The 103,293-nt window shown below is 45.2% G+C and overlaps 1 protein-coding gene across 9 annotated transcripts; it reads right to left on the bottom strand.

Annotated features, from left to right (window-relative positions):
• Positions 1 to 5,538: 5,538 nt before the first annotated feature.
• IRF2 (interferon regulatory factor 2) lies at positions 5,539 to 84,875 on the bottom strand. 9 transcript variants are annotated; one of them, XM_026018312.2, is made up of 10 exons: positions 84,629 to 84,786; positions 69,697 to 69,881; positions 46,348 to 46,440; positions 37,976 to 38,075; positions 36,611 to 36,787; positions 36,238 to 36,284; positions 26,761 to 26,878; positions 15,777 to 15,941; positions 8,212 to 8,258; positions 5,539 to 6,898 (listed from the first exon to the last, which is right to left on the bottom strand). In XM_026018312.2, the coding sequence occupies exons 3-10, from the start codon at positions 46,432 to 46,434 to the stop codon at positions 6,590 to 6,592; spliced, it is 1,050 nt and encodes a 349-aa protein (XP_025874097.1). In that variant the 5' UTR covers positions 46,435 to 46,440; positions 69,697 to 69,881; positions 84,629 to 84,786; the 3' UTR covers positions 5,539 to 6,589. The 9 variants fall into 9 exon arrangements, with proteins under 9 accessions (XP_025874097.1, XP_072619914.1, XP_072619913.1 ...); XM_072763813.1 differs by lacking the exon at positions 84,629 to 84,786 and adding an exon at positions 83,289 to 83,377; XM_072763812.1 differs by lacking the exon at positions 84,629 to 84,786 and adding an exon at positions 72,367 to 72,483.
• Between the last annotated feature and the right edge of the window lie 18,418 nt (positions 84,876 to 103,293).

Raw genomic sequence — 103,293 nt, 5'->3', positions numbered from 1 at the left:
GCTACATAGAAACTGGCATCACATGTTTGAGCTCTGGGGTCCTCAGTGGCAGATCCTTGAATTAATCTAAGTCTGGAAGAGGGTGGGTAATTTGGAATCAGTACCCCCAAATATGGATATTAGTTATTTTACATACAAATTATATGGTTAATAAAATGGAATGCCTATATGCCTCAAATTTTTATAGCATTATCTTATTTAATGCTTACAACATCCTTCCAAGTAAGGAGCTAATACCCCATTTTATATAAAAAGAAGCCACTTCTCATAGATATTAAGAGATTGCCCAAAGTCGTCAACAAGTGAGAACGGAACCTAGGTTTATCTGATTTCAAAAACCTAATCTCTTCCCACTACACAACAATGCTTTCCCATACTCACTGGGTTTACAGGATGAAGTTCCCATTCTCTGGACATTCTTACCTGGGATTTTCCATTTCCTTCAACATTTCTTGGCAAAGAGTGGCTTCCTTGAGGTGCCTGGATGTCCTGAGTAGGCACTGAGTACCCATTCCCAATTCCATCTACTGTGTCTTTCTCTAATGCAAAGGTTGGAAATCTAGAACCATGTTTCCTAGTCTTTTTTGTGGCTGAGGCTTCTGTGAATTAGGTTCAACTAATTATATGCATTTGCATGAGGCTGGGAGTGAGAATTGCAGCAAAATCAACCTTCCCACCCATGTGGCTGTAACCACTGGCAAATGTGATTGTGGAGACACTGGGGCTTTTGGTCACTAATTTAATGGGTGCCAGGAGATAGTCAGAATGGGGGCGACAGGGACTTCCTGATTCTTATATTTCAAGGACAGCAGTATGTTTCCAGTCATCACTTCCAACGACAACCTCCTAATGGCCACCCTTCACGGCTGTGGCCGAGGTGCAAGCAACCCTAAAGTCAGCTCCCCCAGCCTTCCAAACAATGCTGTAAACACCTGCTTCTCTCTGTTTAATGTCTTTCTGCTTAAAATAGCTAGAGTGGTTTCTGTTTCCTGCAGTGAACCCTGCTGATACACACTGTTTTCCTTCTTTCCCACTAACTGCTGGTCTTTGCAACTGCCAACACTTCAACTGATCCTTTAAGCTCTAAAATGAAAGTTTGAATATCCCCATTCACTCCCTATCTCTCTTATCCAGCTTTACTTTTCTCCATAGAATTTATTGTTACTAGGGACATCTGGGTGGCTCAGTGGTTGAGCACCTGCCTTTGACTCAGGGTGTGATCCCAGGATCCAGGATCGAGTCCCACATCGGGCTCCTTGTGGGGAGCCTACTTCTCATTCTGCTTGTGTCTCTGCCTCTCTTTCTCTCTCTCTCTCATGAACAGAAAAATAAAATCTTTTTTAAAAAAGAATTTATTGTCACTCACAGATGATTTGTTTGTTGAATGTCCACCTCTACTAGAATTTAGGCTCCACTGGAACAAGGATTTAGTTTTGTTCATGTCTATATACTTCTCTAACACTTGGAACAGCCCTAGCAAATAGCAGGGACATAATATACAGTGTTGAATGAATGAATCTATTTTTTCTTTTTTAAAAAAATATTTATTTATTTATGAGAGAGAATGGAGGCAGGGGTGGGCAGAGGGAGAGGGAGAAAAAGTCTTAAGCAGACTCTGTGATGAGTGAGGACCCCACTTGGGGCTCCATCTCCGGACTATGAGATCATGACCTGAGCCGAAACCAAGAGTCACTCAACCGTTTGAGCCACCCAGGCGCCCCTAGAGAATATTTATCAATAGGCCATTTCTGTTTCTTAGCCATCCCTCATGCTAAGGAACTCACCCTAACTTTTGGCTGCTAACTTTATCCTGAAACTTCGGACAGTAGGTTCAAACATAACTTGTGAACTGAAAATGTCAACACCTTGGAACTGGTGCATTAGAAAGAATTTGGAGAATATGAGCATTCTCAGATCTATGACCCAAGCTCCCAGCAGATGGAACACCTTGGGCATTCTCTTTGCCTGATGATTCATGTGGACGGGTGTTTGGGTGTTCAGACTTTTAAATGTTCTTCTCAACCAAAACTGAAACCGAGATGTGCAATCGCTGTGGAATTTTCCGCACCTGCAAAAACAGTTGTGTTACTAAAATCAGCTGCTTTTGCTGCACAGGCTGCCACATGTGAGGGTGGTGTTTGTCCAGCCACATGTGTAAGGGGTTCACAGAGCAGCGTTTGCACAGTACCAGCACAGGACCTTCCAGAGAGCCCGCATTCTCCATCCCCAGGTGTTTATAAACCAGAGACAGAGAAACAGACCAAACCTGCAAAGAGCAGCTTGCTCTGAGCAACAGAAGTGCACTTGCAGCTTCTTGCCTTGTTCAGAGGACTCCAGAAAATGCTTTCTGAAACGTCCTACATCTTGATCCTTCCACAGCATGACTCAAGTTCTTGGACAGACTTAACATTTCTGTAAAACCAGCTATTAGGCCTGGCCACTTCCTTCCTTCCTGGCACTATTTTCAGTAGCACAGACACGGAGCCCCTGCACCTGTTGCTAGTACAGCTACAGAAGGAAACCTCTACAAACCCTCATTTGTCCCCACGGCACAGCCAGGGATGCTGAGCTGCAGCAGGGGACAGCGTCTGGGTCCAGAGGGGCCATTGGGACTCAGAGGAGGGAACATTCCACCCGGCACCTTCTTGGCACACCCTGGGGCTCCTCTTCAGGGCTGTGGATGGCCAAGTTCCCGGGGCGGGGGGTGCAGCCAAGAATCCAGCCCTGTTCTTTTGACACTGAAATGGTGGATCCCAGGGGAGAAGGAGGAAGTTCTGGGGTGGGGATGGGGGTACTTCCAATTTTACATGCTGGGATGCAAACATGTGATTGAGACACAGCTCTGAGATGCTTACAGTCCTGTGGGCTGTGACGCCCTTGAGGAGGGTACCCTGCAGCCTGGGAACAGATGGGAGAGAGCTGGCTCCGGCTCCTTTGGCTGGTCAGTGTCGGGTCCCCCTGGCTCTGATCATCCTGGCCCTGAGTGTGCCATTGGATGGAATTTTAGGATGAGATAGCTGAACACCACCAGGTAGAAATCGGCTTCTGCTCCCATTCTCTTCCCACACCAAAACTAATACCAAGGCGTTGGATATCCGGCACGCATGCCAGGGACCCATCTTGGGTACCTCACTGCAACCCTCCTCCTAGCATGCTTTTTGTTTCTTCAGTAGAAATTTGGCAGAAGAGCAGGATTCTTATTTTCACCTTTTATCTGGGTCTGTTTGTCCACAGCTAGAATAACAGGGGCTCTAAAAACCTAATGAATTCAACGTTCAAAGAATGGCCTCAAGCAAATGGAATGTCTAATGTTCCATCTCTCTGGCTTAGGGCAGGAGGCCATTGGGGCTTAACATCTTTTTCATTCACATGCAAAATATTTCCCAAAGCCCAAGTTTTAAAATTCAGAATCCTGAAACCAAATCACTAATAATCTTTCCCATTCCTAAAACTTTCCATGTCCAGCGGATTTGTGTGTCTTTTTTATCCATGTGTATTTCTTCTTCTCTATAAACACATTTGAATAGACTAAACACCTCCTTTGGCAGTTACTTCAACAAAACATTGAAAAATCGGCTACGGTTGAGCATGGATTTATTTAGATACTTGCAAACGGTGTTCTGGAAGCCCTTTGCAGTTCAAGGATATGCTGGGTTCTCTCAGCCCTCTGGCTGGGAGGAAGTTGCTGTCACTGGAGTCACAGTTCACAGCTGTACCACGCTCCTATCAGGGGAGAGACCTGAGTGCCAGCTGCAGAGAATAGAGATTATTGTCCCAAAGGCTATCACACTGAACTTGCTACTTACACACACACACCACACACATACACACACCCAAGGCCATCATAAAAGCATATCAGCTCACACAGACGCTGCCCAAATGAAGCACGTGTCCCCAGTACTTCCTCTAACCGACAAAGTCTGAGGCTTGAGTCCCTGAGATGCCCCATCTCATCTTCTTTCTTCCTCACGTCAACCCTTGGCATTGTATAACTAGCTCGTTTCCCTACACTACTGGTAACACTTAGAACCAATACAGAATTTCTCAGAAATAATTTAGACTTGATCCCATCCTCTGGGGCCTTATTGGCAACGGGTGATTATTTTTAGTACCTCAGTTGCACATTTCCAAATCCTGGGAAGGTTCTGTAAGTAAGTCTGCTCACAACCACGGGGGTGGAAGATGCCAGTGGGGATGGCGTCTGGGGCCTGCAGAGCTGTGGGGAGGGGTGAGGTGTGAGCTGGCTCCTCTATTTTCAGGAGAGGGAAGGGATCAGGGATCAGGAGCTACCCTTAACCCTCTGACTGCCAGGCCACGTGACTTAGGGCCACTTTCTTTTATTATTTTTTCAATTCAATTTAAAACAGGATGGCTACTTAGATAGAAGTCACAAAAAACTGGCCTCATTTGTTTAGAACTCGGAAGATGAGTAGGTCTTAACTGGAGAGCATAGTGCGTAGGGGGTTGGGAGCATCTCCTTCCTCTTCAGGACTCCTTTCACTACGAAAGTGAGGCTTTCCCACGAAATTGAAGTAAACACACAGTCAACAAAGTGCCCCTCACAGAAGCAGTCAACCATCAAGATGTGGCATTTCAACCCAACACATCCACCAGTAAAATGCTTCAGTTAATTTCTGTTCAGAGCTGGATAATTTTATGACCACTAATTATGTCTGCAGCCACACATGGAGAAAAGCATAAAAATAGCTCTCTGTCCTGTCACTGAAGGAACTTTTTCAAATATTAACTTAGCAATCTCTTCCACAACGCCTGGAGGAAGTAGATAGGCAGGTTAAGTCTGAGTTTTCTGATTTTATAGACATCATGGATGCATGAAAGGTTGGCGCGGTGGCTTTTCCAAGGTCAGGGATATACCTTGAAATGACAAATGGGTGACGGAGTCTGGAGTTCTTTCAATGCAAAAAGACAGGCCCTAAGTACTGAGGACAGCTTCTGGGAGGCCCCAGGTCCCAGAAAGAAGACTGAGGTAGACTAGGAACCCAATATGTATTTCCTATTACTGAAAACGTCTTGCGTGTGGGCCTGGTATGTGACATAAATACAAAATTTTAGCCATACATATGAGCCTATGGGTGAGGAGAGGAAAAGCACAGAAGTGGGTAGAATGGACACATAGTAGAGAGGGAGATAGTGGGGTGGCTTTGGACTCCCTCCACAGTCACACCAGACTTGGGCTTAACTCATGCTCTTGACTCCTACTACCCATGTGACCTCGAGTAAAGGCATTTTCACTGGAAACGTCCATTTCTTCCATGTGAAATGGAGCTAAGTCCCTATCAGGGATACAGCCTCAGTGAGTGAAGTAGAGAGCTCACGGAAAACGCACAGCCGAGCGCCTGGCTCAAGGTGAGCACTAGAAAGAGGGGGCCATTCTGTCCTCACGGTAAGAACCTTCCAGGGTTTCTTATGGTTGAAATGGGAGTAAGTTTGGGTCCCCAAGAAGCAATGATCCTTTGCCAGCCGTGTCCCATGATGGTCCTCTCAAATAGACACAGACAAAGTCAGGCATCATGCCCATTAAAAATTTAACTATATATCATATTCATTTATTATCAATCCACAGGATAATTTGATTGCTACATGAGCTCATAAAAGCTTTTTCACCTTTACAAAATTAAAAAAAAAAATGTGCCACAAGGATGTAATAACAACTGCCGATAAACAAGAAAAGGAATCTTAAAATTATAAATTTGCTGTAGAAAAGATAAAAAACAATTATATTTTCTTTAGAATTTTACCTTGAATAAAATATTCCCCTGTATAAAAAATAAAAAAGCTTGCTCTGGTTAGAATTAGAATATTTTTGTCTTCAAATCTGGGAATTTGCATAATATCTCCATGATAGTTTTCCTTTGTACCGCGTGGCATTCAAGCACAGCAGATTAGATTTTCTTTTTCTTTCTTTCTTTTTTTTTTTTTTAAAGCAGTCTTAAAAAAATGGGACATCTGTGGAGAAGCTCATTTTCTTCTTCTCCTCCTCAGGGATGTGGAACACAGCCTCTGCGGGGAGGAAAAGGAGGAAATGAACTGGATGGGCTGGGCCGGGAGGCGGGACAAAGGGTCCAGAAGGGGGGCCGCTGAATGTGTTGAGAAATAGAGCAAGATCACAAGAAGAAGGTCTATCTGTAAGTGCTTTAAGATAAGGTGCAGAAGCAGACTGCAACGTCGCTAGTACTGCCCTATGTACATATTCACAAGAATAAAAAATTCCAGCTAGTTCACATTTTCTCATCCGTTCTGAGGCATCCACTCCACCATGCTGGCCTTGACCGCAGGCAATGCAGCACCTCGCTGCCCGTGTGGGTGTTGGTCCTATGACGTCCTTGAACTTGAGGGAGCAGCCCTGGGAGATCCAGCAGGCTCTAGAGATACACGTCTACCAATGGGCTGGAGTCCTGAGTTAAAAAGAAGCTCCAGTACTGGAGTTGGACACAGCAATCAATGTTCTATTGTCAAGGCTTTTTCCCTTAGATTTGTCTAAAATGGGTGTCAGAGAGAAAAATAAAATACAAACAAACAACAAAACAAAGCCAAGAAATCCCAACAACCACCAGGGGAAGTCAAAGGCTTAACAGCTCTTGACTCGGGCCTGGGTGATATCTGATGTTTTCTTGATGACGCTGGCCCGAGTCTCCCGGTCTGGCCGACTGCTGCTGGGCGCTGGGGTCACGGAGGGAGGGAGGGGGAGGTCTGGTAAAGTGGGCCACGAGCTGTTGTAAGGCACCGGACAGCTCTCCTCTTTGATGGTGACCTGGAGGTCAGGTTTGTTGGAAGTAACGAAGGTCGCCATGCTGGGCAGCAGGTAGGTGCTTCGAGTCCCCATGTTGCTGAGGTACTGTTTGCCTTCAATGTTCCTCTTCCTCCAGTGGGGTCGTCCCTTTCAAAGAGAAGAAGCAAGATACATGTTTGTTCTTGGCCTTCAATCAAACGGCTCTTTAAAAACAAAAATGCACCACTATTCCCATGTGTCAGTGTGTTAACTGAGGTTCTTAGGAGGCATGGAATGAACAGAAGCTTAGCGACTTGACATCCCTCAACTGAGACCCACACCCGGCTGTGCACATCCCAAGCAATGGTTTCTCTTCCCTTTTTTAAAAATCAATTCCCATTCGCTACCTCCCAGAAAAAAATGGCCAAAACTGTTCTATGAAGGCAGGAAAACAAGGCAGGAACTTGGTTTCTGGTTCCGCTCTCCTGCAGGCCTCCCAGCCTGATCATGAGGTAGGTCTTAGGTCATCATGGCTGGTTTGTCACAGAGTCTTGCTTCCTCACTCATGGCCCAATCCAATCTTTTGAGTCAATCTGCGCTTTCCGAGAGAGAGGGAAATGAGGAACTCGGAGGGTGAATGCCCTTCCACCGCGTTCAAATGGGTACAGCGTAGAGCTCCAGCATGCCAAGCAAACAGAGGGTCTCGGCGGGAAGGGGTGGATACACTCCAAAGAAGGAGCTGGAATTTCTGACCTTGAAGAAACAGGGTTGGAATGTATGTGAGCATCTACACTTCCTGTCTTTTCAGAGTTCCTGGACTCCACTTGAAGTATTTCCTACACTGAAAAATCACGACTTGAAACACCCATTAGCCAGTCAGTCTCTCTCTCTCTCAAACACAGACACAAAGCAGGCGGTTACAGCCATTTCCTGCCATTGTGTGAGCCCAGCCTAGAGCAGGGGAATGGGGAGCAGGCGACTGCGAATCCAGACTGCACGCACACCTAGGCTCTGGGCACGGATCACAGAGGAAGGGGACTCCGGGTAAACATGGAGATGCTTTTGCTCAGCACTTGCTGCCACCTACTTCCGGCCACTGCTTTTGGCCACTTGGACCAGCTGTTTCTGCTGGTGAACTAGGATGCTGAGAGTGGTGAGCACCTCCAATTCCTGGCCTCCACTCTGGTCTCTATTTCCTGCCGTCATAGCCTCTTTTTCTAATAGCAACCTCTTCCTCTTTCCTCCCGTTCAGTTCCCAGAGATTAAATTTATAATTCAAAACCCAAAAGTACGGTAATTTTCATGTTGTGTATATTTTACGACACACACACACAAACCCCCACACCCATACACAAACTCCTCCAGTAGAACTCGTGATCAAACGTAGAGAAACTTAAGGAGCAGCAAGGAAACCGAAGTGCTGGTGGGAAAATGCTTCCCCGCAGCGCCTGTCCGAGCCAGGTGGCGGCCGCCATGCTTACCTCGACGCTCTCTTCGTCACTGGGCACACTATCGGTAGTTTCGCTTTCTGTTCACAGAGAGAAAAACACAGGGCCATCATTCCTGCCGCTCCAACTGTTGTGTGGCTCAGGCAGTGTTTAAAAAAATATATCAGCACTTCTTTTTTGTTGTTGTTCAAAAGAGAAATGGGTCAGTGAACTCATGATCTTCACCCTCTTTGTGCAAAAGGTCAAACAGACAGTTGTACTCGGGAGATGCTAGAGTGGTTTCTCCTTCTCTGATTTTGGCCCTTCGGTTGAGGGTCGCTCGCTCTCCAAGGGCCAGGCTGTGTGTTCTCATGGCCCCTACCTCCCAGGACTGGGGCCAATCTGCCCTCTGCTCCCCAGGACCTCTGCTCGCTCCTGCGTCCACCTCACCCCCTTCCCTCAGGGCTGCTCTATCCACACGCCCCACTCGTGCTTTCTTCCAATCCCTGTCGGGTTGGTTCCATTTAAGTCCCAGCCCAGAGCCTCCCTGGAGCACCCCCGCTTACTCCGGGGCCCTCCTTTACCCCATATCCCTTTCATACTTTTATCCTAGGTTTACAAAGTTGCACCCTCCACCTGGGTTGCTGTGGTGGACAGATTCTAGGGCAGCTCCCATGATCCTCCTCTCCTGCTGTTTCCTGGCTTGTTGGGATTCCCTCCTCTGGAATGCAGGGGGGGGGGGAGGGGACCTGCGACTTGGTTTGAAGCAACAGAACACAGTGAGCAACGGATGGATGTATGTGACTATGTTAAGTAAGCCTGAATCCTGTCTCCTGAGGAGACTTTCTCCCTTGTTGGCTTTGAGGAAACAAGGAGCCGTGTTGGGAAGGTTTCCATGACAAAAAGCCAACCAAATAAAAAACAACCTAAAAGCTGCTTCCAGCCAACAGCCAGCAAGAAACTGAGGCTCTCAGTCTGACAACCTGCAAAGAGCGACATTCCACTCCAAACTACATTTCACTCCAAACCACGTGAGCTTAGAAGCAGACCTCCTCCCAGCCATTCCACCCCGATGCCGGATGAGCAAGTAGCCCTGGACCATACCTGGACATCAGCAGGGCTGCGCAGGCAACGTGCGGAGCAGAGAGCCCAGCTAAGCCATGCCTGCACTCCTGACCCTCAGAAACTGGGCTGGGATAATACATGTGTGTTGTCTTAAGCCACTGAGTTTGTGGTTCTGTTGTTACGCAGCAACAGACAACTAATCCGGTTACCATCCTGATTCGGTCTGCCCGTTGGGAGACGCGGAGCAGGTTGCCTAACTTCACAAAGTGCAATTTCCTCATCTGTAAGATGGGAGTATGAATGTCTTCCGAAGAGGGTTAAGTGATGAATCAGTGTGAGGATGTGTGGGAAAAGGCCTAGCACAGGGCCCGGCCCACAGCTCGAGAAATGATAGCACACCGTTGTCCTCAGCTCGTCAGCCTTGCTCAACCTTGGATTTGCACAACACACTAGATTAACAGAGTCAAAGTTAATAGCCAGCGATTACACATCACCTGTACACAGAACGCAGGATTTTTTTTTTTAACTTAAAAAAACCTAATTTTTTAAGTACAAAGTTTTTAATTCTTTAAGAAAATTGATGGTGTGCAGCTCTTTAGTGTTGACGGCATTGAGAAATGAAAGCACCAGGGGTAGGGAAATACACTGCCTCTTAGAGAGCCCTGAGTCTGGGTCATTCCTTTATAGACAAGGGCTAGAGAAAACATGATAGTGAACAAAAAAGAGAGCCTTGGGCCCGGGCCGTGTCAGCACCTTTGCACGCAGGTCTGGTTAGGCCTCACAGAGATCCTCAGCTGGGAAGCAGCTCCTATCACCCCCCTTAGAAGGGCTCATGTGTGCTCCAGCACCTTCTACCTCTTTCCATCCCAAACCTACTGAGCAACTGACCTCCAGTCTCATATCTGGCCAGTGGCAAAGCTGGGACCATAGGGCTCCAGCCCACATGGAGCCCTTTTGACCATTCGGAGCACTAGCCCCAGAGCAGGATCTCTATGAATTAAAGGTTAAATAACAAATGGATAAACTGAGTCACAGGTTCCTCCCTTAAACAAAGCAAGCGAGAATGCTGACAACACGAGGCCTGCCCTGGAGCCTTTTTCCACACAAGGTCAGCCACTGTTTTCCAGCGACATCCCCTGGGCATGAGCGATCCTCCCCCAGAACTGTCCAGGAGCCCCTAGAGCACAGGCCTGGCTTCTCTTCTCAGGCTGAGCAGACTTCCCCAGAGCACCCCCAGCTGGAGCAACAGCCACCCGGAGAAGGCTTTGCCTGGGCTGATGATGACCCTAGCCCTCCAGACAAGCTGACAGTACCGGGAGGCCTAGGAAATGCTTCCACCCCAAAACAAGTGAAAAACCCTGCTCGCATAATCCTCGGGCTAGCTCAGTATCCCAAGGAGGCAGGGATCAGTATCGCCGCTCCCAAGAAGAATGAGGAACAGAGATATTGAGAAACCTGCCAAAGTTGTGGCCTGAGTCAGCAGAGAGGAGAGAAAACAAAACTGCACGTCTGATTCCAGGGCTCTGGGCACCGAAACACAACAGCAGCTCTGCTTCCTGAGCGCTCCTGCTGCTCCGGCTGAAATTTCAAGATCCCCTTTCCATTTTTATGCTCAACTTTCTCGGTGCTCTAAAGCCAGGGTTTCTCTTCCTTTCATACATGTCTAGACCCCCTTTGATCCTAATTACCTCCCAGAAACGCCATCATCTTCTGTTCCTGTCTCCCTTCAAATAGAAACAAACACACAGACGCCAACAGACATGTGTTGGGGGGAGGAGAGCTGGAAATATGTGGAAACGAGCAGTGGACACCAGGGTTTTGGGATTCCAGCACAGCCCCAGCCCCAGCTACGGGAGGGCCGAGAAGACGCAGACCCTGGGCGGACTGCTTGGTTAAGACCTTTGCAGAGACCATGAACGTGATCAGAACGTTCACTGCTCTCATGAGAGACCCCCCAACCCTGGGAAATGAACAAGGTGGGGGTACGGGGGGACTGGGTGATGGGCACTGAGGGGGGCACCGATGGGATGAGCACTGGGTGTTAGGCTATATGTTAGGCAAATCGAACTCCAATAAAAAAATATACAAAAAAAAAAAAAAGAAAGAAAGTTCATTGCCCTTAAAAGCATCCAGTTTTCAAAACTTCAGGAAACAGTTTGAGACAAGAAAAGCCATCCGTGTTCTGATCTGAAATTTTCAGCTAACACAAATCTTAGTGGAGAGCAGGGCTTCTAAAATAAGATCACCTGCTTCTGAAGTAACTCTAAAGACTCTCCATTATTAGCAAGCTGAGATTTCTAGTTTTTATTGTTTAAAAGAACGGCCCTGTGCGCCTGTGACCCAGGAGCAGGAGATGCCCGAAGCTCTGGCCTGAGGACCCGAAGACCCTCCTCTCCCGAGTAAGCACGGCTCTCACGGCTTCCCCGACATCACTGATTCACAGTGCTTTGCTGGGTGTCCACGGGCCCATGTCCCTCTGTCCCCTTGGTTTTCCTTCATTGTTGTCATTCTCAAGATCCCTTCTTATATCACAAATGAACTCACTGCAGCTGCATATCAGCCTGTACTGTTATTTCATTTTCCCTTTCGATGAGTTTGGATTTGGGTTTTTTATTGGTTGTGAATACAACGGAATGAGAAAAAATTGGAGTCGCTTCACTAGCGTGGCACGACTGAGTGGAAAGTATTTACAGAGCAGTAACAGGTACGTGAGTAGCTCCTTTCAACACTGTGGTCCCAGTTCCCCTGAAAGTGACTGGTGAGAGGGAAGGGGATCAACCCTTCGGCGGGTTGATCTCAGAGATCCTTCTTCCAGAGCTGTGGTTCTAGGATGACACTAGTCTTACGTTCACATACCTCTTCAGCCCAGTTTTTATTGTCAAACCACCTCAGGAACATTCCGGAGAGGGAAACAGGATGTTTAATGTTTAAGCCTTTTTGCATTCTGACATCCGGGCACATTTTCTGGAAGGTTCTTGTTCAACAAGTTTTATTCATAAGATTGACAAGAATTTCTTTCCCTCGATCCTTTCCTCAACTCACTAGGAAAGCTCAGTCAAAAGGTTCAAATCAGAGTCCTCTTCATTTCAAAGCACTTCTATCTTAGCCTCACCCAACAAAATGCAAGCCTGCTATGGTTTCCATAAGGGCCCAAAGTCTTACTGCCAATTGTTGGTCAGTCCACTCTCAGTCATAACCAATTAATCCTTTGTATTTTTTTTTCAAGATTTCATTCATTTATTCACGAGAGACACACACACAGAGAGAGAGAGAGAGAGAGAGAGAGAGAGGCAGAGACACAGGCAGAGGGAGAAGCAGGCTCCATGCAGGGAGCCCGACGTGGGACTCGATCCCCGGACTCCAGGATTACACCCTGGGCCGAAGGCAGGCGCCAAACCACTGAACTCCCCAGGGATCCCTAATCCTTTGTATTATGCTCTCTTCTCCATCCTCTTGTCCAGCCCTCCACAAAATACTACTATGGTTTTCTCTTACTAAACCATCGATAACCTAGTAAAATCCTGGTGCCATACTTACAAGAGGCAAGAGCCCACTATATAGCAGACTTTTAAAGACAAAATGACTGTCCACTGGAGTTTCCCCAGGTTGGGCTCGGGAGATCTCTCTCCAGGATGAAAGTTTTAAGAATCCAATGAGAATTTTATATTGTCTTAAAACACCCAATGCAAGTACTTCCACTCAAAGAAACCACCTCTTTTCTTGCTCACCACAAAATTTAAACCATAGAGAAGACAGACTTGCAAAACGGAATGTGGTTTTGTAATACTACTGGATTATATTTCAATGATCAGGAAGGGTAAAAAAAAAAAAAAAGAAAAAAGAAAAATAACAAAACAACAGCCTCCAAATACCAGTTTCCTAAGCAAGTGAATGAAATGGTGAGAGGAAGTTGAAATTCAGTTGAATTTCAGTCCAAACAAAGGAAGCTTATCACAAAAAACAGACAAGCAGCCTCTCCTATCGGGGAACATAACGTAAGAAGGGTGAATTACAACCAAAAAAAGCTGCCTTTCGAGGCAGACTGTTATCAAATTCCTCAACCGGAAGACTTCAACCAGCCACTCCGTTAAATTTTCCTAACAGGTAAATTTCGGGTCTGTAAGTTCTGGAAAGGCAGCAGTGAGGAAACATCTTGGCTCCAACTGGTGAGCCTCACTCCAAAAGGTTCTGGAGAATTCAGACAATGAAAACAAGGGAGAGAACGAAAGGCCAGACTGAACAGCCAGGCTCCAACAAAGCTCCTGCTGCCTGCCAGCCTGGCAACTGGGATCCTTCTTTTCAAATCTATGCAAATGTCCTGAAAAGGGTAATGAAATTTTCATTTCTCTCTGCATGGATCAGCTGTTCCTGGGATTCTTCTGCAGAGGCAAAACGCCACTGAGGGCAGACCAGCAAGAAAGACATCTTTCCAGAACCCTCGAGAAGGCTTCAGGAAGTCTTCAACAGATAAACAGAAAAGTCTATTCTAAAGCTCCAACCCTTGAAAAACAAAACACAAAACAAAAAACACCCAAACCCACATGGGGTGGCATCATGCCCCGCAGCAGCATGATGTAGAACAAAGTCACACATTTTCAGCCATAGCTATGTAAATATAAGCAAAGGAGCCTAGTGTCATCTCAACTGTAAAATTAAGGCATAAACAGGCTGCTCTGTCCGCACCCCCCCACGCCCCCCATCGTAGGCCGTGGATCTCAGGGCCGTGGATGTGTTCCCAACCACGGAGCCAGCCCCGTGGATCGTCCGGGGCAGCACCACAGTGGGAGGGTTAAGAACAGGCTTTTGGCACCAGCCACCTGTAGGCAGAGTCTATCCGTGTTGCCAATTGTTCTTCCCTGGACACACTGCTTTGCCCACAACTGGCCTTAGGTTCCTAAAATTTTTTTTTTTTAAAGATGTAATAATGATGATACCCAGGCTGACAGGGTTCTTCTCCTGATAATTAAGCAAAGTCAGTGGATTCCAAGCAGTTAGCACAGGTCCTGGGGCACAATAAACAGACAACACACAGCAGTTATTTATCCCTGGAGCCTGGCAAAGGCCGAAACGGAACTCTGACGTGTAGGAGCTCAAAGCGTGATGAGTAAACCACTAATGACAAGCTTATCCTGTTTGACAGATTATAAGCTTCCTGTAGCCAAGGTCTGCTCTCACATCCCTTTCGCGTTCCTGGCATAGAAGAAAGTGAGGATCTTGAGGACCTTACGTGAAATCGGCCAATCACAGAAGGACAAACGCTGCGTGAGTCCACTCTCCTCAGTTTCGGAGAGTGGCCTAGTTCACAGAGGCAGAAAGTGGAGCGGGGGGCTGCCAGGGGCTGGGGACCTGGTGTTGACCGGGGACAGTTTTAGTTTTGCAAGATGAGAAAGTACTGGAGCTGGGAGGCGGTGAATGTTGCACAACGCAAATGCAATTCCTGCCACCAAAATGTGCACTTAAAAATGCAAAAATGGCAAATTCTGTGCTATGTCCATTTAACCACAGGTTAAAAAAAAATAAGCTAAAGAGATAGAAAGCGGGTGTTCAGGCGAAGAGAAGGGTCGGTTAGTGGCTGACAATTCACAAAGAACCTGTCATTTGAATCAACCTAATTCTACTACTGTGTGCCAGTCACCAGAGCGTCATCCTAAGTGAAGGACGCTCTGTCTGGCAGCGCATAAAGGATCCTGGGAAGTGTATTAGAGCTGCCTGTACTGACTCCTGATAGGGCCTCTTTTTTTCTTTCTATTTTTAACGTTCGCAAGCAATAACATTGACTCAGAATTTATATTTCCTAATTATCAAGTCTGCAGAAAATGAAACGGAGATCATGGGACAGTGTAAGACGATGTAATGGTGGCAGATGAAGGAGCCACCACTTTGTTGCAGATGAAGGAGCCACCACTTTGTGGCAGATGAAGGAGCCACCACTTTGTTGCGTAACAACAGAATCCGGTTCTGATCCTAGGATTGTCTGAGTCAACTTTTGGGTTGTTATGGGGCCCTCCCCCGGGGAATCAGATCTGGGCTCAGGCACCTGGCCTGATTAGAAGCTGTATTGAACTGAAAAAGAAGGGGAAAAAGTAAACATGGTGGGATGGAATGTGGCTCGAGGTCTCCAGGTTGAGTTCAAGTCCTGACCAAACACTCACTGACCATGTTATGTTCCCTAGAACACATGCCTTCCCTTCCAGAAATTCTGTAGGAGCTGAAAGGGATGGTCTTCGAGGTTCGATCCAGCTTGGTCAAACTCAGATTCCACTGGAAACACCCTTCCGGATTTCTTATAATTTATGCAATAACATAGACTTCGACGAACTACTTCTCCCAAGAAATATTGTTAGTCATGCACGAAAAAGTTATGGGTGATCCGAGTAAAGAAATGCTGTGGCCGTGTCTTCTGAGAACAAAAGTACCCAAGAAGATGTTCGTGGAGAAAACAAAGCAAGAATAATCCCCAGGATGGAGAAGTGAAGCAGGTGCCCTCCGCCCCCCGAAGGACTGCCCCACACCCATCCTTGCTCAGCTCCAGAGGTTCCCTCCAACCCTCTTACCTGCGTAGGAAGACACGGGGGAAATCTGCAGAGGGTAGAGCTCACTCATGCTGACTGGCTGCTCGTCACTCTCGGTGGTCACCTCTACAACTTGGCAAATGTCCGGAGGATTAGTGACAATCTCTTGATCGTCGATGTTGCTGTCCAGATGTGACTGTCCTACAACTTCAAAGAGATGACAGCCATCATGCCCTGATGCCTGACTCACGACTCTAGCACGCACTCTCAAGGAAGACAAGCTTTCCCCAGAGTTGAATCATCAGGAATCAGATTCTCAGCCACATGTCATCTGCCGTGAAACTGAAGAACAGCCTTAGCTTTGGGTTTATGTCTCCAGAGAAGCATCTTGCCAGTATCCTGCCTCCCGGGGCTATTTCCAGCATGCCGGCCAATGGTGCTTACACGTGGCAATGTCCCAAACTCAATCCGGTCATAGCCAAGCCTGCAGGACCAAAGGCTGCAGCCAGAGCTAGCCCCAGGGCCAGACAGACAGTGCTTTGAACTTGACCCACTTCTGTCCTCTGCTCTTCCACCGAAGGAAGGAAGCTGCCGTGCTGTTTTCCAGGTCTGGGTCCACAGAGACATAATCAAATCTTACTAAGGAGAAAGGACCACCCAAATCCACTCCACTGCATCATTTCCAGCTGAGGGTGCTCTGTTCGGGCTCCCAGCCCTTCCCTGCCCTCCGGGCACCATGACCACTGGAGGAAATATCAGAACGACGGAACAGAGCGGCCTAACACAGACCAGCCCCACCAGCTCCCCAGGACGCTGACAAGATGAATTCCCACCACCGTGGTTCTGGATCCTGCCTCGACTTGCTTTTAATTAAACTTTTCAGTTTGAGGTCATTGTAGATTCACATACAGTTGGGAGAAATAATAGAGAGATCCTGTGTCCCGTGTACCTTTTATCCAATCTCCTCTAATGGCTACATCTCAGAAAACTCTAGCACAGTATTAGGATATTGACACTGATAACTCTACACTGCTTGTTCAGATTTCTTCACTCCGACCTGTATTCCTCTGTGTGTAGATGTGTATCTACGTGTGTGTGTGTCTACATATGTGCAATTAAGTTTTATGCAATTTTATCACATACAGAGTTTCGTGTGTTTGCCAGCACAGTCAAAATACAAAACAGGTCCATCCTCACAAGCATCTCCTATATACCCACCTCCGTCAGCCTCTCCTCCCCACCATCTCTGACCCCTGACATCCACTCATCTGTTCCCCACTTCTATAATTTTTGTCATTTCAAGGATGTTTCATTCATAAATGAGCTCACATGGTAACCGTGGGAGATTAGCTCCCCCCCCGCCCCAGTATAATTCCCTGGAGATTCATTCAACCCGCTGTTGTCTACACAGCTCCTTTCCGCTGCTGAGTACTATTCCATGGTGTGGATATACCACAGTCTGTTTAACTACTCATGCATTGAAGGACTTCTGGGTTGTTTCTGGTCTTAGGCTATTCCAAATACGGCTGCCATGAGGGACATGGCACACATGCCATACAGGCTTTGTATGAACCTAAGTTTCCATTTCTCTGGGACCAATCAATGCCTAAGAGCACAACTGCTGGATCACATGGGAACTTCATGTTCCATTTTACAAGAAACTGCCAAACTGTTGCTTGACGTGGCTATACTGTTTGACATTCCCACCAGCAATGTGTGGATGGTCTAATTCATGGTCATTCTTGCCAGCTTTTGGTGTGGTCACTATTTTTCTACTTCGGCCACTCTGAAAGGTGTGTAGTGGTATCTCATGGGTCATTTCAATGACCCTAAGGCCCTCCCCTACTTTCAAACAGAACTGACCTTATACTTCTGTTGGCCATTAGCCAAATGACATACCCCTAAAAACTGGCACTGATAAACAAATGGAAACAACAATGGAGTAATAAGGTTTTCCCAAGGGCCTCAGAATACTTGGCGATCATAGTCAATGCTTTACTCACCCCTGTGTAAGTGATTTCTAACATTTCCACCCATGAGAACGACAGGCAAGCCATCCTAATCCTTTCATCAATTAAGAAGCCCAGTCACAAGAGAAGAAGAAGAAGAAGAAGAAGAAGAAGAAGAAGAAGAAGAAGAAGAAGCAGCCCAGTCATAGAGGTAGATTCACCTCTCTGAAGGCACACAGTCCAGATAACGTGCAGCGCTCCCACATCCCTCACATTTTCTTGACCATCAAGTTAGGCAAAAAGGCCTAACCACATTCCAATCTTCCTGAGAAATCTGCCATTGTGGACAAGTTCTTGTTTTAACTGCTCAGTATTTTAATTGCTCCAGGATTTTTGTTTATAAATGAGTTCCGGTTTTAATTGCTTTTTGGAGAGAGATGAAATGACTAGCACGAGGTGGAGAGAACATGACCTGATTCTATTCAGAGAAGGCTTGAGAGGGGAGTGAGAATTCTCGAGTTCTGGAACGAAGAGAGGAAAGGCACCCGTGAGGCTGGGGGAAGGAGATGTGGGGATGTGATAACCATCCACAAAGCCCTGGCATTCAGAGAGGAAGGGAAATGGAATGTTGTTTAGGTTCTCCTGGAGGGGATGAAATTAAAGAAAAGGACGACAGGCTATATATGGCAGGCAGACTCCCAAATTCTTATTTTATCCTTTGGACAGTCCCATTTGAGCATGAAGAGCATCAATTATGTAGTTCACCAGACACAGACTGAGCACCGACACTGACCTCTCTCAGGTTTCTGCTGCCTCTTCTCCCACGGAAGATAAAACGGCAGGAAAACAAGATTTTCCCAAGTCCTAAAAGCAGTGGGCAGATGGAAACCGAACGGGGCACGCATGAATGCACGCGTGTGTCTGAGGAGGGGCTGGCCAAGAGCGATACCCTGCACAGTAGGGCAATCAAGGTCTGACATCAAAACCACTTTAACTTCCAGAACTCCAAAATTCAATTCTCGGTTGCACCGTCCTTCCAAGTAGACAGCAAGCGAGCTGGTCGTTTATGCAATGGCAGCAGCTCAAGTGTCTTCCCATCGTAACAGCCCCTTGCTCTGATCTGGGATTCTCTCCCTCCCTGCCTTTCCCCATAATGCCCAACTCACTCATTCAACTCACAGAAGATTTATTGTGCACCTACTCTGTAGGAGGCCTTGTTGTCAAGTACTAAGGGGGCAGAGGGCCTGGTTTGTGAGGACTCTGGTAGGGCTGTGGGCCAGCACACAATGCTCTGGAGGTGAAGTTTAGGACAGTTGTGAAGGGAGGGGGGCCGGGGAGAGTCCACACCAAAAGAGTTGAGAAAGTGGAGTATTTTTTCCCCCAATTTGAGGAATCAAAGGCTTCAATGAGGCAGTAACGCGTGGGTTGGGTGGGAAGGGGAGGCTGAGCAACAGGCAGTATTCAGAAGGCCTCTGTCTTTCTAGAGCCTTTTCCTGACCACCCCTCACCCCAACCCCCAGAACAGACTGACCTCTCCTTCCAGATTGCCTCTCACCCACTTGCCCCTGCTGCTTGTCCAAAATTACAATGTGACACAACCTCGTGACACTTTCCTGACTTTCTGCCCCATATCACAAGTTAACTTTTTATTTGTACGCATCACTTCCCAACCAAATTGTGGCTCCTGAGAGAGTTGAGAAGCGGGATTAAAACTTTCTGTACCAAGGCTTAGCACAGGCTCAGGACTCACGCCTGAGAACAGCTCAGTGAACCTCTGCTAAACACACAGATGAATGAAACAGACCGAGGCTCACGGACTGGAGCCAGGGTCCCATAGGAGATCAGGACCACTTGCAGATGCCGGATGTGGCAACGAGAGTCTCCTACCAAATTTCAAGACTCGTGGCAAGTGGGCTTTTTAGAACCTAGAGGAAGTGATGAAGACAGAGTGGGCTGTGGTTGCCAGAAGCTGGGGGTAAGGTGAGGAAATGTTAGGGGGTGATAAAATGTCCTAGGCCTTGAAGATAGCAGTGGTTACACAACTGAGTGCTTCTGTCAGAATTCTAGAACTATACACTGAAGAGGGGTTACTTTGTTGTTATTTCAATTAACATCTCAACATCGGTGGGAGCCCAACTCACAAGCTGCAAGCCCAAAGGAGAAGCAAGGAAGTCCCAATATCTTGAGATGCTCTCTGGATGTGCTTTAGGCACTACCCCTAATCAACTGATTGATCTGTCGCTCGTTCTCTCTCTCTCCCTGAACGACTAACCTTTGCCCCAAGGGACGACCTAGACAGTAACACTGACTCTTGACAGTCATGAGACACACACACAGCAATCTGCTATGTTAGCAGATTAGCATAGCAATCTGCTATGTTAGCAATCTGCTATGGCGAATCAAGTCAGGAGCGGCACCGTGCTAGGTGCCCAAGTATCCTGACTGATAAGTAATAGTAACAAAACCAAACACTTCCTGAGCACTTCTCTTTGCCTCTCCCACTCATCCCTGACCTCCCACCTGGAAGCCTCCACAACCCCATGAGGAAGGTAAGATTATGGTCCCCATTCTAGGCATGAGGAAAGGCATCACGGAGAGTTAAATATTTATTCAAGGTCAGACGGCCAGTAAGTGACAGAACCAGAAGTCAAATTCCACACTCCCAGATGCGGAGGTGCAACTCAAATTCTCCGCAGAACCACCTCTCCAATCAAAAGAGCTCATTAAGTACCCACCTGGCTGCTCCTGGCTTTCTAAGCCCATCTGGGGATAAAACCTTAAGAATCTCACTTTAATGAAACTCTGGGCTCACAACAGCAGTAGTGACATTGCTTTTCAGCAGCTCTGTTTGGGTGCCAAGGAAATTCTCCAATGATTAGAGGAGCTAGGAATCCACTAAGCTTCTCTAGCACATCAGGTCAGCCCATCAGGAAAAGAGTCACCCACAGGAATGTAATTTTATCTGGACCTAGTTGCTGAGAATTACAACAATATTATTCATGGCTGCTTACTGATGACCAGTTTGGTTCCTTAAAAGGTCATTCTAACTTTATTAACAATTACTGACGTAACGTAGGGCTTCACCTGAGAAAGCAGTTGCCCCTGTGCCTCACAGAAAGCTCGGAATATCAGAGACTATTAGAAACAAAAATAAGGGTCTCTGGTGGAGGAGGGGGTGGGGGGGGGCCATGTTGGTCCTACCACTTTACAGCTAAAGAAAGTGGAAACCCAGAGAGGCCAGATAGACTGCCAAGGTCACCCAAGTAGCTGTAGGGTTGAGCATAGAGCTTATCGGTGGGCATAGAAAATCAGGCCATCAGCATGGTAGCATGGAGAGAAATTTCTTCTTGATCTCATCTGAAGAATGGAATCTGTTACTCTTAGCGCTAACAATGTGGCACAGATGGAGGCTACTTTCCTTACTCAAATATATTTTAATATACTTTTGATAATATCATCATAATACTATTTAACCACCTTCTCACTATCCAGTGATTTTTTTTTTTCATTACACTCATTTTGTGCTCCCAACAACCTGGTGAGGTGGGCAGGATCAGCATTATTATTTCCATTTTATATTTCAAGAAACACAGTCTCAGAACGGCTACGGAATTTGCTCAAGGTCATGTGGTAAGTGAAAAAACCACAGAGGTAGGTCTAGAACCTATGTCTTTTAACTTCTAAACTCCATGTGTATGTGTTTTAAATAAAATGCAGCCATGATTTGGGTTAGAGGCCCAAGATCCACAGTGATAGACGGTCACTATGGGGCTAATAATTTCAGAGAATGGACTTCTGTCCTTGCACGGGCCAGACCTCCCCAGCTACATCAACAGGTTGATGATGTAGGTCAGGGCAAAGCAAGAGTGTGACTGGGGCAGTATCCACTCTTCACTCTCAAGAGAAAACAGTACCACATGCTACCGTAAAGGGAAGTAAAGGGAAGCCAATCACCTGTTCCAGTAAAATCTCGGTCAAGTTAATCAATGTATCTCAAGGGTCAATGGTCTGGGAGCAGAGATGTGGGTGAGACTTCTTGGGGTAGCAGCTTACACCTGCCAGCAGAACTGCCAAACATCCATGTCTTCTGGGCAGTGTGGACAAGCCCTAACAGCCGCTCCACAAGGACAACACACATAGCCCACCTCGCTTTCTCACTGGATAGGCACATGGAAGCCAAAATGTTCAGAATAATTCTTGTTCAAAAGCAAATATAAAAGGAGTCACCAGGGACCAGGTGACCAGGATTCTGGGGACCCGAGAGAGACTCCGGTCCTCATCCTGGGGGTAACAGTGAAATGCTGAGATTGGCATTTTTTTAAATCTCTCTGTATAGAGAATGAATGGGGCAGGGGCAGAATGGAAGCTGAGCCCTGGCAAGAGCGAAGGAGACTGAGGGTAGTATCAAAAAAAGAAAGAAGGGGATGGATTTGAGAAATACGAAGAAAGACAGGAGGAGCTGATGGTTAATTATAAACACAGTAGGTAGCAAGGGAGAGGAGACGGTGATAAATATAGAGCCCCATAAATAGATGGCAGGTTTCGTGGGCAAAGAAAGACTTCTCAAGATTGAAAACACCATAACCAAACTACTGCCAGGATACTGTGCCGGCACATGGTAACTGAGAGAGTCCCATGCAGTTCCACCTCTGTGACCAGGCTTTCCCAAGTCCAGTTTGCTAAGGAAAAATAAGGTACACTATCGGTTCTGGGTCTGGGTATATTGTGACATTTGGGTTTTACATCTCACATGGAGTTTCATATTGCTCAGAGTTTTCTAGGAGTTCTAGTAAAATTGGAGGCTTTGTCTCCTGAGGGGCGAACAGCTCAGCCCTCCCCAAAGGAGGCAAGAGGCACACAGCCCACCTAGAAAGAGCACAGTAGGCTTTCACTGCCCCCCCTTACGGGGTGGGGTGGGGGGCTTCCATCTAAAGAGCCACCTCAAGCTATTATTGATCTTGTAGATGGGAGTTTTTGTTTTGTTTTGTAAAAACATTGCTTACATTGTAAGCACCAGGAAAAAGAGCAGAAAAGAACAGTGAACAAAGGGGCTGGAAAAAAGATGAAGACACAATTCTACAGCCTAGCGTCACCTCTGGCCATCCGCAAATCATTATGAATTCTGGTGCCAGAGGCTGCCAACCTTGAGTCATAACCATGAGGCCCTCGTGGGGACCCAAAGGTGGTCTCTACATCGTGATTCTCTTCTCTTGCGGCTGCAGTCCTCCCTGGTGATACCGGAGTTCCTAAGCTTGTCTACAGGAGCTACTCAAGCTTTACTTTTCAAGACAGTCAAATTTGGAAGCAATTACTCACAAAAGTACATCCTATCAGGTGCATCTTGGGCAGACAAAATCCAAATTGCCTTATTTCCTAATTGCCATCCGTCTAGTCACTAAGGATTGCTTGATTTACTGTGGAGTCATGAATAGTCCCCCTGTTTCACAGCAATCTTTGCTTTATTGAAGGGTGGGGTTACCTTTTATCAAGAAACACAATGGGGTTATAAAGTACTGCCTAGGCAAGTCACACAGAACGTCCGCACCTGCAAACTTTTTACGCTGCCTGGAGATGATTTCAATACAGCTCAGCAAAAAGCACTGCTAACCTGGGCAAGATGCCAGCGGGGTATTGTCAGAACAATTCAACATGTTGCTGGCGTCTTCCGCTTCCTAAAACCAGAAGTCACCCCACACAAAAAAGAATTCAATGCTCAAGAAAAGTAAAAATAAGAATTGAAGGGTTTCTTTTTTGCCCCTACCCTTTCAAAGGAAAGCAGGGTCAGGTCTTTGGGCGTGCTAACCTGTGCATTTAATCAGACAGGAGAGACGAACATTAAGAGACACTTGACGGGGTGAACACTGGGTGTTGTGTGTTGGCAAATCGAACCCCAGTAATAATTTAAAAAAAAATATATATATAAATTTTTAAAAAAATAAAACAGAAAAAGAGACAAGTCTTAAGGACTGAGACACCGTGCTCCTTTTGGGTATGGACAGCCGGCTGAATCAGAAAGGGCCTTCTGCTGTCAAGGACACGAAGGCAAGACCAGGGCCCGGCCCGCCGACAGCCACAAGTGTGCGCATGTGTGCGTGTGCCTGCAAGCCTGTGTGTGTCTTCCTGCTGTAATTTGTGGTGAGAATAAAAGCAAAACATAGCAGCAATCAAGCAAGAGTCCCGGTGCCAGGGCAACGGTACGTTCCCTGCTTTGTACTGGATTATGCTCACAGTGACCTCCACCCCGTCTGGAAGAAAACTGCGCTGGGTGGCTGGCCTCCACTGTATTAGCTTATTGATTTTCCATCTCTTTCCCTCGCTTAAGAACCTACCAGACAATGTGAAAAACTGCTATCATCGAAAACACTCGTTTCAGTTCCCAAATTAAATCTTATCAACAACATGTGCTTAGAAAAGCAGAAAGAAAACGCCGGGAAGCCTTCTTCTTCTGGGCCCAAACACAGAACTGGCATGAACTCTGGGTTCAGGACCAAATGAACTAAAAGCAAGAAATGGTGTTGTTTTTAAATAAGGCATTTTTTAAAAGGTTGAGAGAATTGCTCTCAAATTCCACAGTGGCCTTGGAGTTGGAATCCCTGCGTTTCTCACCTCTGTGCACGAATCACAGAGGCTGGGGATGGCTAATGGATGGATGGTCACCGTGGGAGTGGAGACCGAGTGCTGTGAAGGGTTTAAAACTGGAGACAGTGCTACTGTTAACTGTGATCACAAATGACCCCGTTCTTTAAAATACTTGCATGGGGGCGCCTGGCTCAGTGGTTGAGCATCTGCCTTTGGCTCAGGGTGTGATCCTGGGGTCCTGGGATCGAGTCCCTATCAGGCTACCCATAGGGAGACTGCTTCTCCCTCTGCCTATGTCTCTGCCTCTCTCTCTGCATCTCTTATGAATAAATAAAGTCTTTTAAAAAATAAGATAAAAATAAAATACTTGGCATGGATCTACTTGGTATATTATTACATACCTTTGTAAGGGCCACCAACTAATTAGAGATATTCAAATTCCTTTTACTGCCATCCACTATTAGTTTATTATTAGGCCAAGGAAGAGACTCATTTAATCCAGCAGGTGGTTTTCCAACCAAACTGGGGCATCCGTCTTTGCCCTGGAAGTAAGGACTCATTAAATGAGCACCAACCCCCGTAGCACCAATCATACCAAAGGGCAAAGAACAATCAGCCTGACAGAGAATTTACATGCCAAAGACTCCACCAAATGTTTTTTAAAAAAAAAGTAAAGAAAACTCTGTATTTGCCATTTTATCTGAGGCTGAATTCACCTCGTAAATGAAGGAGAGCTTAAAACCAACCAGCTCACTCGAAATAGCTGAATCTTAAGAAAAAGTGCCCGGAGTCTTGGCAAACATTTTCTTTCTTTCTTTTTTTTTTCTTTAAAGGGCTCCACGGGCAAGGCTTTCCAGAGGCTGCCTGCTGGGAAGAAGAAGACAGATGAGAACCCAGGGGGGGTTGAAGCAGCTCCAGGCTAAGGGAGCACTGGTCAGGCAAGGCCTCATTCTCCAGGGGAAGTGGTAACACTGGGCCTGTGGGACCTGAGCACTGGTGGCGGGGGGGGGGGGGGGGGGGGGGCTGTTATCTGTCCTGCTCTGTTCCCATCCTTCCCTCATGCTGCACTTGCATTCAAGGGAGCCCCTGCATACATCCTGCTGCTTCCCAAACTCCAAAACCCAGAGGAAGAGGCGGAGGGGGGATACTGACATTCGTAGGATCTGCAGCCTCCTGTCCTCAGCCGAGGATCCAGACATGAAGGCACCTGGACAGGAGGTCTGCTCTCATCGTTCTGCATGATCTCGCCGGTTCTTAGCAGCACCAGAAGCCCTGACTGTCTACAAACTGGAGAAAAGTGTAACGGCCCTATAGGTGCCTTGAGGGCAGAGCCTGGTGCTGGATGCTGCTGCTGGAGGCGGCCTCCCCGCCTGCCGGGGCCTGCACCAACCGGCCGCTCAGCTGTGGCCCAGTGCGATCTGGTTGAGAAGAGAGCCACTCGGGTCACCCTCCTGCCTAAATCCCTCCAAGGGATGGTGTGTACATCGAGTGTGTATGTATGCAAAACATTTGTGAACGTCACTGTCTCTGAAACTTCAATTTAAAAGAAGTAAAAAATTTTTTCAAACGCCCCCTCCAGCAGTTTGGAGATAAAACCCAATGTCCTTCCTATGGCCTGAAAAGTCCCCAGGACCCCGCCCTTCGTCCCTCTCTGACACACCCTCGTGCCCCCCTCTCCCCAGGCTCACCCCACTCCACCACCTGGACTTCCCTAGTCTTCCTCGTGGGTTCCCATGTTGGGGTCCACGTCTGGCAGTTCCAGGGCCCCCTCCTCACCCACCCACCTCAGAGGAAATGCCACTCCTTCGAGAAGCTTCCAATCTAAATCTGGCCCCAGATAGTCTCTCTTGTTCTCTTCTTCATAGCATTTTCCACAAATGCTAGTGTCATAGTTGTCCATGGCCTTAGTGAACTGTCTCCTTCCAGGGAACTAGGGTGTGGGCCTGTCCTGTTCCCCAACCTATTGCTAGCACGGAGTCTGGTATACAGAAGGTGCTCAAGAATCTTTGTGGAATCCAAGCGTGCCCTCTGGCTACATGTCTCTGCCTCAGTTCTTTCGTGTGTAAGAGGAGCGCCACTCTTTGCGGCAGGTATGCCACGGAGCAGGTTCCACGAGGACCCAAGAGGACAGTCATCCCTCTCCTTGTTCCCAAATTCAAAGAATAATGCTTTTGTCCACGTGACCAGTTATTGAAAGATGGAGAACCACTAATCATGAGCCACTGGGGGAAAAAAAAAACCCATTTCATATACTGGAATCTCCTGGGAAGTCACTCTTGGCCTATTTTCTTGAGGCTGACCCATCAAAAGTTCCTTTATCGGATCCTCAAAGGCCTTTATTTTTCAGCCCTGAAATCTGGGGGCTGGAACTCTGCCCTCTGAGATGGTTCCAAGACCTCCTCCCACTGACTATGTTATTTCAAATCACGTTTTACAAAATTTTAGATCCCAGGGGGCTGCTTGTGTGTATAAAAAAATGAGATGTCAAAACAGTTTACCTATGATGTTCACCGTACTATCCACTTCATTTTTTATAGCTGAAGTCAGGACGGCATACTCAGGAGAAAGATCACTTACTCCATTACTAAGCCCCAAAGATGACTCAACTGGTTCTTGCTAGGAAGAAGAAAAGAAAAAAGAATTGAGAACACTTCCTTTCCCTCCCTCCTTTTTCTTAGTTTAAATTCTACCCTCTGTCTACTTATTTTTTCTTTCTTTTTTTTTTTTAAACTGCTAGGGTCATGCTCGTCCCCTGAATACATTCCCTACTAATTTAAATCAGCCTGGAGCTAAAGCAGCGCATTTCTGCAGGGAGTACACTGCCAGGTATTTGCCTACTTTCATTTTCCTTCAAGGACATGGTTCAAGCCCATCTGGTTTGCTTTTATGAAAGGCTTACACCTGTAGACGATAGTCTGGGGGCTGCGCGGGGCTGCAGAACTGTCTGTGGGAAGTAGAGTGAGCCTCTCTTCCAGATCCTTCTTCTCTGAGGGAGTGCTCCAAAGGAGCAACTCCTGGCTTTCTCTGGAAGGAATCATGCCATCTCTTTGGAAACCATTTCTGAGGGAAATGTCTGCCTCAACCACCAAGCCAAGAACAGGAGCCCAGGGGACTCTCTGAATGACTTCTCCCATAAGGTTTGTCCTGCACCTTGGCCACTTGAGCACCAGGCCCTGGGTGGGTGGCCGATGACACAGGCCAGATGGTGCAGGAGGCCTCCTCCCCCAGTGGAGTCCAACCGGGCAACCCCACACCCATGGCTTCCCACAGAGGCCTCCCGAGAGCCTGAAGGTCCCAGGCAGCCCGGGAGGGTACTTGTTCCTACTGATGAAGCGATGCAACGACTTCCTTGCCCCTTAGTGTAGCTCTTGCTTCTGCCTTATTCAAGTGCATCTGAACCCTCCAACCTCTGGGGGAGCCAACCAACTTTGGGGGGAGCCAATTCCTGAGCTGCATACTGACTTCCAGCATTTTGATGAGAGAGCTCTTCCTCAGGGTAAGATTGCATTTGCATCTATGAGAGGAATTGTGTCAGACAAAAAAAAAAAAAAAAAGAAAGCCACACAGGACAAGTCCTTCGGGAAACCAAAATGAAGAGTGGGGGCAGGGGCGGGCAGAAAGAACAAGCTGGGAGCAGAAGATCATCAGAGGTACAGATGCTTGTGCTTTGAAAAATCCAGAGTGGGGGGCACCTCTAAGGCATGCCTGTTCTGATGGGTTTATGTGCTACCTGGAAGGTATTCTGATGGGTTCTGGAAGGTATTCTAAGGTGTTCTGATGGGTTTATGTGCTACCTGGAAATCAATGGTGAACCCCCACCCCCACCCAGCCCCACTCTCGAAATCTTGGGAAAGCCACCTAGGGAAGGTCATGATCCCAACCTGGCAAACTCCCATCATGACAACTGTGACTTGGAAGACATCCCTTCACTACATAGCTCAGTCCTGAGAACCTCCCACCCCGCATGGCTCACCAGAGGCACGATAGGACGCAGAGGACGGGCCCAGGACGGGGAGCCCCCTGACCCCACCCCCGGGCAGCGTCTTTACCCCTTCCTCCTGCAGCGCCTTGCACTACCTCCTTGTATGAGGCCTTCCTGGGGATAACTCGCTTGCCTGTGACTTGAGTCTTCATCCTTTCCCCTCGTCTACAGCCAAACTTCTGACAAGGATCTGCCCTTCCCACCTTCCCCCCCTCCTTGCACCCCTGCACCCATGACAGAGCCTGGTCTGGCCACCACACCAGCCTTGGCCTTCAGCTCCAGCCCCCGCCTCCAGCCCTGGCCTCCTGCTCCAGCCTCCAGCTCCAGCCGCCAGCCCCGGCCTCCAGCTCTAGCCCTTAGCCCCAGCCTCCAGCTCCAGCCTCCAGCCTCGGCCTCCAGCCCTGGCCTCCAGCTCCAGCCTCGGCCTCCAGCTCCAGGCTCCTGCAGGGCTGCTATGACCAGCCTGCTATCTGCCCAGCTTCACAGTCATGCAGGACATGGGGTCAGAGCCTGGCTCCGTCACCTTGTGCTGGATACAGGAACTCATTTTACCCTCTTCAGCCTTGTCCAGGGCACTACAGACAGCAGTAAACCAAGGACAGTGAGGGCCCCACGTCCCAGGGATGATGTGATAATTAAGTGAGATTTAATAGGGACCTGGCACTTACTATCAAGTAAATGCTTCCGATCATCCAAGCCTCAGTCAGGTCAATAAAACTGTTCTCTCAAATACTGTGACCTGTCCTCAGGCAGGTATTGGGGCTCAACCCCACACTCTGACATCCAACAGGGAGGAAGGACGACATTACCCCTCTCGCCAATGTTACAGTCCCATGTTATTCTAATTCTCCACCTTCTCGTGGCACCTGCCACTCTCGCTGCTTCCTCAGGGGCGTCTTCCTCTGTCTCCCCACCCCTCCACCTCATCGTGCTCCACGTGTCACTTGGCCACTTCCTTTCCTTCAATTAGCCCAAAGGAACCACGTACAGAGCATCCGAAAGAATGTTAAAAAAAAAAAAAAAAAAAGAAGGAATGATGAAAAGAACTGCTAATCTGTATGGCTTTCTTTCATTGTCGAGTTATTTCTTACTCATTCTGCTTCTAGATTTCTTATAAAAGTAATGAGGCAGTCGAGACTTGCACGTATTTAAAAACCTAAATTATTCTGATCTCAACTGAAGGCCTCGGAGTGTTTCACATGATCTACTGTTTAATTAGCGGCAAGTGATACTTCTATCACTTTACACTTGAGAAAACATGACTCAGAGACTAAATTAATTTTCCAAGATCACTCTACTTTTAGCTTGAGGAGATGCAAGAACTGAACTCAGTCTCTGGTCACGCCACATGATCCTATTCCAGGAGCTTTCTGCCTTAATAAACCCTGCACTGATCCCAGTGGAGATTCAGAAGGAACTATTTTTGACACCGTTGTAGTCTCCACCCCAATCCCACCTCGTGTCCTGCGCTACCTCTCTATCGGAACGGTACACTCTCTACCATCGGAGACTGAGTCGGACTCTTTCGGACACTGTCTGACTCCTCCTGTCCCACTCCTCCCATCCCCTGTTGCTTCTGAAGTCTTCAGTGCCAACCATCTCGTTGGTCCTATCACTCTGGAAGAACAGTATAGTAAACTGAGCAGTGGTAGGTAGCCAGCATCTCTCCGAAAGATCTCTCTCTATTCAGGGTGCAAGATGAGGATCTTCACTGTACTCGGTCAAACCTAACTATATACCTTTTTCTTTTTTTAAGCAAGGAACTCAAATGAAAAGAAGGGGTGCACAGTTCTGTATGGAACGTGTGCGCAGAGGTCTCTGTCTAGCATCCCCTGGTCCCATACAGTGCCCACCCCTGCCCTGTCCCCTGCCTTGCTCTACTGTAGCCTGGCCTCATTAATCCTAGGCCAGCCTCCTTCTCTCTGGCCCCTTTCTTACTTAGATGTAGGTTCACTTATGAGTCAACTAGTTTTGGTTTCTAACCTGCTCCCAGAGGAAACCAAACCGAGACTACGCCTTAGTGCATTAACTTTGCCATGTATGTACGGTGCATTAACTCTGCTTCCGTGGTGCATTCACTCTGCCAAGTATGTATGCCCAAGAACCTTTTTTCACAGCATAGGATCTAAAGTTTGGTCTGCAGTTTAAGGGGTTTAGGGGCAAAGGCACAAACTGGTACAAGAGGTCCAGGGCAGGAGCCACTCTCTATAGACCTCTAACGTAACACATCTTTGTTTGGTCTCTAAAGCTACGCTTGCGGCATGGGCGTGAGGATGGGCCCAAGTCAGAGGACAGCAAGGACTACTCAGCCCCCTCTGCTCCAAGTCCATTCCATCTCATCCCTGAGCCACAGCCCCTTATCTAGATGTCACTTTCCTTAAGGCCAAATGCAATGGCCGCGTGAGCTTTTCTGTCTGCAACCCAGCCCCTACCGCCAGCAGTGCCCTAACTCATCTGTGCAAAGCCAGTCTCCTTGAAGCCAAATGTAAGGACATCTCTAGGTCTCTCTACTAAGTAAAATTTCAGGCTGACAGCTGGGCTTTGTAAAGTAGCCCAGGGGTGGGGTGCCTGGGTGGCTCCGTCGGTTGAGCATTCGACTCTTCAGATCTCAACTCAAGGTCTTGATCTCAGTGTCTTGACTTCAAGCCCAGCATGGAGCCTACTTAGAAAAACAAAAATAAAAAAATAAAAGTAGCCCAGAGGGATTGCACACTCCACACCATGAGGCGGCTAGTAAAAAAGGTTGATGCCTCCTGCCAGGTCCTACGACACCATCCTCCCTTCCTTCCCTGGAACTAGACTGCCTCCATTCTCCTCCTACTCTCATTGTGACCTCCCTTTGACTTCTCTCCTTGGCTCCCTTTCCTCTTCGCCTTGTCCTTGGGTCTCTGTGTGTGTCTGATACAGCTTCTCCTTGGAGCAGGCACCTGCTGTCAAGGCCTCCAGTATCATTCCTGAGCATGTGACCACACACCTGCGCCCCCCACACTTACCGGAGCTCTGGGCCCATCAGCTCTCACTCTCTACCTGACATTTGTTTCAGAGAGCTCTCTGTCCTCTCAAACTCAACATGTTCCAAGTTAAACTCCCCCCACTTCTCCACAAAGCATGCTCCACTCCCAACGTTTGCTCCTGGGAGGTGTGAAGACCCAGGGCTTCGTCTTTGATCTACTCCTGTCTTCATCCTCCGTATCCTCTCCAACATCGCCTCTCTTTCCACGTGCCACCATCTTCATCTTCACTTGCCCTCCACTTGCTCTTCTTTTCTTCCCCTCCATTCCTTCTTACTGCCAGGAGAAAGACCTCCCCCCCTTACATAGCAACTCCATCACGCTCCGATCCTACCCAAGGAGTTCAACACCAAGCCTTATTTTGCAACCTCATCCATAGAGGTTACTCTGTCACCCAGTCTTCAGACTGAGCCCTGAGCGTAACCTCAAGAGCCACCGGGAGCGGAAGGAGGCACCAGTGCCAAGCAGGCAGGGCAAGCCCTCTCTCCTGCTCCATCCGGGCCAGCTCTGATTTTATCTGTTTTTGAAGTGGGTTGCCACTCTGTGTTTTTATCTGGTTAAGGCTTAAAAACGGAAGGCCTCTTCCAACCGATGAAGGGATCCCTCCAGTATCAGCCCCGATGGGTGGCCTTTGGACGGTGACAGGGAGCCTGTTGTTTTTAATCTAGCTCAAGTCACCATCAGAGCCAACAGCTCGATTAGAAAGTTCTGCTAGAAACCAGTACCTGCTTCTCTGCAACTTCTCCCCAGCGGTCTGCATTCAGAACTGACACAGACCAGGTCTGCTCTCTCTCTACCAGGTGACTTTAGAGACCCTCCTCGAATAGATTTCCCATCTCAGCACTTTGATCTGGAAGCACTTTATAGTTTCAAAGCATTCATGTTTCATCTGCAAACAATCCTGGGAGGCGGGCAGTATTAATTTCTAATCCTCCCCACCCACGGCCTTTTGTTTCACACTGTTAACTCACATAGACTCCTGCTCTAATGAAGCGGGTTTCCTGACTCATCCAGCGAAGACCAAACAGCAACCTCCAACTTCCTGGCCTTCATCTGATGCTCCCGGTGCTGGGGATTGACTACCATCTTGCTTCACCCACACCCCAAAGCCAGGCTCGGGTCCCACAGCTCTTGAAATGCCAAGAGGCACCAGGTAGAGTGAACAAGGGTGGGTTTGGGAGCTGGATTGACCTGGATTCAAATCCCAGCTTCGTAAAGCACTGCTACCTTGGGGAAATTACTCACCCCCCTCCCACCCCGGCCATGCCTCCAGCTCCTCATATGCAAACAGAAGATGACCTGGCCACCCCAGGGAGAGCTAGATGACATAATAATTAGAGCTCAGAACTTGGTAGAGGCTCAAAAATGTCAGCTACCACCCCCCTCTGTTTATCCCCTTCTCTCCTGACTGATCTTGGCCCTGGGACATTTTTGGAAACACATACGTGCACCGATGATGCACGACATAGGATGGTTCACTGTTGCCTATCTTAGTCTTATTTCCTTAGATGGCCAGTTACCTCCACACAGGCAAGGCCTACTTTAAGTAATAAATGGCTGAGTTCAGAGCGTATTTACTCCTAAAAAGAACATCAAAGAACACTGAGGCAGAGTTCCTGCACCTACCACGTGGCCAGTAGGGTCTCAGTTTCCCAGTCTTGGGAAAGCTATTTGCTGAGGGGAACAACTGCCTGAGTGACCCAGGGAAAATCCTGACACTTAGCCCACATGTGCTAAACATCCTTTGCTAGTTAAAACTTCAACTCAAACTCAATGAAGACTGGGAGGAGCTTTTCTCAATAGCAAATCTTCACCCCTAGTTACCACACGCAAGACAAATGCGGTCAGTGGAAGAAACCTGTCTCATCAATCCTGTTGCACTTCTGCATAGGACATATTAACTCAGAGCTTAGACGTAGTGACAACAAAAAGTAATGTATTAATAGCTCGTTAAGGATAAAGTCCTTCAACTATACAATTCCACACAACTTGTAGAGCTCACTTGGGAATGTTCTATAGCAACATTCAGTGAACACCATGGTGTTAGCTGTCAGGAGCCACAAAACCTGGGAAGGCTACTGGCCTTATTTATGTGTTGCTGCTATACTGGGACAGATGCAAGCAGATTTCAATTCAAAAGTTAGGCTGTGAGGGGCACCTGGGGTGGCTCAGTGGTTGAGCATCTGCCTTTGGCTCAGGTCATGATCCAGTCCCGCATTGGGCTCCCCGCAGGGAGCCTGCTTCTCCCTCTGCCTATGTCTCTGCCTCTCTCTGTCTCTCATGAATAAATAAATACGATCTTAAAAAAAAAAAAAAAGTTGGGCTGTGCTTATTTCTGATGGAATTGCCTGTCTTCTGCTGAAGGAACAATGTCCCTGTGAGGGATAGGTCTTAGGTATTCACCAAACTGTCATCACTGGAAGACCTTACAATATACACTTGGCTGGGACGGAACTTGACCAATGCAGCTCTTTGGAAGAGGAAAACTCTCACTTGTTTCCCTGGGCCAGTATGGCCCAACCTCACCCAGGGCTGTCCATTCCACAACTTGCTGCACTGATTGGCCATATGGAAGACACTACCATGTCCTCTGCTTATGAGAACACCCGTGTCATCAATTCTAAAATGCACATCTCCTCGAATGTCCACAGCCCTAAAATAGAATGTGCCTTGTAATCAATTATGGGCCATGGTTTCATTGCAAGCAGTTTTTCTTGCTTAGACCTCCCTAAAATAATGGTGTGTCTTATACTTACTGGCATCTGATATTCAATGGACTATGGAAGATGTGTCTGAGCAAGGTTTGCTGAAAGTGAACATCGGTCACTCCATTCTTCCCTGTCTCTTAACTGACATTATGACATTAAATCTGCATTGCAATGTAAAACCTCTACTACTGCCTCACACATTTTATTTATTTATGCATCTATTTGGGGATCAAATATGTATTATCTTTTCTGTACCAGACATTGAGCTAGATGCTATGAAAGTTGTAGTAAATATGACATAGTCATACTTAAGATGGTAGCAAATTCTTCCAAGTCACGTATTTGTGGGGAAGTTAGTTTAGTTTTCTGACTAAACAACACTAATGAAAATGAAGGCCCCAGAAAAAAAAAATCCAAACTCTGGGAAACTTGATACAACTAATAACTAGTTTTTTATTTCAGTTGCAAGGAAAAATAAAATTTTTAAAAAGTGATGTTAAGGGAGACTTACAGATTTAAAAAAATGTATAAATGAAAAGACTTATAGATTTTTAAAAAATGTTAAGAGACATACCCCCAAGTCACAGTGTGTGAACCTTAGATGGATTTTCATTCAAGTAAAAGGACCGTATAAAAATGACATCACTTATGACACTTGGGAACCTGAACACTAACTGGATATCTGACAAAATTGAGGATTTACTAATTCTTCAGATGCTATAGTGATACTGTGTTATTTTTAAAGAATGTCCATATTTTAAGGTGTACACTGAAATAGTTATGGGGAAAAAATGATACGATGTGGAATTTGCTTGAAAATAGTGTGCTGAACCATAAAAAATGGTTTTTGTGAATCAAAAATGGCCAAATATCTGTCATCCCTATGGGGTGGAGGGACGTGGATGGAGTTACTCCTGAAACAGAATAGCCAGGAGCTGGTTAATGTGGAAATTGGGGTGATGGTGACAGAGCAAATTCTACTCAGTTGTCTCATCCTGTGTGCATAAAATTTTCCATGATAAAAAGTTAAGAGACAGTTAGGCCTCAGTACTCTGCTGTATTTAAAATAAGTCACAAACTGTAGATATTTTGAGTGAAACTGGACATATCACTGCTGAAATACTCTGCTGAAAATATTTGTTTTCCACTTGGAAGGGAAGGGGAATATGAAACTTTAACGCTTGATCTCAGCATCCCTTCAAACTATCTCTACCCCCACAAGTCTCACTTTATATCAGAAGTCAGTATTTCTGTATTTCTTCTGACTATCTGAACTAACTGGCTTGCTTTTAAACACTGTGCTGTCTGGACGGTTTGGTTCTTCCCTCCGATAGTGATTCTGGATTGGGAATCGGAATACTTGGCGTCACCTTTAAGTGCAGTTCTACACGACCATGCGACTTTGGCCATGAGTCCCACAGCCCTTGGGCCCACGTCCCTCAGCTCCCTTGAACCTCAGTTTCTTCATTTTGCAAACAGAGTGCACTGAACCCTAAGGCAGTCTTCTCTCTGATGGCCTGTAGGCCTGGGAGTGTAGTATCTCCTCGTTGCTCAGCAACTAAAGCTCATCCTCAATTTGGCATGGATATTTGGCTATGCTCTGGCTATTTAACAAAGGCCTTCCAATCCAGGCACAAAGATGCTCACACGTCAGGGGATTCCAGACTACACAGCCCCCTGAAACGCTCACATGCACATGCACGCACACGTGCACACACACCCCTACAGAAAACCTTTGGGAGTCGTGAGAGTCAGTTCTGGGATGGAGCAGAGAAAATCGGCTGGGAACTACACTAATAGGGTGTTCAAAGGTACCCCCCAACCTAATGGCATGTCATGGAATAGATAACGTAACAGGTAGGTGATATGTCTTAATACAAGTATATAATACATAATAGGCCTTAAGATCTACTGAATAGCCTGGAAACGTACTCGATACGATCAGATAGCTGGCTATTGGAGCTCGCCTGGAGCTCCAGGCCCCGCTGGCAACAGTCGTGGGGACCAGATGGAGGCTTGAGGCCAGCTCAGTGTGAACTGGGGACTTCATTCATAAATTGTTCAGTGAGATCGGATTAAGCAGGGGATAGGTGTACTGAGTCTGCGCGAGGGGACAGGCCAAAGAGGAGACATGAAAAGCACAGAAAACACAACAGCCGAAGAAGAAAGATCAAATACGTCACAGGGATCATGTTACTTGTTTTTATGAGACAGAACAGGAATTACTAACACAGTCACAACTTTGGCTTTTTCATCTGAACCACCAAAGATTACCTTGATGTGCTTAACTCTGTCTTCTTTCTCTGTCTTTGGTTTCTTTCCTGTGGCAACAACAAAAAAATAGTTGGGGGTCACTTCCTGAGGAATGTACAGAGAAACGTTCCCCCCCACCTCCTCAGTTCTTTCTGGAACTCTCAATGAACTCCGTATATGCTTTAATCTACACATGGTCAAAATTCCACAGGGTTCTCTGACCGTCTCTGGTGACCTCATGGTCACTTGCCCCAGCCAGGCAGAGGTGGGACGATCATCCACAGTGTGAACAAGTGTTCTAACCTCAGACTTACCACAGATGTGGAAATACAGAAATCGTGGAGGTATGGCGATATATATTACATGGCCATTATTCTAGTCAGTAAATATCTACCTTTCTTAGAAGGTCGCTCAGATAAGGGCAACATCCGGTACACTCTGAATGCATTGTTTCCCTTCTTTATACTTTTATCCTTGACTTCCTCAATGTCAGGCAAGGAGTTCATGGCACATCGAAAATTCGCCTTCCATGTTTTTGGATCAGGTTTATCTACTCCCGGTTGATGCTTTCCTAACAAAATAGCCAAAAGAATGAAGGTTAAGAAAAACAGGGGAAATAATATAGGGTAGAAGTTTCTGGAAACATAGTCTTGCTGACCAGGTACTGCAGAGACCCCATCATTTTTTTTTAGAGACCCCATTTTTAATTCCAGGCTACTACAGATTTGCCTGGGACCAAGACTGAATTCCTGGGATGTGAGAACTTTTGTCTTAAAACCTGACAGCTCTGGGCAAACTGGGACAAACTGGTCACCCTGGCATGAGAAAAAATTAATAATGATAGAAGATAGGAGTTGAGGTAAGTTAACAGAGAAAGCTTGGCAGGTCAGGGAGGCCAACAAGCCCAGGTAACTAGAGTGCCTCTTTTTCATCTGACTCTCAAATATTAGTAAAAAGGCTATTCCTATAAACAGCTCCCTACTTACATTTTCTTATAAACAAATATATTCTTGACTACCTTTTGGAGAGATAAATTCCAACCAAATTTACCACTCCAGAACAAATAGGTTCTATATTCCCCTGGCGTACACCTGAAGAGCATAATCAGAATCCCACATTTACAGGAAATTTAAGGACTAAGTTGCTATAGGATGGGCAAAGTATCACTTCTGAGTGATAGAGTCTGTGGCCCATGTGTCCTGGATGGGATGTGCCTGGGGACACGCCACAGGTTTTTCAGAGCTGTCTTCATGAGGCCATAAGCCATATACATGCAACAGGCAAAAAAAAACCAACAATAGTTATTAACACTGTATTGTAGAATTGAAATTTGCTGAAAGTAGAACATCAACGTTTTCACCAAAAATAAAAAATAAAAGGTCAAATGTGAGAGGTAATGGATGTGTTAATTAATGGGGAGAATCTTTACATAGTGCATAAATCAAATCATCATGTGGTATGTTCTAAATATCTTACAATTTTATTTGTCCATTATATCTCAATTTTTTAAAAAAAGAAAGCACTGGGGCACCAGGGTGGCTCAGTCGGTTAAGCGTCTGCCTTCAGCTCAAGTCATGATCTCGGGATCTTGCCCTGAAAGTCAGGCTTCCTGCTCAGTGGGAAGTCTGCTTCTCCCTCTGCCCCTCCCACCCCACTCCTGCACTCTCTCTCTCTCTAAAATAGATAAAGTATTTTTAAAAAGGTATGAAAGCAACAACAACAATAGCATCTACCTCTATACACAATGCGGTTTTAATACCTGTATGGATCGCCCAGTTTCTAAAGAGTGGTGCATCTTTTTCCACATCCCACCCATGTCTAGCTGCATGCATCCAAGGGATCTGGAAAATCTTCTTTTCCTAAAAAAAAAAATAAAATAAAAAGGAAGAATTAAAAAAAAGAGACTGCGGCAATAGGGTTTTAGCCACCTTTACAGAAGGTCTTTCCATCCTAGCCAGTAAGATTCTCTACTAAGGGACACTGGGTGTGCAGAGTGTCTATGGCAAAATTCACTAGGAACCAAACCTGCCTCCTCACTGGGCCCCAGATCTTGACAGCCCTACTGGGGAGAGATTCAGAGTCGTATGGAGTCTGGCAGAACAGGAATGCATGCCAAGGTCCAAGGACTTGATTTGGGGATATGCCAATGTGTTCCATTATGTGTGCCATTTCTCCTTAAGGACCACAGATGACTGGCCACCGACCGAAACTTCTAACGCTTATTGTCATCATTGATTTCCATCATTTGCTATAGAGGAACTCCAGTTGCCTTAGGTAAATTAAAATTTAGGCAACTTTCCAAAATTATACCCATTTGTGCTGCTAAAGGGAAATTGGGGTTATCTGAGGTCATGGCCCCAGAGATCAAATACCTCAAACTACTGTGCAGCCAACAGAAATAGAAGATTCGGTGTAATGTGTCTACTCAGGGGTTAGAACCTGCATGAAACAGCAAGAAGTACAAAGATGTATGGAATGTGTGGCCATGATTACTACTTTTCTCGTAGAGAAAAGGTTTTTGGTACAAATGTTTCGGTAGACCCTTTCCATCTCTCTCACAGCCTTGAGAGGTAGGTAACTCAGTTTATACCAACCCTGGCAAACATGGGATTAGACACTAGCGTTTTGGAAACAACTTCTTCAAGCAACAACTTGCGCAACTTCTTTAACCAGCAATCCTGACAGGACCAGCAGTCACTAAGTTCCCACGGCACTTCACATTTGACTGCCCACCTGTTCACATGGTCTGAGTTTCCTTTTTTTGCAAGCACCTACTGAGCTACATATACGTAATAATTCCTGCTTTACAGTTGAGGAAACTGAGGAAGAGAATTAAATTATACAGCTAAGGAAATTATCATAACAAGTGTCCAAATTCAAAACCAGGTCACGTACCCCACACTCAATCACCTAGTCACATCACACGCTGTCTCCCAGGAGTCAGACGGAGATTTCCCATCCTATAACACATCTGTTGTCTTGGATTCTGTGGAAACCAGGCCCAGAAAAACTGTGTGTTTTTAAGCCCTAGAGGTAGTTCTGGTAGTTTCTAGGTATGGGGAATCCTTGCACAATACACCGGGAAAGGAAAAAAATGTCAGTAGGGATTTTCCACCACTTTGGTCTCACACAATGAAAGACAGGAAGGGTCCCAGTTGACCCCCAAAAGGACTCAATGCCTCTATAAAAGCCTGAGCTAAAAATACTTCAGAATATTTGAGAGTTCCCCAAAAACTGTCAAAAGGGAAAATTCTGTTGTATTTAAAACTCAGTTAATAAAAAGAACTGAAAGTGAGAGACTTCTCATAAACCCCTCCCCATCCATGGAGATAGCATGGTTTCAGGTCAGCCATTTCCAAAGAGCAGTGATCAGCCAAGGGCTGGGTGAAATTTTATTTTATTTTATTTTATTTTATTTTTTTAATGTAGATGAAACATCAGAGAGCAGAGTCTTTTAATGCAGTTTTTGATGTTCACATGAAAATGAAAAAAAAAAAAAAAACCAAATAAATGTATTTTGGTGAAGGAAGTTCTCCTGAAAGTGCAACCAGAATCTAAATGTTTATGCCTAAAGATGCAGATCCTTTATAGAATTGCTGCTGCACATTTCTGTAGGTCAAAAGAGTTGTGGAGGTGATGCAATCTGAAATCTATCTTAAACACAAAGTTGATTCTGATAAATAGATTTTTTTAAGCATCTGCATGCATGGAGTTGCATGTGTGTGCACACAGATGCACACAACTACCAAATCTAGTCTCACTGAAACTATGCCCAAATCACGAACCCACAAACATAATGACTAAACCTAGCAATTATCCACCATGGATCCATGGATCTTCTTTCCTGGGCAAAAGGTCTGAATGGACCTTTCTTGAAAGAAGATAAATAAATGGCCAGCAGCACATGAACACACCCCAAATCACTAATCATCAGGCCAATGCATCTCAAAACAATAATGAGATACCATCTCCTACCCCCCCAGGATGACAGAATAAAGTAATATAAGTAAATAAATAATAAGTTGGTGGTCAGGATGTGGAGAAAGAGGAATCTTCCTACACTGCTGGCGGGAATATCAAATGGTGTAGACGCTGTGGAAATCATTTGGCTATTCCTCAAAAAGTTAAACACAGAGTGTCCACAAGACCCAGTAATTTCATTCAAAGACTTATAAACAGATGTCGAAACAAACATTTATATGTGAATGTTCATAACAGCACTACTCACAATAGCCCAAATGTCCATCAACCGATGAATGGATAAAGGAAATGTTGTACATGCACAAAATGGAATATTATTCGGCCACAAAAAGGAATGTGGCATTGACAAGTGCGACAACACAAATGAGCCTTGAACATTATGCTAAGTGAAAGAAGCTTTCTACAAAAGGCCACATATTGAATGGTCCCATTTATGTGAAATGAGCAGAAAAGGCAAATCCACAGAGATAGAGAGCAGATTAGTGGATGCCTTGCACAACGAAAAGATTTAAAATACTTTGCAATGCAAAGTGACTGCTTAATGGGCAAGTGTTTCTTTCTGGGGTGATGAAAATTCTGGAATTATAGTGGTGAGGCTTGCATATAACATTATGAGTAGACAATGCTGCTGAATTATACATTTAAAAAATGGTTAAAGTGGTAAATTTTTTAAAAACCTCATGTCACTTTTAACTAGTTTTTCATACTGCAAAAAATACTAACAAACATATCACATTTATCTTTTTTTTAAAAAAACACTATGCTAAAGATAAAGAAAATGAGGCTCATTTTAAAACTGGAAGAGATTCTCACCAATAAACATTCCAGTCATAGATCACTGTGTCCTATGGGATGGTGACGGCATTGCTCTGGGTCTGTGTAGCCTCTGTGACATCAGTATGTGCCATTAGAAGCCCTGAGCGTCCCCTCCACACAGGCTGTGCACACTGTGTATGGAAGTACAACATGTTCCAGACTCTACTCATGTTTATAGAGAGAGAAGACTCTGCCCACATGAGGGAAGGAGAGAATCACTGCTTGAGTTGAGAAGTTAAGATTATCTTGAGTAATGCAGAACAGACGTATGTTGACCCCAAAGGGAAACCGGTTCTCTTCACTCCCTCTGCCTCTTCCCTCCCCTAATACTTGTAAGATGTTCCAACGTACTCTATTTTTGTTTGGACTCCTTACCTTGTGCTGAGCCTGCCTGACATTTCCACAAGCACAAGCCTGTTTTCAATGTGAACAGAAGGATAAGGTATGAAGCTACCTGGTGACACCGTACACTTGGGGAGAGGCCTCAGCTCCAGGGTCTAGGCAGCTCTCCCACATGAAATGAGCATGTCAATAACTGAGTGGCGGGGCAGTCCGGGTGGCTCAGCGGTTTAGCGCCACCTTCGGCCCAGGGCCTGATCTAGTGACCCGGGATCGAATCCCACCTCGGGCTCCCTGCATGGAGCCTGCCTCTCCCTCTGCCTGTGTCTCTGCCTCTCTCTCTCTCTCTCTGTGTATCTCTCATGAATAAATAAATAAATAAATCTTTAAAAAAAAAATAACTGAGTGGGAATCAACCAGAGCTGTAAGAGAAACCATGAACCTGGTCATGGCTGCCTCCTTCCTTCTTCAAGAAATGGCCCAGAGAAATCACAAGCAAGCATCTGGACCAGTCCAGAACTGACCTGGTCTCTTGGACAAGTCAATGCCAAGAAGGAAAATAAATAAATAAATAAATAAATAAATAAATAAATAAATAGGGGCCACTGTTCATAATCAAGGCAATCAGGAGACACTTCAAGTCAGAATAGCGTTCTCTGGATTCTGACTGAAGAAATCAATTGTAAAAACATATTTTTGGGGAATACACAAGGCATTCCGAATATGGATGATGCAGGGATGAGATTGAAAAATTATGATTAATGATGAGTGGTTTATTCAATTGGTGATCCTATTGTGAATACACAGAAAATGCTCTTAAGTCTTACTGACATGTAGTATCAGGGAGTTGCTTTCAAATGCCATACACATATACACACAGAAATATTTTAAATGTTAGTAATTTTTAAACTGGATGTGAATTTGAAAACTACACAAGAGGGGCGCCTGGGTGGCTTAGTCGGTTAAGTGTCTTCTTTTGGCCCAGGTCATGATCCCGGGGTCCTGGGACTGAGCCCCACATCAGGCTCCCTGCTCAGTGGGGAGTCTGCTTCTCCCTCCACCCCTTCTCCACAATGGTGCTCTCGGTCTCTCTCAAATAAATGAATAAAATGTTTAAAAATAAAAGTAAAAAAACAAAACTACATTAGAATTTGCAGGATGCCTAGGTGACTCAGCGGTTTAGCATTTGCCTTCAGCTTAGAGTGTGGTCCCAGGGTCCTGGGATCGAGTCCCATGTTGGGCTCCCGGCATGGAGCCTGCTTCTCCCTCTGCCTGTGTCTCTGCCTCTCTCTTTCTCTCTCTGTGTCTCTCATGAATAAATAAATAAAATCTTAAAAAAAAAAAAGAATTTGCTATACTATTCTTTCTAGTCATTTGACTATTCAAATCTGCGAGTATGTTTGCAAATACTCATAATAAAAAGTAACAGGCCCAAGCCAAGGCCTTTTTCATGAGCTAGTGATAATGCTGCTTTGCCAGACATCCTCCTTGCTCCTTCAGAGGATACAAGCCATCACCATCCTCCTCAGGATGCATTAAAATAAGAAATGAGGGACGCCTGGGTGGCTCAGTGGTTGAGCATCTGCCTTTGGCTCAGGGCGTGATCCTGGAGTCCCGGGATCTGAGTCCCACATGGGGCTCCCTGCAGGGAGCCTGCTTCTCCCTCTGCCTGTGTCTCTGCCTCTCTCTCTCTCTCTCTGCCTCTCATGAATAAATAAATAAAATCTTAAAAAAAGAAAAAGAAATGGAAACAAATTTAAGGCATCCATTAGCCACCTATTTGTCTCTTACTAAGATGTCCCGGATATGATGGACTCTCCACTTGAAAGGAACATGACACCCGCCAACCCGATGTGCTTAAGCCCAGTTATCTTAACAGAAGGAAGCCACAGTCCCCAGCACTGGTCCTCTTGGAGGGCACACACATTGCTCACCTAGAGCCGCCCACGGGTCAGGCAGGAGGCCTAGCACCGAGCCAGCGAGCAGCAGCAATCAGGACGTCCCTGGCCTGCTCTCCGGGGCCTTCCAGCACGGAGGCCTTCACCACCACCACCAACCGGTCCTGAACAACTAATGCGTAAGTGGGTAACAAAGCCCCATAGACAGTGCCGTTTTCTGAGTTATAACCAGTCCTCAGCAGAAGAGATTTTACAATGACCCCAAGCCACTGAACACACAGCGGGGATTCTCAGTCAGAGTGCTTCTGAACAGAAGAGGGGGCGCCCGCTGGCTCAGCGGTTGAGCATCTGCCTTCGGCTCAGGTCACGATCCCGGGGTCCCGGGATTGAGCCCCGTGTGGGGCTCCCTGCTCAGCGGGGAGCCTGCTTCTCCCTCTCCCCCTGGCTGTGCTCTCTCTCTCTCTTTCAAATAAATAAATAAAATCTTTTTTTTTTTCTTAAAGAAGGAAATAAAAGTAAGGTCTCAAGTGAAATATTTCTGTGAGTAGATGAATGCCGAAGCCTAAGTTAGCAGAAACCTCTAGAAAGATGGCCTGAGGAGGTGTAGGTACAGCGGCCGTGGCAGGCCTGCCCGAGCGCACAAACACAGCCACGTGCGCACCCTGCCCAGGCCAGTCGGCCGCCCACCGCAGCGGCCCCCCGGGCACCCATGGGCTCCTGTGCCAGCGTCGTCCTGACTGCTGTTGCCGAGGCGTCACGGCCTGCTCTTGCCGAGGGCCAGCACAGTGGCCTGTCAGGGTGGCAAAGGGGTCTCTGCTCCCTCTTCACCAGGGAAGAGAACTCGCAGGCCAAGGGCCGGCTCAGTGAAGCTCAGCAGGGAGGGCCACCCAAGGGGGCCTAGTGCTCAGCTGCGCACCAAGGAATCCGCTCACTTTACAGTCCTCTGTCAGAAAAACACGGACAAAGTGGGGGGGAAGAAAAGGCTTAATGGGGGGGCCCGGTGAGGAAGCAACCCTAAGAGGGTGCATTAGTTTCCCAGAGCTATGGAACAAGCTGCCACAAACCGGGCAGCTTACAGCCACGGAAATCCATCCTGCCACCGTTGTGCAGGCCAGAAATCTCAAATCTAGATGTCCGCAGAGCCACATTCCCTTTCAGAGGCTGTAAAGACCATCTTTCCTGGACATGTCCAGCCTCTGGTGGTTCCAGGTGCTTCCTTGGCTGTGTCTCTGCAAAATCTACCTCTGTCTCCATGTGGCCTCTGCTCTCCTTTCTCTTCTACGGATGCTTGTCATCCCACTGGCCCAGCTGGACAAGCCAGGATAACCTTGAGATCCTTAACTTCTTCCGAAGACCCTTTTTTTCCAAGTAATTACACATCCACAGGTTCCAGGGGTTAGGACATTAGCACAAACCAACCTACTAGGAGGAGAGTTAACTGCACCATATCAAGTGCCTACTCGTACAGGGAACACGATAACACCGTAAGTCTACCCCCTGCATCGAGTCAGCCCAAATCAGTGGAGATATATTTTTTTTAGTGGATATATTTTTTAAGAAGAAAAAAAAATCACTTCTCTTCAGAAATCAGGAAATTCTGTTTAAATGTCATAAAAGGCAATGTTATCTTGTTCTTTAAAACATAATCCTACTTAGTGTCTCTATACCTTGGCTTCCAGGTCTGTAGAATGGAAAACATAACAGTATCTCCCCCATTGTGGGGATTACGTGAGTTGATGCATGTGTTTTGCTTAGACGAGTACCTGGCATTATTAACAAGCATTAGTTTTTATTATTATTATCATTATTGAGCACCTTACGTTTCTTCAATTCTCCTTGATGACAGTCCCCCCTTTCCTTCTCCACCTGCGGCTCCGCTAACCAGGCAGGCCAAGACCCAACCTGATTTCCTGTTTGTTTCTTTGGAGCAGGCTAATTACAAAACCCCTCCAGGATACCAATCTGAAACATTATGGACAGAGCAAGCCTAGAAAAAGAAATTGTTTGCCATAAGACCTTCAGATAGAGGGCAGCTCACCTGAAATGAGCACATCGTTTACTTATTTCTATTTATTCCATCCTGCTTCAGAAAAGGCCCACTGAAACCGATGCACTCAAATACAATACGGTCACATTTAAAATAAGTGGAAAAAGAATAAGTGGGTGAGGGAGAAAGAAATAAGGCTTGAGAGATATCTGAAAAGACAAGCTTGAGCCAGGGAGTGATCTTAGCAAGCAGAGCAATGCAGCAGTATCCCGCACGCTTGTTAGAAGTGGGCCACAATCAGGCTCTGAGCTCTGGAGCGCCATACAAAGATAAAGCCCTACCAGCTGAATTATTCATCAGGCCCTTAAGATTACAATGAGGGGGAGGCAGAAGAGGAAAAGGAAATTTACTCAAAAGAGCTGCAATATTCCTGGCAGTGGGAGAGCAACCTCTCCCTTGGGCCCTCTTAAAGAAGGCGCGGTATGTCGGTATGTCCACTGCTTTTCTAAGCGATAAATCTATTTTTTCAGGTGTTCTTTATTTTGACATCCATTCTCTTCCTGAGTCACTCCTAACAGGTAGGATCAGTTTGATCGAGAGTCTGAGGCTGATAAAGGAAGGATTTATATACGTGTGTGTGTGTACATATGTGGGGGGCAGGGGGTCGTAAGGGGCGGCGTACTTTTTTAAAGACCTGTAGGCACACAAACAGTGTTTCACAATAAAAAGAGAAAACTTTTTTTTTTTAAGTCCCAAAACAAAAGTTTTCTTTACTCAGAAGAATACTGAGAGGAACCCAGTATACTCCATTCCCAACACAAAACCCACATGTTTCCATGTCCTCCAATGCTAGAAGCCAGGAGAAGCAAGAGAGGAGTTCAGAGAAGGAAGAGGGTGAGAATCATTAAAGAATAACACAGATCATTTCTGGTTGGCTGGTTTTGTCATTAATAAGCATAAGATTTTGAATACGAAGACTGCAAGTTTCCTTTTCGGCAGTTTCTATGCATATCTTTTAGTAAGGACCTCTCTCTCTCTCTCTCTCTCTCTCTCTCACACACACACACACACACACACACACACACATACAAGGGCACCCAACACACTTACCTTGTTAAGCCACTTTAGCCCTGGTATCGTATTTGAGTTTATCTGTTCCTCCAGCCACGGGCGCATCCGCATCCTTTCCACCGGCATGGTACCCTTTTGCAGAAGAGAAACATGGTATCAGGCAATTTTGCTAGCGACTGTCCCGTCTGAACTGTAAAGTGCTACACCTCTCTCTAGCACTTATCTTCATCCTATTTGCATGTAAATTTAAATTTAATGTGGGATTCAGAAGCAAAGATGAGGCCCATTCAAGCCTCCACACTATCAACCCCATGGGCAGCGTGACATCATCCTCTTTTCAACCCCTAGCTGTATCTTCCTCCTTTTACTTGTTTCCTCCTCCAAAAATGAGCTCTGAAAATTCTACTGCAATGAATTTGGGTTGACTTGATCAAAGTCTCAGTCACTCTCTCTTCCAGCTTGCAGAGGACTTGTCTCTCCTCTGTGCCTCCCCAGCTCATGCCAGAGTGCAAGTATCAGTCCAAGAACCATGTGGGACCACAGCCTTGGCCTCAGGAGTCTAATTCCATTCTAGAATTCAATTCTAGAACCGGTACATCTCTCCCAGTTCAGATCCACTCACTGTTGCAGACGCCTCGCCTCGGGCTCCTTGCTCACACTGCACTCTCTGCTCCTCCCTCCCTATGCTTTGCCCATCCCTACCCATCCTCCAAGACTCAGTTTCTGCTCTCTCCTTCTCCACAGGCCTTCTCAGACCACTCCAGCCTGAAGAAATCTTCCTCCTGGACTTCTCTAATTCTCACAGATCTTACATTGCTCTTTTGAGAATCAAACATTGCTTTAGAACAGCTTTTCTATGCTGTCTTTATTCTTATCCAACTCTCATCTATAAACTTTTCCACTGTGTACACCTCTCTCTCTTCCTAACCAAACAGTAGGCTCTTTGAGGGTAGGAAATCTACCTCCCATAGGTCTTTTTATATTCCTACAAAGCCCAAAGGCTGCCTTCCACCCAGGAGATGTTTAAACAAGATCCAGACGAGCCCTGAAAGGTCGCCAAGCCAGGCTGCCATTGTGGGTTGGCCCTGACCACTCACATGGAGGCTTCAGGCCATCATTCTTTGAGGTAAGTAATAGGAAGCTCAGGGACAGGCCCAAAGGGGCCCCCAACACAGATGCTCTTAGTGGTTCTGAATTCATCTCATCCCCTCATGCATTCATCCACTCATTCAAGGATCACTTATTGAAAATATTCCAGGAAAGGGCGAGACATCCTCTAGCACCTAGAAACTCCCAGTCTAACAGAACACAGGAAGGAAGAGATTACCACACCACATGAAGAGCCCTGTGTACCGAATGATACTAGAAAGTAGTCGGCAACAGACAGGGTGACAGAGTCAGGCTGGCCCTGCGGGGCCTGGAAAACCATGCCTGAGATTCTGGTCATCATCCCCAGACTGAAGGGAGGAGAACCAGAAGTTAATGCAAATGAATGATATGATTAATCTTGTCAACAGTAAAGGGAAGGGCTGATTACAAAATCCAGACCATGGCTTCACCAACTTGAACGGGGACACAAATCTTGATTTGGTAAGTCTAGGTGAGCCCTGGGATTCTGCAGTTCTAATAAAGCTCCAAGGCCCTTGGACCAGACTCTGAGGAGCAAGGCTCTCAATTGCCTTTTATTTTTAATTATGAGCCACCTCCTCTTCTGTGCTCTTCCCGCAAAGTCTGGTCATCCTAGCAGGCAGGCCCCTTCCGTTAGTCTTAGCAGGTCAGGTTCCAGATCGCCTGTCAGTCCATCGCTTGTTTACATGCTGTGCCTTTCTAACAAGGACACAGCTCAACCGAACATCAGCCTATCGCTTACCCAGCCAATCACACATGTAAAAAATGGTCTAAATCTTTAATCAGGACTGTCATTAATCATCAGCAGATTTTTTTTGGAAAAACAAAGACAGCAAGTATTGCCTTATCAGAGTAGGTCAGGCTCATTTACAAAGGGCTTCTCTTATTCCAGGTTCTACATTTTGTTTTATTTTAAACACCCAGGACGTCCCCGATGTCACACAGAGAAAAAACTAATCCTTTTACATGAAGATACTTCCTCTATTTATATTTGATTTTACAGCCTGGCCGCACGCCCCACACACTAACTAGGTAATGAATTACCAGTGGTCTCCCCACACGGCACAGAAGAGAACAGGTGCCGTCTGACACAGATTTCCCATGGCTATCACAAGTTGAACGCACATCCTGACTTCTGCGGAAGAAAGCAAAGATGGAATTCTATATTGACCCTAGCACCAGAAATTCATCATTTAGTTTGACACAAAAAATAAATTAGATTTCCAGAGATGAAAAGGCTGGGAGGATAGTCACAGAGGGCTAGAGACCAGATAGTAGGGAAAGATGCTTCCTTGGCCTGCGTCTTCTAGCTCTGTCGATGAAATTTACGGGGACAGATTGGTCTTCCTGCTATAAGGCAAGGTTCCCATAGACCCCTGGTCTGATGGGCCACATGAGACTCGTGGGAAAGGCATAGAAATGGTTAGAAAGACAAAGAGGTGCTATTTTTTGCCAAGAGAACCAAAATCTGCCAGAAATCGAGGCACTTGTGTTCCAGCCCTGATCTTGCCATTACTGGTGTGTGTCCTCGGGCTAGTCACTCAAACCCTCTGGTCTGCACTTTGATCATCCAGGAAAATAAGAGGTTTCAAAAAGATTACTTCTCAAGTGAGCTATGACCCTAGGAATCCTCCTGTAACAGGAAGGCTCGTCATCTGCTTTATCTTTTTTGTAAGCTTCTGATCTTGTACACTGGGTTGTTTTTAAAAGTGAAATGCTTGAGGCGCCTGGGTGGTTCAGTAAGTTAAGTGGCCAACTCTTGATTTCAGCTCAGGTCATGATCTCAGGCTGCAGGGATAGAGCCCCATGTCCGTCCATCCGTCCATCCATCGGTCCAGCTCTGTATTCGGTGGAGAGTCTACATGAAGATTTTCTCTCCCTCTCCCTCTGCCCCTCCTGCCACTCGCGCGTATGCACACATTCTCTCCAAAATAAATCTTTTTTTTTTAAGTGAAATGCTAAAATCTTATAATTCTATAAACCTAAAATATGAAGCAGCTACCCTCAAGCTTGACAAAAGGCACTTTCTAAAATCACCTATCATTACACCTTTGAGATGTGAGGTTGGGATCATCTTTAAAACCGTAACATCAGCCTCTAAATCAGTTCAGTACATGGAGGGTACTTAGAATATTACTGGCACCAGTGATGCTGCATAAATGTATGCAACAGTCCCCCATTAAGTTGACAATGGTATGGTCATGTTCACGGCCAGTAACAGTAATCTTGAATTTTAACCTAAATAACTGATTTTTGGATCCTGGAATAGTAACAGCAATGGTTACCATTTACTGAGCATATACTATATGCCAACCCATTAAAACCAGAGTTTTCTGAGTTTTTCATGTAATTCTTATAACCCTAAAAAATAAGGATTTTAGTATTCCATGTTATAGACAACAGGATAGGTAAAGGAATTGCTTAAAGACAATCTGCTAGTAAGTAGGAGAGCCAAGACTCTCACTCGGATCTCTCTGAAATGCCCAACTTCAGAAACCCTAACACCTGCTCTTTTCTTAGTCTAGAAAGCACTCAGTTATGATGGTCTTTTAACTGTTCTACTTACTGAGCCTTTCCCAACTCCTGTCTGTTTTGCATACCACTGACATATTAAATTTCCTAAAATACCACTTAAATCATGTTAATGTTCTGTTCTAGAGACTTCTAAACATCCCTGCTGGATTTAATAATAAAATCCTTGGCTGAGATGAGGGGGGCGGTGCGCTTCTGGTAATGACACAATAGGTAATTCAGACCTAACTCCCAAGGTGAATAACAAGAAAACCTATACAAAACATTTTTTAAAAAATCTGTTTAAAAGGATCAGGGAAGTAACAAGTAGGAGAGCAGGATCTGGGGGAAGAAAGAAACCCAGGAAGGTAAACCTGATGTTTGGAGCACTCTTATCCTAGCCTGGAGGCATCTGCCAATTCCAGGATAGATGGCTGCAGGGCACAGAAGCTGAGCAAAGCTTCTGACACATTCGGGTGACCAGGAGGACAAGAATTGAAGATCAGGACCTAAACTAGGAATAGGGAGTCCACACACTCACCCGCCACCACCCCCAAGCAAGCTTCGTTTGGGATAAAACTAAATGGAAATAGACTAACCTCAAAGACTGAAGTCGAGCTTTGAATCACCTCAATCCCTGATCAAATTAAAATAACCTGGAACTCCCAGAAGTAAATGTAATCATATCTTGAGGAAGATAACATTATCCTCGGATTTATATTATCTCTGGAGTTTTTCATAGACCAGCAATATAGCTGAGAACACAAGGATAAAAGGCAATGAAATAAAAAAAATCAATGAAATATGAACAACAAAAACAGACCCACAGGGATTCAGACATGGGTCTTAAACAGACATAAGGGATACAGAGATACCAAAAGTTTTCGGACACAGCCTTTAACACAAGTATGCCTCACATGTTCAAGGAACTAAAAGACAAGATGGACAACGTTGGCAGAGAACTAGAAAGTAAAAAAAGAAATTCTAGAGCTAAAGGGCAAATAATTAAAATTAATAACTCAAACGGTGGGTTTACTAATAGATTAGACACCACGATAAAGAAATAGTAGAAAGAAGATAGGTCGGAAGGAAATAAACAGAATGAAGCACTTAGAGACAAAAGGGTGGGAAACATTAAAAAGAACATAAAATACATAGCGTTTTTTATTTTAGAGGTAAAAAGATCTAAAATATGGGCAGTCTGTAGTTCCACAAAGAGAAAGAATGAGGCAAGAGCGGTATTTGCAGACAGTGACCACATACTTAAATAATTTACTACAAACCCCAAACAGATAAATACAAATAAAACCACACTATAGTACATGTGCTGAAAACCAAAACCATAGCGAAAAATCTTAAAGATGGCTAGAGGGAAAAAAAGACAGGCATCACCTTCAAAGTACAAGTAACAAAAACCACAAGACCAGAGGCCTTATAGTTGCTACTCAACAGAAGCCATGGAAGACAGAAAACAGCAGAAAGAGCTTCGGAGTGAGTCTGTCGCCAACACTGACCACAGCAGCGTCCCATCCCATTTCTTCCGCAGCTGAGACAACATTTATTAGTTTTATCAGTAACCTTCGAGGGGTCTTGTCACCTTGTAGCCCTCCCTCCATAGCTATGCCCACCCCTCTGACCAACTGATGGAAAGGCTGCCCTCCTAATAAAAGCTAGCTCCAACCTCTGTTCGTGCATGAAAACTTCTCTCACGTCTCTAACCAGCGGACCCTCTGCTTCTAGGGCAGGTCCTGTCTGCAGGACCCAGTCATCCGGTGTTATCCACAGATATTTATTAAACACGTGTTATGGGGCACCTGGGTGGCTCAGCGGTTGAGCATCTGCCTTTGGCTCAGGGCGTGATCCTGGAGTCCCAGGATCGAGCCCCACATCAGGCTCCCTGCATGGAGCCTGCTTCTCCCTCTGCCTACATCTCTGCCTCTCTCACTGTCTCTCAAGAATAAATAAATAAAATCTTAAAAAAAAAAAAAAATAAACACATGTTACTGCAGGGGGCTCTGCTCAATGCGGAGGATTCAGAGATGTGTGAGACAGGATCACTACCCTCAAGGAATTCATAAGTGAACTGGGGGTATGAGACATTAATCCTATAAAGCTACCTAATAATACTATAATTATGATAATAAAAGACTGCACCAGGGATGGCAGAGGCAGTACACGATTAATTGCCAAGTGCATCAACTAGTTGGTGAGGAATACATAAATCACCATTGGGTGGGTTCGTAAGAGAAAGCTTAGCGCCCCTGAAAAAAAAAAAAAAAAAGAAAGCTTAGCGGCACAAGAAGACTTTATAGGATGGGCAGGAATAGTCCAGGTGCAGAGGGGGTGGCAAGGAAGCCAGGCAAAGGTGAAGGCAGAGCCAGGAACCTGGGAAGATGGGTCTCCTGATGTGGGCAGAGCAACTGACTTATGTGGGTGGAGCTTCGTGAGAGTCAGGAGCAGGGCAGAAGGTGAGCACGGGAGCAGGTGCGCAGGTGGGCAGGCTGGTTGGTTACCAGAAATTGTCGCTAACCCACACTGTGGCCCTTGTCACTTAAATATAGTCATCCCCATCTTAGAGAGGAGGGAAAGCATAGCTTGAAAAGGTGACTTCAAGAAAGAAAAAGCCATGTCCAAGTCCCCCAAGGCCCCAGAGAAGGGACCAAGGCTTCATGATCCCCCCCACCCCTCCAAATCGCCCAGCTTGTGTAGAGGCTACTGAAACCACTGGGTGTGCGCTGGAGACCGGCTGTGTGGCACTATGGTGACACAGGCAGCAGTCACACGGGGGCAAACACAGGCAAGGAGGTGAGCCAATGAGCTACTGCTCTGGTCCAGGCAGTGGCTCTTCCTGAACACGCAGGCATCTTTCCCCAAGTGTGAGCTCTGCTTGCATGACGTTCTCCACTCCTCACGCTGACCTCTGTACCCTTTTGGCCAAAGTTAAAAATTCCAGTTCAAAATTATGTGAATTGAGAGGAAGCTGGAGTTGAAAACTGAAAATCCTTGCCATCATCAGCCCCAACACCTCGCTCAAGCGCTTCCTAGGAATCAGACACTGGGCCAGGGGCTTTTTGTGCGTTATTTCACTTAATCTTCAAACCAGCTACATGAGGTACAGGATCTTATCTCCATTTTACAGATAAGGAAATGAATCTGCTTACCAAGCTGGAGAACCATTAAGTGGTAAAGCTGGGATTCAAATCCGGATCCACCTGATTCCAAAGAGGACACCAAAAACCTCCAGTGTTGGGAAAACAGTGGCTCGTGAAATCAATTTACGGTGCTTCAATCTTAATGTATGTGAACGTAGAATACAAACGATGGGAGTCCCCCAAATGAGAGTAAGATTGTTTTATTAAGCTTTTTTTTTTTTCAATTTTATATTATATTATCCTGGTACTATGGTCAAAAGGGTATAAAAAAGCATTTTACTCAGCCAAACCATTCCCCAGGTGTGTGCACAGATGTGTGTGAGCCTGTGGGTGGCAGGGCGAGGGGGGGGTCATGGTGTAAAGTAGGAATTGGCAGAGAAGGATATAGCAAACCTTAGAACAGGAAGGACTCCTGGAAGACAGAAGTGAAAAGCATGAGAGAAGTTTAACAAGTGTGGGGCATGGAAACAACATGTTCAGAGCTCAGATAACAGGGCCCTGTGTCTGAGGGTGGGGGTTTGAGACCCGCCCCCATTGGCTGCACTTAATACTTCGCTGCCTACAGTAGTCACGTCACTCTGCACACTCTGGTGGGGCCCTGGAGGATGAAATCAGTGGTTACTAGTCGTGAAATCAGGAAAACATTTTAACACTGAGATGAGTGCCAGAGAAAACATCCCTGTCCGCATACATGTTACCTGCACCGATGCGAAACCAATTTCAAAAAGTTTTATTAAACTTCTGGGGAGTTAATTCGCAGTGGAAATCAACCGCGTGACATCCACTGTTATCACTAATGCAATCCTCATTCCATGCACTTACTGTTTTATTGAACTTTGAAAAGATGTACATCAGGCTCATTAAATAATTTTAAGTCTCTAGCCCAGTTTTTCTCAAGGTTTTAAGAAACTCAACCATGAATTCTCCTACTACGTGTATTTTTCAAGAGCTCGACCTTGGGGCACCTGGGTGGCTCAGTCAGTTAAGCTTCTGCCTTCGGGTCAGGTCATGATCCCGGGGTCCTGGGATCGAGACCCCGTGTCCAGCTCCCTCTCCCTCTGCACCACCCCCACCAATTGTGCTCCCCCCTCCCCAAATAAATAAATAAAATCTTAAAAAAAAAAAAAAAAGCTCAATTCTGAGTGATGAGGGCAGGACTGCCAGAACTGGCTGCCCTCATGTATCACCACCCCTAATTATAGTTTTCTATATTTTTCCATCCACCTATACTAGCACCCCCAAACTGCCTTGCTACATTATTACCCGAGGAATTAAAAAAAAAAAAGACTCCCTGGTCCCATCAAGACTCACTGAGTAAGAATTTCCAGGGCTTAGGAACCAGGAATTCTTTTTATTAACCCAGGGCAATTCGGATATGCAGCTACCTGTGGATATCACTGCCATCCAGTAAGTACCACCAGCTCAATGGCCTTTCAGATCCTCTATGTATGATCAACATCTCCAAATGAGTCATAGGAAAACGAGGACGCCCATGGCGAATAGATTTCATCATGAATAGAATATAAATACGTATGAAATTAAAATTCTAAAATGCCTTTAAATACCACGGAACAAGTTTCCCATACTGAGAATCATCCAAATTATAGTTTTGCATATTCCCCCTTCTACCCACAATTTTCTTATTGGACGTGTTTTCTATATCCTTTCAGAAGAGATTACCATAGCTACTTTACAAAAATTTCCCTGCCTCTGACCACAAACTAACTCTGGTCCCTGAAACAGTGTGATTTAGCCTCTGATAGGGACTTGCACTGCATCACTACAACCGAAACTGACTTAGGGCCTCCACATGGGTGCTCGAAAGACACCAAAATACATCACCAGTTTTCCATAACTGTGACGAGCCAACGGTCATTCTAGGAAACAGTTCTCGATGCGGCCTAAAGAGAACAGGAGTTCTCTCCATCCAGAGGGCAGGCCTTGAAAAAATGCTGGACATGCTCTGTCGAGGCAGATATGTGCTCTTCAGACGTGGGGCCCAGAGCCCTGCCATCCATCCCTGCCCAACCAGCCCCGCTCCCCTGTCCCCTGTCCCCAGAGCACCTACCTACCCCATGGCCCTCTTCTCCGCCCAACACAGCTGCTCTAGCCCTTCTCCACTACAAATGGGTCTCACTTCCTCCCTCCTGCTGCCTCACGTGGGAAACCCATGCCTGGGCCCACTAACCCCCAGGCCTGACTCTACCATGACACATTGCTGGTGTATCACCTCACCCGAGCCTTCAAATTTCTGCACATCTTTTTTTGCATCTCCCTCATCAGCTCCCACTGTTGATCTCAGATCTTTCCATCCTCACACTGCCCAACTCACTTCCACACTCGTCAATCCCAGCAAAGCGCAATCCCAGCAAAGCGTCTGGCCTGTCACTTCAGAGAGAGAAGCAGAAGCCACTGCCAGGCTCATCTTTCTGAATTGCTGACTCCTTCCCCTCCTCAAACTCCTCCAGGCTCCAGTGTTGGGTGGGCAATTAGATCACGGGGGCTACACTGGGTAGAAAGGGCTAGCCTGGGAACAGACAGCCACCCCTTCACAGCTGGTTCAAATGCCATCTCTGCCACAAAGCCGATCTCGACCATCTCAAAACTTCCCTTGAATTCCTAAAATACTGCCTCCAATATACATCCTATGTTCCCACCAAGCCAGACACACCTATGTTAACATTGCTACGTATGTTAATATGTACATCTGTGCGGTCTTGCATTTTGCATCCAGGAGGCACCCAATAAATATAGACCAGCCCGATCCAGCAATTCTGGACACGTCTTGTACCTGCACAGCCCAACAGCGGAGCCCCCAGCCAGAGGTGGCTACTGAACACCTGAAATGTGGCTGGTGTGAAAGAGGAACCGTTTGCCCCCAAAGATGGACAGAGTTTCAAGGCCAGTTCTAGTTTTTCCAAATCATAGTGAGTGGTCAGATGTCTGGTAAAGAAACAAAATATCTGCATAGGACACCCTTGTGGGGCTTTTGAAAAGGCCACCTGACATTGAAACTATTCTATTTCGAGAAAAGCCTGGGTTTTTTAGTGTTTTTTATTGTTTTTGTGATTTTTAGATTTTTTTTCTTTTTGCTTGTTTAGTTGTTTTTTTGATTGTTTTGGGGGCTTTGTTTTGAGAAAACCCTGGTCTTAAAAGGCCAGACTCGCTTTGCAAGTCATCTTTTGGAAGGCAACCTGTTGGTAAGTAGGGGAGATTCTGTGTGAGAAATTCTTATCCCTGTTCAGACCTGCAAGCCCTTGAAAACACCACCAGCGGGCGGGTACAGAGCACCCAGGATCCCATGCTACATGATAATGATATGAGGAATAGCTGATGAGTATTAAATGCTCCACAGTGCCAAGCAAGTTCTCAGCTTGTTGTATTAGTTCACTTGATTTACCACAATCCTGTAAGTAGGTGCTACTAAATATCTCCATTTTAGAGATGAAGAGACAGAGATACGTAAGCTTGGTAACTTGCCCAAGGTCACAGAGCTACTGAGTGGTTGAGTTCACATTTAAACAGAAGGGGCAGGGCACCCGGGTGTCTCAGTGGTTGAGCATCTGCCTTCGGCTCAGGGAGTGATCCCGGGGTCCTGGGATCAAGTCCTGCGGGGAGCCTGCTTCTCCCTCTGCCTATGTCTCTGCCTCTCTCTGTTTCTCTCATGAATAAATAAAATCTTTAAATAAATAAATAGATAAATAAATAAAATAGGTCTTAGGCCTTTACTTGGTCTTTTGACCACAAAGTCAAATTGGGGTCCACATAAAGAGGCATGGAAGGCCCAGCACCTCCCAGTCTGACACTGGGAGCCTGGGCTGACGGGGCTCCAAGCCAGGGCAGAGAGAGGCCGGTGGCCAGCAAGCACTGCTCCAGGGACACTGCATAGAAAGCAGCTTCCCTGGGGATGCCCGGGTGGCTCAGTGGTTGAGCAGGTGCCTTTGGCTCAGGTTGTGATCCTGGAATCCAGGATCGGGTCCCATATCGGGCTCCCTGCATGAAGCCTGCTTCTCCCTCTGCCTGTGTCTCTGCCTCTCTTTCTCTCTCTTTGTCTCTCATGAATAAATAAATAAAATCGAAAGAAAAGAAAAAGAAAGAAAGAAGAAAAAGAAAGAAAGAAGAAAAAGAAAGAAAGAAAGAAAGAAAGCAAGCAAGCAAAAGCAGCTTCCCAACCTCCAATACCCCGCACACCCCCCACTACTCCATACTTCCTGCCCCTGTCAGTACCTTCTTGGCTGGTGGAATCAGCAAGACATACTGCATATCCTGTCCAGCCAGAGCTTTATTTTTGTCATTTGTACCAGGACAACAGTATTTCCCCACTCCCAAATAAAACTATTTTTCTACTTTTCACCCCTCCACCTGCATCTCCACTTTAAGAAAGCGACAGGAGAGAACCAGGTTTGTTGTTTGTCACTGGGGGTATTTTACAGTTGTTTGATTTTAGTTTCTGCTTCTGCCATAAGGCAGGGTCACCTGGCCCAGAGCACAGGCCATCTGGGTCCTGGGGGGCAGGGGGGTGGAAGAAAATGTGCCCTGCCCAGCCTATTTTTTTCCCTTTTCCTTTTTTTTAAAAATTTAAATCAATTAATTAACATATAGTATATCAGTAGTTTCATAGGTAGAGGTCAGCCCTCCACCCAGGGCTCATTCCATCATGTGCCCTCCTTAATGCCTGTCACCCAGAGGCCCCAACTCCTACCTCCGTCCCCCGAGTTTACTTCCTAGACTTGAGTCTCTGATGGTTTGCCTCCCTCTCTGATTTTATCTTATTTTACTTTTCCTTCCCTTCCCCTATGTTGATCTTAAATTTCACATATGAGTGATTCTTGATGAGCCCCAAGAACTATTTCAGGAGCACACATGAGACCCATAGACAGCTGTTGCTCTATCACCTCAATGTACACTTCACACGAACATTTGTGTAGGGTACTGAAAAACACTCAGATGGTAAGCATTTGGGGTGTTTGTCGGTTTCCATCCCGCCAGTGTGTATGAAGAGCAAGCACGGGCCATGAGGGCATTTTGCTTCTCCCTCATTTTTAGTAGCAGGACCTCTAATGAGTGCCGAACCTCAAGCCTGCGAACACCACGCCAACCTGCACACATCTGTACGTCCCTCGGCACCCACTCACCTCCCTCTTGCAACTAAGGGCCAGTTTCAAATCTACCCTTCCCCAAAAGCTTTCCCTGACTAATGCAGTGACTATGACCACAACAGTCATCCTGCTTATGTGGATATAACAGCCCCAAGAAATAGGTGGATGTTAATTGATCTCACCTGACTCTTAGCTAATTAAGTTGACCCGGAACTTCCTAATAAGCAATTGTGATCTCACAGGGCCTAGCACCATCCTTATTTGTCACTGAATAGCACAGTGGCCACAATGCAGGGCTGACAGGCTCCATGACTCAGGGACAGAATGGTCACCCAACCAGCAGGGTGGAGACCAGGGAAAGCCTTGGAAGCTCCTGTGTCCCAAGGAGCTAGACCCACATCCTTATCACCATGTCCTATATGAGACTAGGACTGGGGAGTTGTGACCCTGAGAATTCTAACCTGCTGTTGCCCTAAAAGCTCAGAAATCTCTTAGTAGCCTCCTCCACTTTCTCCACACAGGTCTAGGAGTATTTCCCCTCGGCAACCCCGGCCACTCCCGGGGCACTGCTTCAGGTACCAAATGCAGAGGGTAGCAGAACCCCAGCTCCTTATGCCTCACTGTTCTCATCTGCCAAATGGGGATAACTTCCTAAGAGTCTGTGGTAGGATTAATCAGATGTGTAAAGTGCCTCATCTACTATCTGGTCAACAGTGGATCTTGAATAATTAATAGTTTCCACAGTCACAAATTTTTGGTCAAGGATATTTGATGGAGCAGGATTTACAACAGCAAAAAATATAAATTGATCCAAACACCAGACAGGAGGGAGATGGTTAAGTAACAGGCGGTTGACTCAAATAATGAAAAACTGTGATTCTAGAAGAGTATCTCATTTATATGGGAAATCGACCAGAATATACGTTAATATAGAGCTAATATATGTAAGTATATAGCCTACGTATTTTTGTATGTTCCATATATGTAATATATAAGTTAATACAGTTCGGAATATAATACAAATGAATAAGTGTGTGTGGGGGGGAAGCCAGGTGTGGAGATCATTTTTTTTCAACTATCAGGGCAACAGGCCTCTAGGATGCGCTGGGCCCTGGGCAGCGCCCCCACAGCTGCTGAGTCAGGGTGCTGGCACAGGGTGCAGAGCTCACCCTGCACACGCACCCCAGCTGCCCCCCACAGAGGCTGGCACGGAACTGACAACGCACACCAACACACGGCTCTTTGGCCTGGAACCGGGCACCCAGGGGATAGGGGAGGACCCCAACCTCAGTGGCACCAGACCAGGTGAAGAGGTTTGCTCAACAGTGAGTAAAAAGCTGCTCACTGTACATTATAGCACAGGGTGTCTTGAGGGGTACAGTCCCGTGAGGAATCGTACAGTCACATCCTAACAAGTGCCAGCCTGCGTTCACACCAAGTCCAGAGGTTTCCAACAGCCCTGCTGGCAGCAGAGTGCTCTAACTTCAGGTCACAGAGTAAGTATAATATGGCAATAAAGAACATTCTTCTAGAAACAATGGAGTTTCCTTCTATCCTTCCTCCTCCCTCCCTCCCTTCATGGAGGATTTAGTCCAAAAGCCCATTAGGTAGAACAGAACAGAGCCGATGTACTGTGTTGCACAGTGTTGCCCCAAAAGCCAGGTCCACCCAGAACTTGTGAATATAACCTTATTTGGAAATAGGGTCTTTTCAGATATAATCAAGTTAAAATGAGGTCATACTTGGTCAGGATGGACCCTAAATCCAACACGAGTGGTATCCTTATAAGAGGACAGAAATCTGGACACACACATATATAAGAGAAGCCCATATGAAGACAGAGACCGGGATTCGGGGGAGACATCTAGAAGCCAAGGGACGCCAAGGACTACAGCCACTGCCAACACGAGGAGAGCCGCATGGAGCAGATTCCCCCTTAGAGCCCCCAGAAGAAACCAACCCTGCCAACACCCTGAGATTTCAGACTTCCAGCCTCCAGACCTGTGATCACCCAGTTTGTGGTACTCTGTGATGGCAGCCCTAACAATCTGCAATAGCAGACATTTGGGGAGCAGAGCAGAAGCATGCTAGTGTGGGGTGCCGGCATAAAGAGGGTGTCTCCTTGGGTGGGAGAAAGCAGCGGTAATTAGCATGGGGAGGACTGCAGCCCATGTGGGGCAGTGAGGATAGATGCTGGGGGAGGCAGGAGCCAAGAGTGGGATGTCAGGGCACAAGTGGAGTGGCTAGGCTCCTGTCCAGGGGCAGCCATCCCATCTGGGGTGCAGGAGCCCCAAGAATGAGGTGGGGAGGGCAACCTCACCACCGTGGGGAGGCTGAAGATTGGAGACATAGAGGAACTGAGTCAATGAATTAATACATTAAAGATAATGAGAGCCAGGCTCCTCACTTTTGGAGAAGGAAGTTCAAACAGAGAAAGAAATCTAGAATAACCCTGGGCCTCGGTACAGAATAAGGACTGAGTTCATAGCTCATCATCTATCTCGATACAGAAATACATGCAGATGTAAAAATACATGTATGTGTACTGTGCACAGATTCCCTGCCCACTATGAGGGTCTGGGGACAGCAACAGGCCACTGGTGATGGGTACACATCATGCCCGAATCTTAGTTTCCTTTTGTTTTTTTAAAAAGATTTTTAAATATTATATTATATTTCATATATATATTCAATTATATATAAAATTCATATATATAAAATTTCATATATATTCAATTATATATAAATTATATATAAAATATATAACGAATATATAAAATTATATTCAATAGAAACCCCATCGTTTCTATTTTTAAATATTTATTCAATATATATAAAATTATATATAAAATATATAATTGAATATATAAAATTATATTCAATTGAAACTCCATCGTTTCTATTTTTAAATATTTATTTATGAAAGACACAGAGAGAGAGGCAGACATAAGCAGAGGGAGAAGCAGGCTCCATGCAGGAGACGTGGGACTCGATCCCAGGACCCCAGGATCACGCCCTGAGCCAAAGGCAGACACTCAACCCTTGAGCCACCCAAACATACCAAATCTTAGTTTCTAAACACCATTCTCCACTAAAAGGAATCAGGGCTTTGTGGGAAAATGGCTGGTGGCAGGTCTAGGGCAGGGAAAGCAAAGATAAGCCTGAGCCATTTTAGGGGGGGTCAGAAAGTACAGAAGTGTCCAAAATACACTGGGGACCCAGCAAGAGGACCCAGCAGCTCACACGAAGGGGCTCCGTCTAGCCAAATCTGGGACAATCTGAACACCGGAATAAGGACAAAAGGGTCTTAAGGTCTGGGCTCAAGAAAGGCCCACCCGACTGAGGACTGAGGGCTTTGCTTCTCATTTCTCACTGACGATTCCTTAACTTGCAGGATTCCGGGAGCCTGGATAGCCTTCAGCTCTGCTTGTTCTAACCTGGAGGAACGTCTCAGGAACCACTGTGGCCTTAAGTTGTGAGCGGAGCCCACCTTTCCAAGAGAGCGACTGTCACATGGTGGGAATAGGAAGTGCGACCCCATGGGTCGGGAGCAATCCCAGCCCTCAGTGGGGCCGGTGCCCAGCAGCCCTTCTGTGCTCTCTGCACCCCTGTCCCCCATCTGGTAGCTACCCTGCAGCCAGAACAGCCCCGGGAAAGGACAGATAGTCTCTTTCAGGCCCCTTGGGTGCCACAAGCACTGGCTCCAGCTTCATCTCCCTCTACTACCCTCACTCCCCAAACTCCAGCCAGCGGGTCTGCCCCAAGGTCTCCCCGCACCTTGTCCCCTTTCACTGCCTGACCTCACATTCTTCCCCTCCTAGCTCTAAGGCCACTTCCTCGATGAGCCTCCTTAGTGTCTCGGGGGGGGGGGGGGGGGGGGGGCGCCAGGCCAGGCCCTCACATCTGTCTGCCCCCCCTGAAGACCATCTCCATGAGGCCCAAGAGCATTTCTGCTGGCTCACCTCTATGTCCCCAGGTCCTGGAGCATGGCAAGGGCTGAGGCTTAATAAATAAACCATGGGCTTTCTACGTATGCCAGGCATCAGTGATGATAACAGAGGGAACAGAGATGGGCTTGCGAACTAGTCAAAGAAGGCGGATACACAAGGAATTAGAGTAAGGGGAGCGATGATTTGCCATAATAAAAAAGGGATATATAAATGCTGTGGGGAATCCCATCTAAGGAAGCACAGGGGCAGACCATTTAAAAAATCATTTCCTATAAACAATGCTCTAAGTCATCTTAGGGTTTCAAGATATAATGTGGAACCTGTATAGAGGGCAGCTCACTAGAAACATACAGATGCCCATCAGCACCACGTTGCCCATTACCGAGAGCGCAGAGATGGTCAGCACGGTGACCAAAATCATCCATTGTCCAAAATGGAACACTTCTAAGTGTGAATGGGGCCTTATTAATAGTCATCCCTTGCCTGTGCACAGAGGTGAAGAGGGACTGTCCCTGGGGAAGAAAAAAAAACAGGATGTGGTGGTGTTCTGGTTATGGGAGATAGTTGCTCTTTTATTCAAAATCCTTGGACCAGGTAGGTATGTTTGAAAATGCAGCCAGTGGGGGGATATTAGAGAGACAATATGGTGCACCTACCATATGAACAAGAATGCCCCCAGCAATATCCAGAGCAGGACCCCTAATGCATCACAGCAATATTTCTGCAGTTAAAACGTGAACACTCACACTGATTGGGATTAGCAAAAGCTCCGAAGAGCTTCACGCCAATTCAGGGCAGATCATACTGCCAAATGAGTCATGATACAAAAACTTTCAGTTTTCAGAGCTTTTTGGATTGCAAATAAGAGATATGGGATCTGTAATTAATCTCAAGTTATTTCTACCCTTGGAATATATTAGTGTTCCCATATTATACAAGGAAATCATCTTCTTCCTTAAACTGTACTTTCATTATAAATTAATCTGGCACATACTACGCTTAAGTTAGTGAATAATAATAGCACAATTTTAGTCCCGAAATGGAAAAGTTTAATGCAAACTTCTTTTGCACATTAAAAAGTAGGGAAATACTTCTGCTGAATATTTTTATAAAATCTGAAATCATAAGTAGCCATTTAAAAAGGATTATTAAAATTTTTTTAAATATATAAATAAAAAGGATTATTGCCTTTAAGTTAGATCTAGCTGGCAATATGGATAGATCTTCATTTTACCTATCTAATATATAAAATATTTATTTATAAAATAAGAAAAACCTTAAGATGCAAAATGTCTTTCAAATATCTTCCCTAGGCTTCCCTTATAATGACATCTGTAGTGACATTGTTCCTTCTCATATAACATTTTAAATATTTCATTTCCAAAATTAAATCTATTACAGAAAATACTTTGATGCGTATCAAGTGAAAACAAGTTTATTGGTTTTATTATGGTTTGTGTAGTATGCGTGAGAACTGCATGAGCTATGGAGATGAGTACAGGAACCCCCCTCCCATTTCCTAGAAGCCCTACTGCTCTGTGGCAAAACCATCGTGGGAACCAAAAAGACTAAATACTTGTAGTGGCACAAATGCACATTTATTCAAAGAATTGTCTGGAAAGTTTACCTGTTCCATTTTTTTTTAATTACTTAATATAATTTTGAATGAAAGAGCACAGCTATCATTGCGACGTGAGAAGTGCAATGCACGCTGCATGGTTCAGATCCTGTGGGACATGGGCAGAAATTCAGTTCAAAGGTCCTGGGGCACACAATTTCTCCTATGTGAAGTGTAAAGGAAGAAAACACACTAAGGCTAATGACGGTCAAGGTGAAGAGCCCCCAGAGACCTTCCAACTATAAGGGTCAAAGCAGTTGACATTTACTGACTTGAACTGTTTACAAATATATGAGTTTAAAAGTCAACACTTAAAAAAAATAAAATAAAAAGTCAAAACTTGCCTCCAAGAAAAAAAAAAAAGCTATCTGATTCTTCACTAGATAATGAAGGTGGTAGGGATATATGGCAATGACTACTTACAAGAGCACCCATGATGCACCTGGTATTAAACTCTATGCTTTATATACATTATCTCATTAACCCTCACAGCAAGCCTAGGGGGTAGGCGCTGTCATCACCACTATTCTAGAAGAAGCAGTGGCTTAGTCCTTGCCAGAGCAGATTCCCCACCACTGAGCTCCGTTATCATGAGAACCAAGTGTCCAAAAATAGGCTTTCAACCTGGAGAGGTCAGTACTCATCTCCATGTGCCCTCTGGGTCCTCAAACATAAATGCTAGAAAGCTGGTGTGTTTCCCAAGCTTTACTTGAACAGGCTGCCAGGTCTGACAGTCGCCTCCCTGAGTCAGAAACATTTCAGGAACAGGAGCCTTAGCGCCGGTCACCTAGGGCTGCAGGTCAGAAAGAAAACACAGAGCCAGAATGGTAGCATTTCCCCACACTTTCTGTTTCATTTGGTGTCTGTTCTCAGGGAGGTACAATGAAGGATACAAACCACCCACAAACAAGGATGGAACAAGAAGATAAGTGAGCTGTCTGGGGCTTTTTCTAAAAGAGGAAGTATTTTGACCCTGAGTGACCCCTGGGCTACGCTGCTGAAAACATTTTTGTTGGTGTGTGTGTGCGTGTGTGTGTGTGTGTGTGTGAGAGAGAGAGAGAGAGAGAGAGAGAGAGAGATCTATTGCACCAGATTCAGCAGCAAAGATAAACAGGGGTTTAAAATCTGAAGTCCCTAAGCAAAACTTTATAGCCCCTTCCTTCCTCCCCCCCCCCACCCCCTCCCTGCACCTGACACTGTCCATCAGGTGCTGCTGGCAACCAGGTGATGACAAAGAGTCAAGAAGAGGAGTCATATGGGTACAAGATTTAATGCTGCCCACTACCAACACCCCCCCCACCCTGGCTTTTTTTTTTTCCTTTTTTTTAGCCTGCAGCCTGCAGAAGGGAGAACTGGGGAAAAGCCTGATGCTTCTTTCCTAAAAAATGACTGCTTTGGAATTGCACAGCTTCGTTAGGAATGTACAGACCAAGGCTCTGGGTTCAGGAAAACCATTCTGCACCTATTCTATCCAATGCATCAAGAACGAGGGTCAAGGACATTATATCCAGACCGTAGGGACTCATCACAGGATGACTCTGTTCATTCTCTCCCACCGGCCGCCCGGAGCTAACAGAGCGGAAAAGGCAGCCGTGTGCGATATGGAATCTGGTTGATCCGCCTCGTTCCAAACTCTGGCTCTGTCTGCTTATGAGCTGTGTGACCTTGGGCGGGTTACTCACCCTATCTGTTCTCACAGGCCTTTGCAAGGCTTAGGTGAGGAAACACGTAAAACATCTAGAACAGCTCTTTCTATCTCACGTGGGTTATATAGTATAAAAAGGTACAAACTCTCCAGAGAGCAGTGTGGCCACGGGGACCAGAAAGTTTCAACAGCATCCTTTGACCCAGTTGTGTCATGTCCAGGAACGCTTCCCAAGCAGCTTAAACAATTGTGTGTGAAACAATTTTTTTTTCTTAAAAAAAAAAAAAAAAAGTAATAATAATCTACAATCATTGTGAAATCTGTTACAGATGCAAAGGTAATATTCTTTCTTACAAAAAAAAAAGATAAGAATGTTGTATGCAGCTGCACGGATAAATGACTCCCCAGATACATCTAAATTATGAAAATCTAAGGGCAGTTTTAAATCCATCACCTTTTCCGAGTATTTTCTAGAAGAATTCATAGGAGGCAATAAAGACCTAAAAGCGCAGAAATCACGCTGTGACTGCTGGGTGTGCTTGGGCCCAGACCCCAGTACCTAGATGGCATGGAGTCTGCAATTCAGCAAAGCAAGAATCATGGACAGATTTCAAAGCATATGGACTCAGGCTCATACTGCATGTTCAAACCTTCTTTCCATATGGAAAACAGGAAAACAAGCGACCCTAATTTTCCCTTAATCAGCATGTCCTCTGAGCACTGCCTTTGCAGTACAGAAGTAAAGCACGCTGAAAGGCACGGCTTCTTTGGGGAGTTAATGAAGAGTTCACTTAAGACTGTCCCTCCTTCCCTGAATAGGCTGGTGTCCCTGGAGCCACCCGTCTAACTCAGCAGAACGAAGGCCGGGAAAAGACACTTTGGTCCTTAACTTGGCCCAGGAAAGTAGGGGAGACGGTGCAAGTCAGACACGTGTGGACAACAGAGCAGGTCAGTGTGCCACACAGGCACCTGCCAACCCCTTCCAGGGCCACACTGGTGTCCTTCTCTCTCCCTGTTGCAGCAGAACGTGTTGGAGAGCTCAGGTTGGGGGGTCAAGCACACCTGGATTCAAACCTCAGCACTCACAACCTGTAACTTCTCCACATCCTCTACTACAGCACTTGGCCGAACTCCCCTGAGGAAGAGCTTCGTAAGGAGGAGACCATGGGAAGACTGCTTCGGTCTCCTCTAAGACTTCCCCAAAGAAGATCTAAAATGTGGAGCCAGGCCTCCATCTAATACCAGAGTGGACAAAGGCAGATTCTCTCACAAGGAGCAGGAGGGTAGTCAGGGTCCATCTTCTAGAACACTAGTGTGGTCTCTGCCCTGCAGGGTGGCGGCCAGGTTAATCTTCCAAACCATTGTATAGGGTTAATCTTCCAAACCATCACATCACCGGGTGCAGAGTCCTCCAGCAGCTCTGCAAGGCCCCCTGAACAAAATCTGAGCCACAACTCAGCCTGTCCCACCCTCTGGACTTCATATCCCACCGATGGGATCCTTCGTTCCCAAAGCTCACAGCTACATGAACTTGGACATGTACTTGAAAACAGGCATATCTCTGTATAAAGTCCCTGTGAGCAGGAATCTCCTCCTATTCATCTTTAAACCTCCCCAGGCATCAAGCACAGTGCCCTGCAAATAACAGTATGTGGTAATTATTTATTGATAAGTGTTGGAGAAGGTCATGGAAAAGAAAGAACCGCCAGCTGAACTGGGAGCTGGACCCCAGCAATGTGAGGCTCCTTGCCTCGTCCCCCTACCCTTGGAATAGGAGTTCTCCTTGCCTTTCCTACTCCCAGAAGCCCTTCCAAGGACACAGCCGTGAGATAGTGATGTGATGTTGAGAACACCTGCATGGTCTATGTGACTGAACCGAGGTAAGGCCTCTATATATAAACTTCTAAGGTTTGATGGGCAGGTGCAGAGATCCGATCGTCTTGCTGCCTCCAAGACAACCCTCCTATGCAAGTTCCCTTTGCTTATTAAAACTGCCACCCGCCAACCTGGAGCGGCCTGCCTGGAGTGTATAGGGGCCAATTTCAGATTATACCAGGGAAGCTCCCAAGAGGGCTGCAAGCAAGTGATAAGAAAGTGGATGGATCCCTCCTGCAGAACCCATAGTGGGGGCAGGGGACAGGGAGGGAAAAACAGATGACATGAACGTGACGAAAAAAACTTACTATGAATCAGTGATAAACAAGCTGGAGGAGTGGGGGGAATGATTACAAAAAGCATGCAACCCGAAAAAGAACAATTTTACTCTTTTCATGACACGATGAATCCCAGAGGAATTGAGCTTAGGATGTTAATGAATTTCTGATACTTAACTTTTCATTCAAAAAGCCTTACTGAAAAAAATAAAAATTAAAAAAATTAAAAAAAAAAAAAAAAAAAAAAGCCTTACTGAGCCAGGTACTGTAAAGAGCCCTCTGTGCCAAGCACAATGACAAGACTTTGGGGCAGGGGGCGGGATACAAAGGAGAGGAGGCCACGATCTCTACCCTCAGAGCTGACGCTGCAGTGATGGGCCGAGGCACATGAGCAACCAACTCCAAAATGAGGTATCTTGTCCTGAAGGTAACATAGAGAAACCAACTGAGGATGGGAGAACCTGAGATGATGCACTTCAGGATCTGCCCCAGCCCGTGATAACCAAACGGGGCATTCAGCACCACTGGTTCGCGGGTCATTCTCCACATCACACTCACCCGCCCCCAACACCCCTGCATCAGCCTCACAATAATGTGACCTGAGTCGTATACAGGTGAACACTGCTGCCAAGGTATTTCGGCGGGGGGGGGGGGGGGGGGTGTGTTACTGTATTGTGTAAATGCCCAGAGGAGCTAACTCTGGAAGACTGCAAAGAATTGGGGGTGGGGTGGGGTGGAGGGGTAAGGGATCCCCAGGTGAAAAGCAAGGAAAAACATTCCAGACAAAAGAAAGAATGGCAAAGGGCAAGAGAGAGGAGGTATGCAAGGTATGTCTGAACCATCAGTAAGAGGGAGAAGCTGTGCCCCAGGGAAAGGGTAGAAGAGGCGGAGAAACAGCTGGAAGGCTCATCCAAGGCTGGCTAATAAACAGAGAGCCATTGGTCGTTGCACCTTAACAGGTCCCTGTTGACTGACCAGGCGAAACACCCCGATACACCCCAAGGCACATGCAAACATGGCTGATGTGCTTTCCACCTGCCATCTGGTCCTATTCCTTACTGGGCAACACAGCACATGGGTCCTATTAGCTCTAAGGTACCACAGATGGGCCCATGTCTGGACAGGAAATCACAAACGGAGAACTAGGTCAATCATTACAATTTAGCGCAACCAAGACTTATCGAGTATTGGGTACGGGAAAGTCATTTTGCTGAGCCCTGAGAAACACATGACAGTACTCCAAAATGTATCAGCGGAGTCGAGAAGGCAGCCATTAATAATAGATGTGGAATGGGATATATTGTCATCAAACCCAGAAAAACCTAGGGCCTTTGAATAAGATCTTCAAACTTTATCCCTACAATGAAGTGGAGAGCCCAGCAAATACCCATGATCTGCTATCAAGGGAGCCAGTCAACCAGGCCAACACGGCCTCCACCCCTGATGAGGGTGCCATTTTGACTTCAGTCATGCTGAGGGAATGCACATGGGAAGGAGGCTCAACGTGGTGCAGCCCACCTCACCAGGTTCCTCTGCGCTTCCCGAGTCCCTAAACTACTTAGGCTTGACCCTAAGGATCCATGAACCAGCCCTTCCATGGCCTTCCATAGGCATACCTCAGGGAATGTGAGCAAGCTGACCTCATGCCTGGGCAGGGAGGAGCCTCCTAACCCAACGGCCAGTGTCACTCCCGAGGGGAGAGCGAGATCCCCATCACTCTTTAAGCCAACAGGACACCCTGGCCTGAAAACTTCTGCTGTGCTAACACATGGTTTCGGGGCACCCTGCCAACCATTCTCATGGTTCTCTAAGTTATGCTCGCATCTGTATTAAGGACAACCATCCACTGTAAACCTGTTCATCACTCTCTTTATAAACCAGATCAAAACAAACAAGAGAAAGCACAAATAAATATTTTGGAACACCTGGGTGGCTCAGCGGTTGAGCGTCTGCCTTCGGCCCAGGGCATGATCCCGGAGACCCAGAATCGAATCCCACATTAGATTCCTTGCATGGAGCCAGCCTGCTTCTCCCTCTGCCTGTGTCTCTGCCTCTCTCTCTCTCTCTCTCTCTCTCTCTCTCTCTGGATCTCTCATGAATAAATACAATCTTTAAAAAATGTGTTTTCATACCTGTGTATTACTTGCTCTTAGGAACACATGAAAGCACCTCAAAGGCAGGCCTGGTTATCATCAAAAGCACAATCCGGTCCTTTCTGCAACGCTCATCACACGTCAGAACGACGAACGCACGTGCTCTTACATCTCCTCACAGCTCTTCCGGACCCGGCTGGCCAGCAGTTATTATCTAGCACTTTCTAAGATGTAGGGAGAAAACATTCCAAAGCCTCAATCAGCTCCCTCCTCAACCACCACCCCACGCCCCCGCCCAGAAAACTTGCTCTGTGCTCAAAACCAAGTCCTTCCTTATTGGGAAACACAGGGTCACATGCCTTGAGGTAGCTGTGCTCACCCGGGCTGACCCTGTCCTTCCCATGATCCATCTGCTCCTGCCACACCAGACAACTCTACACTCACCAAGAGCACAAGGGGTCTTCGGCTCGGCCTGCCTTTGCTCTTGCTGTACTTTCCCACCACAGACGCCCCGCCCCGCTCCTCCATTTGCCACCAGCTGACACCACCATCCTCCCGCTGGCAGGTGGGAAATCTGTGGTGAAGCACACCCCATTTCTCTGGGCAAAGACACAGGTCCTTTTGCTTGCTGTGCTTTTATTAAGTACACATTTCACTCTTTGTTATGACAGATGGTTATCTACTGCCTGTCTCTCTAAGTAAATGATAAGCTCTTTGAGAACATCAAATTGTCAACGTTACATCTCCACAGCACCAGGCTTCACACACACACACACACACACACACACACACACACACGGGTTCAAAAATGTCTTTTGAAGGCATTAATTCTCCTGAGAGTTTCTTCCCCCCCCCCCTTTTTAAAAGATTTTTATGTATTTATTCCTGAGAGACACAGAGAGAGGGGCAGAGACATAGGCAGAGGGAAAAGCAGGCTCCCTGGGGGGAGCCTGAAGTGGGACTCGATCCCAGGACCCCGGGATCATGACCTGAGCTGAAGGCAGATGCTCAACCACTGAGCCATCCAGGTGCCCCTCTCCTGAGAGTTTCATTTAAACTATGTGCTTGCAGAAAGGAGTCTTCAACTTAATTTCATCATGATCCTATTTGTTTTCATAGTACCTAAGGTGAATTTTGAGGGCTTTTAAAAAAAAAGCCTGGGCCCCAAACCTGAAGGGAACATTAATTTCCCTCCTCCACCTTAAGTCAGAGACATTATGGATCTCCTTCCCAGTTTTTCACTACCCATCCCCAGTTAGAATCCATATGTCATCTTGCCAGGCTGTATGATTTAATAAAGACCCACTCTGCAAAAGTATCGAATGAAGTGAAAAATTTGAGCACAACATCAAAGCAAACCAACGATAAATTTGCTACTGTGCATTTGTGATATTTCACTGAATTTCCTCATCTCCTGTTGCTCTCATGAGAACAAATAAATGCCTCCTCATTTGGTCGATAATTCAGAATAAACACACAAATGCTTTCATTTTACTTTACAGATCTGTTATTACAGCAATAAATTTGTTTTCATCCACACAAGTAGTAGTATTAAACCATGACTGGATATATGACCTTTAAATTCTCATGCCCCAAGTGTTATTTTAAGGTTGCTTTTACTCAACTTTTATCCTAACACAATGGGGATGAACCTGAGGGTCTTTTTCATGAGCACCACAGGAGCAGCCACTGCAATTAATTCATTACCATATTCAAGGACTGCTTTGCATTTTTTCTTCCTGGAAATTTTAAAATGCTAAATGCAACACAAAAAAAACTTAATTCTTTACTACAGAGTTCAACAAGGCATACTGAGTACTTCATCTGGTCACAAGATCCTGGACAGGTCATTTGATTTCTCCAGCTAAAAAACAGAAGAAGCAGTATAATCTCTAAGGAAACTCCCAATTCTAGTATTCTATGAGAAGATTAAATACTTTTATCTGAATTCCTGTTTACCAATGCACCCTGATTTACTTCACGCAACGTCATTTAATTCCTCAACGTGTGCTTTATCAGCTTTACAACATCACAAAAGTTTTTAAATGATTTTGTGCCACATGCTACACATACTATAATGGGGGAAGGGGATCCTTGCTAGCTTTTCAGGCCATCTAGGATGTCATCTTGGAATTCACAAAAAAGAATGACATAACCCTACAACTCAGCAACAAAAACACCCAAACAACCAAAAAAAAAAAAAAAAAAAAAAACGGGAAAAGATTTGAATAGACATTTCTCCCAAGGCAATATACAAATGGCCAAGAAGCACAGGAAAAGATGCTCACCATCACCAGGTATTATAGAAATGCAAATCAAAAGCACAATGAGAGGGGCGCCTAGCTGGCTAGGCGCCATCGGTAAAGGGTCTGCCTTTGGCTCAGGTCATGATCCCAGGGGCCTGGGGCTGAGCAGGGAGCCTGCTTCTCCCTCTCTCTCTGCCCCTCCCCACTATTCCTTCTCTCCCTAGCTCCCTGTCTTTCAAATAAATAAATAAATAAAATCGTTTAAAAAAGAAAAGCACAATGAGATACTACTTCACAGCCTTTAGGAGGCCTACTATCAAAAAACAAAACAAAAAAAACCCTGAAAAACAGAAAACATGGTGGCCAGGATGTGGAGAAACTGGAACCCTCACGCATTACTAGAAGGATGCAAAATGGTACAGCCACTGTGGAAAAGTTTGGTAGTTTTAAAACGTGGAATTACCGTGTGACCCACTGGATTGAAAGAATGGGAGGCAGGAACTCAAACTGAGGCTTTTTACACCAACGATCATAGCAGCATTAGTCACAATAGCTGGATGGTAATAATAAACCAAGTGACCTATCAACAGATGAATGGACAAACAACATGTGGGAATATTATTCGGTCTTAAAAACACAAGAAGTTCTGGCAACCTGCTACAACACCGATGAACATGGAAAGCATTCTGGGAGGTGAAAAAAAAAAAAACAGATACAAAGATACAAATACTGTATGATTCCATTTATATGAAGTGAGAGTAATTAAATTCATAGGACGTAGAATGTTGCCAGGGCTTGGGCCAGTGGGGTTACAGCTGATTAGGTACAGGGTTTCGTTTGAGATGAGAAGTAAGTTCTGGGGTGGATGGTGGTGATGGTTGCACAGCATGGTAAACATGCTTAACGCCACCAGATTATACACCTAAAGATGTTTATCCCGGTAAATTTTATGTTATGTAACTTTTACCAGAATAAAAAAAAAATGAGACAGGCATTTATGAATTCACTGCTTGCTCCACTGTTTCCTTAGTCCCGTCATGGATGATGGTTATTCTTTGATTCCAGGCAACTTGAAGTATTTGCCAGCCAAATGCGTGTGTGCATGCGTGTGTACACACCCATGCATGCACGCACACGTACACATGCACACACACAAAGAATGAGAGAAAAAGAAGGGAAACGAGGATGTTCAAAATGAAGTAAGGGCCAATTTCCTGTTCATGGTGATGATACCTCAAACCAAGTGAGAAGGCCTCTCCCAGACATGCAAAGGGCTGGATCCTCTGAGCCTCAACCTGGGGGGAGGGATCAGAGCAGTAAAATTTATTAGCAGCACAGCTGGACACAGTGCCTACCTTGAGTGAACGGGAAGGAGAGAGAGGAGATAGCCATCAGGACTTACCCACATGGTTTTTCCTGAATGATAAAAGCTACAACAGTTGAATTCTACACACCACACTCAGTGTGGGAGAATTGTACAAAAACAACAGTGAGGACAAAGCAATATGCTGTTTTATGCCTATTATATAATTTATTAAGAATTTATCTTTTAGGGGACCCCAGGGTGGCTCAGGGGTTGAGCATCTGCCTTCCGCTCAGGGCGTGATCCAGGGGTCCTCGGATCGAGTCCCGCATCAGGTTCCCTGTAGGGAGCCTGCTTCTCCCTCTGCCTCTCTGTGTCTCAGGAATAAATAAATAAATAAATAAATAAATAAATAAATAAATAAGTCTTAAGAAAAAGAAAAGAATCTGTCTTTTAATAATTAAAATGTATACACCCAGGCCAAAAACGTGTCATATTAGCACTGTAGCTTTGCCTATGCTCTGAGACAACGCCACGGGGCCCATGAAGACCTGCAGAGGGGATTCACACATATCTAACAGCACTTCCAGAAGCGGGATCTTAGTTGCTCAACTGCTTGATTCTGTTTCATCTAGCTGTTAAAAGTAGTGACATCCTGACAGTCCTATCCTTGTAGCTAGGAGCGGAAACCCTCTACCTAGCTAACTCAAATCCAAGCTTATCACTTTTTCACCTTTTTGTACCTCTCTCTACATAGAGCTAGCACCGAGTAAATACCTGTAAAAATCCGTAACTGAACGAATGAATGATCAAAATAGTCGACTGTTCCAGCTGAATGACTCATCTCAACCCAAACTGCAGCCTGACCTTAAAGAAATTTTTTCAAAAATTTTTTCAGTCTTAATGTATGAAAAGCACCTGTCAGAGAGGTAGATCCCCCCCTGTAGTATTTTAAATTCACCCTGACTTCTCGAATCACCCAACATGACCACACCCAACAGTGGAAACCTGCAGTTTTCTATCCACACTCCCTACGGGGGCCTCCTTTGCAGGCTCCCCCATTTCTACTTTCATTTTATAACGGAGAGAAGGAAGGGGTGCAGGGCCATCTGTGTGGGTCCCTGGAAGTACCCAGAACACCCCACAAGTCCACAGTGTCCTCTTTGGGTGAGAACCACATGTCTGACTTCTCTGCTCCATTCTATTCTACCCTGGGGAACTTAACTTTCAAGGTCAGCTAAACGGTGCACATGAGTTAAGTTTTCCCATATGAACAAAATCCCCACCATTCCCCAAAAAGAGTCAATAAAGATTTACCTTCAGGATTACTATTTTAAAGTGAGATTATACTTTCCTGTTCTTCTGTCAGTTGCAAATCCCCAAACCTACTAGAATTCACTTAAAACTAATCTACAGTGTTTTCATTGGTAGAAAGCAATCAGGAAAGCTCTGACCCACTGAGCAGCTGGGAATTTCTTTGCTGAAGGTTTGGTTTAGTCTTTATTTTTCTAGCTGCTGGCCCTGCTAACATGATTCAGTGAAGGTCGTATTTAATCTCGCGGAGAAAAGCTACCTAAGCAGTTCTTAGGTAGGCTTCAGTAAAAATAAATTGCCTTGGCTCTGTGGAGAAGTCTGTTGCTTCACCCCAACAATTATAGTCAAAGGGGACAAATGAAGGCAACTGTAAAATACTGTACTTGATTTTAAAAGAATTCCACTGCATACCCGTTATAGCTAAGTGCGTGTTAATAATAAAGTGATTGTCATAACTAACCCACCAAGAAAGTCGCAGATCCCAAGCACCTATCTTCAGTTTACCGGTGAGTATAGCTTATTTATATGTTCAGCAAAGTATCAGTATGCTCATTGGAACTTAAATGTTAAAGAAAGGGGCTGGTAAGATTGTTTTACAGTCCTACGTACAAAGGAGAAGAAGAAAAAAGTGGGTTTTCGCCTCCTGGATGTTGAACCCCTAGTTCAAAGTGACAAATCCTAATGCAAAGCGACAAATCTCAATGTTAATGTGCTCAGTACCTATACCATTAGCTTTCTAACACAAAGCAGACCTGTGCCATCCATTGCAAACTGGAATTCAGCCTTCTGAGCTAACCTTTGCTTCGGGGCTAAAAATCAAATCAACAAATGTTTATCTAGTTCTTACTGCGTTTCAAGTACTGGTGGGGAATGCAAAGAAAACAACAGGATCCTTGCTCACAAATAACTTGCCACATAGGTGTTACAAATGGAAAAACCCAAGGAATCAACAGTTTTCTGAACAGGTCAAGGGGCTAGAGAAGATTCAAGATGTTTGAGGCTGATTATCAAAGGAATGGCACACACAAGGGGTTGCTTTTAAAGAAATTCAAAGCATTTTGTTATCTCAGGCTGAAGAGATCAGTGGGTTTGTTTGGGGAGGCAGGGAGGTGCATGCAGTTATCACGGAATGATTGCATCACCAAAAGGACTGCTCAAATCTACTTTCCCTCAGTCCTGTTAGCTTTAGTCATTGGATTATAACTTTTCCCCATACTTCTCTTCACGCCTTGCTTCATGTCCTCATTCTGCACCGCACCTTGCATGGCAGCCCCATGTGGCCACTACACTCTGGAAATAGGGCCAGGCAGATTCAGATGTCCTATAGGTATAAGACGTCCTATTATAAGAGACACATTAGATCTTGCAGATTCGGTATGAAAAAAGAACGTAAATGACCTCATTAATACTTTCATATGAATCACATGTTCAAAGATAGTATTTTGGACATACTGAGCTAAATAAAATATTAAAATTAATTTCCCTGCTTTCTTTTTACATTCCTAACGTTGGCTACTAGAAAATTAAAAATTATGCCTGTGGCTTATGTTCTATTTCTATTGGGCAGTATTGTCCTAATCAATACTTTTTTTTTTAAGCCATGCTTTGGTGCTCCTCTTCTGAACTGGTAATGGTTATAACCAATACCAGCTCGTAACAACCCAAAAATGTCTCCAGTATCTATAAAGGGATGAAAACTATTCTACTTTTTTTTTTTCAGTTACAAGTCAGGTATCTGGAGGTTTCTGTAGTTGTGAAAAATCTTAGGCCACATTCTTGATGGAGTCACACTAAGTCAGTCTCCAATAAAGGCTGTTGTGTGAGGAAATAAAAATTCTGTAGATTTCTCGGGGTTCCCGTGAGACACCTGACCCACCCGAGACCCAGAAATGTATGCAATATAGAGAATGTCTAGGACATAAAGAGAGGGAACGTCAGCATTCACTTCCCCTAGAAACATTTTATTCTTCAGCATGCCAGGAGAATTGGATCGGTGGCCATTTGTCTAAATTAACTGCTCTGATCCAAGAGGGTAATTTTACTCCTCTCCCCTCAAGAGGGCCAACTGGTTACAGCCAGGACCAGGGCCCTGGGTTGGTTCCCAGGGTGCAGGAAGACCCGTCTCCAACATGGACGGTTCAAAAAGAATGAGGCCCAGGTCTCAGGAACACCCCTAGAAAAAGCCTCACATTCCCAAAGGCTGGATGAGAACCCTGGATCCTTTCCATCCACTGTCACAGGAGCAAAGGTGGGGTTTTATTTTTTTCCTTCTCTGTTTCTCCCTTGGGTTGCTCTGACCTCACCGACAGATTGTATTGCCCACACCCACGTTCCACCTGTTTTCACAGTGTCTCCTGTGGGTCTGGGAATGGGTGACCATCGCCACATTACTCAGGCTGTTGACCTGGCCGTGATGATGGATGATAAATTCTTCTTTCCTACCACAGTATCTTGTTTCTGCGGTAATCCCGTACATAAAGATGTACCGATCAAGTGGGGTAACATCTGTGACCCTGCCACACAATGTTTGACAAGACAGCATATCCCACCATCACCAAGGAAGTGGCAAGAGCTGAACTGGGACAAGAGCATCTGTTAGCACCAGCTGGGGGGGAAGCCCAGATTCTAGAGCCTGGCTCCATACATCAAGGCAGAAAGAGCTCGAGAATGGCCACATCCAAGCATGCCTGGGTGGCTCAATCATTAAGCATCTGACTCTTGATTTCAGCTCAGGTCTTGATCTCAAGGTTGCGAGTTCAAGCCCTGCATTGAGCTCCATGCTTGGGTGTGGAGCCCACTAAAAAAAAAAAAAAAAAAGAAGAAGAAGAAAAAGAATGGCCACATCCAGGTATAGCACCCTCCTCAGCAACGTTCTCATCTTACATTAATCAGAGATGAGGTCAGAGGGGACGCTTCAGAGTCATCTTGAGGGTATTTTTAGGTTATAAAAGCAACTGTACTGCTATATTAATTTGGAAAATACAAGTGTTTCGGGGTGGGGGGAGCCAAGCAGCCTCAATCCCACCATCCAAATATTTTCTGCCAGCTTTTTCTTTAATAATGGAAATATATGAACACACATACATTTTCAAAATAAGGTCACAATTAAGGACCTCTTTTTCTCCACTTAACATGTATCACAAGCACTTTTCCATCATTAGATGCAAAAGCATGAATTTTATAAGCTAGCTATCCTCATCGTCTGGCTGTACCAGAATTCACGTAAACGTGTTCCCACTGCGGGTATTTCAACTGTTTCCAAATTTTCACTCTTACAAAACCTAATTCAATAAACATCCTCGCACATAAATCTTTGTCCCATCTCTGGTTACTTCATATGGGTACGTTCCTAGAAGTGGAATTACTGGAACAGAGTTTAACATTTTCAAGACTTTAAGTCTATAGCACCAAATTGAATTCCAGAAGGTTTATTTCAACATACAATCCCAACTGCAACACCGAGTGCTCAGTTTCAACGTCAGTGACCTACAGTCCCCAGGAACAGCATTTAGAGTTCAGCCTTAACTGGTGCCACCTGTTCTTTAGGGAAACACGGGATGGGCCCAATCTGTTTTCCTGGTTCCCAGTCACCTCCTACAGTCTGACAAAAATAAAACAGCAGCTAGGAAGACCAGCCTTGGCCTAAGAAGGCAGTTCCAATATTTCTAAAAATTTGTATCATCAGGGATCTTCCTCTCAGGGCCCATGGTTGCCTCCAAAGGCAACTGTGGACTGAGTCTGAGGTCTCGAGGGGGGTATGAATTCTTGCAACCGCAGCTCCAGCACCACGTCCAAGTGATAACTACCCACCACGGCCTGTTCACTTGCCCAGAGCCGGCTGATGCCTAGCGGTCTTCCCATCAGACTTTACCCCCCAAAGGATAAAAAGGATTATTAATTTCAAAGTCGGATGGGGAGGGTCCTCTGGTATTTCAACCTGTCCTTGAGTTACTATCCACTAACTGCCGACCTTCTCCTTGCCACCCCGAAACTCCTTCAGTGATATCTGTAATGACACAGAAAATCCACCTGCCTGATTCCCTCTTTTCTCCCTCTCCCACTCAAAAATTCAGGAGGCACTATCCCACCCTACACCATATTCTTGTTTCATCATCTCACCCCTCCCCAAAAGTGTCACCTTCCAATGCCCTCCCACTGCTATCCCAGCCATCCGGGCACCCACTAACACCCTATGCAGGTGCTAGGACACTCTCCTCACCACTCTAACTCTTCTTGTCCTGTTCAATAATTCTAGGGTAAAGAGAACAAAAAAAAAAAAAAAAAACTCTCTTCAAAAAATAACATATTAGATATTGCTTGGGAAACAAAGCAATTTGTATGCAGTGCCTTCTCACTCAAAATGTCAACCTCGAGAAATGGGAAAAGGCAGTAGGAGTCTAGGATGATGGGGCCAGGACTGTGTACTCTATCTATAAAACATTTCTTTGGATCCTACACACAAACCTGACATTTATAAGCTAAATAGGAACAAATTAAATTGGAAGCTCGTCTTTCCCTCGATCACACTGGGTGTGTGAGAATAGCAACAGATTGCTAAGTTTGCCTGAAAAGAAATTATTTATGAAAATTACCAGCAAGTACTTAACTCCCCAAAATATTGGTTTAATGAAAATTAGACAGAACTTTATCACACAAAATCCTAAATTATTTTGTTGAACTACATTGGCCTTGCCCTGGAGATACACATGCTCAGAATCCTTCATCAGAAGGAACCGCACAAGCCTTGTTTCTCATAAAAATAGGGACAATGAGGCATGCACATAGAGTGTGAGGCATAGGAGACATTCTTGCTAGACTCCAGTTTTCTCTTGTTTATTGAAAATGAATACTACACTGATAGAGGGGACTAGGAGCTGAAATAGAAACAAACCCATAACTCTTTATGGCCTTCCTAGACCAAGAGACATACACATAAAACAAAGTCCTTCATGCCTCTTCAGAATGGAAAATCCAAAGCAGCACAATCATAACACTAATACTAGTTTTGTATGACAAGCAAGGTCAACACGAGCAGAGCCAACTGAGAGTGACCGCGGATTCCCTATCCGAAGCCCCATCTAAAACGTGGAAAACTAAAATGTGGAAAACAGGTCTGCATAGCATGGCCTCTGGGACAACGGAAAAATAAAAGATCTGGCCCTGAGAAGAGATCCTTGATTCAGTGGTTCTCCACCTTTCTCTGGCCCACACATCTGGGGAATGGGGATCCAGGATGCCTGGTGGGGATCAGAGCCTTGCTATGGGGGTGGGGGTGGCGGTTCTTTGTGTGAAAGGGTCAAAGAATCGAGAGAAAGGTTGTAGACAGTGTTAAATATAAAAGTTCCTTATGGCTTCTCAAAGCCCCCCCCCCCCGGGGGGTGATTTGATACCCACATAAGCCCCATACGCCATACATAACAGAACGATGCAGCCCCATTTTACAGATGTGAAAAGCAAGGTACCAAGAGGAGAAGTGATTGGGAGAGTAAATGAAAGGGCTGAGTCAACTCCAGGCCTCTGGACACTTGAGTTCATGCCCCTTGAACATAGCTGGTTGTCAACAAGTATTTAATAAATTAACGATGTAAAGGTACAGTGTTTGTGTTCATTCAATAACATAACCGCCTGGGTGACTACAATGGTTCATATCCTGGGATTCCTGGCTCCCAAAGTTAACTGTGGCCAGCAGGAGTCCTGGGCTAGTTTCCAACTCAGAAAGCCTAAGGAGACTATGAGTTTATCCAAAATGGGCTGCTCAGAGTCCAAAACGTCAAGTGTCTCTACTTTGGGCTGGAATGAGATCAACCAGACCTGAGGATGCTATTTCTCCCAGATCAATCAGGAGTTCTGACTAGAAGTCTGATGCAATTCTAATAATAAAAACAGGCATTGAAGTCTTCCTAACTAAACACAATATATTTCAGGGACAGTCTTTCAAAAGATGGAGCTTGTGTGTGGTGGGGGGAGGGATCATTTAAAAAGGATGCTTGAAGGTAAAATGCTGGCAACTAGGGGCCTGCTGCAGGCAGCCCAAGCTATGGCTTGGCATCAGGTGCCCGAGGGCTGAATTTGCTGCTTGTGTATTTCCCTTGGTATATACAAAGTATTGGCTTCACATTTAAATCTGGAACCTATATATAATTTATCAATCTTTGTTGGAAAAAAAAAAATCAAGATTCATTCAACCTTCCTCACTTCCTTTCCTGCCAGGCACCTCCTTGAGAAACACCCTTTAACCCTGCCTGGGGCAAACATTATGCACCAGACACTGATCACACTCAGGACAAAAGCAGGGCAGATCTAGGGCAAAAGGGCAGAAAGTCCTGACCTCCTATCCCACCTGAGAAGAACCTGGTGTCCCATACAGACAAAAAGAACGGATTTTATTAATAAAACTGACACTTCACAGCAATTTACATTATTTGCCTATAGTACCTTACGTACTTTTAAATGTTATATTTTATAAAAATACACTATCTTTTTCACATACACAGTGCTGCACACACAGCAGTCAATAAATGAAAGTGAACCGAGTCCCCTTAATGCTGCTATGGCAAAATACTAACATCAGCTAGGAGCTTATCTGTAATAACGATAATGAATTACAGAGTCTGCAGCAATGGTAAGAAAATTCAGACTAAATGACACTGAGCCTGAGAAGATTTATTTATATAAATATACAGATATATAGATATATATATCCTTGCACACACACACACAGAAAGTATATTGGTATCACTGTTATTTCCATATCATTTGGTCTCCATGGATACCATCCAACTTCTGACAGAAAAAATTCACTGACAATATTATATTTCACTGTTAAATTCTTTGATGCTTTACATAAAATAGCTATTCTGTATTTAATTCCTTGCCGTTATCCATAATACTCTCAGAAGAAGTAAATCCCTTTTTGCTGAAAATTCTGTAAGAGAAAGTCAGTGATCAATCCATAGTCCTGATTTCCTGGCTTTTTCGCATTAATAATAATGACAGATTTCTGAAAGTTAATGCCGTACACATTTGTAGACTGCTGTAACTTCTATAACCTTCTCCCATACACAGTCTGTCCTCTGTTCCCCAAAGCAACCCTATCAGATAGGCAGTTAAGTATTATTATCACCTTCCATAGAAGTAACCCCAGAAGGTAATCACTGTTATTTATCTTTCGGTTGCCTATTATCAGCTCACCGACCACAATACAATTTCCCCAGAGGGTAAGGGAAGTTGTTTTCCTGTTGCGAGTAGAACCCACAGCGCCTAGCACTGTTTGGGTGCAGAGTGAATGTCCCAAGAATATTTATTAAATGAATAAATAAAGTCCTTCCTCTGCTTTACACCCTTTTTGGTATATAGCACAAAACAGAACCATGTCCCAGATACCCCATTTAGAGTTCTGCTATCAAAAGGAAATTGTGTGAAAATGTTCTAGAAACAACCAAGCTCGTATCTGATAATCCTAAGAATAAAAGTACAGTTGGTCCTTGCAAACCTGAAGCAATGGATGCACACCAAAACTTAAGTATCCAGAGTCTCGAATCTTCCACTACTAGTTGTAAGCTTAACAGCCTTATTAACTGGCTTTGGTATATGGAATATCTGCCTAATAAAGTCTTCCAGAAGGCACAGGAAAGCCGGGCCATAGTTCATAGAGCTGTCAGTACTTAAGGACAACCATTACTTTGCCATAATTTGCTTCCAATTCAACTACAAACTCTCACTTTTGATGCCGGTGACATTTTTACAGGTAAGTCAAGTCTGAAATATGCAAAATTACCTTTTACTTTCGAAGATCAAAAGGAAAAAAAAAAAAAAAAGACAACTCCCTGAGGACGAAGTATATAAATGTTTAATATTAGGAAGCGATTACAAGTCGTCACAGAACTCCTGAATCTAAAGGGGCGAAAATCTTGCTTCTTACACAACAGGCCGAGTTATAAATTATAATCGTTCACTAATTGCAGCGAAATTCCGGACTTTGCCGTCTATCGATCAATAGATGTTCCAAGGTTACCCCCGTAGACATGCCCGTTTCATTTCTCAATATTCCATGTCTGGAGTCTCCTTAGAAAAGTCGAGTTTTTCCAGGACGTTCTAGGTTCCTACTTCTACCGCTGCCCCCTCCAAAAAAGGAAGGACGGGGCGCTGGGGAAACTGGCGGATCCTGGATCTGCTGGGCGCCCCGAAGCGGGGCAGGGACGGGCCCCCAGGCGCTGGGAGGCGAGCGCGCATCCAAGCCCACCCGCCCTTGGAACCACGTCGGCCAGCGGCCCCTCGCTGCACCTGCCCTGAGAGCACCGAGTGCAGGCTCCTAGCCCCCCGCCAGCCCCCCACGCAGTGTGCATCGGTCTGAACCCTGATAAGTGACTGCAGGCTCGACAGCAGCCTCGGTGATTCCTGAAAATCCACAACAGGAAATGTAACCATCCTCCACCCTCCCCAGCCATTCATCAAAAGCAGACCGAGCCACTGCAACAGGGGAGGCCGGGGGTCGGGGGGTGGGGGGCGCAGGAGGCGCAGGAGCGCCCGCACTTTTCCAGCTTTGGAGACACTCCGCGTCCTGGGATTCCGTGACCCTGCACGCGGAGCACTGCCCACCGCCCGCACCGGAGGGAGGAGGCGGGGGAGGGACGGGGCGGGCAAAATGTCCCCAAGTTGCAGAGACTGTCCTCCGGGGCTGCCGAGGAGTGCGCCCCGGCCTGCCCGTGCCAGGGGGCGCAGCTCCCGCTCCCGCTCCCGCTGCAACAGGGCAAGGGCGGCGAACGTACCGGGACCTGGGGCCGGGGCCGGCGCGTCCTGGCGGGGGGACCCGGTCGCATCCGCAGCCCCCCTCCTCCCCCGAACTTGCGGAGGCTCCGCGAGCCCCGCTCGGTGGCCGGGCCGGGCCGGCGGGGCGGGGAGGAAGTGGCGGCCGCGCACCAACCACGTTCGGCCGGCGGGCGAATGCCGCTCGGCGCCCAGAGCGGGGTCGGAGGGCGCGGGGCGGGCACTCGCGTCCCCACCCCGCCCCGCCCGCGCCGCGGACCCCCGGGGGACGCCCGCCCCCGCGCCTGCCAGCGGGGCGCCGCTCGCTCCCCGGAGGCTCCCCGCCCCCACCGCGCCCGCGCCGCGGCCGAGGCCGAGGCGGGTCGGGCCCAGCGCGCCAGGCCGGCCCGGGGGCGCCCGCGGGGACCCGGCGGCGCCGGGCGCTAGGCCGCGGCCGGGGCGGTGACCCCTGGGCGCGGCGCCCTCCCGGGACGCGCCGCCGGAGCCCCCCGCGCGCCGGGACCAGCGCGGCGACAAAGCCCCGGGGCCAGGCCGGGCGCCGGCCGGCGGGAAGGAGGGCGCGGCGTCCCCCGCGGCGGCGGCGGCGGCCCAGCTCCCGGGCAGCCGGGCGCGCAGGCCAGGCCCCGCTGGCACCCGCCGCCCGCCGCCCGCCACCGTGCCCCGGGCCCGCCGCGGGGCGCCCCACCAAGTTTCCCCTCGCCGCGGCCCGGGGCCCGGGGCGCGGGGCGCAGGCAGCGGGGCGCACGGCGGGGCCGCCCGGAGACCGCGAGCCCCGCTCCCCTCCTTCGGATCCGGCGGCGACGGCGTCTGTAAACACGCACACGCACCCACACACACACGCACACGAGAATTTTGTTTTAAAAGGAGGCCCGACTCCGGCGGACCTGCGCCCACACACCCAACACCTGGGGCGCAGAATCACACAGAGCAGGTCTGTGTCCATGGAGCCACCTCTCCGCATCTGCAAATCCAAAAGTGAAATTAAACCTCCACCGACCTCCTCCTCCTCCTCCTCCTCCCTCTCTACCTCCTCCTCCTCCTCCTTGCAGCCTCAGCAGCCCCAGCAGCCTCAGCAGCCCCAGCAGCAGCAGCAACAGCAGCAGAACCTGCTTCCCCTAAACATCAGACGATCCATCAGAGCGCCGACTGCTCCTCCAAAAATCAGTATTAATATTTATGAACCCCCAGCATTTTCCGGCTGCGACTGTGTCAAACCATCAGCACGCGCGCGCGCAACACACACACACACGCACACACACGCACGTCCCCTCCAGTGCTCAGCAAACATGCCCTCGAGAAAAACACACACGCACAGTCACAACTATTATTTGAAAAATGTTACCTCTCAGTGTGCTTTTTCACACTACCAATACAATCCCGCAAGGTTTAAGTGTTGCTAGGGAGTGTGAAATGGAAATGAAAGCCCGTCAGTTGAATAATCGCAGGAGCAAAACTAAAAGTTACTCCCCAGCTTGCCTGAGAACAGTCCAGATCGAAAGCAAAACAAGGAGAGGAAACTGCGAAGCGCTGAGGCTGGAAATCCCCCCACCCCCCGCCCTCCTGCCTGCCTGCCTGCCTCCCTCCCTCCCTCCCTCGCTGCTCGCTCCCTCCCTCGCCTCCCCCCTCCGCCCTCCTCCCTCCGCCCTTCCTCCCCAGTGTTTGTTTCGAGCTTGTGCAACCGGGAGGTGGAGGCGGAGGGAGGGCGCGAGCGGCCGGGCCGGGAGGTGCGGAAGTTCGCCGCGGCCGCTCATTGGCGCCCGGCGCCGCTTTCATCATTTCTCGGAAAAGTCCATTTCATTTTCGCTTCCCCACGTCGCGGCAGCGGGAGCAACAAGCGGCTGCTCGTGAGTCTGTCGTCGGCCGCCGGGACGCTCCCGCCGGCCGCGCTCAGCCTCGGGGCGCGGGGGGCGCGGGGGGCGCGGGGGGCGCGGGGGGCGCCGGCCTCCTTTCAGCCCCGCAGCTGTAGCGGCCGCTGGGCGAGGAAGGCAGGTACCCGAGCCTCCAGCCTCGGGGTTACCTGAAGGTTGGGAGGGAGGAGGAGCCGGCGGGGGAGGAGGGGGGGGCCCGGGAGCCCGGGGGAGCTGGCGGTCCACCGGCCGGCGGGGCAGGTGGCAGGGGCGGGCCCCACCGCTCTGGTCCGAGGGGACAAACCCCACTTTGTCGCGGGCCCGCCCCAGAGGGAGAGAGGGCACGGGCGCCCCGGCCAGACAGCGTGACTTAGACACCAACTGCAAGAACTGGGCCAGCCGAGGCCCTGCGACCTTAACCGGATTGGAACCCTCATCAGTAGTTGAGGGTGTCCCCCTTGGAGGGCTGCTGCGGGCCCCGGCCCCACCTGGCGCCGCGTGGGTGGAGGGGGGACGCGGGGGGGGGGGGATGAGGAAGGCCTTGCCCAAGCCAGCCAGGGCCGCACCCTCCAGGCCCATGACCGCCGCAGGGGCAACAGGAGTGACTCCTCCCCGCGGGATGAGTTAGTTTTGCCTCGCGACGTCTTCATCGTGGCTGGTCCAGGAGAGAGGCTTCTTCATCCTGGGACCCGGGCAGCCAGATTCCGATATGGCCTCTTTAACTGATTAGCTGGGCATGCCCCGGCAAGTGCCATGGCCTGAGGCCTCCGTTTTTAATGCGGTGGAATGGGGATAAATGATAGATCCCGGGTGGCCAGGTACAGCGCCTGTCGCCCTCGAGGTGTGTTAGCTCACACTGATGTAATTCATTTGGGACCTACCACTGCGGGGTCCTTTGCCAGGTAACGGTACCGGTTCTCCTCTAACTGTGCCTGTTTCTTCCCCCCACATGCAGCAAAATCAGCCTCCTCCCAAACTTATCTATCCAACCAAGAAAGGCCCTTCTCCGGAGGCCAACTATTTACACGTGAACACGTCTCTAAGAGCATAGCCCAGCATCCCTCTTTGCCACAGAAGTTTCGAATTCTGTGCATTGGAAGAAGAAAAGTATCTGAGTGCATATGTGCTGAGACGGCTGAGCGTTTAGGATTCTGTTTTGTGGCTGCGATCTCAGAACTAGATCCCACGTGCAAACATTGCTTTCTGTCCCCCCTCCTATGATCCTATCTGACACAGCCGCTTGCTTTCTTATTTCACAGAACATTGCCCACTCCAGGTGGTAGAGTCATTATATACAAAGTCTTTAGGGCAGTTGGCACTCCCTCCACCACCTGGGGACCCAAGTTAAAAACCTAGTAGTCCTCCTTGATGTCTTCTCACCCGCAACATACACCCAATCAGTGGCATCCGACTGACCTGTTGATGTCACTCCCAGATACGTGTGGACCCGGGCCCTTCTCCGTCTCCACTTCACCAGCTGAGCCTGCCTCCAACCGTGTTCCTTCAGGCTAGCAGCCACACTATGTCTAATTAAGTAGAAAATGAACTACAAGAAAAGCACGATTCCAACCCTAACTCCCTTCCAAAACTTCTCCGGAGACTTCAGAATAAAGTCTTTATTTATTTACAGAGAGAGAGAACTAGAGTGAGTACGGTGGAGGGGAGGCGGGTAGCGGGAGAGAGAGAATCTTAAGCAGGCTCCATCTCCCAACCCCGAGATCATGACCTGAGCCAAAATCAAGCATCACTTAACCGACTGAGCCACCCAGGCACCCCAGTAAGTCCATATCATTTAACAAAACCTGTAAAATCCATTATGATCTGTCACCAAGCCCTTGAGCAGCCTCATCTCGTGCTGCTGGGCCCCACAATCCTCCCTCGTCAAACACGCTGCCATTCCATTTTGTGAAACAGCCATCCTGAGGTCTGCTGTGTTGCCCTTAGCGTGGTACCCCGCACACGGGCACTCAAATACTTGTCCATTAATCATTACCTGCCCTTATTTTTTTCTCGTGAAGTATTTTAGACTTCATCAGAGTATTTTTATTGTTTAATGTATTGTGACCGATATTTATTGTGTGGAATGCAGAAAATGCAGCAAAGCTGAAAGAGGAAAATCAGCCACCTGGAATCTCACCAATCAGGAATTGGACTGTTGATATTTTTTATTTCCTTCTTTAGTTTTTCGAAAGGGCCACCTTCAGGGCCACCGATGCAATCTTTCCATATCCTGTAGTAGGGCCCGTCGGTGCTATTTTCCAGGATGTCCGTGTGACTCCCCTGTGTCCTGTTCTATTTCTTGGCTGGCTCCTCTCCTGCTGCCAGCCCCCTAAATTATGGGTTTTCCAGACATTCCATCTTAAACCCTTCCATTTTCTCATTCCACATGCCTTCTGAGTGCTCTCACTCATGCCCAAAGCTTCAGCTAGCTTTATTTGGTGATAGCCCCAAAGTCTGTAGCTCCTGAGGTCTGGACGCATTACCTCTTAGGTGTTCAACAAAGTATGCATGTCTAAAACTAAACTCATCACATCTTTCCCAACAACCTTGTATATTTGTCGCCTCGCGGACCCACCAGGAGGCTGGCAGACGTCACTGACTCCTGCCTTTCCTGAGCACCCCCTGGAGCTCCCTGAGGCATGCAAACTGTTTCCAATTTTTCAGGCCCCGAAACACATAAAGCACAGAATGAATTTCGCTCTGTTCCTATGACCTGGGTGACGTATCACTACAGGCCAAAAGGGTAAATACGCCCCCCAAATCCACCTGGTATTCATATACACAGTCAAGAAATATTTCTTAGCCCTTCAATGAGATATATACAGTCATAAATCTCTGTGGGAAATGGATCAATATAGCAAAATAGAACCTTTTTGAAAGTCTGAAAAAAGTAACCTTTGCCATACCATAGAAATCTGACCAGACACCTGGTCACCTGCCATTGTTCAGACAGTCTTATATCATGAAACCAGAGTGATCTCCTGAGTGAGGCATGTTAATGTTTCACCTGCAGAATGGGACCTTCTAAAGAAAGATCTACCTGCATGTATTAGGACTAATTTCTTTTCAAGGAAGTTGAGTAAGAGCAGTGATTAGTTGGACATGTGGTGATCGGAATCTCCATGAAGGATTTCAACTAAAGAAGAAATTTAAAGATACGTTCAAGGTTAACCCCTTTCAAATGGGCTTCTCGTTTATTTTGCTAACAAGAGTATTTCCTAAAATTAACATTCAAATAGCAAACATTTATTAAGTGCCCACGAATTTTTGTCAATACCGGGAATACAGCACTGATCCAAAACCATTGGAAATCTCTGTCTCCTGAGACGATTTCTCACAGTCTAATAAGTTGGCATGTTAATTTCCATGACATCATCCCGGTCTCCCAGCCATCCTCTCCATCTGTAATCACAGCCTTTAGAAATGCACATTAAAATTAAGAATGTGCAATCCGATGGCTCGCTCACTAAAGTGTTGAGTATTTACAGTTCTGATTAAATCAGTAGCCCCTCATCCGTCTATCAACTGATGTCTCAATCCTCTCCACCGTATCAATGATACCGTTCCATCCTGGCCACGGAGGCGCTCCTCCATGGTGCTGTAATTCAAGGGATTATAAAATCATAGAAAATGAGTATTCCACACTTGGAGGAGCAGTTGGCCAACACAGAGGCATAGACTATAGTTCTGAACTCCAAAGAATATTACACGTTGAATAAATACACAGCCAAGTTAGATTTTAGTTGAGATGGTAATACTGTAATGACATTGAGAAAGCCTTCAAAGATCAAGGATCAGAGTTATCAAGTTGGAGAAATTCTTGACTATTTCCTCATGTAATAGTTTCATCCACTTTACTAGAAACTCTAAAATGAGTTCTATTGCAGTTACTCTCTGAAAATCATGGATTTAAGTTGAGCAGTATATTGCCCAGTCCTTAGTAGTAAATATTAATTTTGTCCTGTTCTGATGAAGTAAGGGGAAAAATATACTTAAAAAAAAAAAGATTTTTTTTTTATTTATTCATGAAACACAAACAGAGAGAGAGAAGCAGAGACAGGCAGAGGGAGAAGCAGGCTCCATGCAGGGAGCCTGACATGGGACTTGATCCAGGACCGCGGGATCATGACCTGAGCCAAAGGCAGATGCTCAACCACTGAGACACCCAGGTGTCCCAGGGGAAAAAATATTCTTTAAAATTGCCAGGCTGGAGGGTGGTGGTGGGAAAAAATAATAAAATAATCAAATAAAATAAGTAAAATAAAATAAATAATAAAATAAATAATAAAAATTAAATTAAATTAATTAAATAAAATAAAATTGTCAGGATGGGGGGCACCTGGCTGGCTTAGTCAGTGGAGTATATGACTCTTAATCTCAGGGTTGTAAGTTCAAGCCCCACATTAGATGCGGAAATTACTTAAAACGTTTTAAAGTAAATAAATAAAATTGTCAGGATATCTGTGTATGAGAGAGAGAGAGACATGAAAAGGGGAAGAAAGATTTTTCTTGTCTAAAAGGAAGGTTTACAATTTTTGAAAACTTCCTATTTTTTTGCTAAAATTTCTCTGTTCCATCCCAAATAGCTTTGAAATATTCATCCTTTCTCCAAGGTGATAAACTATAAAGTAGTACTTTTATTTTTAAAGCCAGAAGGAAAAGGTGTCAAAAGAAAAAAAAAAAAAAGGAAAAGGCATCCACAGTTCTGTCTTGAGGTTCTTTAGAAAGAATTGCTATTAATAGTTTCAAGTATAAAAAATATTTTAAACAGGAAATAAATTTCAAGGTTTAACGTAAATTAAGCAAACCACACGATTCCCTGGATCTGGATAGTTGAAGAATTTTTCGTTTACAGCTTCCAGTCACTGGAAGCTCCCCACTTGCTGCATATGAAGCTCGATGACATTCAGCGTGTTCTCTTTCTTCCCAAACCTCCTAGCATTCTGAATGACACACACCTTCACTTGTGTTTGGAAATGTTTGGAAATTTGCCCGTCAAAAAGACAGAGGAGTGTCATGAAACAAAGGACTGAGAGGGTTTTTTAAGTCTCTGACTTCCTGGAAAAACTTCAGCTCCACTAAATCCAAAATGTGCGTGACAGTTCCTGCACACAACTCCTTTGCCTCTGATGCAAGTTGGCAGCAGTGTGCATCTCTGTAGTGTGGAGCGCTGCTAAGGTCTAGACACTCAGAGGTATGTGAAGGCAGTGAGAGTAAGACAGGCCCCCTCCTCCCTGGAGCTCACGTTTGAGTGGGGCCATGTCACCAAACCAACCAATAAGAAAGTGAGCAGACCTGTATTGGTGTTTTGAAGGAAATAAGAGTTTTGACTGAAAATCCTAGGTGGGATTGATCTAGGTGGTCAAGGAAGGTTCCTTGGAGAAAATGACATGGAAGCCAAGGCTTGAAGAGCAAGAGGATACTGCGTCAGTTTCCTAGCGCCATGTAACAAAGCACCGCGAGCCCCAAACCCCCAGCCACTTGAACCAACAGAAATGTGTTGTCTGTCCCACAGTTATGGGAGCTGATAGTCCTAGATCAAGGTGTCCCAGGGTTGGTTCCTTCTGAGGCTGAGGGAGGGATTTGCTCCATGCCTCCTGGCTTCTGGTGGTTTGCCAGGAACCTTGGGCATCCTTTGGCTTGTGGGTGATCTCATCTCTGCCTTCATTTTTTTCTGGTGTTCTCTGTGGAGTGCACCTGTCTCCAAACTTCTCCAGTCAGTGGATTAGAGGCTCACCTACTCCAGTATCCTCTCATCTTAACCAAGGACATCTGCAAAGACTGTTTCTGCATCAGGTCTCATTGGGAGATACTGAAAGTTGGGACTTCAGTGTGTGAATTTGCGGCTGGGGGGGTGGGGGCTAGGGGGGGTGCGGGGAACACAACGCATAACAGGTACCAATTGTGTGCTAAAGCCCTGGGGGCAGAGGAAAGAGTCAGAACAAGAACCCCAAGAAGCCAAAGGGTCTGGTGAATTCTGGAATCTGAGGGAAAATGTGACTTCAGAGTTGAAAATGAGGGTAAGCAGGACCCAGGCATAGGCCAATTGAGCAGACACCAGATCTAGGAGTTTGGGTTTTATTACAGGATCAATGGAAAGATTTCCACAGGTTCCATGGTTTTAAAAGGTCATCTTATAAATTTCCCAGGGGCACCTCAACGAGGCAATGCAAGGACATCTTAATTTGTTGGTTTCTTAGGAGAATTTACAACTGTTCCTTCATTGTCCTCTCTGTTGGTTCCATGTTGAATTTGCTGAGGAAATACAATACATGTATGATATTCTGAAACAGTTTGGTCTTTTTAATATTCATTTTTTAATTCCTCAGTTAAAATATTTATTTCCTGTTAACTTTCTGATTTTCACTTCCAGAAATGCGGGTTTTACTTCATTCTTTTTAGCCCTAAAAACATTTTCCTTAAAGAAGGAAAAAGAGAAGAAATACTCAATTCTAGATTCCAGGCATTTTCCTCAGACTGTTTTTGAGTGAACAGTGATCCTTTTCAGAGATTGTGTCACCACAAAATCACTGTTCATTCCAAAGTTCAGTGGCTCCAAATTATTTCAGTTTTTTGATTTCTAAAAATTTTCAAATTTTTTTCTTTCAGAAACTCCATGTGTAATAAATCGTTTCCCCAAAACTGAATTTTTGTTGGCAGAACAATCAGCATAAGTAAAACTTCATGGTTTGCCCTGAACGTTTTGTAATTTGAAAGCAAATATTGGCTTAAACAGCCCATCACGTATTTTCTCAACCTCAAGCTGTGGATCCTGGTTTCTGCATCACTCCTCTCTTGACAACCAAAAAAAGGTCGACTTTTTTCTGTGTTATGTATTGAGGTTCTGAGTAAAATTTCATTTAGGGAAACGGTGCTGTTGCTTAAAAAAATTTTTTTAAAGATTTTATTTATTTATTCATGAGAGCCACAGAGAGAGAAGAAGAAGAAGAGCCACAGGCAGAAGGAGAAGCAGGCTCCCAATGGGGAGCCTGATACGGGACTCAATTCCAGGACCCCGGGATCACAACCTGAGCCAAAGACAGATGCTCAACCACTGAGCCACCCAGGTGCCCCTCAAAGAGTTTTTTTTATTTAAAAACTAACAGCCACAAAAATTGGCTGTTAGTTTTACTTCATTTTCAGATAATTGGAGAGAGAAAAGAAAACATAACCAACTGTAAGTGGAAAACCATTAAAGATTGAAGGAGAGAAAGAAATACGGACACCAGGCGACAGGACGCAGTTGGGATCATCCATAGAGCAGAGCCGGCCACCTTAGAGGTACCCCCTTAATAAGCTCATTTGCACTTGACTTGCTCAGTTGTCTCCCATTTTGCCTTGTTTTATACCCCATCTTGATGGGAACTTCTCATCTTTTCAGTGATGCAGAACCAAAGAATCATGACTACTTGTTTTCACGTATGCAGTTGAGGCCATACATAAAAGTTAAGGTTTGGACAGACTTTTTTCCCTCATTGAGAAATTGGAGAAACATGCCCCCCAACCCGTTTGTCTTTTGCATTGCTTATACATGTTTTACCACATACGCATTTTTCCTTTTGTTGGTATTTTTGCTTATGTTTAACTTGTTAAGTATGATAGGAAATATTTATACCACATTGAGGGTGAAAGGAAAATAAAGTTTTATATGTATGATGTGACCACCCCCCAAAGATGTCTTGTAAATGAGACCAAACAGAACCACATCAAAACGTGAACAGTGGCTGTCTTTGGATGATGGAACTATGGATAATTTTTTTCCTATTGAAAAGTTAACAATTTTGAAAATAGATTTTTCTTTTATTAATGTAAAACTTTAATCATTTTATAGGTGATTTCAGAAAAGTATTTCTTGATATATGATTATAGAAACGATTTGTGTAAGCTTTAGCTAGTTTTTTCCATAGAACTTCAAAAAAGAAAGCATTGATTAACATATCTTACATCTTACACTATATTCTTTTAAGAATTTTTAAACCTATGTCTCTTTAAGTTGCATGGAAAATAATTTTTTTTCCTACAAGTGACATGTAGTTTCTCCTAATCTTTTATTTCATCAAAACATTGATCTTTTAAAACAAATTTGTGTTTTTATCCTAACAGTTCAAATATTGACTCTCCAAATGAACATACAAGAACAAACTTATAAATTAATGTGTATCCAGATAAATGGCTATTAATAAGTGATACACCCCATGATCATTAATATTTAGATAACCTTTCACTTAACTTCACATCATGGTTTAAATATGCTATTGGAAAAAATAAGAATTGGGGCACATGGGTGGCTCAGTGGTTGAGCATCTGCCTTTGGCTCTGGTCGTGATCCAGGGGTCCTGGGATTGCATCTAGCATCAGGCTCCCCACCGGAAGCCTCCTTCTCTCTCTGCCTATGTTTCTCCCTCTCTGTCCGTGTCTGTCATGAATAAATAAATAAAATCTTTTTTAAAAAATGAAAAAGAATAACAACTAAAGAGTCTTTTCTAATTATAAATTTTCATTTCACTTATATGCAAATTTCAGTTACTATATTCTTAGCAATCAAATTCAAATTCTTAGATCTCAAACATGAATGAGGACTCTAAGAAAAATATCAAACTTCTATGTTAAATTTGTCCTTTTTGCATTTCGTCTTTCTGGCACTTTCATATTTAGTCATCACATTTCCTACTTTGCTTGCTCAGTTTCCACATACAACCAGATCAGCAGAAGGGGAGAGAAAACATCTCATTTGAGGAGAGTGAAGGAAAGAGTCTCTCTTTACCTCTCTCTCTCATGTGCACACATGTGCACACACATACACGTACACATAGTAGAAGAAGGTTCTATGCATGCAGATGCTCATTTGAAATTCAGAACATATTTTACCACAGAAATAGAAGAAACTATAACAATGTAAGTGTATAGTTTACCTTCAGTATGAGTTAAAATAAGAATCTGTGGGCTAACCTGGGAATCCAGTTTTACGACACCGTACACATGGGAAATTTTTATTCTGAAATCTTAACAGCTGTTTTCCAAAGACATCGTTAGAGCATATTGGATTGTGTGGGTCTGGGACTGCCTGCCCTCTGCAGGGCTGTGTTCCTCTATTTGGAAGAGACAAGGAGGAAAGAGGCCTGGTTCTTGACCTCAAGGCATTTGCAGGTGACATTGGGAGACAGGGCTCACAATGAAATGATTATTTCAAGACAGAGGTGATTGGTGGCTCTACTCCCAGGTAATATTTTTTTTAAGATTTTATTTATTTATGAGAGACCTAGAGAGAGAGAGGCAGAGATACAGGCAGAGGGAGAAGCAGGCTCCAAGCAGGGAGCCCAACGCGGGACTCGATCCGGAAACCCCAGGATCATGACCTGAGCCAAAGGCAGCAGCCCAACCTCTGAGCCATCCAGGAGTCCCGGTAATATTTTAGTATATTTATTTACCTGTTTGTTCAGCAAACAGGCTCAGTGTATTTCTTGACTCTATATTAGTTATCTCTCTTTTTATGGTTTACATAATATTTTCTAATATAAGTATTAGATGACTATAATAGAATATCAGTAGTTACAAAATTGGGAAGCATTTGAATGTCTATCGGTGACTAAATGATTGAACAAACCATGGTTGATCTATTCTATGGGATGTTAAGCACAAATAAAGAAGAACACATTAAGACTTCCGGATGATTTAGAGAGGAGACCAGGGTGTATTTCAAAGAATGAAAATGAAGATGCAAAGAAATGTTCATATTATGATCTTATTTTTGCAAAGACAACAGTGACCCCCTTCTCCCAAAAAAGTGTTTGAATTGAATTGAAAAGAATAAAGGTATATATATATATTATACAAAGTTGTTAATACTGCTCAGATTGAGGACAAGTGGGTTACTAATTTTTTAAATTTAATTTTGTATTAAGAAAAATATAATTTTAAAATGAAAATCTGGAAATACAGAGCAGATTAAAGAGAAAAATTAAAATCACTCTGAGGGACGCCTGGGTGGCTCAGTGGTTGAGCAACTGCCTTTGACTCAGGACGTGATCCCCGGGGTCCTGGGATAGAGTCCCGCATCAGTCTCCCCTCAAGGAGCCTGCTTCTCCCTCTATGTGTCTGCTTCTGTCTCTCTTTCATGAATAAATAAATAAAATCTTTTAAAAAATAAATAAAATCACTTTGATTTCTATTTTTTTAGGGGTGTGTGTGTGGTGTGTGTGTGTGTGCTACTTGGGATAATTAATTATAAGTAGATTTTTCTCAACTGTTCACTGTGTTTATGTTACTTCAAGGACCTTCTGGCAAAAATGCTTTAATCCAAAGGCACCCAATAGATCCATGATGGAGACACTTTTAAGCAGGCAGGCATTTCAGTTCCCTTGGAGATCTACCTCCTATCCCTGTGGGAATGGCCCATCTTAGCCCTTTCTGTATATCTCTCCTACCTAAATGGAAAGGAAGACTTTATCCTAAAGTGTAAAAATGTGGGAATAAAGCATGCTGTTCTCCTATTGGCATGAGCCCTTCTCCCATTAAGGGTTCTCTGATTTATACCGATGAGTTTTTCAACACCATCTTAAAGAACCAACATGGCTTCTTCCCCCTGGACAAGCTGGACATACTCATAGGAAGGAAGCAAACAGATAATGGAGTCCGGCCTGCTAACTGCATCTTAAGAAAACACATTTCTACTCAATATTACTTATAAGTCCATGACACTAGTTCAGTGGTCTTGGAAAAAGTGGGTAGCTTAGTCTAGTTTTCTCTGTATTTATTCTGAAGAATTATTCACCAGAAGATAGAGGTTCATTATATCAACATGACATATCAGCAGCACAAAAATGAACTATTCTAGATAGTAAACAACAAAGCATAGCCAGGACTACCAAAGGAAAAGCTCAGAAGACTTCTCCAAGGTAGTAGGATTTGAGCTGACCTTAAAGAATAGGTTAAAAATAGAGTAATTAAAAATATGTGTGTGTGTGTGTGTGTGTAATTAATAGCCAGCTTTAAAAAGCCTTGCCAGAAGCTTTCAGACTTTAAAATGTCCTCTCGTCCCACAGAGAACACCCATCTAATAAACTCATCTGGTCCTATAGTCCAAGGTAGTTCTTCTGTATTTAAGCCAAAGAAATTTTGTTGAATTATACATTAAATGTAGTGGTAGAGTCAGGAACGAGCTTTTTCCATTAAAAATTGGAGATGGGGGTGGGGAGAAAGACTCCTAGATGCAACATGTGGAAGAAATATGTGTGTTTACTCAGCTCTCTAAGGCAGATCTTTAGCCTCTAAAACTATATAGATTGAAAACTATTTCCCTGTGGTAATTTAACTGATTCCTTAGGAATGAAAGAGAAAAGTTATACTCACCAGATCAGTGTCTGTAGATGTGAATTTCTTGGATCCTCTTAGGGCATGTAGCAGTGGGCAGCTGATACAATGATGGTGGTGAACCTGTTCATGGCCATGTTCAGGATGTGCGAAAGAGTAGTCTCAACTTGTCGACGCAGCATTCCTCTCACAAGTGACTTTGATTACAAGTCTGTGTCTATTCCATGATACCAAACAGCTGGTGGAAACTAAAACCTATTGTCTAGATATTTTGCTTGTGATCATGTAGGCAAAACACCTGTGCACTAACCAAGTATTTTATCCAGATGTTTGATGGTGTGTGCCTATGACCCTTTCGCTTTACATTTTATTTCTTCCTGTCAATCAATATAAAGCCCAAATTAGATTAAAATTCAATTTATCTCCAAGTTTAGGCTTTAATTAAACAAAAATAAAGGAATACTAAGAATCCAGAATATGGTGAGTCATGTTTTCTGCTAGAAAAATGTGAGAGATTCTTGAGTACAGAATAGCAGAGTAAACACGTGCCCACCCAACCACCTTCTGTCAAAATTCGCCAAGAAATTTCAGGAAGAACGGGTAACAGAAATGTATATCCATCATTGGGAAGGTAAGTGATATCCGTACCCACGATATATGGAAACAGATGTTGGAAAAAGGAATAACAAAGATCAAGGAGCAAAGACTGCTCCTTGAGCAAGGAGAAGGAAAGTCAAACCTGAACACCTGCAAAGGGAGTTGGAGGGATATCTATGAGAAGTGGGCTAATTTTCCACACAGGACCCAGAAAGGACACAGGAATAGGAAAAACTAGACAGGGGCAGTAGTATTAAATTAAGTCTATCTAAGGAACAGTTAGATCCATCTGGTTCTCTACCTTTATCTAGTTCCAAGCAGTTCGTTGACTTCTCTTTTCCCCCAAAACACTGAAATGGGCAGAGGTGAAGTTCCTTCCAAAGTAAGTGAATTGAGGTAGTCTTTATACCAAACAGTGAAATCTCCAGCCACCTTCCACTGCTCAGACTCAGAACACCAACATCCAGAGAAATATTCTTAGTTTGGAGACTACTTTCTGAGGATGCTACCCCAGAGGAGATACTAGCCAACAGTGATATTTGGAGAGTCTCAGTAGAAAACTAACTGGGTCCTCACAGTTTGCCTCAGTGAAGACCACCAGTGAATAAGCTTGTGTCCAAAGAGCTTCTGGTCAGATTGGCTTTTTGGTGCCTTAATCTTAAGAGTGAATGCCTTAAGAAAGCCACAATGAAGACAAACAATAAAGAATTCCTGCAACGAAAATGATGCAGAAAAGAAAACTAAAAAAATTAAACAACTTTCATTAACATCATTGGAGATATGAGAAAAGATATTGCACCTATAAAACAGGAACAAAATGGTATAAAGGGAACCATTGAAGAACAAGAAAAAGTTCCTAGAAATTAAAGACAGAATGTTTAAAATTCTATAGAATAATTGGAAGATAAAGTCAAATAAATCTCACACGAAGTATAATAAAATAACAGAGAAGTGGAAAATAGGAAAAACATGAAAAATAAATGCTCAATCCAAGATATCCAATATCTAGTAGAAATTCTAGATAATGGTAAATTATCTAGAATTAGCAAAATTAGCAAAAGCATAAGAAAATCCCTCAGGACATTTTGAAGAATGTGATTTTCCGAATTTGAAAGGCACCCCAATGTCCATCACAATATGTGAAGGAAGATACCTGAGGATCTCTATCAAGATTATCATCACAATAGGGGGCACCAAGGTAGCTCAGTCAGTTAAGCATCTGCCTTTGGCCCAGATCATGATCCTGAGGTTCTGGGATCCAGCCCACATAAGACTCCCCGCTCAACAGAGAGCCTGCTTCTCCTTTTCCTCTGCCTCTCCCCTGATTGTCCTCTCTCTCTCATTCTCTCTCAAATAAATAAATAAATAAATAAATAAATCTTTTTCAAGAGCTGAAAGGACAATTTGGCAATGAAAAGGTAACAAGGACTATACTTGACCTCCTGCAGTAAGCAACTAGAAACCTAGATGAAAACATGAAACAGCTGTTTTCAGGCATTGACTAGAATCCTTGAGAGAAATGAAATAAATAAGCCAGCACTGTGCTGTCTTTGAGAGGCAACTTCCACACTGTGGTTGCAGTGATGAGCAGACCCAAACAGAACCAGGAAAGGAAGTCAGGAAACAAATATGATAGGTCAGAGAGGCTGAGGGGTTGGGATTTGTGAGGCAGGGCTCTCAAAAAGAGTTAAAGGGGTCCAGAAATTTGTATGGTCCCCTTTAGTGTTTGCTGAGTACTGAACTAGGCATGCGGAAACCAGTATTCCAAAATGCTAGGCAAAGAATGGCTGGCAAACTAAATATTCCCAGAGCTCACACAGACCTTGGAATTGAACATTCTTTCCCCAACAGGCAGAATGAAGAGGACTTACTGATCATCCAACAAGTTTATGCTTCTCAGGTAGGGCTGACCAATCCTTCAAGTAAAAGCTACTTTCTGTATGTCTTAGCAAGGCTTAAAAACAGGCCTTAGAAGGATAAAACTGATATTCAACTAAAACTACTTGCTCAAGGCCAAAATCTCATTAAGGTAAGACAAAAAGCAAATAAAGTCCAGACATTCAATGACATAAAATACACAGTGTCTAAAATCTAATAAAAAATCTCTAAACATGCCAAGAAGTAAGAAAATGTGACCCATAATCAAGGTGGGAACGGGGGGAGGAATCGAGCAATAGGAACAGGCATGAATAAAATCCACAGATGACAGAACTAAGCAGACAAGGATTTTTTTAAGCTATTATAATTGTGAGCATATACTTAAACAAAAATATGAACCAAATGAGGAAATACATGGAAGATATCCAAAAGAACCAAATTGTGAAATTTCTAAGATAAAAAGTACACCATCTGAAAAGAAAGTTTAACTAGATGAACCTACACCCAGATCTTGGCAGCCAAATCCATTCTCCAACAGGAGAAATTGGGGTTCCTTGGTGATCAAAATTATCATCATTGGTCATAAGTCATGTTGTTAGCATATATCCTTAATATATGATGTGATGAGAATTGCTCTTTACCCCTGTGATCTTCCTTCTTTTGCCTGCCACATTGTAGCAAGCAAAATAATGCCCCCCAAAATGTTCACCTTCCAAAACCCAGAACTTGTGAATATGTTACCTATGGCAAAAGGGACTTTACAGATGAGATTAAGGATACAGACTTTGAGATGGAGAGATTACCCTGGATTACCTGGCTAGACCCAATCTAATTGTATGACTCCTTGAAGTGGAGACCCTCTACTGGCTCTGTGGTAAGTAGAGGGAGAGAGAGAGAAAGATGTGACAGTGAAAAAAAAGTGTCAGAGGGATGCAACGGTCAGAGAGAGCTGCTTGGTTTATAGATGAAGAAACCACCAGCTAAGAAATTGTAGATGGCCTCTGAGTGCAAAAGATAAGGACACAGAGTATCCACAGAGCTGCCAGAAAGGGTCACAGCCATACTGATACCTTGATTTTGGCCCAGTGAGACTCATGTCAGACTTCTGACATACAGAATCATAGGAAATAAATTTGTGCTATCTAAGCCACTAAGTTCAGAGTAATTTGTTACCACAGCAATAAAAAGCGTATACATTAAGCCTAATCATGAGAAAAACATCAAACCCAAACTGACAGATATCCCACAAGACACCCTCTCAAAATTGTCAAGATCATCAAAAACAATGAAAGTCTGAAAAACTCACAACCCAGAGGAGACTAGGGAGACATAATAGCTACATGTTATATGAAATCCTAGGTGGGCAGATGGACCTTGGTTAAAAACTAAGGAAATGTGAATAAAGTATGGACTTTAGTTAATGCTTAACAAGCATCAGTGTTGATTCATTATTTGTAACAAATGTACCACAGTAATGTAAAAAGTTAATAAGGGAAACTGGATGAGAAATATATAGGAACATTCTGTACTCTCTTTGCAATTTTTCTGTGAGTCTAAAAATGCTCTAAAATAAGTTTTAAAAAATTCACTGGATTTAGATTTTTAGATACAGGAATTTAGATACAAGAGACAAGGCATGTGAAGTCATAGCAGTACAACCTATCCAAAATAAAGCATTGAGATGAGAAAAAAAGAAAAAAAAAAAGAACTGAAAGGAATGTCTGGATGGCTCAGTTTACAATCTCAAGGTTGTGCTTTCGGCTCAGGTTACAATCTCAAGATTGTGAGATCAAACCTCATGTCAGTCTCCACACTCAGTGCTGAGTATGCTTGAGATTCTCTATCTCCTCCTCCCCCTCTCCCTCCCCCACTGTTCACATGTGTGCACTCTCTCTCTTTTTCCCCTCTAAAAAAAAGGGGGACTAAAAGAAAAAGTAAACAGAGACTGAATGATCTTTGGGAAAATGCAAAGAAATTTGACTCATGTATAACTGAAGCCCCAGAAAATGAGGAGAAAGGAAGCCAGAAATAATGACCAAAAATTTTGATGAAACCCTCAAATGCAAGAAACTCAGCGAATCCTAAGGAAAAAAAAAAAAAAAAGCAACAACACAGTAAGCCATATTATAATCAAATTTTGAAAACTCCTGATAAAGGGAAAAATCTTAAAAGCAGCAAGAGAAGAAAAAATATAAAGAACAAAAATAAAGAAGACAGCAGACTTCTCATCAGAATTTTGCAAACCCAGAAGACAATGGAATGGTACTAGTTAATAATCAGATTGAGGAATTCAATTTTAAAAGCAGCACAAAGCAAAAAGCATAATTAAACAAGTGGAACTACAACCAAAAAACTTCTGCACAGTAAAGGAAACCATCAACAAAATGAAAAGGCAACCTATTGAAATGGGAGAAAATAACTGCAAATCATATGACTCATAAGGAGCTAATATCCAAAATATAAAAAGAACTCCTACAACTCAAAAGAAAATAAAATCAAACAATCCAATTAAAAATGGTCTAAAAATCTGAATAAACATTTTTCCAAAGAAAATACACAGATAGCCAACAGACACTTGAAAAAACTGTCTATATCTTTAATCATCAGAGAAATGCAAATCAAAACCACAATGAGATATTATGTCATACCTATGAGGATTGCTAGTATCAAAAAGACAAGAGATAGCAAGCGTTGGCAAAGGTGGAGAAAAGGGAACCCCTGTGCAGTGTTAGGAATGTAAAATGGTGCAGCTGCTATGGAAAACAGTATAGAGGTTCCTCAAAAAATTAAAAATAGAACTATCATATGATCCAGAAATCCCCCCTCTGGGAATTTATCTGAAAAAACTTAAAACACTAATTCAAAAAGAAATGTGCACCTCCATGTCCATTGCACCATTATTTATAATAGCCAAGGTATGAAAACAACCTAAGTGTCTATCAGTGAATGAATAGACAAGAAAATTATGGTATATATACAATAGAATACTATTTATCCATAAAAGAGAATGAAATCCTGCCATTTGCAAATATATGGATAGACCTCAAGGGCATTATCCTAGGCAAAGTCAGAGAAGAAGAAATACTGCATAATCTTTCTCCCTTATATGTAGAGTCTAAAACAGAACAAAACAAGCTCATAGATACAGAGAACAAATTGCTGATTGCCAGAGGCAAGGCGGGGGTGGGGGGAAGACATAGGTGAACTGTTCTTTGTTTTTTGTTTGTTTGTTTGTTTAAATACATTGATATTAAAAAATAAATAAATAAATAAATTGATATTTTAAAAACCAGAAATTGGAAACTAAAGTTTTTTTTTTTGTAATAATCATGTAAGACAATAAGAATAAGATATCTTGGAGTGAATAAAATCAAAATGTTAGAAATCATCAAAGAAAAAGATTAATAAATTTAACTACATATAAATATTTTCAAATGCAACATGAAAAAATATAAACAAAATAATAAGACAGATAGCAAACTGAAAGCAAATATTTGCAACGTATATAACAAGTTCCTAATTTCTATGAAATAGAAAATAAATAAGGTTTCTTCCAAAGTCTACTTATAAAAAGTAGACTCCAATAGAAAAATGAGCAAGTACATAAATAGATATTTCATAGAAGAAATGGGTAACAGACACTTTTAAAGATATTTGACTGTAGCTATAATTAAATAAATGATCCTTAAAATAAGAATTTTTAATAAGTGATTTTGGCAAAGATCAACAGGCCTGATAAGAAATGGTTTTCTGCAAGTTCAAAGGAAACAGATGTTCTCACACACGCTTTAGGACAGAAAATTGGTGTAACCTCTTTGGAGGGCAACTTGACAATATATATCTTAATGTAAACTTCCTATACCCTTTAACTGAGCATTTCTGGATTTCTGCATTGCTATCTTAGTAGATATAAGCTAAGGCCTGTGATACTCATTGCAGCATTCTTGTTAATATGAAAATGTGTACATAATCCAAAGCTTAAGAAATAAAAAGCCCTGCAGTGGACATAAAACTTAAAATTTAGTTAAAAAGACAAGATTTACATACTGGAATCAATTGGGAAATAATCCTAGGGCAATGTATCAACTTGCATATTGTATGTAGGTGAATTATGTTGCTGATCCCCTAAAGTCTTTTTAAAAAGACAGAGTCAAAAATAAAAAATAAAATAAAAATAAATAAAAAGACAAGAGTCCACCATTGTAATGGGTTAAATATTGACCCCCAAAAGACACGTTCATGTCCTAACACCCAGAACCTATGAATATGATTTATTGTAACCTGGGCCTTTGCAGACATGGTAAAGTTAAGGAAACTGAAATAAGATTATTCGAGATTATTCTGGTGGGCCTAAATCCAAAGACAAGTGTCCTTA

The sequence above is a fragment of the Vulpes vulpes genome, chromosome 7 (genome assembly GCF_048418805.1).
Source record: "Vulpes vulpes isolate BD-2025 chromosome 7, VulVul3, whole genome shotgun sequence".
Taxonomy (NCBI): Eukaryota; Metazoa; Chordata; class Mammalia; order Carnivora; family Canidae; genus Vulpes; species Vulpes vulpes.
Note: the sequence above shows the minus strand (reverse complement) of the source record. Positions and strands in the feature narration are given on the sequence as shown.

Excerpts from the sequence above, each read along its gene's own strand:
- IRF2 (XM_072763816.1), bottom strand. The coding sequence starts at position 83,339 with ATGCGACCGGGTCCCCCCGCCAGGACGCGCCGGCCCCGGCCCCAGGTC. Across the intron at positions 46,441-83,288 it reads GGCCCCGGCCCCAGGTCCCG|GGTACCATGCCGGTGGAAAG; the intron begins GTACGTTCGCCG and ends CTTCTGCAAAAG. Across the intron at positions 38,076-46,347 it reads GGCTAAAGTGGCTTAACAAG|GAAAAGAAGATTTTCCAGAT; the intron begins GTAAGTGTGTTG and ends TTTTTTTTTTAG.